The sequence below is a fragment of the Populus alba genome, chromosome 5 (genome assembly GCF_005239225.2).
Source record: "Populus alba chromosome 5, ASM523922v2, whole genome shotgun sequence".
Taxonomy (NCBI): domain Eukaryota; kingdom Viridiplantae; phylum Streptophyta; class Magnoliopsida; order Malpighiales; family Salicaceae; genus Populus; species Populus alba.
The window spans coordinates 10,150,329-10,274,281 of record NC_133288.1 but is presented as its reverse complement, the minus strand read 5'-3'; the positions used below and the strand labels follow the sequence as shown (position 1 = coordinate 10,274,281).

Here is a 123,953-nt window from a genome sequence, read left to right as displayed (position 1 = left end):
AAAATAGCTAACACTAAAAAAATTATCTGAGATTGGAAATCCAACTAAAACATATTCTTGACTTATTGGGTTTTCGTTTTTGCTTTATAATATGTTTTTTTTTAAAATATATTAAATTAATATGTTTTAAATGTTTTTAAATAATTTTGATATATTAATATTAAAAATAAAATATTTTTAAAAAGTACAATATGCCATAATATAAAACAAACATTTAGTAAATTTATTAGTTTTAACTAGTATGTATGTTTATGCTACGTTGCGGGGACCAAAACGTAAAACAAAAATCTAGGAATCGTGAAATTCTTTGGCATGATTATTAATTCCAAAGATACTATCAGTTGAACTTTTTGGTATTTTAAGTTTTATCAACATATCTCTTGTTTATCTTAACAAATATAATAATTCTAATTAAAATAATTATATTTGTTGAAAAAATATATATTATAATTATTAAACTAAGTTAACAAAAAAAATCAAAATAATATTTTTATATTTTATGATTGATAGCTAAAAATCTTATAAATATAATAAAATCATGTTCAAAATAAATTTTAATAATAAAACACTAATTTCAATTTATTTTTCTTGAATAATTTGTTATTAGCATATCAGATATATAATATTTGAAAACAATTATTAAAATTTAAATAAAAATTTATTATAATATTTAAAAATCATGTCAAAATTAAATAGTAAGTGAATGATAATTTTTTTATAGGGTATAAAAAACCTAAAAAAAAATTAAGAAAAAAAGAAAAAAGACTCAAAGGGCCAATGCTTGTCCTGCTTTATTTTTCTGAAAAAAATATGATTGGCATCAAGATGTCCTTCAAAATTGTTTTTTTTTTTTTTTAAATAAACTTGTTATTTAGGCTGCTCCACATGCTTCAATCAATTATGATATGACACAAATTTATTATAAATTTAGCTTTTTTTAGCGTGAACAGTGAAACATTAATGTTATAGGTTAATATAAATAAAATGCAATTAATAAATTCAAAGGAATGAATATAAAAAATAAAAAAGAACATTAATAAAATAATATAATATAATCAAACAATTAGTCAGGATGCTTCTATTGAAGCCGCATTGTCCAAGTTTATAATTACAGGAGGAGAATTACCGCAGATTTGTCGTTCTCAGACACGCACGTGATTTGTCGTTTTATGAAGTGTTCGAGTTCGTTTTGTGAATGTTTTTGGACATGATGTGTGGAGGGGTAGAGAGAACTTCTGAAGTGTCAATGTCGTGGTACTTTCAAAATTTATTAAAAGTCAAAGGACTTTTTTTCTTCGTTTTGATTTATTTTTTGTATTTTGGCCACACGATTTTGACACGTGCTTGATTTCCAACTCCCTTTCTTACTCTTGTAAGAAGAAGACACGTTGCCTTTTTATTTATTTATTTAATTGTTGGGCCTTGAGGATAAAATTTAACCTCGAAAGTAGAAGTCGACCTATCTTCTTCTTCTGTCTCCTTTTTTTTTTTTCTGTTTTTTTTTTTTGGAGGAAAGCTAAAGCTCATCCTTGGTCGCAAGAACAAACCAATGATGATAATTACGAGCACACACGCGAAAGGGTTTCTTGCTTCTTGAAGCAACCATTAGAATTAGATAAGATTCAGCATTCTATTTGAGCTGGAATGTGACAACACTAGGGCCTTTTGTAGATTCAGCATTCTTGTCCTTCATGCTTGATTGGATCTCATAAGCAATCAAACATAATAATAACTTCATGCTTGATTGGATCTCATAAGCAATCAAACATTAATTAAATCAAGTTAATCAATTGATATTTTATTTGGCTTTGATTTTATCACAAGAGAGTATGTGATATAGCGGGATGTCAGGATCAAGAAGTCATTATCTAATTATTTGGTTTGGTAAGAAATTGATTATGGCTAAAGAATGATTAATACTCCTAGTGCAATGTAAGCTACATTGTGTGGTCAAAATGTGGCTCGAATATATTGATGGGTTCCTAACTGATGGTCCACCTATGACTTAGAATAAAAATTTATTCTCATGAATAAATTTGGTATTTTAAATTTATTATAGGCTCATATACCTAAATAAATTCTTATGAGAAGAATTCATGTAAACGCCCTAACAAGGTTCAATAATCCTAGAAGGCAAAATAGTTTTCCATAACTCATATGTTGTGATGAGAAATACTCTCATTTAAAAGTGGTGAATACTCGAAATAATTTTGGGAAATTTCAAGTTAACTTGTGGTATTTAAATGTCAGCCTACTTGTAGGTCCAATATTGATATTAGAATATTGACAATTAATTCTCATGAATTAAAATTTTTAGGGGTTATTGAAATTTTGATCAAGTTCTCATGGATTCAATGAATTAGTTATTAAGTCAAAAAATGCATGAAAATATATTTTTACAATTTTTGTGTATATATAAAAAATGCTAAATTATACCATATGTTTCTATATTTTTTTAAGCAAAATATGATTTTTATCTTTTGAGAGACTTAACTAAATGCACACTAAATGAAATACGTTTTTATATTTTTGAAATGAGAAATTTTTTTTCAAAACTTTTGGTAGAGAATGGGTATTTAAATATCAGATCAACATTTTACAGTGTAAGTCTATAACTTCAATATCAAATATAATTAGGGTAAAAATGTGTAAGGGACACACAAATAATTTTAAATTGACCCTTGATTTTTTTTAGAATTTTTAGGAATTTACTTGGCCTGTTTGACAAAACAAATAATTTTGATTCAAAACAAAACTATCTAAAGGGTTTGCTTTCTAAACAACTCCTTAGGCTAAATTTTTTTCAATAATATTAAAAAAAAAAATCAGCCAAACAAACCTTTAGTACGTAACCCCAAACAAAACCAATCAAGTTGACTAAAAAACATTGGTTCAACCCTGAATCAAACCAAAACATGGTTTGACTTGAAAAACTAAAGCAAAACAAACAATTAAACCAAAAACATATCAAAACTAAAAACAACACAAAAATATAATTTTTTTTTGACAAAAACATATCAAACACCAAGAACATGATGAACATTCAAATTGAAACCCAGCAAACACAAATCACAAACTAGACAATAGAGGTCTGAAAAACCGAGAAAACCAGAAAAAAAATAATGGAAAAAACCGAACCGTGAAAAAAAACTAATTAAACCGATTAGAATTTTTCAAAAACCAACCGGTTCAGTTCGGTTTTGGTTTTATATTCCTAAAATCGAAAAAATCAAACTGAACCCAAATTGAAAAAAAACTGAAAAAAAAACCTAAGTCAAACCAACTGAAAAAACCAAGTCAAACCGGAAAAAAAACCAGTTTTTGTTTTAAAATAACCGAACCAAAACCGGTCGGTTTGCATTGGTTTCGGTTCGGTTTTTTGGGAAAAAACCAGTTAATTACTTTTTTTGATAAAAACCAAACCGAACGAAAAATGATCACCCTACTAGACAAGTTTTCATGTAATTAAGGGTAATGTTTTGTTCATAATCATGCATAGATCAAAAATGAAACATCCATTTTCTTTGATTAACACTTAAAACCATGATTTGATCAAAATGTGTTTGGGCAGTTGAGAGAACTCTAGAATCTAAATGCATGAATAAATGTTACTAATGCATTTTAACCCTAGATTATTTGTTAAAGATAGCAAGTTAACATGTTTGTGCCAAGAATTAACCCAAAACAACTCCAAAATAAAAGGCTAAAACAAAGTTCATACAAATACCATTAACCCAAAATCTAGAAAATTTTCAAAAATTAAAGAACTACTGTCAAAACCCAGATTTAGCCTTCTAGGCCTTTAAATATACTATTTTTGGTCCTCACAAACCACATTACCAATACCAAGTATAGTTGAATCAAAAGAACTAACAAATAACATCAAATTATCAATAACATGTATGAAGTTTCAATTTTTTAAAACTGTCAAATCTTATCTAGCCTACATATGTATGCAATTTGGATTCAAAATTAGTTTCCTAAACATATTTTGGTCATGAACAAGCCTTGAAAACTCAAGATAAACAATATTGCTTCACAATGCATTAATCAAATTAAATAAAACAACCAAGCATTGTTTTATTAAAACTAGCCTAACTAGAAAGCATTTGTCACATTAAAAACATCAAACACACCTTAAAAACAAGCTTCAAACCGTAGAATCAAAATCATAGTAACAAAAAAAAAAAAAACATAGCCCTTACTCTTTAAGCATCACCCTATTTAAAAACATAATATACCTTTGAAACCCTATAATAGGTACTGCCCTCTTTGCTTTTCTTTATAAGGTTTTGCTTTGACAAACTTGGTGCCCTTCCAAAAATGAATAAACCCATGTGCTAGGCTTGTAAACCTTAAATACTAGGGTATTTTCTCAATATTTCTCTCATCCTTTTCTTTCCCCCCCTCCTTCTCAGCTTTGAGTTTCAAGGGTTATTTATAAGGTATCCTAGGGTTTTTTGTTGGATTCAATCAAAAATTGATCAATCTTGGCCCTTTGATTGGAAAGGAAGGGTGTTAGACAAAAAAATAATAGTTGAAAGCTTTTGTACTAGTCTGGTTTTGCAGTGTTGATTTTGGTTTAGGGGATTTTAGTGGTTTTGTCAGACTTGGTGACCAATAAGTTGTTTTTTAGCCTTATGACTGTGAGAGAAATGCGGCAAACCCTAGATAAGAACCTATTGAGAAAGTCTTAAGTGTGAACACACGAAAAAGTTAGTGGTTTAACCAAATAGGTGTAACAGTCATGGCTGATTGGGTTGATCACTTTCGAGACTTTATCGGAGCAACTTCGATGTCAATGTTGCCTAGGACCACCTGAAGTTCGTAGAGGAAATGCACACTTTTCATTTAAAGGTCTGTATCTTTGTATTCATTCGTCCAAATATGCCAACTCGATAGGCCTAGAATTTAAAAATTCAAGGAAAACTAATCGGAGATAAGATGTTAGAGACTTCTATAGAAGAATTGGGGTGTAAACATCCAATTTCATGGGCACGAGGTTGCAAAACGGAGTGTTTCTTAGTTAAATGGTGGTGTCACAACCCCTAAGGTGGTTGGAAATACATCATTCATTCATTTGAAGATGCCTCTCAACCAGACAAATTTCCAAGGAAGGAGATAAATAGCGGATGAATGACATGTCATATAGGTTAAACCCTAAAAATTAAGGTTTTTTAATTTGGGATTTGGTCAATTTCAATTTGATCCTTGCTTTTCCTATTTTTTTTAATTGCACCTGCAGTTATATCCGAACTTTTAATTACATACAATTGCACCCTGCTAAATTCAAATATTAGCCTCAAAGTTCAGCGCCTTTTACAAACGAGTCATTGGTTTTTAATTTGTTCAATTTCATTCTTAATTAACCACTAAAATTTTAATTCCTTTCAATTTATCCCCAAATTTCACCAATTTCTACTTTTTAAATTGCATGCCATTTACAGGTTGGTCCTTAGTCTTGGAGATTTGCATTTAAGTCCTTAAATGGCCTTCAAACTTTGATTTTTTTTCACAATTAATCCCCTGATTTAACTAATTAAGCATTACAAAGTCTAATTTCAATTCCCAAACTTCAATTTCTTCCAATTAACATCCAAATTGACTCAAAAAATTGATTTTCCTTGTGATTAAGTCCTTAATAAAATTAATTAAGCCTTCCAAAATTAGACTCAGAGCACCTAATTTAAAAAAAAAACCATGAAGTTTAATTCATAATCAATCATATATTGAATGATAAAATTAAAAATAATAATTTCAATATCGAAAATGATTTAGAAAAATAGCAATTAAAAGAATGAGGATTAAAATTAAAATACAAAATAGATTTTATATTTAATGGAAGGGTGATTTGAAAACAAAATCAATTTAACAAAAGGAAAAAAAATAAAAAAGAATGAGGATCAAAATTGACATAAAAAAATAAAAACAATGATGCAATTAAAGGGTGAAATTGAAAATAATAATAACTTTTATAAAAGAACAAAAACAATAATTAGAAATTAATAAAACATTGAGGCCAAATTGGAAAACATAATACCATTAATTTGAATTGAAGGATAAAATTAAAAACCACTAAAACTTTTATCAAAAGGCCAATGAAAAAAATAAAAATCAAAATAATGAGGACCATATTGGAGAATATGATATTTGATAAATTAGGATTGAAGAATGAAACTGAAAACAAATAAAACTTTTACAAGAGAGTCAAGATAAAAAATTATAAATCAAAAGAATAGGGATTGAAGTTAAAATACCAACAACCAAGAGGGTTAAAATGTGATTTTAAAAGAAGAGAGAGGCGAAGGAAAAAAAAAAAAAGAAGAATAAAGGGTCACTAGCGCCAAACTGGACTACCACTGGTGACACCCGCTACACCAACTAAAAACAAAACACGACAACGTTTCTAACCACATGGAAAAAAGAGTATTTTTGGATGTTAGAAGGTGTTACATGTATTGTCCGGAAAGGCTCTAGTGCCTCCTACACGTTTTATGTGTGCCACATATGCATGTTCTTTTTTTTTTTTTTTTTACTTTAGCTAAATACAACATTTCCCTTGAGCTGAATTTGTAGTCACAAAAAAAAAAAGTATTACAAAAAGTTGAAAATGCATCTGTCTTAGGTTTTTTTTTTTTTTTTTTTATGGGTATTTTTACATTTCACTATGCATTTAAATTTTTTATTATTTTTATATTTTTTACAAATATCAAATTTTCTCTTAACTTAAATTATAATAACCAAACCATCATTGTGAAAATACCAAAATATCCCTTGAAATCATGTTTAAGTTTTTTGCTTTCAAGGGTCTTTCAGTCATTTCATTGTGTACTAATATGAGAAATGACATATTTGTCCTAGGTCAATTTTTTAAATGACAAATAAACCTTGTGAAAAGACTTCAATGCCTTTAAAAGCTAGGTTTAAAGTTTTAGGTAAGGGCAAAGTGGTTATTAATAAGAATGTTAATGGGTCTAGAACTACAATAATTTTTCAAGGCCAATTAGGTTATATTAATAAGAATTGGGCAAAATATTTTAGCATATTGAATTTAACGTGTCTCAATTTCAGAACAACTTCAAGCCTTAATATCAATATTATTTTTAAATTAACCCAAAAATAAATAACAATTTAAAGATTTAAAAGTTCCTTTACTTTTGATAATAGAATTTAGTTGAATAAACATATTGAGAATTATGGATCGAGTTTTAACTAATCACCCGAAACATTAAAACCTTAATCAAATCGAATAGGTTTCTTTGGCTCAAAGTCTTTGTCAATTCAACTAGTAATCATAATAGGATTATATTTCATGACCTACGTTTGTTAGGCTATACATTCCCCTATTATTCAAGAAGTTACATATCCATCATTTTATCTACCTTGGGGATCAATCTATCATTTCATATTATATTTTATAACTATGTTTATGTGTTATCCGGCTTAAACTCTTGGACAGTTCAACTAGTACTCAGATTAGGATTAGATTTTATGACCTAGGTTTCTTAAGCTAGACATTTCCCGAGAAATTACATATCCATCATTTTATCTACTTAGGGATTAATTTTTTTTTATTTCGTATTGTGTTTTATAACTATGTTTATGCATTATATCGTATCAATGATGTCATTCTTATATTAGAGTTGAATATTAATCAATGAAATTCAACTAATAATTGTAATTAAGAAATATAAGATAATTATAATAGTTTTAAAATATTTTTTATGAGTGTTTATTAAATGAAACAAATTCTTAAAATTAACTTTCAATATAAGTTTCCTTTCATCACAAAAATATCAATGATTTTTTTAAGATTATTTTTTTTCACAAAAACTATCCAAGAGAGAGAATAAAAATTTTTTTTATTATTTTTTATTCTAATCATATTTAGGTCTTTACTAATTCTTATTATTATTATTATTATTATTATCAAAATGATTTGAAATTATAATTTTATTTTCATTTTAAGAATTATTATTACTTATTTTGCTCTTAATTATAAATGAGAATTTATATTAGAGATTGATTTTTTTTTTTCACGAATAATAAATTTCATTTTTCATTTATAAAAATTAAAAAAACCAAGTTTTAAATATTTTATATTAGAAGTGAACATGAGTCAATCATCTATTTGTTCAATTTTGTTACTAACTATTAAGTTTAATGGAAAGATCCCATCATAGACATTTCTTAACGTACAAGAACTTAATCAAACCAAAAACCAATAGAGGATCTATATATAAAAAAAAAAATTGAAACAATACATGGAGGAATCACGGGTAAAACCCAATCCAAAATCATACAGTATGAACTAGCAAGTGTGGCGAGATGCTGCGAGATAATTTTTATTTTTTTATTTAATTTTAAAGAAATTAAAATAAATATTCATAAAAAAGATAACAATTTAAGATCCAAAGAAAAAATGTATTTTTGAAAGTAAAATTTCCTTTTCTAAGTAATGTATTTTTTTTATATAAAAAACATGTTTTTTTTTTATTGGTAGCATTTTTTTTTAATAAAAACTAAAGGCAATTAAATTAAATATTCATAAAACATTTGAATGATTTGAATTGAGACGAAAAAAGAAAAATATTTCTTCAATATTTTTTATTCATTCATTTTTTTTTTATGAAAACATGTTTTTTTATGAAATACATTTTTTTTTAGATAATAACTTAGTAAGTTTCAATTAAAAAACAAAACATCATAACTTATTAATATGATTGTTAGAAAAAATAATAAAAATGACAAGACAATTAATATAAGAAAATTTTTTTTATATAAATAGATATTCTATTCTTAATGAATATGCTTGAGTAAATCTTTTTAATTTTTTTGCATATTAAGTTCATATATAATAATTAAAAAAGTTAATTATTATTATTATTATTATTATTATTATTATTATTATTATTATAAAAAAGCTATAATATTATTGGAAAATCATGGCACAATTGGATAATTTTTTTAAAAAATATTTTCTCATTAACTTTATTTATAGTGAAATTTATTCTCAATTTGTTTTTTTAGAAAAATGAAAGGCCATCTAAAATAAGGTTGTTTTCCGGAGGACAAGCCTCCATGTCTAGCCTAAAAGAAAAAAGTCATGCACTTCTAGCTTTTATATATTTTTTTTAATAGGGATGACACCTCATCAAAAGGGTTTTTAATAAAATAGAGTACATGTCATTCAATTGTACATTTTCCAACCACCTACGATCATCGAAAATTCGAGATCTATGTTTTTGGATTCAAAATCCAATTTTAACTTTTTTTTACATGAAAACAACCCAAAAACATTTTAAAAATCTCAATAAATCCAATTTCAACCCCAAAACATCATCAAATTGATCTAAAATCCAAAACTAAATAAAAAAAAAGTTATTGGATCTCAATTTACTTTTCCTGTTATAGTTAAATGGTAAAACAATCTCTATTGAACTCTCCTATCTAATATGAATCCATTGAGATTAAAATTAATATTTTATGTGATTTGAATATGTTGTTCAAACCTTTCTCTTTTCTTTTTTTATTTTCCAATAACTCTCTCCTCTCTCAGTATTTATGGACTAAAATTTAAGAAAATTTAAGTTTGAGGATGGGAATGTAAAAAACTAAGACTAGAGGGACCAAGTATAGAAAATAAAAAACTTCAGGTACCTAAACATATTTTCACACCTAAAAATTGCAGATGTGGATTGATCAGAGTAATTTAGTTATGTGCTAGTACCTTACAATTTTTAATCAAGTTAGTTGGATATCGGCTTTTTATCTTTTGTAATGGTTAATATATTTATATTTGATAAAAAAATATATAGAAAATCTATAAAATTAGTGTATAAACATAATTTAACAGTATATACAAAAATAAAAATATATAAACATTTTAACTTGAGTCAAAATCCATTCAATTCCATCCAACCCCTGCTCCCCCTCCCCACCGCTATCTTTGAATTTTTTTCTATTTTCCAAAAGTCTTAGGATAATTATATAGTAGTCATGTTTGTGGCTGTGTAATTAATAATTATTATTTATATACCAGTCTTAGGAAATTATACTTTAATTAGGTGTCCAACACCAATGCAATTAATAAAATACATAGTTATTAAAAAAATAAAAGACATAATTATTAATTCCTCTAGGAAGTTTGGAGCACAGCATCAACTATACAAGTACTGCCGCATCCAAGGATGATCCAAATGGCTGCACGCTCCGCTGTATAAGTTCTGTGCCTTTTCTTTTATAATATTTTGATTTGCTTCAACCACCTCAAGATTTTAATCAAGAATATCAATTGCCTTTTTGGAAATTGTAGTGCCCATGCAGAAACACCATGACCCCATATAAAATCTACTGCTTTTTTTTTAAATTATATTAAAAAAATACCCTCTAAAAAGTTATATTAGAGCAGTGAAGAATCTCAATTTGGTGTTTTTATTAGCTAGTTTTTTAGAAAGAGTTTCTCTGCATTATCGCATGAAATGAGATAAAAAAAAAAATAAAAAAAAAACTCTTATATTGGAATGAATTATTTGCCTTATGTTTTGATAATTGAATTATCACTTTTCTTTTTTGATAATATTCATATATTAGCTATAATTAAATACTTTCGAGTGTATGCGAGGCTTTACGATCAAATAGGCTAGCAAAACATTTAGTCATTTACTCTTTGCCATGGTTTAGAATCCTTTTAGTGCTAGGTTATTTGTTTCATTGTATGAGATGGATGATGAATTATCCTGGTTAATGATCTTCTACTTTAGGATTGATGTTAAGTCGGTTTTTTTTTTTTTTTTAGGACACAAATTGGGTCTATGAAATAGTATTTAAGTTATATATTTAATGATCTAACATATAAGCATGCTATCAGTTATTTATTAACTAATAAAATGAGTAATCGTTAATTTTATGACCAGTTATGCTATTTGTTACTCGTTTCTTCCTTTTAATGAGAAGATGCTATAACTGGAAAATGAATCTTGAGTGGAAACAGGTATCAACATTGCAAAACCAACCAAAATGCGTGTATTCCAAGATTTTAAACCTTAAAAAATATATATCTATTTCAAGCAACATCATGGGAGAATAAAAACAAGTAAAGAATTAAAAGAAAAACAATAAATAAATCTTAGAGAAACTATCTAGTTTCTTTGGATCGATAAGCATCAAGATGTTTTTGATACTATTAAAAAGTACTTAGCTTCTTTGTCTGTCTTTGTGCCTTATAAAAAGAGCCACCCATTACAATTATATTTATCTATCGTACATGGTTCAACTAGAGTTTTATTAGAACAAAAAAAAAATGATTTATAGCATGAAAATAAAATTTATTACTTAAGTCGAACCTTATAAACATGGAGACAAAGCATACGATCATAAAACTATCTTTCTTTAAATTTTTCATATGTCAATCTTATTTGGCATTTGTTTTCTATATACATTCTTGTCATTAGCAAGATAGATCTTGCAAAATATATGATCTCACAATCATTTTTATATGGTTGAATAGGTAAATAAAAACTAACATAAAGAGCCTGTTTGGCTCTGCGGCTGTGGCTAGGGCTGCGACTGTATTTTATTTAAAACACAGTGCGCAGCTGTTTGGTTAAGGAAAAAATCAATTTACTGTTCACTGAGCCCCACTTAATTTCTAGGTTAGAAACGTAGGAAAATATTTCTTACTTTTTTCACTGTTCATGTTAATTGCACTGTTCATTGAACAGTGCAATTAACATGAACAGTGTATTGTGTACACTGTTCATGTGAACAGTGTAAGAAAATTGCATTGTTCACTTAAAAATAGTGAACAGTGCAATTCTCTTGCACTGTTCACTTGCCTACGGGAACTCTCTCTCTTTTTTTTTTTTTTTTAAGTGTGTTATTTTTTTTAGTGTGTTATTTTTTTTAACATTTAAAAAAACTAGTTTAAAGTGAATTTTATACCTAATAATATTTTATCCAATTTTATTACATGCTAAAAATATTATGAAAACTGTAGTTTTTGTCGGATGTATTTCGTACGTAATGGAATTATAAATGGTTTCATGGAATAATAAAAAATATTTTATATAAAGTATTATTTATTTCATGATATAATAGCAATAATTAAATCCACAATATTTAAATTAAAAATTATCAGTATTAATATATATTTTTAAAATTATTTTATAACCTCAATTTTAAAAGCACTCTTAACCAAACACATTAAACTACTTTTTTTTTTTCAACTTCAATTTCAATCCACAGTTTTAACCAAACACCTATTTTTTCAAACCAACCTTAACTAAAAGTACTTTTTATAAAACAACTTTTTTAAAACCACAACCACAACAGCTACCGCAATACCAAACACACTCAAAAAAATAATTAAGGGACAAATATTGGTTGAATTTTTATTAGATCAACCTTTGATAAACATTGATCCTTTACTACAACCTGATATAACTACCATGGGTTCAGGTTCTTGGAAATTCTAATCTGATGGTTCAATGACTAAGCAATATGAAAGAGCATGTATTATAATTTATACACCTTCGATGTTTAAAGTTTTACTCTTTGTTTGACTTGATTTTCAGTGCAACGATAATCAAATTGAATATGAAGTGGTTGTTATTGTCCTATTTATACTACTTAATTTTAGTGTAGAGCATGTTAAGGTTACTAGTGACTTGTTACTTATTTTGAAAGAGATAATTGAGAATATAAATGTGAGCATCCTATATTGCTTAAATATTATAAACACGCTCAAACATGTATTAAGAAATTTATTGATTTGAATTTTTTATTTTTAATGAGATGGAATATATTAAATCTAACAAATTCACTCAAAATAGTTCAAGTTATAAAGTAGCATTAAATAAGTAAGGCATTGTACTTTTCAAGGTTTTAATGACCCTATTAATAGGTTTCAATATATTAGACTTATAATACTTCATCCAATATTTAATTTCTTATATGTTTGAGATTATGCCAAGCCTCGTAATCAAACCAAATTTGTTGGATCTAAAAAAGAATTGACGAGATGGGATAAAAGCTTAGCTAAAGAATCCCTTCATCAAGATATCTCACTCATTCAAACTTAAATCATCAAATTATATACTAATTAGCCAATAATTTATATAAAAGATAAAAGACTAAAATTCTACTCAAATGCTTAATAGAAAAAAAAAAACCCTTTATTACTCATGAATGAGGTACATTAAAGAGTATGTTAAGCCCACTAATTCAAAATAAAAATGAGATGAATGATTATGAATCATGAGTTCCACTAGCTAGGCACTGCAAGAGATTATATGGTTTATGTCAAAGATGTTTGTTTTATCAAAGACATGAACCACTTGAACATGTTCAAGCAATTGATTTTCATGCCATAGTAAAAAATTAACCCTTTAAATGATAGAATGTGTGTCTATATATATATATATAGTAAAATTTATCCTTTTTTTTTTAAGAAAGTTTTTTTATATTAGTAGCCACTGATTATTTCATCGAGTGGGTGAAAACTAAGGATTATAAAACAATTTTCCAGGAAATGATAACTATATTTATTAAAGAAAAGACCATTTAGAGGTTTGTTCTTCTAGAACTTATTATCATTAATTAAGATATTGTTTTTACATGTTTGGAAATGAAGAAATGTGTAGAACAATTTACATTTAAAATAGTCCATTTAACTCTTTATTATACATAAATCAAAGGACAAACAAAAGCTAGCAATAATACATTAATCCTGGACATACAAAAGGTCAGTTGTTATGGTGGAATGATGTTGTTTACTATGTGTAGTCATTGAATCATGGTTTGATTGATAAAGTTTTGGTATATGGAGGGTAGTTTTGATTAATTTGATTTATGTAAGATTTACGTTTAATGGTATTAAAAATGATATTGAAAAGGAATGGTGCCTTAAATGATGAAGAGGTACATTAAAACACCCGGTTGCTTATTGAAGTGATAAGCTAAAAACAAGACAGATTTATCATTAGACTTTCAACTGTAATTTGACTATGAAAAATGATAAAATTTGAAATAATTATCTTCATTAATGTTGCAAGTATAGGTGTTAGCTTTCGAATGAAACTAGGTTTGTGTAATTTTGAGCTATAAAACTCTAGATATGGGCTAAAAACTAATGAAAGGTCGAACATGGAACCTACTAGATAGTCCCATACGCTACATTCATGAGAACGTTTCAATATATAAATGGCAAATCTGGGTTCATCACCATTTATAAAAGTTGTAGCCTTATTCTTAGTTTTCTAAAGAAAATAACTAAGTTTAAAATCGAGTTCTATAACTTCGGGTATGATTGAAACGCGAAACAGTGTTTTATAGGGCTTAGACTAAAGTGATGAAAATAATTAATTTCTAACCTTTCATTGAAATCCGACACTATAAAAATTGTGAAAAATAAAACATTATATATATATATATATATATATATATGTGTGTGTGTGTGTGTGTGAAACTTTAAGGATTTTTCCTACTTAATGAGTTAAAATTTGGATTGGATGAAAATTGATGACATTTTCATTGTTCATGGAACTTATCAGTGATGTTTGTCTATACTGGTACATTAGAGGCTACACTAACAAGATAATAACTGGGTGTCGCATCTAGAGGTTATACACCAAGTAAGTCTTTTTGCACCTTAGTCTTTTTAATTTTGTATATTAGTCTTGCAATTTCTTACACTTGATAAACCTTGGTGAATGTGAAAAAAATATATTGGAAAAGGATTTATGGAAAGCCAATGATTATGTTGCTTTCATTATTTAATGAAAGCCAATGTTTATTGCTTCTATTATTAAAGGAAAGCCAATGATTATGTTGCTTTCATATTGAATGAAGCTAATGGGTGTTGTTATCTTGGAAAAAAAAAGCTATTGTTATTATGCTTTCATCGTTGGATGAAAACCAATGATATGTTGCTTGCTTCAATTGATGAACGGGAGTCATTGTTATATTGCTTTCATAACTAGATGAAAGATAATGTCTGTAGTTTCAATCGTTGAGTGGAAGCCACCGTCTATTGCTTTCATGGTGAAATGAAAGTCAATAATATGTAGTTTTCATTGTTAAGAGAAAACAAATAAGATGAATTGTTGTAAATATTGAATATGACTTTTGGGGTGGAAATGAGGTTATGATTGTAAAGCAATGAAAATTTTGGATTGGAATGGAAAATGTGTTATATTAAGGAAAAGATAATTAGTGTGTTGAGAATTATCAAAATTGATTTAAATACTAGTGTGCACTTGCGAATTTCATTATTAAATTTTTTATTATTTTATTGTTGTCATTTGTACGATCATCGCACATTATAGGGAAAAGTTGATATATTATGGTTAGATTTTATTGTATTAGGTATTTTGTTAGAATTTTGTTGTCATTTTTTTGATATATTAAGCTTAGATTTTGTGGTGTCGGTACTTGTTTTTAAAGGAATCATCATGCTGATGATACAATCTAAAACGACTTAATCTTGGTAAATATGTGAAAAATAAAAAGTGTATTATATCTTGGTAAATATGTGAAAAATAAAAAAGTGTAGTATATGCTTGCATGCTAATTATAATCCTATAGAGCTCAGGTAGCCTTTTCAATGTCTTGTAAAAACCTTAAGACATTGATAAAGACACTCACTGATGTTAAAACATGCAGTTGAGTATCTTGATCCATCAAAGGAACTTTCAAGTCCTATATACAACTATTTCCACCAGGAAGTTAAGCCAAGGAAGTTAAACCATGCTTAGTTAACAACTATGATTCAGGAAAGTTGGATTATGAATAGTTTGACACTTCCTTTTGGAAACGAAAAAAAATGTTAGTCAATAATTTTTTATTTATATAGTCAATTGATTGATGGCCTATTTTATTATAGAGATTTGAGTTGTGTAATGACTTTGTGAAATATATATATTAAACAAGTTTAAGTCCAATTTGGATAAATCAAATCATCTTTATGACAAAATTAAATATAAATTTTGATCTGAATACTAAATCTTCAAAGATACGAGGTTCAAAAGGCCTCTCAGAAAATGCTTTTGTTTTTTTTAAATAAAAAATTCTTTATTTTTCCTAAATGTTTTTAAATTCTCAAGGATTATAGATTATTTTTAAAACAGCTCTTGACATCTAGAATCCTCTCAAATCTTTCACGTTTTCTTGCTTCCCAATTTTCCTTTGAATTCTAATTTAAGATCTTCTTATTGGCCAAACAAATTGAAGATTTTCTTTTATTATGATTGAATGTTTTGCAGCTTAATTACACTATGATTCATATCTCTCGAGAAAATAAAATTTTTGTGATTTCATATCAAAACAAATGATTAGTAAAGTAAGGTATACTTGAGACCGCTCAATTTTTAATTGATTGTGAAAGAAAATGCCACACACTATTTCATTACTCTTAGCTGACCTGCCATTAACAAATGAAAACCACCACAACAACACTATTTGCCCTTTTTTATGTGAAGGCCCCATGATGTTGAAAGCCAATAAAGAGAGAGAAACAACCCTTCAAAAAAAAAAATTGAATGCTTATATTGATTTCTTTGTTTTGCATATGGCGATGAGATCCACCAATGGCATAGGATTGAAGAGCAAGAGGAGATTTACCCGATTTACAGGATTCTACTCTCCCAACACTGACGACATGTGTTCTCATGCGCAACTAGGGGCGCGTGGAACACACACACCACCATTGTTCCTATATTTCCTGTGTGTTCCAGTAGCTCCTCTTGACTATCTAGATTTTTTCAAGTCAAATGATTTAATGTGTTTTAAGATTACATGTGATAATTTTAAATGTAATTGTTGTTTGTGTAAATTAGTAAAAGAGATGTGTGTGTGTTTGCATTTTTTTTACAATGTTTATGAATGCTTAAAACCAAAAAGACAAAAAAAAAATTAAATGTTTTAGTTACATATGGCCAAGTCTTTCAAAAATTAATTATATTTGCATATTTTAGTATATTAAAAAATCATACAAATGTTATTTTTTTACATGTATTTTTTGATTTAGTAACCAGTATATTAAAGCTATGAGAACTTGACCTATATTTTAATAATAAAAAATATATTTTTTTATCCTATTATAAAGATGTATTCTCGATATTAAAAGACAAAATACACAAATATATTTTAAATCTAGAATGAATAGGTTTTAACCTGATAAGATGAATACCTTTTTATCGATGAAGAACTTTTTTTAAACCTTAGACAGATTAATAACTTGAAAACAATAATATCCTTAGTTTATATCAAACAAATAAACAATTGTAATGAATAATATATTATCTTTACTACCCCTACCATGCTACCACCATAACCATTACCACCACAATTATAACCATGATCAAAACTATTATCATTACGTCTTTTCTTTGGCAAAAATAAAATCTTACCACTACTATTATTTTTCATAAAAATTTTCATATTTTATATAAAAGAGAAGTGCAATTTTCATATACCTAATAATTTCTCAAAATAAAATACACAACCCAAATCATTTTTCGTACAAAAACAAAGGGATTAACAATAAAGAAAAGAAAAGAAAAGAAAAGAAAAGGCACGAATTTCCGATGCTTGTGATTGTAAACTATACCCCAACAGAGGCAGTTTTATTGCTGTGATGTTTATTATTGCTGTGATTGTAGTATTTGTTATTTTTTAAAAGTATTTTTTAATTAAAAATATATTAGAATAATATTTATATTTATTTTTAAAATTTATTTTTAATATTAATATATTAAAACAATATAAAACTATAAAAAATTATTTGAAAAAAAGTTTCAATTTTTTTAAATACTTTTTGAATAGAAAAAAAAAATAAAAACACTTCTCACTTATATAAGTATGTTTTTACAGTAAAAAATGTTTTTGAAATTAATTTTTTTAATGTGTAAATTTTTAAAAAATAAAAATAATTTATTTTAATATATTTATAATTAAAAAATATATTTGAAACAACTTCTACCGCAACCCGAACACTATTTCACTCTGCCGTATAAATAGAGCAAGAAAACCCAATTACAAGCCCGAGATTTCTTCTTCTTCTTCTTCGATTCTCAATTTCACTTTTGCTGCTAAATCATCAAAAATCGAAAATATACAACACAATGACTGATTACGAAGCTGAGAGATACGAAGGTAACGGCGGTGCTGTTTTCGAAAACAACAGCTACGGTGCCGATTCCTCTCCTCCGCCACGCGGCGGCGATGATCACAGCGATTCCAAGTCTCAGGTATAAACAGATGTAAATCAATTCGATTAGACAGAAAAAATGCTAAAGAACGGAATTTACTTAGGGTTTATGTTTGTTTTTGTTTGAGAATATGAGCTATGTGATGTTATTGCCTTGGATTTTACTATTGATAGAAAGCTTGTAGCTGCTGCATTTACTGATTTAGGGTTTAATTGGAAGAAATAAGGAGCCTTGGAAATAACATGAATTAGTTTCTGTTGGCCTTTTTGGTCATCCCCTACGATTATTTAGTCGAATTAACTGTGAATATTGTTGGTCTATCCCAGTAGTTATGGATTTGGTGTTTGTACTTGCTGAATACACTGGCGGATGCTTCTTTTGTTATGTTCTAATTTTGTTTAAGTCTTCATTTTGACATGTCTAGCTTTGTGCAGTGCTTGAATTTAGAGATTTTAAGTCTCTGTTAGTCTTGTATTTTGATTCTTGATTTAAATAGCCACTCTGTTAAGGGTTTTTGTTTTTGGTTGGTACTGTGTAATGCTTTTCTTTTCTTTTTTTCTTTATTTGAATCTTGCTGTTACAATGCATGAATTTCAGCATGGGTCTCGTGACTACGAGAGGGAGTCTTCAAAAGGCAGGGAGAAAGAGAGAAGCAGGGACAGGGACAGGGACAGGGACAGGAAAAGAGACCAAGACAGGGATAGGGAGAAAAGCAGGGGCAGGGATAGGGAAAGGGACCGAGACAAGGATAGTGATCGTCATCGTGATCGACATAGAGATCGCAGTGAAAGAAGGGATCGGGGCCGAGATAGGGATGGTGATGATTACTATCGAAGCCGAGATTATGACAGGTATAAAATATGACTATATTTTGAGGGCTGAGCTTTAAGTATTGTCTTCTGTAGATTATTCCATTATTTATCATGGTAATTGCTGGATTACTTATTTATTGGTTCTATTAACAGGCGGAGAGATTATGATAGAGACAGTGAAGACAGACATAGACACCTGTCACGATCTCATTCAAAAGGTAGATCTGAGCACAGATCAAGGTCACGCTCACGATCACGCTCGAAGAGGTATGTTAGGGTGCACAAAATGCCTGTCTATACTAGCATATATTCTGCTCTTCGATTTACTAATTTATGCACGCCTGTTTGGCATGCAATATTTATATACTACAGCAAAAGGATCAGCGGTTTTGATATGGCTCCTCCTTCTTCTGCAATGTTGCCTAATGCAGCTGCTGTCGCTGCCGCTGCTGCTGCCGCTGCAGGTACATGTACCCTCGTAGACATCTTGAAGTGCCATATTCTCTTAACTACTGTCTTTGTTTTTGTTTGATATAGTGTGGAAAGTTTGTGTCAAATTACATGATATCATTTTGGTAAGCAGTATTTTGTTCTCTTACTTTGTAAACCTAGCTTCTTAAAGGCATCGTCTCTGAATGGGCTGTACTCTTGCTATTATAACTGTTTGCTTGGTGAAACAATTCTGGAACTGAGAGAGTTTTGGTTTTTCTTGTGTTTGGTGTTTGTTTGTTTGTTTTGTGTCTTATCTTTTGTTCTAAGAAGGCAATGTTGGGCTACTTGTCCTCCTGTGCTGACAATGGGCATGAGCAGACTTCTGTAGCTTTTATGTACAAGAAGGAAACAATGCATCGGTTTGATGGTTCTCTTTCGTCATAAACCAGCAACTATTGCCTGTTTTGTTAGTCTAGCAAATATATCCTCAAGAACTTGAATATGATGTATACTTTCATCTCTTTTGATAAATTTATTCAAATGTTAGGACTTAAGAGGTTCTATTAGAAAATGATGCAGGACTTGATTTTGGTACCCCAACTGCATTAGAGTAAGGATTGCTTTATGATTGCGTGCTCATTACAGTTTAATTACCTTTGCAGGCCAGATTACTGGGACGACTGCTCCCATTCCTGGAATGTTTCCCAACATGTTTTCATTAGGGACTGGTCAGGTATGTATCACTCTATGTGCAACTTGTATTTGTTTCTGTCTTCTCATTTGCATTGAATTCATTTCATTGTTCATTTGCAGCAGTTTGGTGCTCTCCCTGTTATGCCAGTTCAGGCTATGACTCAACAGGTTGGCAGGTTTGCATAGATACAGTTTTTTTCACGCTCTTTTTGTCATTATTTTTGGTTTAATTATATGTTTTATTTTATGATCTCAGGCTACTAGGCATGCTCGGCGGGTCTATGTTGGAGGGCTTCCACCTACAGCCAATGAACAGGTGTTTGTGCGGCTTCTATTTTTTTCTCATATTTATACAACCTTGTTTAAATACTAATCCCTTGTGCTGTACTGCAGTCTGTGGCTACCTTTTTTTAGCCAGGTTATGGCTGCAATTGGAGGGAACACTGCAGGCCCAGGTGTGCATTTTCTTTTCAATTTTGTTTTGCAGACGCACATAATTAGAATACCTGCGTCCTTTTCATTGTCACTAAATATTTCCCTGGTTTGTTTTGGCAAGGGGATGCTGTTGTTAATGTTTATATAAACCATGAAAAGAAGTTTGCTTTTGTGGAGATGAGATCTGTTGAGGAGGCCAGTAATGCAATGGCTTTGGATGGGATTATTTTTGAGGTAATTTTGTTATGCTGTATCCTTTTGTTTGGTTGTGGTATGTTTGATATCTGCATTTACATGTTACTGATCTGTCTGAGCTATTTATTTACAATACTTTATTTTCACAGGGAGCACCTGTTAAGGTGAGGAGACCTAGTGACTATAATCCATCTCTGGCTGCAACACTTGGTCCAAGCCAACCCAATCCCAATCTTAATCTATCTGCAGTGGGCCTTGCTCCGGGTTCGGCTGGTGGACTCGAGGGTCCAGACCGCATTTTTGTGGGTGGACTTCCGTATTACTTCACAGAATCACAGATCAGGGAGTTGTTGGAGTCTTTTGGACCCCTCCGTGGTTTTGATCTTGTAAAAGACAGAGAAACCGGGAATTCAAAAGGCTATGCATTTTGTGTTTATCAAGATCTTTCAGTTACAGACATAGCTTGTGCTGCTCTGAATGGCATTAAAATGGGTGATAAAACTCTCACTGTTAGGCGTGCCAACCAGGGCACCAACCAACCAAAACCTGAGCAAGAGAATGTGCTATTGCATGCCCAGCAGCAGATTGCATTGCAGGTAAATGTTGTTCCGTTTTTATATATTAAAAATTATTCTATCCGGTCTTATGCTAATTATCCTCAACCACATGGCCTTTATTTTGTTATTTGTCTTGTTTGTTCTCCACAGACTGATTATTGTGTGTGGGTTAGTTTTACTGAAACCGCGCTCCCCCCCCCCCCCCCCCCCAATCTTTTTTTCCAGAGGCTTATGTTACAGCCACAGCCTGTGCCCACAAAAGTTGTATGCCTAACTCAAGTAGTTACTGGAGATGAGCTCAAGGATGATGACGAGTATGAAGACATTTTGGAAGACATGAGAATGGAAGCCGGGAAATTTGGTAAAATCTTTCAACTGGCTATTTATTTTATTTCTAGATCTTTCTGCCGTGAATCCTCGTATATAGTAATTGATTTTTCTTTATTTTCTGTGTTATATGTCTGTTTTACAGCCTTTTCTAGTCCCACATTCTGCTATAAAGAATCGAGCCTAACATACACAGACAGAAGACTTCATAACCCCCAATTTATATTTACTTGAGATTGGTTTCAGCTTTTTGATAAAAAGATAATTGTTTTCAAAACTTTGGATTGCATGTTTTCACATTTTATATGCAGGTCAACTGGTTAATGTTGTGATCCCGCGCCCAAGACCAAACGGTGAAAATGCACCAGGAGTTGGGAAGGTCAGTATGTGTTACAGATCTGTTTCATCTGTCCTTCATGCCTTAGAAAGGGGACAATTATTTTGAGGCCATATTTGCTGACTACAATCTTGGATTATTTTCAGGTGTTCTTGGAGTATGCAGACACTGAAGGTTCTTCAAAAGCTCGAGCGGGGATGAACGGGAGGAAATTTGACGGAAATCAAGTCGTGGCTGTCTTTTATCCAGAGAACAGGTTCTCCCAGGGAGAATATGATGACTAATTAGTTCTACAGGCTTCCACCTCTAGAGTTTTGCATTCTGTGATGCCTTGTTATCAGGCCATCATGATTAGAATACTGTTTGTTCTATGCTTTTAATGATATATATATATATATAGCTTAGAAGTCTACTTTATGGCTTTAGCTGTTTAGTTGAATGCCTTGTTGGAATCCATAATCCATAAACAGATGACAGTCAAAAACTGAACTCCTTTTCTGGTTATTGGTCGCTTACCTCGTATCACAGGAAGGCCTGTAATGATTTTGATCACTACATTAGAATGAGATTTGCTGTAAGAATTATGTCAAAGCGAGTTAATGATGGAACTTTGCATTGTAATGTCTATTTCGCAGTCAATCGTGTGCTGCAATTCTGCCTTCGCACAAAATGTAGCATTATTTTTTAAATCCCATGGCAAATAAAATTTACTGCACGCCGAAGCAAGTCTCACACTCTCATGGACAGTCTAATAAAATAAATTATTATAATGTCATCTTTTATCATGGATTTATAGCACAAAAAAATATAATTGAAATTTAAATAATTGAGAATTTTCCAAAACCATTTCACATTCCTTTCATTAACTTTTGCCATTAATCAATATAATTTTACGTGGAAAAAGATTCGAGTCTTCTCCACCTAAATTAACAAAAGAAAAATAAAAAAATAAAAATGACGTGTTTTTAACCAAAATCGTTTAATAATTAGGAAGGAAATGCGAATTCCGTAAAACCATTTCTCACTTCAACCTCCCCTAAACCCTAAAACCCATCCACCCTCCCACTCCACTGACGCACTCCCCCTTCATTTAACTCCCAGAATGGCGTCCAGTCTCCGCCACTTCTCCACCAACATCACCACCACCCAGAAAATCTCCATCTCCATCTCCAAAGCCAAATCAAAACTCCGCACTGAACACGACCCAGACAAAGCACTAGCCATCTACTCCGCTGCTTCTAATAACGACTCCTCCCCTGCGGCTTCTCGCTATGCTCAAGACCTCACCGTCCGCCGTCTCGCCAAATCCCACCGTTTCACCGACATCGAGTCCTTAATAGAATCCCGCAAAACGGACCCCAAAATCAAACAAGAACCCTTCCTTACCTCATTAATTAGATCGTACGGTGTTGCTGGAATGTTTGATCAGGCCATGAAAACTTATCACCAAATGGACCAATTGGGTACCCCTCGATCTTCTATTTCTTTTAATGCTTTATTATCTGCTTGCATTCAATCCAGACTTTATAATAAAGTCCCAGTGCTGTTTGATGAAATTAGTGAGAAATATAGGGTCTTGCCTGATAAGGTCTCGTATGGGATTTTAGTCAAGTCTTATTGTGAGGATGGGAAACCAGATAAGGCGAATGAGGTACTGAGGGAAATGGAAAAGAAAGGAGTGGAAGTTACGACCGTTGTTTATACAACAGTTTTGAATTGTTTGTATTCGATGGGAAAGGATGATGAGGCGGAGAGATTTTGGCATGCAATGGTCAAAAGAGGGTGTGAGTTGGATGCTGCAGTGTATAATGTGAAGATTAGCAATGCCATGAAACAGGGACCGGAGAGAGTGAAGGAGTTGATTGAGGACATGGAGAATTCTGCGTTAAAACCCGATGCGATCAGTTATAATTATTTGATCACTAGTTATTGCATGAATGGGATGATGGAGGATGCGAAGAAGGTTTATGAGAGGCTGGAGGGATATGGGTGTAAAGCAAATGCAGCAACATTTAGAACTTTGGTTTTTCACTTGTGTAAGAATGGAGAATATGAGAAAGGGTACAAGTTATTTAAGGAGAGTGTTAGAGTGCACAGGATTCCGGATTTTAATACATTGAAATATTTGGCGGAGGGATTGGCGGAGAAGAAGAAGATGAAGGAAGCAAAAGGATTGATTCGAACAATGAAGAAAAAGTTCCCTCCTAATTTATTGAATGCATGGAAGAAAGTGGAGGAACATCTTGGTTTGCATTCTCCTGAGGAGGACAAGGAAGTTAAGGAGGCCACAGCTTAGGGATTAATAAGATGTGTATTCCGGGCAGTTCTGGGTTATAAATGCAGCTACAAGCGAATCAACTTTGATTTGTTCACACTGCAACAGTATTTAGCTTTTCTAGCTCTATTCCTTTTTAGTCTTTACGATACAGTTAGCCAGGGGAGCCGGTTTGGGAGTTGCAATGAAATTATGAGCTCCATTTTGTCTCTAAAGAGCTCTGATTTAGCTCATGATTTTGCATTTCCAATTAGGTTAAAGCTTTTGCTTTGTCAATGGCAATGAAGCTTATTGATGTTTGATCCATTATATGTAACAGTGGCTGTTTTCTGCCTATTAGTTTTTCTAGAATCCTTGTAGTGAACCGTAAGTAAATGAAAGATCGAAATCCCACAAATTTCTTTCTTAATTGAGCATGTTGTAATTGCAGATAATCTTGGCTGGGAGGCATTGCATTATCGTATTCTGCAGGAGGTAATGGCAAAGAATGTGTTATTGAGAAGAAATTTTTTTTTTTTTTTTTTTTTTTCTATTTTGAGTCTGAAATATAAGAGATGTGGTTGTGTGGGTTAGAAGTATAGTTCATTTGATAAAAAATAATAGCAATCATGAAAGCATATTCAGAAAACTATAATGGTCCGAACTAAAAAGGAAAAAAACAGATTTTTTAAATTAAAAAACGTAATTTTTTCATTCATGAATTTTTCTTTATTTGTATAAAAAAACATACATTTTTTTAATGAGAAATAGTGTTTTTTAAAACAAAAATTTATTATGATCATGAAAGAAAGTTTCGATTAAAAAATTAAAGTCAAGAATCAATCATTTTTGCTCACCTATATGAAAAAAATAAATTGAAAACAATAAATTTAAGAAAATTATGTACAAATAGATATTTTATTATCATTCAATATTAATAAACAAAATTATTTTAAAAATTTTATATATTAGACTAAATATATAATTATTTATAAAGCAATCCATAATATCATTACAAAAGGCCTTAATATTCTTAAAATAATGGCATAATTGGACAAGCGGTTAAATATTCTCATAAATTAAAAAAATGACAACTAAGAAAAAAGAAATGTGCTTAATTGTTTTTTATTTTTTCTACAAGGCAGATGACACATAGTTAATCCCCAATTCTTAAACAACGTGTCCTCATCTAATTCATTTTTCTGCCACCTCCCATAGCTAGAAATTTAGGTCTTAGGTTTTTAAAAACTCAATTCTCAACTTATTTTCATCCCAAACACTTCAGAACATTCAGAAACCTCAATAAACCTATTTCAAACTTACTATTAAGATCATGATGAATTTTTATTTTAAAAACAATAGTGATAACATGCCTTCATTAAAATAATAAAATGATGCATCAGAAAGTAAATGGAGTTTAGATTGAAAAAACACATTTTCTATCTTCTTCTTTTTTTAATCTTAAATGATTGAAATCTTTAACAAATTCTTATGTTAATTGTGACTTCTTTTTAATAAAAAAAAAAACATGCTGCTAATTAAAAAAAACGATGTCATTATTTTGAAGAAGATTATGGTCTTTTTATTATGAAATTTATTGTTATTTATTTTGGGAGCCCCACATAAACAAAATAATAAAAAAATATTGAAAAAAATAAAAAAAAATATACTAGAATGCTCAGGAAATTGTCGAAGACTGGTTGAGGAAGATTAAAATATACAAGATTGAAAAATTTGATAGTGTATTTTCCACTAATGAAAGCCCTATTAGTAAAGAAAATTAAATTTGAAGAGGAAAATTTAATTTTGGATGTTTAAGAATTAATTAGAATTTTTTAAGGTTTAATTGATTTTATTGAAGATTTAATTGTAAGAAAAATTGATTTTTGAATTCAATTTAAACTTCATTTTGAAAAAATTAAAGTTTGAGTCAAATCATAATTTTTAAAAGTTAATTTAGTCAAATTAGGGATTTAATTACATAAAAATTAAAATTTAATGAGTAATTAAGAAATTGATTGAGAAGATCCAAAACCAAGAATTAAATTGAAAAAAAAAAACATGTAAATATAGGGTTGAAATTGATCAAATCAAAAATCAAATTAAAAAAAGAAGTTTGTTGCTTAATTGAGTTCAAAATGCTGGATGAGATAAACTGCTTAACTGCTTAATGTTGATCTTAAGATTCCATGAGCATTCTGGCTTGATTTTTGGCTTATATTGACCAAACAGAGTTGATCAGTTAATAGTATTTTGGACTTCAACAGGCAATGAATGGTCACCATCTCTGCAACCGTCAGATAACAGTCTCATATGCGTACAAGAAAGACACTAAAGGGGAGCGCCATGGTACTCCAGCAGGTGAGGCTTTTTGTCATCGAAATGTTGCTTTAAATACCCAAATTTACAAATTACAATTTCTTTTGTCGCCCCTTTGTATAAGGGTCCTTTGAAATTAACTAGATGAATACCTGTCTTCTTATTTTAGAATGTAATACAAAGTTTCCATTGATGGTTTCATGTATTGAACTGGTTTAATTGCTCTGCCATCATTGATGCAGAGAGAGTTTTGGCTGCAAGCAATCCAACTAACCAAAAGAGCAGGCCCCGTACTCTGTTTGCTAGTGGACCTCCAACACTTCCCACTCATGCCAATGGTGCTGTGATTGCACCTGTTCCTCCACGGTCCTTTGCAAATGGCGCTGTTGCTCCAGGACCAGTTCCAGCACTGCACCGACCACCCCCACCAATTGCCGCATTCACACCGATGCAGGTGGCTGGACAACCAGCTTGGCAGGGTCAGCCACTGCAGCAAGGTCAACCAATGCCTCCACCTCCAGTTCAATTCAGGCCACCTCCTCAAAACATGCCTCGTCCTCCTCCACAGGCAGCTCCTATGTTCCCAAGGCCTCCCCCACAGCACATGGCAATGGAAGCCCAACCACAAGTTTGGCAACAGCCACCACCACCACAGCATTTTTCTGGGAGGCCCCCTATGCCACAAATGTTGATGCAACCACGTCCTCCACCCAATGCCCTACCACCACCACCACCACCACCACCACCACCACCACCACCATCAAGTTGAGACTAGAGCAGCTGCGGCTATTCATCAGCTATTATTCTGAATGTTTGTGTATCACGTGTGCGCTCATTGTAGGACATTTTCTTAATTAGTACCATAGAGTTGGTAACCTAGACTGTCCTTGACAACGTTACAGCCATCATTTTTGCTTGTTGACCGGAGCCTGCACACTTCCCCCGGAATATTCATTTGAAGTAACAAATCTCGGCTTGTAAAGTTTCTAGTCACGTAAAGTATCCAGCTGGCCACCGTGTCTGTATAATGAGGTCATTGACGATCATCAATACCAATTATTTGCTTAATTATGTTCTTTTGTAGTTTAACTAAAGAGGTGGTCATGATTTATTAACAAGTCAATTCTGGTCCATCAGGCCATTAATTCTGTTTATCGTCGGAAGGCGAGTTGGCGTAAGCACAACATTCATCTTCTCTGAACAAGTCAACTTCTTTTCATTTGAAGATTTCTGCAACAATCTCCATTATTTGGATTAAGTTTGCCATTGGAAATGCAAATTAGAGAGTCTATCATTGTAATGGGAGTAGTTGAAGAGAGTTTTGTTCTGCTGTATGTAATCGTAGGTGCTTAATATAAGCATGTTCTGTGGCATTCTTAACTTGCCTCTTCTCCAAAAATCAGTGTAACCATATGATACATGTTCAGGAATTCTTGCTTCAGTGACACTTGGGAATGTTTGGAACATGTGGACTTCTCTAATGGATGATTGCTACTTGTGTGTTTTCGGACCTCAAATGAATCGAAATTCTTCTGAAACCCTCCCTAAAAATACCAGACGGATATGATCAAGCAGTGACAACAAGCAAGCCTGCTAGGGATCCTGATATGTTGGAGACAAACAAGGACACCGTAAAAAGCAACTATGTCTTGGAGACAAGGGCACAGTATCCCGGTCAGTTTCCGCAGGCAGGCAAAGAATCTATGACACCGTGTGTTTTCTAGGCACACTGAATTATTACCACTTCCAGTTAAAATTCATTTCCCTTTGGCACGACACCATAAAATCCATAGGTTTAAAATCTGATTCGGCATAATAAGTTGATTTGGGATCTGGCCAATACAAGGCTAGAACCGAACTGTATTAAAGAAAAAATTTAATGTGATTCGGCGATCTGGTTAACCTGATAAAACCTAACTATAAAATAAGTTGATTTTTATTTATTTATTTATTTATTATTAAAATAATATTATTTTAACTTTTTTAAAAAAAAATTAATTTAGCCAACTCGTTAACACAATTAAAAATCAAAAACTCAGATTTTGGATCTGGCTGGTCACCATACCGGATGTTAAAACTATGTTAAAAACTCTCGGGTATCCTTCAAATGCTGAGCCATTCACGGTATAACAGAACCCTACTCAATATCTATAATACTTATCAATTATCAGAGGCCAGTAATAGTATTAGGGACATCTGCATTTACTCATTGTACGAGGCCAGTCACTTGCAGCCCCAGCTCACTTCTGCAGTAACACAGAGAAAGAGAGCGCTATATATTGGCACTGTTCACAATGCTTTCTTATATATAAAAATTGTACGCTTGGTTTTTTCAATGTATTTTTATATTTTAAAAGATATAAATTCAAATTAAAATTTTTCATGTACACATGGAATCAAATAAATCAAGAATTATATATTTAAATAAATAAATAAATAAAATTCATTAACGATACCTAAAATTAAAGCTTTAAAATCAAAAAAATATATATAAATTAAGATATTTAATCTAGAAAGACTGGTCAATTTACCTACTATATTTGTTAAAAAATTTTATTAAAGTAATTTTTTTTATTTAACCAAACAATAATAAAAATGAAGACACAAATTAAATTTATCAAATAAAATAAAAGGAAAAAACATCATGCAAGATTGAATATATTATAATTATTATTTGAAAATAAATTTTATTTTTAAAAATAAAATTCATCCATACAAAAAAAAAAAATATATATATATATATATATATATATATGAACAAGAAAATTTTTTCAAATTTAAATACATAACTAAAAAAAATAATCATCATTTAAAAAAGGCTTTTTCAAACAAAATGAAGAGAGAAGGGATATTAATTTAAATATAAATTAAAACAATTTGAAGCAAAAAACCATAAAAAAATCATTAATTAAAAAAGAATAGAAAAAAAAAAAGATAACAAAGGCCATACGGTATTTGGCATGGCCAGCCTGCCTACCTATTTTGTCAGGGTCGGCATGATGAAGCCCTTTTTTTTTTTTGTTTGCAACGGAGGTCGAATGACATGTCATCTGCCCCAAATGTTTTTGAAAAAAAAAAATCAAACGACGTGTTATCTGATTTGTCTACATTTTAGCCACTATGGTGGCTAAAAAATCGGGGCTTAAGTTTTTAACCCGAAAACTTGTTTTTCAACCCATTTTGCCCTCTTTTTTGTGATTTTTTTAGGCCATAGTTAGGTTTATTACAATTAATATAGTGTTTTATAGGTGCTTTGGATTATTTCTTTTATATATAGACCCCATTCACATGGATTTTATATATATATAGCTTTCACATGGATTTTTTTTTTTAATGGAGCTATATATATGAACTACATACATAGGGAACATTTTTTAACTTTTCCGAGTGAAAACTATATATTGCCTACATTCATATGAAATATTTTTTAACTTTTTCATGTAGGATATTAAAATTTCAAATATTTGCTTTAAAAAATTTTCAAAGTTAACTTGGGTCAACTCGTGTGACCCGGGACTCAACCCTTTTGACAGGTTAACTCCAGGTCGGGTTTAATAATTATAAGCTATGTATAGGATGTAGCCATGGTTGAAATTTATGCATGCAAATAGTAATGCCTATTACAAATATAATTTATTTTATAGAGATTTACTCCGTTTGTTTGCAGGAAAGTGGTTTCCTTTTGGAAAAATTAAAGTGAATTCCTGGAAAGTGAATTCTATTTTCCGATGTTGGTAATGAACTGGAAAATACTTTCCAGTGTTTGGTTGTATGGAAAATGAACTGGAAAATAATTTATTAATAAATTGTATAAAATTTCTGATTTTTTTTTAAGAAAATTCTAAATGGTTTTTCTCATTATTTCATATACATAATGTTTGACCAAGTCATATTGTTAATACTTGCTAGTCCATTGGTTCGCGTTTTGCCATAAGTCACCAATTCTTTTTACCAATGTGAAAAAAAATGTTAAAAAAGAAGGTGAATCTTTTTTTTTAAGAAATTCCTCATGTTTGACTTATTGCTATTTGCCTAACTCGAGTTTTTAATTAAACCACGCGGAGTTAGTCTGAATTAAATTAATAAATTTCATGGATCCAAATGCAATCTGAATAACTGATTAAAACACGGCTTAACATTTAAAAAAACTTCAAGATGAAACCTTTTTAAAAAAAAATAATGAGAAAATAAAAGATTGGATTAATCTCAGCCCCCTCGTGACTCGTGTTGTTGTGATATGCAAAGTGTTGAATGGTGAAGCTGTCTTTTGAAATTAAAGGGTGTTTTTGGGTTTAATCATAAAGTTATGATTAGAGAATTTAGGAGTTGCCACCAAGTATTATGATCACGAGAAAACCTAATAGTCTGCGAGAGTTTAAGTAAGAAGATTAGTTGTGCAAAGAAAAGACGCATTACCCCAATACACCCTTCTTATAATGGTTGCATTGCCGATTGATTGTTAATCTAAGGTATGTTTCTATTTGTTTGTATCATCTACGATTCAAGAAAGATCTCCTTTTATGGGGAAAAGACTCTACCTTATCGGGTTAAATCCTAGCTATTCTAAAGTTTTAATTTTTAGCATCACATTATTTTTTATTTTTTATTTTTAATACCTAGAGGTATAATTTACAATGTAATTTTACACTCCCAACTATTAAAGTCTATAGCTAAATTCTAATAATTCAAATATTAAGATTTAAAAATTTCAAAAATACTAAAATACCCTTAAACTTTAATGAAAATTTCAAAAATATCCCTAGCGGCGCATTTAGTTCACGTATAACCTCACTTGAAGTGGGTGAAATTTTATGAGATACCGTATTGTATCCTTAAAAGGCACCATTATAGCAAAAAAGTAATACTCTTATGAGATACCGTATTGTATCCTTCACTTCTATAATAGGTCAGAAGAGAGAAAACAAATGAACAACATGAAATTGATGTTAAAATCTCTATGAAAAAATATTTATGATTTCCTTCTTTCTCTATCTTTTTGTCGTCTTTTTTTTTTTTTTTTTTTTTCCTAGAATGCATTTGGTTATTATTATAAGAGATGGAGACAATAAAAATAGATTAGAGAAGATATAATAAAAAATAAAAATAAAAATAAAATTATATTTGATAGTGATATATAAAACAGAATGATTATTTTTATATTTTATTTGGTTGATAATAGATAAAATATAATAAAATATAACAAAAAAATATTTTACCATTAATAAATATTACAGAAAATCACTCAAAATTATTCTAGAAACATTTGTTTTTTATCACCACTTTAATAAATATTTATTACATTTATAGCTTATTTTTAATTGTAAATATAATTTAATTACAAATACTAAAAATAAGGTCGTTAAACCATTTCAATAGAAGAAACAGCTTACACGACAACAACACAAAAAATTAAGAGAAAAAGAGAAAAAGGAAATGCTCCGTGAAAAACTTAAGACAGAAAGTAATAAAGTAAAAAGGAAGCAGACTCACAGGATCTCTCTTATTATTACAGCAGTAATTTGGTCAGTCATTAATTTACTACTACATTTAAAAAAGCTCTAAGAAGACAAAAACAAGAGATTAAACAGCTGAAACCCTGGAAGAGATGGATCTTCTTCTTCTACAAAACAAAGTATCCCAAATCTCACAAAAAGCCTGAACAATAACCCCATGATGCTCCCTTAAATTCAAAGAAAGGAAACAGTGCAGCAACTGCTCCAAATCTTTCTCTTCAAACATTTCCTTCTCTAATATCATTTCCATCATTGACCTCTTAAAATCCTCAAATGGGTCATCTGATTTCTTCACCACTGCAAAGCTCTCTCTTAACTTCCCCTCCACCGTGCACGGTATCAGCCACTGAAGCCTCGACAGTCTTGCAGGCGACAACGAACCATCGCAGCTATTTCTTGCCTTTCGTCCTCTTCTTGTTGTTCCTTTCTTTAAAACACCTCCTTTCGCCTTCCTACCTCTCTTTTTACGTGTAAATGGAGATTGACGTATTGTTTCCAAGTGGGGATTGAATTCTGAGGGAGAATCAGTGGAGAAGCTCCTTGAAGAAGAAACTAAAGTTTCCGTTTCTTCCACGTTTATGACATTTTCGTCGCCGCTAAAAAATAACCCGCTATCAGCTGAAGAAGTGCTAATGCGGATCCTTGAAGCCCTTTTCTTCTTTTTGACACTTCGTTTTTTCCTCTCTATGTTAGTCGGAGGGAGAAAAACGTCGTGGTTTTTAGAGTCCTTAGAGGCCGAAGAGTTGTAAATTTTGCGGCGGGGAGTTGAGTCGTCGTCAAAGAGTTTGGCCACAAGGTGATACTTTTCTTCCTCTGCCCAGTGGAAATTCTCAGTTGGTTGTGAGGATTTGGTGTGGTCGGTTTCAGAGAGGGAATGCGTGGAGGATTTTGATCTAAATCCACAGCCCATTGATGTGAAAGCTGAGGACACATGGTGCTTGATGGAGGAGTGTTGATGGGGTTTGGAAGAAGGCGGTTGTGATGGTGGGAGGTGGAGGTTGTTGATAATGATGGAGTTGTGGTTGGCCGGAGAGAGTCTAAGAAATGAAGGAACAGGATTTGATGGGAGAGGAGAGGGGTCTTTGGAACGGCAAGATTGAAAGGAGATAACTCGAGAGAATCTGAACTTGGAACGTTTAGCCATTGTAGTCTTTTGTTTTGGTTCAAGTGCTTAATTTGCTATAGTTTCAAAGCATTGAACTGTTTGTTCGAGGAAGATGAAGGGTTTATATAGGGAGTGAGATGAATGGTGAAAATGTACTGTTACCACTTACCACCATCTGCTCTTAAAAATTAAATATAATTTTTTAAATTTTTTTTTAATATTAGAACATCAAAATAATATAAAAAAATTAATTTAAAATTAATAAAATTAAAAATATTTTTAAAACATAAAAATAAATAGTTTATAAAAAAAAAAAAATAATATATATACTTCAGTCTTATACCTGGAAACCAAGAGGGTACCTTTGTTGGTTTTCATGTGTGCTAGGGAAAAAGGCTGGAGTTGATTGAAAAGCAGAAGTATTGAAGTGAAAATATCAAAATGGTGGACGAATTGTTAGATGAGTCTCAACTGATCATAAACATTAATTAATTATGAACTAGTCAATGACTCATTTTTTAGCCCTGCTGATTTGAATTTTCTTTCCTTTGTTTAAGAAAATTATACATTTATTTACTTGAAATATAACAAACAATAATCATTTATATAACAAAGTAGTATTTATCAAATCTAGAAATTATAGATTATCATATGATTCTTATGAGTACAAAAAAGGAGTTCAATTTGTATTAACATTTAATAAAACCTTTTTTTATATCAATATCTATATAAAATTAAAATTATCTATGTAAATAGTATTAAAGTTTTGTAAGAATATAAATAAGATCGTATACATGGCCAACCCCACTTGTTTATTTTTTGCAATGTATTTATCTTTTTCCCGTAAGGTTTTTATTCTTAATTTTCTTTCTTGCTTTTATTTACATTTTTCTTTATCTCTCATGTACTTTTACATTTCTATAATTACTTTTTCCTTAAACTTCTATCCATCTCTAAACAGGCGGTGCATTTTGGAATAGACATCTATTTCTTAGGGTTTGAGATTTACTGTCATAATCCAATTGTTGAATCCTTGTTCTCAAAAATATTTTTTTTTAAAATAAAAATATAAAAATCTTTAAAAAAATTTAAATTTTTAACATGTATTAAATATTATGATAAAATGTTTGTCATTTTTAATAATTTTTAATTGATTATTAATTTATTGTGAATGATTTTCAAATATTTGAAGTGTTGGAGTTCACATTATTGTGTGGCAACCCAAAAAGTATTAAGCCATCATAGATTTATTTTTCAAGGTGGAGCACGACTAGAATTAATACCATGTGATAAGGTTGGAAGGATTGAATTGCAATGGGTTTATCTGATGTATAATGGTTTGGTCTCAATATAAAACTATATGTGTGTGTGTGTTGCTGTTGTTGTTGTTGACTTGTTGTTATATAAAAAGTTTTATTAAAAAAAAACATTAATAAGTTTTTATCAAGCTTGTATCATGATTTAAACTTGGATTTTTAATGATTAGGCCAACATGTTTCCTAATTTTAGGTACTCACATAGACATAACACAACATTTTTAACCTTAAAATAAGTTTCATAATGAGTCAATCATTTTTCATCAAGTTAGCGTCATGTTTTGATCAAAACTTGGTTTTGAAACAGTTATGCCAATATATCTCCTAATTTTTAGGGATTGACATGGGTCTGACGCAATGCTTTTAACTTTAAAACATGTCCAAAAATACATTGACAAGTTTTTGTCAAGTTGATGACATGCTTTGTTTAAACTTGGATTTTAATGGTTAGGTTAATATTTTTATGGATTGACGCAAGGCTAGTGCAATGTTTTAAATAAAAATCAAGGTCGATAATAAGTCAATGAGTCTTCTTCGGGTAGGGACCATGTTTGGTTGAACTTGATATTCTATTCAACTTTTGTTTTTTTTAAAAATAAGATAATAAAAAAAAGTCAAGAAATAAATAAATATAAAAAAAACTAAAAAAAATCATTGAGTTATGAAACTCTTGATTCAAGCCCGATATTAACTCAACGAACATCTACCAACAACAAATAACTTGCCTCTTAGTAGGGACGAATGTTGGTTGAACTTGGTATTCTATTCAACCTTTTTTTTAAAAAAAAGATAATAATAAAAATGTTAAGAGATAAATAAATATTAAAAAAAACTAAAAAAATCATTGAGTTACGAAACTCTTGATTCAGGGCCCAATGTTAACTCGACAAACATCCACTAATAATAAATAACTTGTGAAAAAGCTTAGAAAAATAATTTAGAAGAAACATGTAGATAATATTATCTTTCTTAAAGAATGTGGTGAATCAAATTTATTTTTTTTTAAGTATAACCGATCACTTACTCAAATATTTAAAATCAATGGATAATTAAATTAAAATCTTTTCTAGAAAAAATTTAAAATATGATTTCAGTACTTTGAAGCAAATAAATTTCTTAAAATGTTCAGATTTAAGAAATTGAAGGAAGGAAACAAGCTTACTTTCCCAACCACGGTAGGTAAATCTTAGAGCTATAATTAATCAATATTTTTCTTAATATGTGACAAACTGTGATTAAAAGCCTGTACATAGGCATTATGAAAAATAAATAAATAAATAAAGCGTTAATATAGGAACTCACAGTAAGATAAAATACGGGTTAACAGTATAAATCCAGGTAAGTTGAGCTACATACACAAATGCTATTAATTAGCCGGTTAAATTTCCTATGGAGGGAGTTTTGGGATTGGGTTCTAAAATGTATTTTTTAAAAATTAGAGATTTTTTTTTAAAAGTTAATTTTTTATATATTTTTTTTATTTTTTTCATGTTTTAATATAATTTTTAAAAATTTAAAAATATTATTTTAATATATTTTTAAATAAAAAATTCTTTTTTAAAAAAACAATACCATAATTTTAAACACTCCGTGATATTTAAATGTTTCTGGAGGGAAAGGTAGCTACCTAGCGTCTATCCCAAGAGAGAATTTCTCAAAAATGGAGATTATAATCATCCCGATCCGGTGTATCCAGCCATACACTGACGGATTCTTCAGCACAATGCAAATACTGAAAGGATCGAAGTCTACACGTGGAGCTTTCTTCTTCTTTATCTAAATTCAATTTAATTTATATTTTATACTAGGATGTTGATAGCTTATTTAGTGCGTGTTTGATGTTGTGGTTGGAGCTATGTTTATATAAAAATGTTGTTGTCATATATTTGGTTATGGTCTAATATAATTTTTTATCTATGAGACTCATTACCATTTACATTTAAACCGCAAGATAACAAAAAGCAACTCCATACTTTTTTTTTTGTGTTGAGTTGTAAACTGTGTTATAAACAAAGGTCACAAGAAGAAGAGCAGTGAACAGTGGAGAGTAGCTCCCTCTCACCACAGGCCTCCACTGTTACCACTGCTCTTTCACTTCCCCTTTCCTTTCTCCTTCTACTTCTCCTTTGTCTTTTGCATTATCCACTATTCGCGTTGCATGTGAACAATGAAGAGCAGCTCACCACTAGCCTCTGTCATTTCCACAGCTAGCCACTACTCTTCCTCTTCTCCTTCTCCTTCTCCTTCTCCTTCGCCTGTTGCATTCTTCATTGTTCCCGTTGCATCTAAAAAATAGAGAGCAGCTCACCACTGGCCTCCGTCGTTTCCACCGCCAGCCATTGCTCTTCCTCTTCCCTTTCTCCTTTTATATATATATATATATATATATATATATATATATATATATATATAATGATCCAATCACATGAAATAAGTCAAAATAATATAATGGCTAGAAAAAAAGGATGACATGGCAAAAAGAAAATATAGGAGAAAGAAAAGAAAATAAAAAAGAAAGAATGAATGAATAAGGTATCGGATACATATCGAAGCTTCGATGATGGAACTCCAAATTCCACTAAAAAGATATTACGAATTCATAGACACCATGTAAAGTCAATTTCAAAGCAAGTAGTGAGTCACACATGCAGAGTCTAAAGGTAGCAATATTCTTACTTGTTAGCATTTGAAGTTGGCTTTCTATGATATTTATGAATTTATTTTATCGATATCTTTTCAGAGGTACTTGGAGTTTCATCATTGGAGTTATGGTGTCTCTGATATCTTATTCCTTTTTATTCTTTTTTCTCTTATCTTGTTTTTCATGCCATTATCCTTCTTTTTTTCTAGTCATTAGATTATTTTGATTATTTCAACTCTTGCATGAGTGAATTATTTGAGAGAACAAAAACTTGAAATGAAATTTATTAGTTGGGCAAGTCCCATATGCGCAACACAAGGCACTATGCTAGTTGGCACTATACTAGTTTAAGAATTCCTTTTTCAGCACTGCTAGATAAGGAAAAACACCGAGGGAAGGAAAGAAAGAAGAAAAACGTAAGCACACAGTTAATGATTTTGATTTTTGCTATGAATTAATTGGCAATTAAAGTAGATTTTCTCGAGGCATGCACAGACCTCAATGATATAGCAGAAGCCGTGAAAAATGTTTTCGTCTCCAAGTCTAATAGGCTATTACACGGCCAGATTCAGACCTAACCTCATGAATGGTAATGTCATTGAATTTATTCATATAGCAGAGAAAAAAGAAACAAAAGCTGCTCTACTCCTCTCTAAATTTGTTAGCATTATATCATATCACTTCAAAAACATGTGGAAGAAAAAGGAGCCTTGCTTTTTTTACGTTAAGATAAATAAATAAATCTGAGAGAGAGAGAGAGAGAGCATACCAAGGTAAAAAGTCAATAAAAAAGAAGCTCCTCTTCTCAAAAACATGGTGGGGATACAAGGAAACAAAATGATATTTGCATGCCAGTGCCCCTTTTCCTCTATTCTCTGCCCATTCCGGGGACACATGGTCATTGGAGAAGCTAAAAGCTTGTTTTTACACTCAATATTGTCTCCACTCTCCGACATGGATTGCCTTCTTTGAGTCAAGGAATCTGATTTTGCTTGCCCCTTGAAATGTCAGGCTTTTAGTTTTTCTAACATCTATCAAACCCAAATGCTTGATCGGGATTAGCCTAATTCAACTTCCTTTTAGAACTTTTCTGTATGTCTTGATCATGGTAGTTTATTTGGGTTGTGAAAGGTGGTGTCATAGTTGATTGGTGAAAACATTAATATCTACCATTAGTTATGGTGTCTTGCATTGTTATTGGTTGAAAAGTTAGTGAATATCCATGAAACTTTTGCTGAAAATAGCCATTGATAGAGAAATGAAGCGTTTAATTTGCATAGAACATAGGGTATGCATGGATTGCCACCATTGACTAGAAAATATGTTGCCAACCTTGTATAAAAATTTGCACCTGCATAGAATCTGCTAGTAAAAATACAGAAAATTATGTGTGCATGAACAATGTATAAAGTCGTGTTTTGACTCCCCAGGACTCAAGAAAATGTTTAGTGTGCATTTATTGGATAACCTGTGTGGTGAGAAAATGATGGAGAAAATGGGAAAGGAAAAAATATGATCGAAGGTGGAAGACATAGCCGTTTGGGCCAAGGTATAGCCATTTGGGCCATGATGTAATTGTTTGGGCCAAGTTGATATTGAGTTTGAGAACTTGTCTGTTTACCTAGTAACTTAAGATATTTAAAAATTCCAATTACGTCAACTCACATTGGGATATAAATGGTGGTGTCATAGTTAATTGATGGAAACATTGGTACTCACCATTGATTTAGTATTTGCATTATCATTAGATGAGAGATTCGCAAATGCCCATAAAATGTTGGCTAAAAATGGTCATTGGTTAAGAAAGGAGGTGTTTGGTTTGAATATAACATGGGATTATGTTTGCAACGTAATCATTGGCTATAAAATATGATGCCATATGTTACATGGTGTATGGCATCACGGTAATTACTTTTGGATTGGATTTTCAAATGTAGATAGAAAGAATAATAAATTCTTTTCTTTTATCTATTAAAAAAGATCAGGAGTTGCCACTTAATATTTTAGTCATTAGGAACTCTAACTGGTTTTCAGCATCTGAACAAGAGGATTAATTACATATAAAGAGGACAATAACATCCCTAATACACCTTCTTTTAGATAAGCTGTATTATTTATTTGTTTGATTACTGAGACACTATTATGTTTTCTAACCATAAGTTTTTCTATTGGTCAAAACAGGTTCATCCCAATAGATCAGTGGACTATAACTTTTTGAGTTAAGTTTAGTTATTCTAAAGCTCAGACATACTTATTGTGTTCTTGTTTCTTTTGATATTCAGTAATACGCTTTACATATAAGTTTATTATCATTAGTATTAAAATAAACAAATTTATTTTTTTATGCTTTTTTTTTTACATTTAGGCTAAATTTTCATGGCTTTAATAAACTTGTTATCAGATCATAAGTGCATGCAAAGATATATAAAAACTATTTTTCTTGAATTTTGGTATTTTTTTTCAAGAGTTAAGGTACTGTTCATTCTCACTTGCAATGTTTATTACTGTTTTCGTAGACAAAATCACCGACAAACGGAAAAGTAATCTATGTATAGTTGGTGGGTTTCTGAAAAATTTTATACTAAATTGAAATTTTCAATTAAACTTGATAGATGGAAACATTGATGATAAAAATTAAAATATTAATTTTTAATTTACTGTTGATAACAACATCAATGATACATGGCAGTTTCTGAATACTTTAGATTAAATTGAAAATTTAAGATAGCATTAACAAATGAAAAGTCGACGTACCAATTAAAATGTTAATTTTTAATTTTTCAATAGTAAAGACATCAGTATTACTTGGCATGTTTCTAAAAACTTTTGATTAAAAATTTCAATTATACTTGACAACAAAAACACCAATGAAAAAAAATTTAAAATATTAATATTTAATTGACCGTTGATAAAATAAATCCCTAAATTAAAAACTAAAATCCCTAAAATCAAAACAAATAAACACATCTCTTCTTTTCTCTTTTCTCTACAACTTCTTCTCTCTCTCATTCTCTTCTCCACCCATTATCTTCTCTTATCTTCTTTTCTACTCCATGCGCAAGTATGTCTCCTTCTCTTCTTCTCTATTTATTTAATGATTTATTCAAATTTCTTTTCCTCTTTCTAGGCTCAAGAAAACTCGACATTAAGATAAGATTCTTCTTTTTATGTTTTATGTTTTTGTATTTTTTTTAAATTTTTTTATTTTTCTATTATTAATAATTGTATAAATGTTATTGGGAATTTTTTTTATTTTTTTAATTTTTCTGTTATAAATAATTGTGTAAATGTTGATGGCATTTTTTTTATTTTTCTATTATTAATAATTGTATATATATTATTGAAAATTTTTTGAATTTTTAATTTTTCGCCGAAGCGCCTCTATTCTAGATTAATATTTTGTAATAAATATTTTAATTTTATATTATTTTTTTAATTATTCTCTATTTCTATTTAATATATTTTTAAAAAAATATATATTTTAAAATTTTTTACCAACAAACATTATTCTTTGATATATTCTAAAGAATTAAAAAAAAAATTTACAGCAAACATCACTACTACTATTTACTCATGGATAGAATAACATACTATTTATTTGACAGTTATATATAAAGTTTATTAACGGACAAACAAGGGATGAAAAAAATCACCAATAAAAAAAAAATTAAATTTTTTTTTTTATATTAATTCATATAAAAAACATTAAAGAAAAATAAAAACTTTTGAAAAGCTGAACCGCGCTCACAAAGAACCAGTCACCCCTTTTCCTTTGAAGTACAGGTTTCAGGGACTAGGAGTGGCATTTCATGAAAGAAATTTGTGATTGTCCACTGTCCCTCTGTAAAAATTCACACCGACAACGACTACACATTGAAATCTGCGTGGGTCCATCTCCATATGGCAAATCGTCAATGGCTCAATGCCCACGCCACAATCTAGAAAGCAACTGAACGGTGTCGTCCCTTGTCGGTTGCCTAGGATTGGCTTCGTAAGAAGCCCCTTCCAAAAATGCTGACTCCTCAACAATTCAACGGCCAGCAAACTCCCGCCACGAATCATCACAGGAAGTCAAAGATAAACAATCCATTGTACTATGGTCTACAAATGAGTCCCCTGATTATGTACATGATCTAAAATTAGTTCAAAATCACAAAAACATTATTTTATTTTACCACCAATTACATTCCATTCTTAATTTTCCTAAGACATATTCTAGTATGCCCGTTAATTTTTTATGGGTTTATTTGATTAATTTTAATATAAATTGATTAAGATTTTATTTGGCGGATTACTGTTTTTTTTTTTCCTTTCAAAATCTCTTTTAAAATAATTTAAATTTTTTTTATTTTTTTATTTTATTTAAAATTAATATTTTTTTTGATATTTTTAGATCATTTTAATAAATTGATATTAAAAATAATTTTTAAAAAATAAAAAATATATTATTTTAATATATATCTGAATAAAAAATACTTTAAAAAATAACCTTAACCATATTTTAAATTTATTTTTTTAGTGTCACTTTAAATTACTAAACACAGTTGAAAAAAATCAATTTAGCAATTTTTAAATTAATTTTTATAATCATCCATTCTCTCGATTTAATTTAGATTTACTTGTTGGATGGTGAAATTGCAATAATTCAAAGTTTGAGCACCAATATGAAACCCCTACCATACTTGGGTGACTAACATGTATATATCCCAAACATATAATAGAACCTCCCCTTCGTAAAATCCAAATAGAAAAATCCACTTCCATCATATTTTTTCGATCAATCAAAAACACTCTTCCTTTCTCCTTCACTAACCAAACACGCCCAGAAAAAAGAAAAAAAATAACCTAAAATAACAAATAAATCGAAATGAAGGTTGACGTTTCTCTTCCAACGACAACAGCACCCACCGTGAAAAAAGAAACCTCCGATTCTGGTCTATTCGGCAAGGTCCGTTACAAGTTCTGGGCTTTGGCAGCAATTTTACTATTAGCATTATGGTCAATGTTCACCGGCACCGTCACTCTCCGTTGGTCCGCTGGAAATCTCAATAGCCTCGCCGACGACATCGACACTCCCATTCGCGACGATCGCGACGTCCTAGTCAGTACACAACACTAATGGTGGATTTTATTTATTTTTGCTTATTATTATTATGATTATTTGTTTTGATTGGTGAATTGTCATTAATGGTAGGAAATGGAGGAGCGAGAAAAGGCAGTGAAGCATATGTGGGATATATATACGAATAGCCGTCGGATCAGATTACCAAAATTCTGGCAAGAGGCATTTGAGGCTGCTTATGAAGAGTTAACTAGTGATGCACCTGATGTTAAAGAGGCTGCTATTACTGAGATCGCTAAGATGTCTACTCGGTCTATTGATCTTAATCCGCTTCCGGTGCAATCTACGGTGAGGATTTCACATTTTTATTTTAGGGTTTGTGATTGTGTTTTTTAATTGTTCAGTTGCCGTGAAAGAATTTATTTTGATAATGTTGACATTGATAGATCTTGTGATTATTGATTTGGATGAGAATTGAAAGTATTGTGGGTAGTTGATTCGGGGTTAGGAGGTGGGATGACTTTGTGGTTTTACTTATTGGTTAAGGTTTTAGTGTAGACAAGTTTGAGTGATGTGATCGAAAGAAAACCTTACTGACGTTAGAGTAGGAGTTTGCATTACTATATTTTAGCAATTGTAGGCTTAAGTGAGATTACTGTTCATTTAGGAATATTATTGATAAGCTGGTGCAAATAATATGTAGAATCTTTTGTTTTTTTCATAGAAAATATAATAATAAAGAAATGATTTATTGAAAGAAAGATAAGGAACAAGATGTAACCCAGGCCACAGTATAGTGGTGAAGTAGGGGAATAGGTAATATTGTAAAGAAAGACATGTAAAAGAACTCGTATGAAAAAGCGGAGCAAGGAATGGCAGATCCATGATGGAAGAAATGTAGAGTCTCGTCAAGCTTAGTGGTGGAAAGGATGGCCGACCCAAATATTGAATATTAAACTAAGTAAATTTCATGAGGTGAAATTGAGTTTGGACTAGTATTGCTAAGATCTATTTATCTCAATGGATCCAACCTCCTATCCAATCAATGGTGGCTATTTCTTTTCTTAGGGTCTTGTGAATCCTCATGAATCCAGTTATTAGAGTTCTCTGTTCAAAACAGTAATGGTAATGTTTACCTTAATCTTAGGATGATAGGTTTTGTGGTTTGAAATCACTGGCAAAATCTGACGACTAATGTTCCACTTGACAAGAATCGTTTATAATGCTTTGCATTAACTCCCTGGTTAAAATTTTGGAATATATTATTTTACAGATGTGATAGAAACTTGTACTGAGTTTAGAGCTGGGGTTTGCATTATTGAGATACTTTCAAGATAATTTATAAATCAGGAAGAATTTTGATAAGCTTGTTGAATAAGTTATTCAACTGATATCAGCACAAAAAAAATGTTTCTAAAGTGTTTTAGTTTTAAAATGCTTCGTTCTTTTCAATACAGGTTTGTAATTTAGTTATCTCATGGGCTACTCCCTTTAGACTGTAAAAATGGTCCATTTTTTTCTTGTTTCAATATGTTGTCCATACTAAAAAAGACAATGAATTGTTGTATCTTAATGCCCCTTTTTATCCCTTAACATGCCAAATATTCCATTGCATCAAAAGGATCTTTTGAAGTTAGAGGCAATTTTGAGATTTGTAATACCTTGCATTTTAAGCGATTGGCTAAAAGAATGTGCAAAACTCAAAATGGACCTATATTAAGGACCAGAGGGAGTACTTGTTGTATTACACCATGTTCATTGAATTTTGTTCTATCATAAATGCTCTATGTATCGTCAGTGACGAAAGTTTCATTTTGATGATTCCTTCAATTTTCCCTACCTTTTCTAAATATTATTCCATTCTTTTACCATTGTACATGAGGAAATTTTGAGGCTCTTGTTTTTATACCATCCTTTGATACAGAATCTTGGTAATTTATTTTGTTCTATTAGTTCTGTGAAAGCCTTTATATACCAAACAAATTTTTCCCGGCTGAAAATTTGTTGAGGGTAATCTAATTTATATAATTGTCATCTTAGCTGAGTGTATTTGATGTTTAATCAACAGAAGCTACAATTGCTAGGTCTAGATGTTTAGCAGCTTCTCCCATCTGATAGCTGGAGCTGGTGGAGCCCCATTGAATGTTGTGTGATTCATAAACTTAACCAGAAATCGGTATTTGGTTGGCAAACCTATCGACGACATTGTTAGTTCCTGATGAGATCCTAGGTGCAAGGGTATCCTTGTGTTGGTGAGTGGGAAAATATGAGTTATTATTACAAGAGACCTGGAGTTTGAATAGCTTTAAGAATAAACCTTTAGTTTGGTATTGTAGATGAATTCCATAAACCATCTTCAACATGCCTTCAATCAGGAAAACTGGATTCCAGTGAACTCAGACTTCCTTTTAGATTTTTGTCATTGTTTAGCATAATCATGAGATGGATCTGTGAAACCTAGTATGCAATCAATTGGGAACAAGTTCAGATCACTCTCACAGGGTCAACATCTGCAAATGCTTGATCAGGGAGTTTCTACGTTGCATGATATTTTGATGCAAAAGCAAGTTTTGGGTTAGGGTAGGGGTTGTGGTAAGGACTGAGTGGGACCTTGTTGCTACTTCTCGGGACCTACAATAACCCATTATTCAAAGCTTTTGCCCCAGGGATCGAGTGGGCTTCCTTCTCCCTATTTGTAGTGCTTGAGTAGGTATTTATCTATTAAATTTATTGGTTTTATGTTTTATAAACCAGAGAAGAAAAAAAGTAATAGAAACATTGTAAGATTGCAAACTGCTATCTAATTCTAAACCTATTTTGAACTTATGCAAATTGGATTGGAGTTTGGAGTTGTGGGGTAATTTGTTGTTCTGGCCCTTGTCATGTCTCTCTTCTTTGCTGACTCTTTTTTCTAACATCAGGGTTATATTATTGCTACCCCCAGACTGTAAAAAGTGACTCTGTCATTTGTTAGACCTCTAATGATTTTCTGCTCTCATTTGATACACTGAAGGATTTTTTAATTGGAATATACACTTGATGTTACGTGCTTGTGTTCTCCGCAATACAGTTGCAGCATATCATGTTTCACACTACTCCATCAAGTTGCTGTGATCTCTAGCTCTCTGGATAAGTGCGGTCTTTGAATATTGCAACAGATGTGCCATGGTCATGTACTGAGTTCACTCTGGGATGTTAATTATCAAATCAAATAAGAGGGCTAAAGAACATAAATGGCGAGACTTGAGTAATATGTTCAAACAGAGAGTTGCCCTTAATACAACTACCATCATTTTCTTTATTTTTGTCCTCTCCACGGGCATTTCTGTAAGGTGTTTAGGATTTAAATCTTGTATCTTCTTAACCCCTTTTCTGTAATTCTCATCCTTTAACCTGCATTTTCTTTAATTTTGTCCCATCTAGGAACATAATGTCTGTAAGGCCTACTCTTTCTTGCTAACATGAGTGCTTAAACACTCATTGGTCTCTGCGCTATCTTGTGCATAGTTAACTGTTTCTTTCTTGTGTTTCTTATGTGCGCTTTCAGAGAGCGCGAGAATTAAGCAAGAGCCTGAAGGTAGCAGAAAAGGTTGGAGCTGCAATGACTTCATAAAAAAGGGAGTGGTCACGATGAGGAGCAAGTGTAGGATGGAGGTGTTAAATCTTCCTTCGATTCTGAATGCTCGTGTGCGACCCAGGGTTTTCGAGCTGTGGTGATGGGTGAACCATGCTCTTAGATTATTGTTTTCATAACAGGGATAAACTATGTATTCAATTAGGTTCTTGTTCATTAAACCTTTTGCTTTCACAACCAAGTCCTAATGTAAGTGGGGATTTGAACAACTTTTTGAATAGATCAATTCAACTAAAAATTTTTGGTAAGATCTCTTCTACTCCATAAATTGAAAGAATTCTTTGGAACTCCACATCACAAGCTGATTAGCTAAATCTGCAAGACCAGTTTCTCCGCTATGCTTTTACCTTGTAATTTGAAATTCGAAGAAAGTAGCCTTCAAGGCAGGAATCAACTTCCAAGATGAAGTAGCTCTCTGATCAGGTATTGGTGCAACACTTAACCTAAACAACATATGTGATAGAAAGAAATCTGCAGAGACTTGCTGATTTATTTTGATAAGAAATAAAATGGGGGAGAAACCCAAAAGGAAACGTTAGTTCATAGGTGCGATAAATAAATAAAATGAATTTGCAATCACCGCAGTTTGTTCAAAAAGGAGCTTTTCCTGAAACTCAAACCCCTCCCTCATAACCAACATGATCCCAAATTTCATCTCCCGCCACCAAACAATGAAGTGCCCCTACTGCAACCCAGTTTCCCTCCGTTCTTCTCTCTCTTTCTCCGGTCACCTAGCAGAGCTTGAACAGAAAATTGAATTAAATGCTTCTACACCGGCTTCAAGTTCAAATGTTGTGGTCGATAATCTGAGAGCGTCTATGCAGATTATTGATGTGGCTTCAATTTTGGGATTGGATTGTGACGTATCGGGTCATGCGTTTCATTTATTTAGAGATTGTTGTTCTGCTACTTGTTTGGGAAATCGAACCGTCGAAGCTTGTTGCAGCTCCAGTAATCAGCGGCAGAAGTTCAAGCACGTGGATTAAAGATGGATTCTTGCTGATTGTTACAACTCCATGAATTCAAGCATGAGGAATATAAATGCAGATGGTTAGAGGTAGTTAGTCGGCTAGTTTTGGAGGGAAATTCATTGTATAAAAGCAGTTGTAATCTTAGCGTAAAGGACAAGTAAAGAATAACAGTTTCTGTAATTCTCTTCTTCTTCCCTCTCTCTTATCAATCTTTCTGAATTTCTTAGTTGTCAAGGCCGAGGCCCTAGCAAAGCTCTAGCTGTTGCTGCTCTTGTTCAGGCTAGTAGTTGTAGTTTCCGATGATGTGCTCCGGGGAGTTGTGTGTATGGTCTTGGAATCGTTCAGATTTGATCACTTGTAACTTTTAGTGACTGGATTATATTAACAGGAGATCTCGATTGCTGGAAATGCACCTCAAAAGGAGATCAAGATATTAGGAGAAGCCTTGCAGCTAAGCCAGCCTATTAACAACAATTCAATTTCAGTGCAAATGCCTTGATTCTGCAATTGCCACAGGCCGTTCCTCTGCAACTAGAATTGATCCAGTTGAATTAATATCTTCAGACAGAGATAAACAACTAGAGAGTAAATCAAATAAGCCAAATGAGTTGGCCAGAGGCAAAGAGGATGCTGAAAATACTGGTAATTCGTCCGTCCACCTCCATGGCAGAATCTCAGGTAAAAGAGGCAATATAAGGGGAGACAACAAGTAGCAGGGCGGGAACTGGATCCTCCTTTCTCAGGTATATGCTGTTGTGCACCACCAGAAGGTATACTGCGAGTTTCCCTGCTAATCAAGTCTTGCACTTTTTCTTGAACTGTTCATTTTAAGTGCTAGAGAGTTTTTATCATGCTTCATTGCTATTTTTATATCAGAACAGAAATTAGTCATTCCAAAATCTTATGATATCTTCCATGGATGGACGGATTCTAGGTTGCACAATTTACAGTTTGATTCTCACATACGCATCCCAACGACATCTGTCAGGGCTCGTGCATTCTCAAATCCAACAAGCATCTGCAGACTTGAATTTCTTGCAAGGGCCATCAATGAAGTCAACACTGGCATTTTAGTGGGCTTTCACTTCTTCAGGCACTTGAATGGATGGTGACATTTGGGTAAGAATTTCAAGGGACCTGATTGTCCCTCTAGTTTCTAGGTTTGAGCCAGTACTGGTAGCCCCATCGGAAAGAACAGCTTAGTGGCTTGGCCTTGCAAAGCTCGAGAATTTGGGATGTTTAAAGGAATGATCGTAGGGGTGGCAATTGCCACTTGCTCTATCCATTATGGTAAAACTAATTATTCAAATATTTATATTTCTTATTTGGTAGAGTCAGGTAAGTATCATTAAATTTTGATTAAATTGTTGTTTTTAATAATTAGTTATTTAACCGCTTATTTGAGATTAAATTACTTGTGGAATTTAATTTAATTTCATGTGTGATTTAAATTTAATTAATAATTTATTATAATTTTTAGATTTGAAAGAAAATATTAAACTACATAGTTGAATTTAATTATACTATTTGAAATACTCATGAAAATAAATTAAATTAAATTCTTAACTATTTTACCCTTAAAATCACTTTTTTACACAAATAATTTTAATACAATACTCTTATATTAATTATTTTTTAACTACTATCCTTGTAATATTTTTATCATCTTTATGTTAAATATACAATTTTATTTGGAAATAGATAGTGGAGTTTGTATTATTAAGGGTATTTTTGATATATTATTTTTATTGTCAATTTTAAAGGAATTGTTATAGCATATCAGATAGTCCTTTTTTATTTGTTTTTTTTGTTATTTTTTAGCAATTGAATTTTATTTGGAATTCAAATCAATACCCTTAAAAAATTCAAAACTAAAGAATTGATTTAACCATTTGAATTAAATTTAATTTCAAGAGTTCCAAACAACCTCTAAATGATCTTGAAAAAAGTAAAACAACTTAGAAATATATTAGATCATTAGCTCACCCTGCACTGTGGGTTAAATTAATTTTCTTACATAAAAAAATATTCAAGAGTTACAAATGTGTTTTAAAAAAAATCAATCATGAACTCAAAACATGATGTATATTAGATTATATTTTTTTTTCAAATATTGAGATAATAATATATTAGATTTACATGGGTTAACCTGTGAAATTTGTGATCCAGCTCATGAGACCGTGATAACCCTATAAAAAAAATCAAAATAAATTATAAAGATCGATTCCTAATTAACCATTGTTAAAGAATAAAATTGAGAAAAAAATAAATATGAAGGTTCTTTTCCAACAATTTAATGTCAAATGTTGAAATTGAGGAAAAAAAACTAAATTTATGAGACCGAGATAACTCCACATAATGCAAATTAAAAAATATAGAAAAAAAATTTAATTTCTAAACAACTTAATATAGAAGGATGAAATTGAAAAAAAAACTAAATAAAAAAAGATTGAGTAATTAGAGGGTGAAATTGAAAAAAAAACCATTCAATTAAAAAAATAATAAAAAATAAATCAAGTCAAACTAGGTCAACTTGTCAAATATGCAACTAGAATTATAAGACCGAGACAACTTCATAAAAAAATATATCGAAAAACATCACAAAGCCTAATAAAAAACCATTCAATTAAAAAAAATAAAAAAATAATTAGAGTCAACCTGAATCAATCTACCAAACTCGCAACTCAAACTAGAAATTAGAATAACCCCATAGAAAACAAATAAAAAATAAATATGTTGCTCAATTCCGACCAACTTAATATTAAATAATAAAATTAAAAAAACAAATTAATTAGAAAAAAAAAATTCATAAAAAACAACTCGAGATAATTGGGTTAACCCGTTGAGATCAAAATCAATTTATAAAAAATAAATATAAAAAATAAAACTTGACTTCTAAGTTCTAACAAATTTTATTTTGAGAGTTGAAATCATGAAAAAAAAACTAAATAAATAAAATTAAATACAACCCAATAAAAAAAAATTTCTATAGCACGATTTTAAAAATTCTGAAGTAATTTAGTAATGCTCTTTGTGAAATTGAAAAAAAAAAAAAAAAGACGAAAGATTCGGTTGTTGAATACTGAAATAAATAAATAAATAAATAAATAAATAAAACACTATTAATAGTGTTTTATTGGTATGGATAGTGTTAGTGTGTACGCGCGCGCGCGTGTTTCTTTTTATGTCAAGACGTGAAGCTATTGACGACTTAGAAAGGGAAGGGCAGCCTTTATCCTGCACAGCTAGCTAATCATGAAAACATTTCAGCACTGACACAGTATTTTTGCACTTGTTGGATGATGATATCTTCACCCCACTATCCATGCTTCTTACGTGCCTCGAGGCCTCTACTGCGCTCCATGATGTTTATGGACAAGTGAAAATTGCTTATTTCTGTTTGTTTTGGATTTATAAAATATTTTTAAAAACATTTAAAAATTTTTAAAATTAATATTTTCTAGTATTTTAAGATATTTTGATAAGCTGATATCAAAAATAATTTTTAAAAATAAAAAAAATATTATTTTAATATATTTTCAAATAAAAAATACTTTAAAAAACAACCATAATTATATTCTCAAAAACCTACTTCTACTTTATTTATTAGCATTCCCAAATTTCGTGGGAAATGTAATTTTAAGAGCTCCTCTCCGTAATTTCTCATGGCATATGGTTTGTGTTCAACTTTGTTGTGTCAACCGATTCATCCCTGCAGCTTGCTGTTTACTTTTCAATGGTATTTTTAATTAAAAATGTTTTTTTTTTATTATTCTTGATATGACAAGATCCTGAAAAACATTTAGAAATAAATCGATTTAATGTTTTTTAAATAAAAATATTTTAAAAAACATAAACCATCACTTCACATCTTCACGTGATTGGTTGAAAATTCTCCTAAGATAGTGTGATCCTGCTGTACAGAGTCGAACAATGAGGTAGTGATTGTATTTTCTACGACAACTCTTAAAGTCGTAGATGCCCTTTTCTGTCTCCCATTTGCAAAATAATCACTTTTTTTTCCATTGTTGGCCCGTGGCGAAAAGACTTTTAGGTTTTGCTGTGATTGCGACATTTATTTTTTTAAGTATTTTTTTAAATTATATTAAAATAGTATTATTTTTATTTTTTAAAATTTTATTTTCCATATCATAACATTAAAATGATTTTAAAATATAAAAAATAATTTAAAAAATAAATATTTTTTAACCGCAAAAATAAATAATATTATGTGGTTTATTTAGGAGTGTGATTACAATTGCTTTTCAAAGTGTTTTTTATGCTAAAATATATCAAATGATATTTTTTTTATTTTTTTTAAACTAACACATCAAAATGCTATAAAATATATTAAAAAATAAATTTTAATAAAAAGATTAATTTTTTAAAAAATATGCGTTAGCTATAGTTTTAAATAGACACTAAATAAATAGATTCCGGAATGGAACGATGGATAATATCATAATAATGAGCTACGAGAATCAAGAGCATGGATGGATTGATTTAACGGTACCACATGAACAAGCATAAAAACAAATCTCGCTTTTGCAATTTTTTTCATAGGTATAAATAATTTGTGCATTACTCTAAACGTATTTTTAACATTTTTTACGGTGATTGTTATGGTTAGAAGGTTCTGTGCTTATAATGCGCTCAAATTTACGAAGTGATGAGGTGGAATTTAAGATATATAAAAAGTACTTATCCGTAATTACTCACGGAATATATTTTCTGCGATATGAATGGTATATTTTTCATCTTCCGATGAAGAGGTATGTTTTCTACGGTACAATTAATTAAAATACGGAATGGTAAGATGACACGTATGGCATGATATAAATTGTTTTAAAAGTTCATCATTGTTATGATTTTAAAAATATATTTATGGGCCAAAGCTTGGGGTCTATACTGGAAAAATTAAAATTAAAATACACTAGATAGATCAATGAAGGGGTGTGCTTTTAAGATTGTCAGAGCATCTTCTATGCTAAATATTATATTGAAAAGTCAAATAAAAAAAAAAGTTTTTTAAATAGTGTAAATATAGCTTTTTTTATTATATGCATTCCAATGGTAAAAAGCTATTTACAAAAGCCATTTATATTTTAATATATTTCATGTTAAATTAATTTTAATATAATTATATAACAAATTTAGATATTTTATATATAATATAATTATGATGTTATTAATTATATAATTAATATGAGTAATTTATAAAAGTAGTATAAAATTAATGAAGTAATATGAAAGTTAAAAGATATAATTTAAAATTTATTTATATGAATATTTTTAATTTTAAGTTTTATATGTTATTGTTAAAAATTTAATTTTTTAAAAGTAAATTCAAATTCAAACTTTGAAAAAATAACCGCCAACATTTTAAATTTTAAAATTTCAAATTTTAAAAAAATTACCGCCAACATTCTTCTATAAATATTCTCATATATGTTAACATTTTTTCTCATCATTTTCTTCTCTCCAATCTTTGTTATATTTCATTCAAATTCATAATGAATCATTCTAATTTTAATTTTTATGATGCTTTTGATTTTGATGATGACACTCTTGTGTTTGCTTTTCAAGTTGCTATTGTTGTGGTTGCTGAAGAAGAATCAAATAATCAAGGGCGGAGAACAGGGTATCGTGGCTCTATTCTTGGTCACAATATTGTCAATCGTAATAGAAAGGAAGGTGAGTTAAGGCTATATAATGATTATTTTGTAGAAAATCCTAAATTCACTGAAAGTCAATTTTAAAGAAGATTTAGGATGAGTCGTAGTCTTTTTCTTCGAATCGCAGATGCAATGGAAGCTCATAATCCATATTTCAAACAAAGGATATATGCTCTTGGTGTTCTTGGTTTATCTTGCCTTCAAAAGGTAACTGCAACTCACATAATACTTACATATGGTATTCCTGCAGATCTTACTAATGAATATCTTTGAATTGGAGAAACCACTGCGATAGAAAGTCTTAGAGCTTTCGTCAAAGCAATCGTAGAAATTTTTGGTGATTAGTATCTAAGGGCACCAAACAAGGCATCAATTTGTCGATTATTATCAATTGGAGAGCAGCGTGGATTTTCAGGGATGTTAGGGAGCATTGACTGTATGCATTGGAAATGGAAGAAATGCCCAATTGCATGGTATGGGATGTATACTAGTCATTGTCGTGAACCAACTATAATTCTAGAGGCGGTGGCTTCACAAGATCTTTGGATATGGCATGCCTTTTTTGGAATGCCTGGATCATTAAATGATATTAATGTTCTTGATCGGTCACTGATCTTTGCTGCATTTGCTGAAGGTCGTACTGCTCCTGTCAATTATACAATTAATAGGCATGAATATACAATGAGATACTATTTGGCAGATGGGATTTATCCTAATTGGTCAACCTTTGTTAAGACAATCACAAGACCATTAGGAGCAAAGAGAAAATATTTTGCAAGCAAGCAAGAGTGTGCAAGAAAAGATGTGAAGCAGGTATTTGGGGTGCTACAATCTTGTTTTGCAATTGTACATGGACCTGTTCGATACTGGGATGAAGAAATGCTTGCATATATTATGAAAGCTTGCATAATATGATTATTGAGGATGAAGGAGCAATGAACCTTGGATTTGATCATAAACATGAAGTCAATTCCTTTATATCAGTGTCACATGGTGAAATACTAGAACTACATGATTTTCTTCAAACTCATAATCGAATTAGGGATAGAGCAACTAGCTCTCAACTACAAGAAGATTTGATTGAACATTTGTGGGAACAATATGGAAACGAGTAGAATCTTTATATTTGAACTTCTTATGTTATCATAATTTTCAAGTTTTTTTATTTTTTTTTCATTATGGTTGTTATCTTTTAAGTTAATTAATCCTACTTATTATTGTTAAGTGTTAGAGGAACTTCAAAAAAGTATTATGAATTAATATCAATTTCACAATAATATATTTAAAATAACCAATAATTAAAAATACATTACATTACAACAAATCAATCAAAGTTAATTAAAAATTAAAACCCTTCTTTTGCATAATTTCTAACTTTCTTTTTTGAAAATACGTTACAGAAATTGGATCCAAATTAGAAACATCCATTTTCATAATTTGTTCTTCTTTCTCAATCCTGTCCAATTCTTGTTTGTCTTGACTTTGTTGAATCATCATGGCTTGTTGCTCTAACATGATTTTCTTGTCTTGTTTCTTCTGATCCTCAATTTCAATTAGAGTATCCCTGAATTGTTGTAAGAGATTTGTTACAGTTACCTCCCCAACTTTATCTTTTCTTTGTCTACGTTTAAATCGTTCCTTTGCAGCCTTCTGACCAATTGGTGTATCTTGATAAAACAATGGTTCACTATCTTCTCATAAATTAACATAATCAGGGGTAGATGGAGTTGATGAAGCCGGACTTGCGTTAACATGACCTTTTTGTTTCTTGTTTGACTTTTGATGTTGACTAGCACGCTCAAATTGTTATTTGGGTTCTTTTCTTAAGAAAACCCAACAATGTTCTAGTTGAAATCGTTTGCCAACGCAAGAAGCATACATTTGCCGAGCATCATTAATCTGGTAAAAAAATAAATTAATTAAATAATGTTAAAATATGTGTTAAATAATTTAACATAGAAATGAATATTAAAATTACCTTTGATTCTTCGGTCATTCCACTTTGCTGACGATTTTCAATTTGAGTAACAAATCCAACAAATTTACCAACTTCTTTATTTATTTCTTGCCATCTACTTGAGATGCTTATTTGAGAATGATTATTCAAGTTTCCTCCATTCTCTACAAAGTAAGCATATACACAAGCCCAAAACTGTTTTGTTTGTTGTTCAACTCCTGTAATTGGATCCTTGCTTGTATTTAGCCATGCAAAGACAAGTAAACAATCTTCCTCTGGTGATAAATTTTTACTTCTTTGTGATTTTTTTGCCGAATGGACATTTAAATTCGAGTATGTTAAGTCATCAATTAATTGATTAGAATCACTTGGTTGAGAGAGAATATCTTCTGACTCACTCATAAGAAAGTTGGTAAAAGAGCTTGGAAAATTTGAATCCATCTACATTAAAAAAAAAATAAACTCAAGTTAAAACCTTATAAAAGGGTGTAAAGGAAGCTCATATTCGATGTCTAGCAATTTTATAGTTTCCATAAATGTGAATTAATAATAAGAATTGCCTTCTACTTGTTCTAACATTAATCTAATCATACAATTAATCTAATCACTTGGTTTAGCTGCATTTTTAAGAAGAAAAAATATAATTGACCTCAAATTAAAATAGGTAATTAAAAATAAATTTAAGATATGTCACTCCATGTTTTTATCAATATCAGCTACCATCATTACTTCCTTTCAATTTTGTCAAAGATAACAATATAAATAAAAATTATCTTCCTTAACCCATATCAAAAACATAAAATAACAAAGAAATAAAAATCATTACAAATAGCAAATAAAAATCAAGAGATGAAAAAAAAAAATAGAAAAAGTCTTTAAGCAAACATGCCTTTTGATTTCAAGTAATTAACACAATCGATGTTATTAATTATCTGGAGAACAATTAATTCTTTTTTTTCTAAATAAAAGAAAATGGTGAAATTTGCAGGTAAGTTTTTTTTTTCTTTCTATTTTGTTTAAATGTTGTCTTCTTCTTTCGGTTGGTTCTCCTTTTAAATGAAAAATATTAACGTTGGCCAACAGATACAATCGACAGAGAATAAAAACAGCTGCCAACATCTTTATTTATCTTTTGCTACATTTGCCTTTTGCTATAGAAGAAGATAGGAATGACTTTTACCATACTCAACAGCTATTTTAGCTGTGAGTTTAGCTCCCTGGTTGGAGTTGACATAACCAAATAAAAAAGCTAAAAGTACAATATTTTCATTTTGGCTCTTCTTTTACATTCTCTGTTGGAGATGCTCTCAAGAAATGAAAATTAATATCAGTTATATTTTAATATAATTAGAGTTTTAATATGTACAACTTTCAAGAGAAGGCACTCAAATATAAAGCACAAGTTATTTTAGGATTTAGTTTGTAAAATCCTTATCTTTTCTTACATAGCTTGTATAAAACTATAATTTATAGTTTACGTGAACTCAATCTCTGTAATATTATAAATATATTAAAAAATGATTTGATCTATATATATACAACTTTTTTAAAAGATTTTATATAATTAATCATTTTCTTTTATTTGTTATAATTTACAGCTTTCCTTTATGATTTTCTGTCATCTTTATTTATTTTACTTAGTTGGTAGATTACTTGATATTACACACTTTCATCTTTTAACCTATTAAACCAAGATAATAATTCCACATTCCATTAATTTACTAGGTTATTACTTACCTGTACTCGAGATTATATTCCTAACTTTAGTTTTTTCTAGTTAGAAGGAAAGAACAAATAACGGGTAACATATTAATAAAATATTCTAATAATCAACTAATAGATTTATATGGTTGGTGGGACTCATTTGTTAAAATAATAATATGTTAGTAGTCACGTAAAGTAAAAACCAAATTAATAAAAAAAAAACATATGGTTATAATGATTGATTATTAGTTAGTTCCCGTAAATGATAGAGGCTATTTTCCTAGCCATGAGGAATCCTGAAACAACTTATAAACACATAGGCTAATAAAGTTGTAACAACCTCAATTTTTTAATGCAATTTCTACATGATCTCCTTTTCAATAATGTCAAAAAGGAGGTAATATTTTTTGTAACAGTACAATGTCAATTTAACGATCGTCCAGATTAATTCGGTCTAAAAATTAAATTGACTGATTTTTCTAATAATTCTTAAATTTCTCTTATCAGTTGATCAATCGGTCAACTGATTCCATCAACTAATTGAGACAGTAACAATTTTAGGTGTTCATTCAATTAAGCGGTTGACCAGATCAATTGGTAAACTAAATCGGTTAATCGATTTGAACAGAATCATACATTTTCATTATTTATCTTTTGAAATGTATTCTCTACTGAAATTTTGATAAAGTTTGCCCAAAAGTATAAGATACCAAGTTATCAATATTATGACCTATAATCCCACACTCAAAATTCACAGACATGGTTTAACCATCTTAGATCTTATCCTTTTATTCAACCACATATCATTTTTATTCACATCACCATAATCAATAACATAATATAACAAAAATGAATAATTTAAATTATATTAAACTATCATGCACCAACTAGTAATTACAAAAAACAAAATAAATAAGGAAATACATTTAATAACTAAAAACTTACTAATATTTCTAAACCTCCATCTTAATCAAATAAGGGTGCAATTAAGCTACATCTTAAATTCTTCTATTTATACAAGTATTATCTTAATACAAACAAAATACAATAATATGTTATATTACAAAAATTTCCATAAATATATTAACCCTGATTATACAAAGAGGGCACTAAACATATCTATTGCTCCACTCTGGTATGTGAAGGACCTGACAATTTAAATCATTCATTACATTAAAAAAATTTAATACCAACTCATTATTTAATTTCTCAAAAAAACCAATTTCGACAAATCACATACTTATTCTTGAAAGCACACGTATATTTAATATATGGGTCAATAAGTACTTTGATATCGTTAGTCTCTTTTTAGTCGGCTCGTCTAAACAAATATCTTGATCATCTGAATACAAATACCACTAGCCTCAACTTATCTAAACATACATCTTGACCTCTTGAACAAAGATACCACTAGTCTCAACTAGTTTAAACAATTATCTTGGTTTTCTAAAAATAAACGCCACTAGCCTCAACTAGTTTAAACAAATATCTTGGTCATTTAAACACAAATATCATTAGCCTCCGCTACTCACAACAACTTTTCCCTTTTTCTATAAAATACATTTACAAGAAATAATAGGATTTAATTAAATTATAGTTAAATAACCCATCCCTCTAGCATTTAATAACATTTATCTTATCTAAACACAAACATAATCCATAAATATGTAAAATCATCAAATACTAAAACAAACTCATTCATTTCTCTTTAAGTCAAGATTATTCATTTATTCTTTTTAGGCTTTTTGTTCAATTTTTCCATTCAAAGTTTTTCATCATATACTAACATAAGAATTTCACTCAAATTTTGAATCATCACCAACAATTCCTTACACAATAATTTCATGTAATCATTAAGAAATTCATAAAATCTCATATTTTTCATTTTCTTTCCCTGAATGGCCAACACCACAATCTTTTTTAATATCATGATTTATTTTCAATTTTTAATAAAAAATCTTCCATTACACGAGAAATCAAGCACAATACAACAATTTCCCTTTAAATTCAATAATCTTCCTTAAAATTTTCAATTCATGACAACATAAAAATTCAATCATTTAATATAATGTAACTAAATTCATTTACAATCATCTTTCACACAAAAATTATGCATTAATCTAACAGAATCCACTTGAATAAATACAATTTCATCATATACTAATTTATCCCTTCTTGGTTGACCCTATAAGTTCTATTGAACCATATGATTTTTTTTCATAATTTCTTTCTAGTTTCCCCTTCATCATCACCATAAATTTTACATTTCCTTCAAATTCCTATCATAAACCCTAGGCCAAAATTCACAAATTTAGCATCAATCATTCTCCTTTTCAATTGAGCTTATAGAGTTAAGATTAGAACCCTCAACTTGGTAATAAAATGAATCTCGAGCACTAACCAATCAATTTTTTTCTACTCCTCCTATTTTCTTCCATTTTTTTCATTGCTTCTCTCTCTAGTTTCCTTTCTATCTTTTGATTCGCTTTTATTTTGGCAGTTAATACACTTAAATCTTCACTTCCTTTTTAATTCAAGCATTAAACCTTGAATCATCCTAAGGTTTTTCTTTTGGTGAAAAATCATGAAAAAGGAAGAAAAAATTTTCCCTCTTCTCCTTTGGCTGCTTCGTCGGGTTTGTGAGGAGAAGGGAAGGGAAAGTTTTCTTTTCTTTTCTTTTCTCATTCTACTTTTACTTAGACTCTTCATTTTATTTTCGGGTAATTTTCCTTAACTTTTGGTATAATTTCATATTAAAGCTTCAACTAATTCTCATAATATTTTTTTTTCCATTTGCTATATCTATTTTATCACTCTCCTTTTATTTATTTGTCTCTCTATTACAGATAAATTATGCTTAATAGCTCATTTTTATCTCTGTTATTCTTTAGTACTCTTACACCATTAAGTGCTCATTTTACTTCATTTAATTATCTATTATCCCTCATCTCATTCTTTATTAAATTTCTCTTAAATTAAAAAAACCAAAGGGTTTGCAAGAGTAGTCTTTATTAGACGTATCACATGATGACTCTCCATCATCTAATTTCTTACATTGATAAAGAAAAACACTTGAATATAACCATAATGTTCCTGTGTGATCCATAATAGTGTTGTGTTTTCTAACATTATTGCCTTTACAAACTACTAGTGGGTATGTTAGAGTTCTTATGCTTCCAACACATCCTAATGGTTGTTCTTTTTAGGGCTTGGTGATGATCATATGGCCATAATCAGTTTGGCCAAACTTCAATTAGTCAACGGTGGCTTCTTTTGAAGGCATGTCTTTTTATTAGAACTTAAATCTATTTAATATTGATTTAAGGATTATCGAGCTAAGAATGGAAAATAAAATTAACATAACTTACCATAATAATAAGGTGGTAGATAATAAGATCATAAAGGTTATGATCGGTTAGCTCAATCAAATCCAAAACAAGCTTAGGTAGAATCAATTGGGCACTCCATTTGGCCAATTTCTTAGAAGGCATGCCTTAGTATATATTTTGATAACAAGCACTCCAATATAAATGACTGAGAGTTCCCAGCCATAAATTAGGTATTACATGCCTATATAATAGGGATCATTATAAGGTTAGCTTAATTTAAACATAATCACTCATGAGGTATCACTTATCCTATAATTGTAAAAGCAGTCTCAACCAAATTACATGGCCTAACCATATTATTTATAGCTAGCTCAACTTGTACTATGACAATTTAGTATCTCACATGTTATCTTCTAGTAAGGTACTGTCAATCTTTCTACACCTTCAAAGACCTACTATTACCAACAAGTAAGGGGAAGAATGAAATGGTTAAATTAGCCTAATACTTAAATAAAATGATGTTCGATATTAGATGTGCAAATAGGTTTTTATATAATCATGCATATTCTAAATGGATTAAGACGTTGTATCTAGTTCCTAGAGAAATCAAGATAGTTGACCTCAAAGAATTTTCTAGGTAGAATAACCAATCAATAAATATAGCGATGATGTTACTAATCTATTTATGAAAATAAAGTTATATGGTTCATCACTAACCAAAATCATCTTTCATTTATTTTTAACATTGATACCTAACTTCATTAATAACTGAAAGAAAATAAAGGCTTATTTTCATAAGCATTTTTATAGAACTGAACTAAAGTTGACACTAGCTTACATGACTAAGATAGTTCAAGGCCCAATAAGTTTATAAAAAGTTATGTATTTCATTTCAAAACTGTAAAAACCAAATGTATTGCATCCATAATGGAGAAAGAATGCATTAAAATAATTTTGAATAAGATATAGTGGAATTTTATAAAACATCTTGTAAGGACCGATGATTTAGTATTCTTATAAATGACACTTTTTGATACAAAATAATGTTGGGCAATCGAGAAGAAAAGAAGTCACTTAAAAGAACATACCTAGCTAGTTGCTTAAACAAGGTTATGGTAGCCTATTCAATGGTAGACTAAAACTTTGATAAGAAGTTTGAATAAGGTCAACAACAATTGACATTAATCATGAAATTTAAAAATAAAAAAAATCATTTGAGATCACCCACATTAAAAAAACACAGAGATGCTAATAAGTTCATTGATAAAGAAACAAAAATAATCAAATAGTCTATGCAAATAAAAATCACTCATTACTCATTTGATATTAAAAGAGCTCAATCCCTATCACTAATTAAATAAAAGAGAAGAAATATTGTGAATGGAATGTATTATAAAAATATAATATTGATATATGTTGTACCTTTAAGAATTAGATTTAGAAGGTATTGGAAGCCAATCACATTCATTTCTTATATATATATATAAAGATGAAGACAAATAACAACCTATTTTTTAAGATGAAAACAATAGTAATTGCTCTTTAATCAAAAGAACTTCTTTAAGTCACTAATATTGTTATATTCAAGAGGTATCAAGGCTAAAAAATTAGCATATGAAATTCATGAAAGACTTATTTACAAAATATATATGTGCCCCAATTGCCATACACTTATACTTACGAGAGATGACTTAGGGAGTAAAGCTAAAAAGATTGTGTAACAAAAGTCCAAGACCTTTAAGTCTAAAATACCTATTTAAAATGAATGTCACAAAAATCATCCATTTTCAGTGATATGGATGACAAATTGGTCAAAGCTTGTCATCATCTCTAAAAAGTAGCAACAAAGTTAGTTAACTAAGATCTACTTTAAAAAGATGTAGTGTCTAAACATATAAGGTGATAAGGATAAAGCTACACCATATATCATACTAAGAGAACTTATTTTAGGATTAAAAAAGACCAGTTCTTTAATCATTAATAAATAATAAAAAAAACACATGTTAGATTGCAAACACATGGAAAATGATATGTTTTCCACCTCATAAAAAATATATATTAAGAGCCCAATCATGCAAACATACTCTTGCGACCCGCGTACGACCCTTACTAAATGGGCTAGGCGCAATGGCCTAGCTTGCTAGGCCTAACAACGCCTAACCTTTTATTTTTTTAAAAAAATATTTTTTAATTAATTCCTATTTCTACATGTATTTTTTTTTAAAAAAATTATATTTATATTTAAATTAATGCCCTTTTTTCTTTTATTTTGTTTATCCATCCTCTTTTAAATAATATTTATTTTTTAGTTATTTTGTATGCATTTATTTTAAAGATTGTTCTAATTCATCTATATTTTTTTATTTTTAATATAAATGATATTTATTTTAAAAAATTAAAAATATTTATTTTCAGATAATATTCTTAATATGTGTAACTTTGCATAATATATTTTTTCCTTCCCTTTTATTTAATTAATTTCATGTGTGGATAATTTTATTATCATTTAATTAAATAAAAAATTATTTTTTGTGAACAAAGTTGTTAAACACAACCATGTCAAAGCAAGTTGCGAGACCAAATATCTCTTGGTTTATATTTGATTCTTAATTTTTTAATTTTTATCTTTAGTTATCATTAATGATTTTTTATTTATTTATTAACACACATAGTTCTCAATTTATTTTATTAAATTTATACATAAGTTTTTTGATTTCCACTTTTAATTCTTGTAAGCCCTAGGAAATAAAATAATGATAAAAATAATAATAATGATGGAAATATTTCATGGTAATAATAAAAATGGAGGCATAAATAAATAAAGAAGAGGAATATTAGTTTTAGAAGTTAATAAAGATAAAAAAATAAAATTAAAGTGGGGTTAAATTGTAATATTTAAAATTTTGGTGATTAAGGAAATAAAACAAATGAGAAATAAGAGATTTAATGGGGGCTAAAATAGAAATACTAAAAGTCAATCCTTCCTTTTATTTTGTAAGGGAGGTCGTCAGTAGCTACTGGAAAAAAAGGGAGGGTTTTCTTCCAAAAAAACTTCTTGTTCGTCCTTTATTGCAAGAAATTTAGAGTTAAAAGGGTGGCGAAGTTAGTTTATGGAGGGGAGAAACATTGAAACTTCAAATAAAAGGGATTTAAGGAAAGTGAATGTGGTAAGAGAAAGCAAATGAAAAAGGAGAACAAAAATTTTGACTGGTTGCATTTCAAAGATCAAATTATAGACCGGTAAGATACTTAAAACCTAGATGTATATGTTAATGCAAGATTTTATTGTTCAAGAACAAATTAAAAATAAAATTGGATTAAGGTTCTCGGGAAATATAATTGTATATGGAATTGAGTTGATTGAGGTGTTATACATTGTAATGGAGGGGTATGGTGGTTTGTGATTTAGGTGAGCGGCCACAAGTAAGAAAAAACTTGGGGAGTTTCTTTAAATTGAACGAGTAATGTAAAAAGTACTTTTTATTTGAGTTATGATCGTCTAAGTTGTGGTGTGGTGTTAGCTTGATAAGTTATTCCATGGAAGTATTAAACAGAACTTTAAAAAAAAAATGAATGAGTTATTTTGATTTTTATTAAGTATAATAGATTTTGTCTTGTATTGATAGAGGAACCTTTGACAACTAGACTATAAAGCGGAGTATGTACTAGAACATCACACACAATAGGTCGGTGCCTAATACCTATATTTTTGTAAATTTTACATCTATAAAATTGTGCACGCTTTGTTATATTCTTGTATTATAATGGAAATTTGTTAACCCAACAAAAAGAAAAAAGATATAAAAGAAAACGATATAAATGGATTAACCTAGTTAATTGATCCATGTATAGAGGCTAATGATGTATTGTAAAGGACTTTATTAGCTATTCCATGATTCGAAACGCTAATGATATCAATATAACATATTGATATTGGTATATACTTAGATTTGATTACTCAATCTTGACAAAAAGGAGTAATGATGCTAATAAAATTCACTAGCATTGTCATCATCTTTCAACAAAAGAATAAGAGATGATGAATTTGATTAGCTTTTCGGAAAAATAGGGAAAGCTGATGATATCAAGGTAGACACCTTGTTATTAACATATTCCTTAAAGTTTTGATTAGCTATCAAGAGAAAATCATAACTAATGATACTAGTAAGCTAGTATCGACATTCTCTTGATCAACCATTATATAAGTAATGATTAGTGATATCAATTTGAATATGATATTGGCATATTCCTTAAAGTTTGATTAGCTATCTAGGGAAAATGATAGCTAATGATACTAACGAGTTGGTGTTAACATTTTCTTGATTAACCATTCTACAAAGGATGTTTAATGACATCTATTAGAAATTAATGTCAGCATTAAAGAAAAATATCCAAGCCATTTATATTTAATAGTTTGATGATGATAATATGAGAAGTTATTAAGAATAATAAATGTATAATAAGAAATGCTTTATATGCATTTTAGTGTTTGTTTTCAGCATATTAACTATCATTAGTGATTTGTTTTAGACCATCTCACTTATGCTAGAGGTAATTTTATCATATATTACTCTTGTTATTATAGATTAGATATAATAACTATGTTTTAGGATTGTAATGTAATTAACCTAAATATATAATGTTAATGTTAAAGTTTTGATTAATGATGTATGAATTTAAATATTCCTCTTTATACTTGTAATTCCTATAACTTTTTTTTATATATATATATATATATATATATATATTATGTTGGTTTCTTCTTTCAAAGATATCTAATTACCATTGAGTATTAACACATGAATTGAGGAGGGATAACTAGTATGATTTATGTGATTCGAGATTCAGGATGATTGGATTAGAAATTAAAAATATAAATAAATTGAAAGAAGATATTGATTGATAACTTAAGATCTCCAGGTATAGATAATATTTATGTTGGTTTCTTCTTTCAAAGATATCTAATTACCATTGCGAATTAACACATGGATTGAGGAGGGATAACTAGTATGATTGATATGATTCAAGATCTAGGAATGATTGGATCAGAGATTAAAAAATATAAATAGATTGAAAGAAGATATTGATCGATAACTTAAGATCTCCAGGTACAAAGAAGACTTTACTTTATGATAATATATATATATTGTTTTGGTAAATAGGAATGTTATGATTTTTTAAAAATAAAAAAAACACATTAAAAAATTTTATATGTTTATTTTTTTATGGAAAAAATATCCAACCCTTGGTAAAACACGACTTAAAGAACAAAGATAGGAGAGTGGGGGAGGGTGGATTGCTGAAAACAAGTTTTCATGATTAAAAATATTTTTATGATTTTGATAAATAATGATGCAAAAAATATGGTAATATAGGATGATAAAAATTAAATCTAATTAATTCAACTTACAAGATTTTAAAATAATTAGAAAATTATGAAACAAAATCATTCATTTTAAACTACAAAAAGCGAATAATCAAATAAAACAATAATTATATTTTTGTTGTGATGAGGGTAAGGGTAGTGCTTATGAAATAGCAATGGTGATAAAGATAGAGATGAGATAGCCGTAATAAAAAAAATAACAATGAATAAAATAATGTTGTTAGCTAAGTAATAATAATAATTGTGATAAATGATAATAATGGGACAACATTAATAAAAGAAAGTGATAGTTGAAATAAGTTTATAAAATTATAAGTGAATTATTGTTTATAAAATATTTTATATAATTTTATAGAGTGAAAATAGTTTTTTAATAAATAAATTAAATTAGCCAATTTTCCTATTAATATTTTATATTAAAAAATATTTTACACAAAAAAAAAACCCTATCTAAAAGACAGCAAATTAATCTTGTGTTTTGTTTTTCCATTTCCAACCACACCTTAGTTTCTTTGCTGCTTGATTCTAAACACATTAAAAAAAAGAAGTCTCCATAATTTTATTTTCTTAAAGCGAAACGACTGATCGTGATGTCGTAATGCTTTGGTAATCGAACTTCATGACAATCCCGTAAATGTTTTAATCCTGAATGGCTTTTCTATGACCGCCCCGATATATACATCAAACTGACGTGTCAAACAGCTAGAGACCAAACCAGCCAGAAAACCGTCTTCTCTCTGCTCGAAAACAAACACACCAACCTCCAATCTCCCCCACCCATTCCTCCACGTCACCAATCCTCATCCTCTGCAATCCAACGGCCCACACCCTCCCAATAATTCACACTAACCCTAACCCACCAAGCCGCGTCCTGGCTCAGCCCGATCCCCAAATACTCGAGCCCTAAACATCTCTCCTTCCCTCTCTCTTAGCCAATAAAAAACAACAGCCTGTTTCAAAATACAAAAAAAAAAAAAACAGAGGAAGAGAAAGTTAAGTGTTAGTACTTTATTTTGCCTTCTTTTATTTTACCCTTTTAAAACCAAACAAGGAAAAAAGGAAAACAAATTACACCTCACAGTCACAGCAAGAAAATCCGTACAATCTCTGCAAAAATTAGGGTTTATAGCTACTGATTCCGGTTTTGATCTACAATGAAACTATTGCCCTAAATTTCCATATTAATAGAAGAGTTTTGGTGATTTTATTTATTTATTTTTATTTTTTATAAATTTTGATGGATGAGATCTGGGAAAGAGCAGTGGAGACAGCATTAGAGGGGCAAACAGATAAGTTAGCGGCAAGAACCCTAACCCTAGACGGTGCGGTTAAGTGTATACAAGGAAGATTACCAGCACCAAGTTTATTCGAAAAATTCGTGAATCTTCAACATCTATCTATAGCGAACATTGGTGTTTCAACATTAGAGCAATTTCCTCGCCTTGGAAATCTTGAGAAACTAATTTTATCGGATAATAGAATCTCTGGTGGTTTAGAATTTCTTGTAGGAGCTGGACTCGATTCGCTTCGGGATTTAGATTTGTCCAATAACAGGATTCAGTATATTGAGGATCTAGCTCCGTTGGCCAAGCTAAGGTTGGTTTCGCTTGATTTGTACGAGTGTCCTGTTACGAGACTCAAGGATTATCGGTCTAGGGTTTTTGGTTTGATTAGTTCGTTGAAGTATTTGGATAAAATGGATGCTGAGGAGAATGAGAGACCGGAGTCGGATGACGAGGAGGAAGATGATGATGAAGAGGATGAGGAGGATGACCCAGGGAGTGGTGAGGTTGATGGGGAGGAAAGGCCGTTTTTGATGAATAACGGGCACAGTGAAGTTGGGGAAGGGATTGTTGATGTGGATGAGGAAGAGGAGAGTGAGGCGGATGAGGAGGGGACAGAGACGGGGAGAGAGATTAATGGGGTTAGTCAAAATGGGTTTCGGGTTGAGGTTGTGGACAGGGATGAGGAAGGGGAGGGGGGGGATGATGATGAGGGGGATGAGTCCGGGGAAGAAGAGATTGATGAGGATGACGACGACGACGACGACGAAGATGATGATGTGGTGGAAGTGCATGAGATTGGTGATGATAGTGATGAAAATGATGATGGGGTGGAGTATGAGGAGGAGGATGATGATGACGGCGAGGATGGGGAGGGGGAAGAGGATGAGGAGGAGGTGGATAACGATGAAGGGGATCTTGGGGAGCCAGAGAGTACAGGAAGGTTAACGAGTACAGAAGGAGAGATTGATGGGCATGAGCAAGGGGAGGATGTTGGTGAGGAGGATGACAATGGAGAGACTGGTGAGGAGGAGCAAGGTGTCGAGGTTGATGGAGAGTTTGATGATGAGGAAGATGGTGACGAGGAGGTGAGATGCTCTGGAATCTTATGTTGGCCTTCGTATTTAACTTTTGTTTGCAATTTGTGTTGCTTAGTTGGCTAAATTTTTTGATTGCTATCGTGTTAAATTTTGCAGAAAAGATGAAAAACATAACTTTTATGAAAAGGCTTAAGGCCTTATTTTACTGCATAAATATTAGTTGATACTGCTTGGTCTATAGCGTCTTTACAATCTGTTTTTTTCATCTGCATTAGGTTGAGGAATCTGGGTTTTAATGTATTTGCTCTCATGTTTTGTTTTGATACTTTATTGAATTTTATCAGTAGTCAGGAAATGGATGTAGTGTTTTTGTATCTTGCTCTTATATGTTATTCTTTGTTTTCCTGGACAGCAGATTCATAGTATGGTTGATGGTAATCTGGAAAACAGATTATAACTTGAAATTTAATGTGAAAAGGATTGTTTACATCAAGTTTGTAAAGTGTTTAGTTGGTTCTGGATGTTTGCTCAACTAATCATTGCTGAATTGAGCTACATCGGGAAATTTATGGTTTTGGTTTAATGTCATGTTCACAAAATTTAGGAAACTTGGCAACCTTTTGAGGATACGATATTTTATGCGCTGTTTTTATTTTCGAGGAAAGACATGAGAAATATGTCTAAGGAAGAAAAAAAAGCTGTTAAGTGGTTTGATAACTAGGGGGGAAAGAGTGAAGTCTCTTAATATTAGTTTGTGGTATGGTCCACTTATTCATTTTTATGGCTTTCTTTTCTTCTTGTTAGAAATGCTATTGCCAGTTTTTGGTATTGGTTTTGGAAGACTTTTCTACATGGCATGTGGAATTTCTTTTCCTTCCTCATTCGTTGTAGCACTGAAATCATCTTTTGATTTATCTGAATGTGTTTTTTAGTAGCTTGTGGTTGGCGTGGCACTGATGATTTTTTTTCTTAAGCTCGCATCTCCTGTTTTATTGTGTCCTATTTGTTTAATATAACCATGTATAGATAAATTGTGTGCCTTTTAGCTGATCTGACACCTTTTTGTTTCCATTTAGTAACTGGTTTAATGGTTCTCCATTCACTCTATTGTACTTTATTTCTGTTTAGTGGAAACTGTGCGTGATATTGTATATGGATTGTTCTCTTACATCATCTTCTGGTAATGTGTAGCTATTTACACCTGTATTCTCTATGCATTATGCATATGTTGATTATTTTCTTTTGGAGCTCTTTCCAGTATTCAAACGAGCTGAAACATGTCGAAAAAACATTTCTTTATCATTTTGAAGTACTCATATAATTTGATGTTTTAAGGGATGAGCTTTTTCCAATTTTTATTATGGCAGTGATATTCTTGTTTTCTGACACACTGACTGTACATGATTTCTTATTGCAATGGCAGGATGAAGACTCTGAGGCAGGGTACTTGGTTCAACCAGTGGGGCAGGCTGAAGTTCTTGAAGCTGGAGGTATTGATGTGGAGCCAGGGAATGAAGAAGATGATCCTGAAGGGGAGGAAGAAGTTGATGATGACGATGAGTTGCAGGTGCTACCATCATCCTCACACGTTAAGAGGAAGAGAGATGAAGACGAGGATGATGATGGTGAGGATGATGATGATGATGTTGTTGAGTATACGACGAAGTCATCAAAGAAGCACCTTTAGCTCTTGTTCAATTCCTGGGTAAAAATGTTTTGTTCATGTCTTGAAGCTTGGAAAAATAGAGGAACATGTTAGATAGATTGGTTGTAGTCTGTTAGTGATTTTGGGTATCCCTCGTGGACAATATGTTTAGGGAAAGGAACTTGTATCCTTGTTAGATTCAAAAGGTTGTTAGCATTGTCCCGCTTCTTCCATTTCTTATATAGCCGTTAGTCCTTGTTAATTCAAATGGCAGTTATGAAGGAGGGTTTAACCGCCCAATTTTCTGCTTCCAGGGGGGGTGTTTCTAAAAATAGGAAATAAATGGAGGGACGAAAGAGGGAAATGCTCGGTTCTTTTTCCCCCCCGCCTAGGCCAAAGCTTGTTTATAAAACTGGCTGGTGGAGAGTTCCTTCTTTCCTCTCTGTTTCATTCCATCAGGTGGGCTTTTGAAAGGATTTTTGACCCTTTTACATTTCTTTTACCCTTGCAACTTGTCTCCTTGTAATTGGGCAGTTGCTTTTATTATTTATTAGCAGGTGGTGGGTAGGCAATGTGGCCAATTGAGCTCAACATCAAAGAAATCACAAGTCTCTTTACCCACCGGTTCCAAGATGCACAAAAAAGCTTTGAATCACGTGACCAATGAGACCTGGTATGTTGTTTGACTTGTGATAGCAGCTGCATCATGTGAATCTCTAGCCAGTGGACTGTCTGTTTGCTGCTTCGGGTGCCTTGAACACAGGTGAGCCCAAGCAGCAATTCAGAGGTAAAGTCATCGATGTGATTTATTAACTCTTAGCTATTTCTCATCCAGCAGTGCACATGGGCCCTCGGTGAAACTGGTGCATGAGTTCCACGCCGCTACTTCACTGTGTTGGTTGGAAGTATTTTTGAAATTTTTATATTTTTTTAAAGTTAATGTATTTTTAATGTTTTTAGATTATGTTGATATATTGATTTTAAAAATAAAAAAAATATTATTTTAATATATTTTAAAATAAAAAATATTTTAAAAAACCAACCATATCATGCACCAAAAAAAATAAATTTAAATTTGGCAGCCTCTTCATTATCCGTTCTAAATTGCAGCGTCAAGGAATCCCATCTAAATTAAATTAAATCTTAACTCTTTTTATTTTATTATCATTATTTTAAAAAATCGAAACTGAATTAATTTCAAAACTAGGTGAAAAAAATCAATAAAAGTTGGATATTCCTGTAAGAAATCAGGGGACAGCAAGAAATTTGTCCATAGATATGAAAATTGGGAAATTTGTCCATTAAGAAATCCTTGCTTTATTTACATGTTTACAAATAGTGATTTTGCTTCCTCAATTGCCCCGCCAGAAAAACTTAAAACCCAATTCTTATGATGAAGTCAGCTTAGAGAAAGAGCCGGATATCATAAGCTAGCTTAAACCCCATGTACTCACTATATTTTGGAATTATATTATCTATGTATCATAGTTATTACACCTGATTTGAGAATTAATCTGAGCAAGAAATTGGATTCTGGTTACACGGGTTTAATCTAAATCAACCTGAATAAAAATTAAATTTTATTTTTTTAAATTTTAATATTTTATATAAATTTTTTTTAAAAAAACAATCCATGTGAATATAGATTATATGTGTTATAAATAATAAAGTTTAAAAGATTTGCAAAAGGTTTTTTTATTCCACATTAAAAAAAACTATGCTGGTAGGATATTTTTTTAAATTAAAGTATTTAAATTAAATTATTTTTTTTATTTCACATTAAAAAAACTAAAACTTTATCTTTATAAATATAAAATATACATAATAAATAGCTTTAAATCCTATATTAAAAAATATTTATACTAAATAGCTTCAAATCCTGTATTTTATATTTTGTTGAGACATCAAAAGTATTTTCTATGTTTAACTGTCAGTGTATAGATAATTGCAAACTTCATGTACCGTAGAAGGAAAAAGTTTAAGGTAAATTAAATGGAAAACATTTTCTCGAGCTGAACAAATTTTTACCCGGAGTACGTGGATTTATGCAAGGCATTCCTGTTCGAACAAGTGATTGTTGGAAGACAAACCAAGCAGTAATAATAAATGGACTCATAAGCCCAATTAATTTCTATCAAATAAAAGAATTAATCTACCCAAAATGCCCATACAAGACGATTCCCTGGATTCTTTTTGTCAATGTTTATTTCTTCCACGTGAAATTATTTGAACAAGAAAAAACAAGTCCTTTTAATTTGGAAACAGTTTACATATGGAAAAACTTTATCAAGATTTCCCTAATATTTGATTGAAGTATCGATCTTTTCCCCTTAAATTAGTAGATTTAGAGAAGCATATTAATTACGAACCACCTAAAAATTCAAATAAATTGTTCAGAAAATACCACTAATAAAATTTTCTTTTTTCCTTTTTCTTTACAAATTAATTTATAAAATGACATTGATTTTGATAAAAATAATATTGGTAATTGTTGGCACCATGTTGTTTGGAGAAATTTGTTATAGCTTTATAAAAGTAATTTTCTTTTAGTTATGTTAGGTTATTACATTATTACGTCATTCAGTTGAAATTTATTCAATTTATTGTGATGTCCACCATACTATTTTATCAATTTCAAAGCGAGGGTTTATAGATTTGATCATCACTTATTGAAGTTATAGCAATTTATTGTGGCTTAAACACTTTAAATTAACTCATTGAATACATATTTAAGTTTTTTTTTTTTTATTATTTATAATTGATTTTATAATTGACCCAACTAAAACTTCTAATGGATGGTTTGGTGTAATTTGTATTGCATCATATTGCTTTATCATGCTCTTTTTTATTTATTTTTTGTTGGCAAATACATAAACTGCTGCTCAAGTTTCAAAAGTGGCTTTTCTAATAATTTAGCCATTGTTGATACAGGAAAACCCCATCTCCTCCATGGGAAGGTCTTAAAGAAATCCTTCCAATTGGTTATTGGCACTTGCATTTAGATCCCTTTAAACTTGTTTTGTTTGCTTTACCTTTCCCTTTATTGTTAATATCGTGGCTTTCTACCACAGGTTGGGAGAATGAAGTGCCTCCAACACCTTTAGTTTGGTGGAGCAGATAGTTGCTCTGGTTTTGTTCTCTTTATACGGACAAATAATCTCTCAGGCATATCAAAACAATTTAAAAATTTATAAAAAATATTATTAAAAAAACATTTTTTGACCGTAAAATACATATTTTTAGACATGTAAATAATGTTTTGAATTCTCGATCTTTCTTTCTTATAATAAAGTCAATACAAGTCCACTAGCTTCGTAGGTAAGTTTAAAATAAAGTAAGTAGCAACTTCTTAGCTAAGTTTGAGATAAAGCAACTAAGGAGGAGATTCTCAAATTTAGAGAGAAAGACCATTTATACTATATTCATTCATTTTCTCAATTATTTTGATAATTGATATGCATGTGGTACGAGTATTTGTATCATTTGATTTCTCATTTCTTCCTCACGTACAATACCAGAAGAGCACACCGCACCACCTTTGTTCTCTTCACGTTCTTCGCAACTCCCGGTTTTAATTTTGACAAACTCTCTCTTCCCACCCTCCCTCTCAAATAAAAATCAGTCCAGTAATCAAATTCGCCATTTTTAAGGTTTCGAAAGGTAAAATCTCTCTCTCCCTCTCTTGTTTTTCTACATTCACTTTAACGTGATTCGTTTTTTTCTTCCAAGGTTAACTATTTTCTGGTTTGGTGATTACATCTCTTTTAATGATTTTTTCTGAAATTATTCTCGCCTTTTTTTGTGGTTTTTCGTAGGGCTCTTAAGGCAATTGTGTTGTTTTATTTTAATTTATGCACTGTTTTACACTAAATACCGATTTTTATTAAGTTTCATATCCTCTGTTTTTCATTTTCTCTACTGACTGTGCTCTTTATTGGTGCTTAACTTGAAAATACGATCTTGGTTTTCATTTTTCTTACGTGTGTGTTTGGGTTTTGAAAAACATTCAGTTTTTGATTTATTTTATGAGATTCCGTCTGTGCATGGGTTCTCTCTGTTTCTCTCTTGTTTTCGATGCTCTGTTTCTCTTTCTTTCATTTTCAATTACGCTTTAAAGATTGTTTTTCTTCAATCTTTTTTCTTACAATATGAAGTTTTCTTCTTCTTCTTCTTCTTGTTTTTTTTATTGTTGTATCACGTGAAAGTGTGATATGTATAAATTTTTATGTTTTGGAAGAAATCGATACCGTTCGTGTGCGCTTCAAATGCTTTCTAAGTTCTGTTCTTTAGCGCTTTACTTGCTCTGTTTCTTTCCTTTTTACAATTTTTTTGTTTGGGTTTCTTTTACAGTTTTAAGGATTTGTTGGTGGGTTTTGTTTCTTGATTTTTTTTCTTTTTATACGTTATTATCTGTTTGGATTCAGGGAAATACATGAAAAGCAGATGAATGAAAGCAGGAGAATGGAAAGAAATCATATAAATTGAAATACGTGTGATTCGGTTACGCGATAAGTGAACAGTTAAAAGAATCTTGCGACTCAAGAAAGCAATTGTGATACAGAAATTCGTGTGGGTTTTCATGATATGAATCTGAAACGTTTAATAATATCTCGATAATCAAGACAGCAAAGCATAGATGTGCTAGGTTTTCATTCATGTAAAGTTGCTTTCCACTTTTTTGACTTATTTTCGTACATCAACTATTCGGGATTGAAGGTAATTAATTGGAGTTATGTCGGTGGCCTATCTGTTACCTTTCCAATCTATATTAAGAAAAAAAAATTAAAAAAAAAATCCCTAAGGCCTAAACTGTAATGCTCTTATTCTCTTTTAATTATTTCTCATTTTTAATGGGTCACGTACGGAAATTAGCATATGATGGTAACAGAAAAGAATATTGGATTAGATCTGTCGTGTTGTGTTATTGATGGATAATATTCTTCTTCTTTCAGTTATTATACAAGCATTTTGATGGGTTTTTTATTATTATATTTGTCATATGTTGTTATGTCTTTTGATACTGTTGTAATGAGAGGGAAGATTGGGAATATTTAGGCAAGTTTTGGGATACCTACGCAAGTTATTGATAATGCTCCACTCAAAGTCTGGCTGTCCTGAGAAAAAAACATGAAAACACAACAGTTGCCCTCAGACACTCTTGGGATTGAAGAATGAACAGCTCTTCTATTTTTAGTATCATTTATATTTATTAATGTATGTGTTATTTTGTTCCCCTCGAATTGATTATTTGCTTCATTTGATCGAAGATACATGGCTGAGTTGGTGGACAAGCAAATGGAAGAAACAGAAGATGACCCCATCATGCCAGATGAAGTGGATTCATCTGAGGGAAGCTTGCAACCGAACATCAGTATCTCATCTCTCACGTTAATGGATGGGGGTTCAGCGGGTTCACATGAAATGGTATGCTCCATTGAACTTATTATCAGATATGATGTCAATGTCTTAATGACAATAATGTGATTTGGTGTTTTTTTTTGTTTTGGCTTCTGTTTTCTTAAGGAAGTTAACAATGAGGCCTTTAAATTAGTTTTGAGAAATAGTTGGAAACAGTGTAACTCCCAGTATGCTGGCTCAGTATCTATTTGAAATTAGTGCATTGTCCTTGCCTTGACCCTCGATTTGGAGGATGGTGGTGTTATTCTTTTGTTTTCTGTCAGCTGTAATTGGATACATGATCTGTTTATCTATTTTTTCAATAAATCTCCGAAATGAGGGACGATGTAGTGGAGAAAAGGAGCTATCTTTCATGTGATCTGAGACCTTGCTCCAGTTTCAGTAACTAATTTACAAACGCCTTGTAGTCCCTCCTGGTCCTGTCATGTGTCCCTTCATTTATGTTTAATCGTTATGAAAAAGACTTTTTTTGTGTATTTTTTGTTGTTGTGATGGTTTTATGGAGACTATTAATTATCTTTTCCTTCGTTTGCAAATTCTTTAATAGCCGCTCTTTTCTTCGTTTACAGATTCCAAGTTGTTCATACAAGTCCAGTTCTTACAGTAGTTCGGAAAACTGTGTTAAGTTTCCTGACCACATAAAGCAGAAGGAGGACATGGAAATTCAAGATGTTGTTAGGCAGTATGCTCTGTGTTTCCTTCCAGCCAAGTCCTTATGCAGGTTCAAGACTGTTTCTAAAGAGTGGCTTAGGTGGATAAACAGTCCCTTTTTTGTCCACACGCAGACAAACCACTTCAGGCATATTTCTGGTCTTTTCTGTCAGTTTCCTGGCGAGAGTCCCTCCTTCATGTCACTCAATCCAGTTGCTTATGGCGTTCCTAACCCCACTCTCTGTTTCTTGCCTGAACCTGTTGACGTAAGAACCTCTTGCAATGGTTTACTTGGCTGCCAAAGCCGCCTTGGAGACAATGCCTACTACATCTGCAACCCTGTGACTGAGGGATGGAGGATGGTTCCAAAGCCAAATTTATATCATGGACCTGAAACAGCCATAGCACTTGCCTTTGAACCTGATATCCTCAACTTTGAAGCGCAATACGAGCTTATTTGTGCGGTCACTTTACCTGACTGGGAAGCTCTTCAGTTTGAAATATACTCTTCAAGGACAAACTCTTGGAGAGTCTCCAATGCTGTATGCTTGGAGCTGGATGCTCTGCCTCTGAATGGTGATGGTTTCTACACCAGAGGATTTGTCTATTGGGAAACCGAATCAGGTGCAGTTCTGGTTTTCGATTTAAAGGAAGAAGTGTATGGGATTGTCAGTCTCCCACCAAGAAGAAAACCAACTGGTGCTTTGACAGTTATGCGGGGGGAGTTATGCTACCTCTTGCCTCACAAAGAAGATGATGCATGGTCAATTGAGGTCTACGGGAATATGGACATGAGCCTGCAGTGTATAATTCCTCTTCATTCCGAGTCCTTGGGACACCTTGTAGATGGAGAGTGCCGGGCTTTGGCATTTGTGAATGATGACACACTGATCATTACTCTTGGGACGAAAGTGATTGCTTATCATGCAAGAGAACATAGGATGGAATGGGTAAGTGATGCCAGGACTGATGGTTTTGTGAAGTATTTTCCGTACGTGAACAGCTTTTGCACCTGTCGGCCATTTCATGCATGACGCAGCTTAGTGTCCGTGAGATTTGATCCACAGTTAATCCACAAGTCTCTCCCAACCTGAATTTATTGATTCAAGGATGGATGTATCAGGATTATTGACTATATATATATATATATATATATTTGTTCTTGTGAAGCATCAGACATGACTTCTGCTCAAATTCTGAATTTGGTGGAAGTTAAACATAGAATTTCCTTTTGAAGTTTGAATCCCAGTTCTTCATAGGGTACTTTGACTTGACGCTGGTGCTTTTAAAGCATTATGATTGAATGATGTAAATTTTCGTTTCTCTGATGTGCTATCACTGTTGCGACGGGTTAATAAACTAGCTATGATAGAGATTCATAAACGCCACCATGTTCCATTTGCAATACATGTTCCGCTGTTACCGATGGTCTTTTCGAAGATATTGGATGATGCACTTGTAGAAAATATTCTTTTGTTCTTTATTTGATGAACAAAGCTGAAGAAGAACGCCGCCATCTATATATATTTGTTTAAAGGTAAAGAAAGAAATTTTCCTGACGAAGGGTTTGCAATTATTCTGAAGTCCTTGCCAACTTAAAAGATCGGTAGTGGCTGTCTTTACATTTATCTTTTCTAATAATTTATTGCATTTATACCCTTTTGTAATTACAAAACGTTTGATATAGTTTGCATGGCAATGGCCGAGGTATACTGTATCTGGCATCAATTGTAATTATTTCAATGCTTAGCTTTCTATATATAGATCAAATTAAGGATGACAAGGCACCGGAGCAAATGCTATATTAGGGGAAAATCATGGCTGGAATGATCTCATTAGTCATAATTACGATTTCCAAGGGCTACCCTGAAAAGTAGCTGCAGCTGGCTAGAGGAAATAATGTTTTGCTTGATTTTGCCAGATTGAGTTTTTACCATATGCATGCCTCGTTATTCTTGGACTTCATTTTTATAATTAACCATGCCTCTTGTGGATCAACCGAAAGCTTTGCTAAAATGTTTTGTCTCTGAGGCTGTGCTTCTTACAAGTGTGAAGAAAACCATCAATGGTGGACAGCTTTATATTTGAACCTTAATATTTGCTACTATGTCCTAGGAAAGTTATTGGTTCAACGAGGGGAAAGCAGGAATACAGCAAAGAAATGGTAAAAAAAGTAACCAACTTCTAGGGTTGGAGACACAAGAAGGGGGGAGAGAGAGAGAGAGGTCCTCCTTTGTAGGAGGTTACAGGTATCTCTTTCTAGAATTGGAATTCTGCCAAGCAACCCCTTTTCTTCTCTTACCTCTGAGATCCTACCTATCTTCTTCATTCAGGTATTTTTCTCCGTTTATAATTTTATTCTCCGTCCAGTACTTGATTTACAATAATAATAATAAAAAAAAAACGTAAGATGATATTCCAGGGGGATCAACAGAAGGGAAATGTTAGAAATTACATGTGATATCCCCATAAAATCTCGTAGGAAAGAAGAACTAGTGAAGACATGAAGGTGGTTGAAGGAGAATAGCCATGATCATGCTTTGTTAGGGGCAGCCTTAAAATAAACATGACTACTTTTGTTTTGTTATATTTCTTGAATGCATGTTAGAATATGTGTTGTGATTCACTTGATTTCTTCTGATTCTGTCATTAATATTTTCAGGGATCGTAAAAAATCTTGAGAAGAGCACTTAGGGGATACGTAGAGTTTCCGGCGTGTTTTTAAAGAGTGTTTCGGCACCAGATAACCTTTTGGCCGGAAGTTCTTCTTCATGATATAAAAAAGAAACATGTCTACAACCCCTGATGCTCCCTCACCAGATTCTGGCTCCCCTCCTCCTCCACCAGCCTCATCACCCCCACCTGAGAATTCACCACCCCCACCCCCACCTCAGTCGGATTCTCCACCACCAGATGCATCATCTCCTCCACCACCTCCACCACCTACTAGTGATTCTCCTCCTCCACCCCCTCCTAAACGCAGCAATGCTTCGCCACCTCCTCCACCCAATTCTAGATCATTGTCACCACCTCCTCCACCCAATTCTAGATCATTATCACCACCACCACCTCCTCCGAATTCATCAAATAGTGGAGGTTCTTCGGATCAGATGAAAATTGTTGTTGGGGTGGCGGTTGGTGTTGGGATATTCCTTATTGCCATGATTTTCATATGTGCATATTGTTCGCGCAGGAAGAAGCGAAAAAATATGCATTATTATGGAGAAAATCCTCAAGGAGGTACAGATGCTAAATCATTAAACCTCATGTCTTAGTAAATCATTTCTATCACGATTGATTGCATTACAACACTACCAATCATCATGGTTGGATTGCATCGTCTCAACTGCAAATGTACGAAAAACCATGTTTTCTGATAGTATGCTTTACGTGCTTTCTTAATTTTCAAATAGAAAAAGTTCCAAGACCTGACCTCCCTGTTATATCTTGGAAAGAAGATTTAAAATGGTTCATCCGATTTCAGAATGGTTCGAGCTAATTGTTTCCTTTTACTAACTGTTATGGGAGAAGGGGTTAGTATATTTTAACCTGGAGAGTCTAATTTAAGATTCAGAATGTTACGCATGAAAAGCTTCTTAGTTTGTTGCTCAATTCTAACTGCGATGAAATAAAGAGGCCAAAGACTCCTTTATATATACGTGGAACATTTTTGAAGAGCGGCCAAGTAAAAATCTGGTTGAATACTTAAAGAGATTATTCCTGAATCTTGTTTCTGTATTTTTGCTCCAATTAGAAATCAATCCAATCGTTCGTTGATCATATACTATGTTCATGCACAGGAAGTGAACAATTTTCTTATAACAGCCCACAGCAATCAAACTGGCACAATGGTCTCCCAACAGAACATGGTATGAAGCTATCCCAATCACCAGGTCCAATGGGGTCTGGCTGGCCCGCACCACCTCCACCGATGATGAACAGTAGTGATATGAGCTCCAATTACTCTGGTCCATACCGCCCCCCCTTGCCGCCTCCATCACCTAATATTGCTCTTGGGTTCAACAAAAGTACCTTCACATATGATGAGTTAGCAGCAGCTACAAACGGGTTCGATCAAGCTAATCTATTGGGTCAAGGAGGGTTCGGTTATGTGCACAAAGGTGTGTTGCCTAATGGAAAGGATATTGCAGTTAAGAGCTTAAAGTTAGGTAGTGGACAGGGAGAGCGAGAATTCCAGGCTGAAGTTGATATCATTAGTCGTGTCCATCATCGACATCTTGTGTCACTTGTTGGTTATTGTATTGCTGGAGGTCAAAGAATGTTGGTCTATGAGTTTGTTCCCAACAAGACCTTGGAACATCACCTTCATGGTAAGTTTCTGATTCCGCTTCTGCTTTTATGGTACCTCTCACTTGTTAAGTTTCTTGTTTCTAAGATTAAAGAGAAGCCTGTCCAATCTTAAGGCATCAATAGATCTAGATTTGACAAAAGAATGCATAGGCTCTAGATGTTGGACAATATGTCAAGCCTTCCTGATATGCATCAGCAAAACCTCACACAACGAAATTTTGCAAAAAAAAAAAATGAATTAACAAGATAATCTCAAACTTTCGTTTTGCAGGAAAGGGTCTTCCAGTCATGGATTGGCCAACTAGGCTCCGTATTGCATTAGGCTCTGCCAAAGGTCTTGCTTACCTTCATGAAGACTGTAAGAAATTCTACACTCCCTTTCTCTCCCATGCACATATATAGGTGCCCCCAGATTTTTCTGTTACTTAGTTGAAAAATATGTGCAGGCCATCCTCGGATAATCCACCGTGATATTAAAGCGGCTAACATCCTCATTGACAACAACTTTGAAGCCATGGTACCTTCTCCTGATAGAACTAGATTTATTCTTTATTCTATACGTACGATAGCCCTATAGCAGTAGCTCCATCAAAACATGTTGACTAAACTAGTTGATCATGCTCTTTTGCATATTCAGGTTGCTGATTTCGGACTGGCTAAGCTGTCTTCTGACAATTATACTCATGTATCTACCCGTGTCATGGGTACTTTCGGGTAAGCTGTGATAATGCATTCTTTTGTGAGTTGAGGGTGGAGTAGAATCATTTTCGAAGCTATTTGGCAAAGTCTTGAGCATTTATTTTCCTTTTGGAAAATGATAAAGCTGTTACTGTTAATATGATGATATGAGAGAAAGTTTCGGGAAATAAACCTCCCGTGGACTATTAAACTAGTTTTCGAAACATTCTTATCTGTCAAAGAGAAGAGATACTTAAAATGAATTCACCCCCCTAATAACTTCTCCAATACGAATGCAGGTACTTGGCTCCTGAGTATGCATCAAGCGGCAAGCTGACTGATAAATCTGATGTTTTCTCATACGGAGTCATGCTCTTGGAACTCATAACAGGGAAGAAACCTGTAGATCCTTCAAGTGCAATGGAAGATAGCTTGGTGGACTGGGTTTGTGCTCTCTCTTTTGCTATCTAAGTTCGACTAAAATGCTCTTCAGAATAAACCTTTCGAGTTTCAACAAAGTTCTTGAAATACTTGCCATCTTGTGTTATTCTGTGTCAATAGATATAATATTTGTGTTTGTGTGATGGACAGGCTCGACCACTTATGATTACTTCATTGGACACAGGCAATTACAACGAGTTGGTCGATCCAATGTTGGAGAATAACTACAATCATCAAGAGATGCAAAGAATGATAGCTTGTGCTGCAGCCAGCATTCGTCATTCTGCAAGAAAGCGCCCAAAAATGAGCCAGGTATCATCAAATAACTCCACTGCCACTTGGTAATTTCTTAGTAATTATTACGAGTACACGACTTCACTTTTAGTGATTGTTCTGCAAAATAGGTATCACGTGCATTAGAAGGAGATGTGTTACTGGATGACTTAAACGAGGGTACGAAGCCTGGCCAGAGCTCAGTCTTCTCCGGGTCGAACGGAAGCGCAGACTATGATGCAAGTTCATATAATGCAGATATGAAGAGGTTCAGGCAGGTGGCATTAAATAGCCAAGAGTTTGGAAGCAATGAGCTTGGAACATCAAGCAACGAATCCCCAGTAACAGGGCCCTTCAGGGATCCACAGAAATAGCGAGTCTAATTACTAACCATAAAAATGGACAAGGTTTGAATGCCTAAATGTCAAATTATGAGCCTGTTTGGTGGTCAAGAACAAACAACGACCGCAGACATACTAATATACATGGTCATTGTTTTTCTTTCAAGTGATTCTGTTGATTTGGAACCTGTTTCTTTGTGTTTGTTTGAAGGATAAACTTCAGAGAGGAGAGACGAAATATTTAAGGGGTCCTAATGATTTTTTGCCATGTTTGTGAAAAAACACAGATGGCATTCACCAAGATACCCTAAATCTTGGTCTAATTGAATTTGTTTCTCTCATCATATGTGGGATTGCAAGTGTGAATATACCTGGGATTTCATATACTGAGCAGACACTAGCTTCTATTGTATGTGTGAGTTTTCTGTGTTTTGACATGTATCTTGTTCTACTATAAAAAGTACTATGTTGTTTAATTCTTTCTTCTGCTTCACCTCTTCCTGGTTTGTACAGTTCTTCAAATGGTACGCAGTGGACCTTCATTTGCATCCTCTGTTTTCTCTTTATATGTTGTCCAAATATCATCTTCCCAATCTGTTAGTGAGATTGGCGTTTCAAAAAAAAAAAAAAAAAAAAACTGTTTGTGGGATTGAAGATCAGACCTATGTTACAGTTTGATTCAAGCAACTTCAATAACGAACATGAATTCTTTCAGAAAGTTGTAGGATTGAGTTGGGAACTTTTTTTCCTTTTCTTTTGTGAAAAGCTTTATTAAATGGTTTATAATATTGTGGGTTAAAATTGGATGATGCAGAAGAAAGTTAGGGTTTCACAAATCAAGGTGTTAAAATAGAATAATAAATTCTAGCAGCTCCTGGTTTCTGACATGAATCTCCCAAATTGAATGGCCTCCAAAGAACCTGGTGTTTTTAAGCATGCAAAAACAAAATAAAAACGAGTATTCACCATTCCAAAGCATAAGATTTTTACCATCTACTAGTATTAATTGTGACTCAGAGCCAATCCAAATTAATATGTTAAATCCATAACTTAAATAATAGGATCGGGATAAATTTATAAAAACAAATAAAATAATAACGTCTTGCTTCCAATAAAATCTAATATTAAAAATTAACATAAAAAAATATTAAATTCCATAAAATTGGTATATAACACAATATAAAGAAAATTAGAAAAAAAATACAAAGCATAATTATATAAAAAAACTTAAAAAATTAGGTTATTGAGGAGTGAAATAAATAAATAAATAAGACTTAAAAAAAAATATGAAGAAAAAACACGAAATACTATTACAGTAAATAATATTTTGTAAAATGATGTGTAATAAAAACACCATTTCTTATAATGTTTTGATAATAAAGTGCTAGCTAGCCTAAACTTACGAAATTATGGAGCATTTATAATTTTTTAAAATTTACTCTTATATTTAATTCAAAATATTCGACATAAATATTAGATGGTGGATGAATATGCTCGTCCTATGAAAATGCAATTTTTAGTTAGTTTATATATATATATATATATATATATATATATATATATATATATAAAATAACTTCAGAATATCCCAACCTTTAAAAAAAAAAAAAAAAAAAACTTTGAAGGCATGAAATTTCCTCCAAGACAAAAAAAAAAAAAAAAAAAAATTGCTACAAGCAAACAAAAAGTAACTAGAATAGCACCGTTTATTCCCTGATATTATTATTATAAAAAATTTGCTTCAGCTGGTTTTGCATGGAATCTCACGAGTTTTCAGGCAAAAAGTCGGGCACTTGGGTTTTGCTTGGTTTAGAAATAACAAATTCAATTTAATTAATTTACAATAATTAAAGTTTTAGGGATGAAATTGAATCTTTCCAATTTAGGGACCAATTTTAATGAAAAAAGAAAAAAAAAAAAAAGGAAAATTTTCTTGTACATGGAAAAGGCCACCGTACTTTGATGATGCGTGTAACGGCTTACAACGATTGATTCCACTTTTTTTTTTTGTGTGTTTTGTAATGTCTTACCACGGTCTACCGCCACATGCAGCATTTGTGAGTTGAGGAGCTTTGATTGGGCTCCGAAGAACCATTATTCTTTTCTTTCTTTTCGTCTCTCTCTTTTTTTTTTTCATTGTTTTGATTTTTGTGCTTGCCTCTCCAAAAGATAAAAATGGGCTGCAAAATTATTTTTGGTGTCAAATTTAATCCTTATTATTTTTATTTTATAATTTTTTTAATTATATTTTTTAATATTACTTTTATTGAGAATTGAGGTTCTTACTCTTTTTTTTTTCTTTCCAATTTGCTTTTTATTGGTTAATTTTGGTCCCATGACTCAGTTCATAGGTTTGTTGAATTGACTTAAGTTTACTTAGGTCTTGTTTTTCTTTTTCTTTTTTGATTTTTTCTTTTAACATTAGGTTATTTAAGAATTAAATTTCATAATTTTTTTATATTTTATTTATAAGGTAATCTTGATCTCATGACATGTCTTAAGTTAGAAAGGTTTATCTATGTTGACTCAGATTGTTTTTTGTTTTTTTTTTAGTTTGATTTTTTTATTCTTATCTGTTGAAACAAGATTGATTAAGAATTGAGATTTGTGATTTTTTTCTATTTTATTTATATAGAGTTATTTTGATCTTATAATTTGGGAGGTGAGTTTAATAAGTTAACTTGAATTGTCTCAAGTATTTTTCAATTTTTTAAAATAGATTTTTTTACAGTTTCATCCTCTAATAATGAGTTTGTTAGGAAATTTGGCTTCATAATTCTTCTATAGTTTTCTTTTCTTTTGGAATTAACTCATTCTCATAACACGTTTTGCAAGTTTGAAGAGATAACTTTGATTGACTTAGGTTTTTTTTTTTTTCAAATTGAATGTTTTTTTTTATAATTTAATATTAAGTTAGCTGAGAATTGATTTTTGTAAAAAACAAATTTATAGAATATCTCGTTTTTATTACTTGTGACATAGGTTTGGCCAGTTTATCTAAATTTTAATTTTTTATAAATTGATATTTTTTCAATCTTGTTTTTTAAAATTGGTTGTTCGAGAATTGAGTTTTTATTTATTTATTTTATAAAAAGTTATTATAATTTTATAACTGAAATTATGAATTTTAAAGTTGATCCAAGGTTAGTCTAGATTAATTTAATATATTATATTTATAATATTAAAAAAAATGTTATCCAATATTCATCAAATTTTTATTTTATAATTAAATAATTGTTTTTATATTTTATATATATAAATGAACCGCGCCAACAATCTAGTTTCGCTCTATTTACGAAGTACCGCACACTGCCCCTTTCCTTCTCGCTGGCGCTTCCTTACGAGAAATTCTAATCGGACCTAAAAAAACCAATCCAAAAAATAAGAAATCCCTATCGATGCACGTTATTATTAATTTATTTTCACTATCCAGTTAAAACCTCGATTTCTCTATAAAACCACAAAAACCCTAGCTAGCTAGTACAGCTTCGATCCCTCCACCATGGGAGACAACAACGATGCCTTCATGCGCAACCAAAACGCCGCTGTACGCGGCACCACGAAAGGACAGAACCGCGCCAACGTTCTCCAGCTCAAACTGGTTCGATTCCATACTAGCTTTTGCTTTTTTTTTTTTTTTTTATGATTCTAATGTGAGATTTTAGGTTTTGTTTTTTAGATTTTGTTTTTTTAATTAATCGAAAACGATTACTAGTTTTGGAATTTGTGCAATATTTCTGTGGATTTGTCCATATGTCTAGCTTCATCCTTTTTAGGGTTTTAGAATCGTTAATGTGTCAGTTTTCGTTATTGATTAGGCTCTTATAAACAATAAGAATTGATTATTTTGTGGCATTTTTTAAATATTTATTCGAGGAGTTTAAACTAGTGTAATTTTGATTGTCGAAGAGAGGAAGAAAATAGAAACTTGTTTTCTCTTATTTGAGAAGGACAGGTTTTTGGATTTGTGATGGAATTTTGACAAAGAGTGTCGGAAGCAATTGAGGTTTGAGATTTTTGTTATTAGTGGGAGTGTACTGAATGTTTTGACTTTTGCAGATTGGCCAAAGTCATCCGACGGGATTAACAACAAATCTCTTGAAGCTTTTTGAGCCCCGACTTCCTCTGGAGTTTAAACCCCCGCCAGAGAAGAGAAAATGCCCACCTTATTCAGGTATCTAATCTATTGTATATTATTATTGAGAGTGATTTCTCTTGTTGGATGCTTATTTATTGGCATTTGGAGTCTTGTTTCGGATCACTGTTTTTTTTTTTTTTTTTCCAGGTATGGCTCAGTTTGTGAGTAACTTTGCGGAGCCTGGTGATCTGGAATATGCTCCGCCTATCAAAGAGGCTGAAACTCGTGTAGAATTTTCTACTTACTACATTTGTTCTATTCTTTTTTTGTGGTTTTTAATTACGATCCTCTAGTTTCTGATATTCTTACCATGTTCATTTATTTATGGTTTATGCAAGGTCCATCATTGTTTCTTATGTCCTCTGTCTTGTATCTTTCCTCGCTCTAAGCAGTTTTGTTTTATATTTTATAACTTTGAGGGTGCATTTTCATGGGCTCCAGTCACAAAGAAAGGCTAGAATTCACATGGCACGACTAGAGAAGGGTGCAGAGAAAGCTGCAGAGGAGCTCCAAAAATGTTAGTTTAACTTCCTTTCTAGTATTAATTACATGATATATGGACTTGAATTATGCAGGTTTCAAACATATTCTTGTTCTTTGTTGTCTATGCAGATGATCCTAATAATGATCCAAAATTATCAGGAGATCCCTACAAGACACTATTCGTTGCTAGGCTTGTAAGTGTTTTACTCATTCTTTGTAAATTTTATTGTTTATGATTTACTCTTTGCTCTGGTGTCTTATTTTTTTTGTTGCAGAGTTATGAGACCACCGAGAGTAAAATTAAAAGGGAGCTTGAGTCTTATGGACCAATAAAACAGGTGGGTATTTTTGAGCATACCCGTGAGGGTTTGGTAAGAGGTTATGCAGCAACTTTCTCCTTAACATGTCATGCAAAAAATCTATTTATTCTTTTCAAAATATCCCTTTCAAAAGTTTATGAACTGTGTTTTTATTTATTTCAGTTTTTTCAAATGAACAAAAAAATGGCTGGGAATGAAAATTGTCCCATGTGCACCTTTCTGTACCTGATTTGTTCGTTGAACTATAAATCAACATTAACTTGTTTGTTACTTGGTAAATTATTTTTTGAAACCATTTTCAACCGAGCTTCAACATGGTGATAGATCATAGTTTCATTTGTTTGGGAACTGCAACTAGGATATGGCACTTCTGTTGTTCCACATGTATTACAATAAAGAAAGCTAGAATACCATCCAATTGGTGGAGTGTACAAATTGGAAATAATAGCACAGTTATCACTGTCTATTTGCAACTAATGACATGGGTTTTTTCTGCTGATTCCTAGAAAACTGTACTTTCAATGTAGTTGGGTTTAGAAATCATCATGGTAATCCTTATTATTCCATGTTTTAGGTATTGTTTTAGTATCAAAGTTTTTCATCTAAGAGAGCTCTGGTAAGGTTGTTCCAGTTTGTAGGCATTATTTTAGTATTAAAGCTCTTCATATGAGATCCCTGGTAAGGGAGCTTTTGACATCACCCTACAAATGGAAAATTTTCACTTCCAAGTTTTTATTGTCCAAGTCCAAAGATCTTGCTTCTTCCTGCCAGCAAATCTGGATTTAAGTTGAGCAGAGCAGTGATGCACTGTGCCCTCTGGCCTTTATTTTCAAGCAACAAAAGGAGACTTCTGTTCTTTTTCCTGCACTGGGTAAAGCATGTTGGGAGTATTAGCATCTCGTTCTTTCTATTTGAATATGTTGTAGTGCATTTCATTGCTGCTAATTTATTTAATTTTAATTTTAATTTTTTTTGGCTTTAGAGGCTATCAAAACATATCAGGAGTTGGGAAGATGTCCTGATATTTCGTATTTTATCCATAACTATTTTTTATTTGAAACAATTTATTCCCTGGTAAGGGGATGTTAGTTTGTTCAAGAATTGGTAAAATTGCCTTGATTTATCAGTTTTTCTGCAACTCTAGCACTGGTGGTGATGCATCTCGCGATTCGAAGCCCTATGAGTAAAGGTGAGCACGGCAAATGAGGCATAACACCTGCCTGCCGTGCTATTTAGGATTTACTACTTTTAACTTTCTGTAGAGCTATCACTAAGTTATAGAGAATAAATGGTAAAATATTGTTGAAATTGTTTGAAGATCTGACTATGTTGCTGCATTTTATTTATTCTTCTTCTTTGAGATTTGCAGGTTTGCATGGTAGCTGATAAAGTGTCAAATAAACCTAGGGGCTATGCTTTCATTGAATACATGCATACACGAGACATGAAAGGTTTGGTTTGTTGTTTCGCACCTTTTATTGAATATACATTCCATGTTGTGTTTCTAACTGCTTCTTGTCCAACAGCTGCGTATAAGCAAGCTGATGGGCGGAAGCTTGATGGCAGAAGGGTACTAGTGGATGTTGAACGGGGTAGGACTGTACCAAATTGGCGACCTCGCAGACTAGGTGGTGGACTTGGAACTACCCGAGTTGGGGGTGAAGAAGTTAATCAGAGGCATCCTGGGAGGTAATTTCTCTGATTTCAGCTCATCCCACAGACATCTTGGCTTTATATGTTTATACATCTATCACCAAATATTGAAATTAAATGTCTTTCCTGTTTGTACGTACATGACTAATGGTGGCAATTGTTTAAAATAGAAATTTCAAAGCAAGGAATTACTCAGGTTCCATTTGAGCTAGGGCTATATAGTTATATGTGGTTATCATGTTCTTTGGGGTAATGCACCTTTTACATGCTTTGCTTATTTTGTTTAATATGACTGTTTTTTAGCGTGTACTGTTCACCATGTGGATTTTTATATTATTTCAAATAATGTTAAGCTTCAAAATCTGAATGCTTCTAGTCATCTTGGAGTTGATTGTTAGCATGGACAATCTAACATGCTTTCCTTTCTTTTCTCAGAGAGGTTCAGCAATCAGGAGGATTGTCTCGGTCTGAGGAGCCAAGGACACGAGAAGATCGGCACACTGAACGGTATGATTACCCTTAATTTTTCCTTACTTTCTAATTTAGTTATCACATAATGTTTTATGAAAGAGGATTTGCAAAATAGTACAACTCTTGGTTTGGTATAACATGTTCTTGTAATGGTTGGATGAGGAAGCTCACATGCTGTGTATTTACCTGAAAATCACAATGACAGTATATGGAAGGACATGTGGACCAACACAAGGGTCTTGTGGGTATGTTTTCTTTTTGTAAGTTATATGTTTGATTTATTTGGATGGTGCATCTCAGGGAGAGGGAGGTGTCTCGTGACAGGGGAAGGGACAAGGACAAAGAAAGAGAAAGGGAGAAGTCACATGAGCGCTCCCATGACAGGCCAAGGGATCGTGACCACAGAGAAGATAGGCATAACAGAGATCGTGAAAGAGAGAGAGACCGAGGCCGTGACCGTGATAGAACACGTGATCGAGGTCGGGACCGTGGCCGTGACTATGAGCGTGATCGAGAGAGGGACCATGGTCGTGATCGTGCTCGGGACAGGGAGAGGGACTATGAAGTTGGTGACCATTACCATGGGCGTTCTCATGATCGGGATGAATCGAAACATGAGAGGGATCGACATGGTGAAAGGGACAATGATCATGCCGAGCCAGAGGATGATATGGGCTGGTATGAACAACCTGAGCAGGGTCAAAAGCTGCCAGATGCAGAAGATGACCAGCATTATGATCACTACGAGCATCGCAGAAGCAGGGGACGGTATGATCACATGGATGTTCAAGGTGATCATGGCCGCAGTGATCTATATCATGGCACGAATCGCGATGGCGATCATATGGAGGAGGATGATTACCACTATGATCGTGGAACATCTGAGTCACGGGAAAATCGAAGGTTAGAGAGGTCGCCTTCCCAGGATTAGGACAACTGAGAATGTGGTCTTGCTCAAGGTCTGTTGTGCATTACTGGGGAGGTGCCATCGAGGTCTCTAGAAACCTTCACATCTTTCACACACTGAAGCAGCTTGTGCTCTCCATTATTTGGTTTAAGTTGTATGAATGTGTTTGTTCTTCTGAATAGTTTCTAGCCTCTGCTTTGTAGTATCGCTGATGGATTATAATTTTTACATGCTAGTTTCTGGACAATAAACTTTTTTGTTTGCGTACTTTTGTGCCTATATCTGAAACGAATCAAGAATACTGCTGGTTTTTTTCAATTTTTTTTTTAATGTGTTTCAAATATGCAGATTGGTCACAACATCAATCTTCAATCTCCTCCACTGTATTTCACCCTCCTCTTCTTTAGCCGAGTGTACTTCCATCTCTTAATCATCTTCAAGGTGGCCTTTTGAAGTTGTAAAATTTAAGGTGTGAAAATAATCTCAAGTGCCAGATTTTGGATAAATTTCATCCTTGAATATCATCAGGAGCGACTTTTCAATGTGTTTTTAACTTGCAAGATGGCGTCAGATCCTGTTATGATTCCACAATTGTCTTGGCACAGGACATCCTGTCGAGATCTCAATGTTTTAATCCAAAAAGAAAGCTGAGCTTCCAGACAGAAACACTTGATCCAGTCTCTACTAGGTACATGATACAGGTATAGTATATCAATGTGTTCAATAGGCACGTTGGTAATAAAATAAAAACAACTCTTGTGCTTACCGGTTCATTATAGCTTTCTCTAACTCATCCAACTTTGCAACCAAATAACACCATTTTTCTCCAGTGTTGCCGACTCAAACATCGCTTGAAGATATCTGTCCAACTTCCTTCAACACTCTCCCACATGAGACTACCCAACTGGAGACTGCTGCAACTTAGAAACACAAAATTAACCACCTCAGCTTTACACAGGTGTTACGCCGGATCACCCACTTTGCGCCACAACTTTTTTCCTGCATTTTTTTTTTTTATTTCTTTCACTATTTAAACCGAATTGCACTCCCGTATTTCTCTGATATAAAAAAGGATACGAAAAAAAAAAAACACATATTCCATGATCTTTGATAATCTCTGTGTATGGCACACTGTTGTGTCTGGGTGTATTGAAACAAATGACAATGCCTTTTTCTTCTTTTACATGGGAGGATTCAAAAATTATTCGGCTTACAATCCAACAAAAACATCCTCAAAATGCGTAGTATTAAACATGTGTATTTTTACTTTAATTTTTTATGAGATTAATTTCTCATTGCAAGCTTAGGGGGGTGGAATAATACTTTTTACTTTATATTTGCTTAGTGTATTTTCACTTTCGATCATGTGTATTTTCAGTTTTTTTTTCTTTTTTAAAAAACACAGTGCAATTGCTAAAGTGTCCTTCCAAGCAAAAAAATATATAATTTGCATTAGAGGGTTTTTAGTCTTTTTGTATTTTTTTTGTTTATATGGTGAGGGACATTATGATCTTTTAATAAATTAAAAAATAAAAAGAGAAAAGTTCATGGAGCGTTTAATGCACGATTTAGTGAGTTGGAGGAGCTCACACCCTTCAAGCAACGCATGTGGGCTCCTTCAATGGACAAACACCGTCATTTGTCGTATCCTATTTTCACGGTGGATGGGTGCATGTCGAGAGTAGTGTGGTCTCGATAAACTTTTTTTCTTTTTTTTTCTTTCTTCTACTTGATAAAACATAAAGGTATTTTTCAATTTGTTTTTCATATCCAATTTAGTCCTTATTCTTTTAATTTCTATTTGATTTTTTTTTTATCCTTTTTGATTAATTTGTTTCTTCAATTTAGTCCCTCATCACTTGGTTTAATATTAGTTTTTATTAATTTTGATCCTCATTCTTTGAATTGTTATTTATATGTCTTTTAATTATTATATTCATCATCAATTCTATCTTTATTATTTTGATTACTATTTGATTTTTTTATATTGTTTTGATAGTTTTTTTCTTCAATTAGTCCCTCATCACTTCGGTTTCATTTTATTTATGTATCAAATTTGATTTTTATTCTTTTAATATTTATTTATTTTTTTCTTTTTTATCCTTTTTTAATTGAATTGTGTTTTCAATTTCATTATTTAGTGTTTGATTTTGATTTATTTTTATGTTGGATTTTGTCCTTCTTCTATTAATTGCTATTTTTTTTTTGTTTTAAATCCTAGTTTATTGTTTTTTCTTTCAATTTCATCACTCAATATTTTTTTATTGAGTTTTGGGCTTGGAAAAAGGTTGAGGATTTCAAATATTAACACAGGTTGACTTCACTTTTTTTTTTAAAAAAAAAAAAGTTTTTTTTTTAATTTTTTTCCCTAATCTCATCCTTAAATGCTTGATATATTAGGATTTAGTCTTCGTGTTTTTTTCCTGTCTACAAAGTTATCTCAATCATATGTCCATGGTCAAGGAGTTAACAAGTTAACCCAAATTGACTTAGATTTATTTTTCATTGCTTTTTTTGAATTATTTTTGTTTCAGTTACGTCTTTCGACATTGAATTGTTTAATAATTGAGCATCATTATTTTATTTAGTTTACTTTCAATGGGGCTGTCCTGGTAATCACAACTGGGTTGCAGATTTAACATGTTAACCTAGTTGGGCTCTAATCATCTTTTTAAATCTTTTTTTCATTATCAATTTTTTTGTTAGTTTATTTTATTTTCATTGAATTTTTTATTTCATGTCATCAAAATTATACAATCTTATTAAATTCAATCAAGTTAATGACCTCTGTCTCAGTTTTTTTTTTTGAAACACTTATTTTACCTTAATATTTTTTGTGATGAAAAAATACAGAACAGTGTACGGCGTAGCGTGAGCCATCTATCTAATAACATCATGCTGATACATTACTTTTACTAAACATCAAAACCATAGTTATTAAACCCGGATAAGCTCAGTGGGTCGACCCGATGGCTAGACCGGTCCGAGTAACAAAAAAGACCAGGATAAGCAAAAGCCTAGAAAAAACCCGCAAGGTTGGCCCATAACTCGAGCAACCCAAAAACCCGGTTAAGATCTTTTGTTTATATATATATATATAGTGTGTGTGTGTGTGTGTGTGTATTAACCCTTTTCAAAGTTTACTGTATAAATACTAGAAGAATGTTTTATATTTTAATGTGAGATAAAAAAACCTTTTGAAATAATCTTTTTAAACTTTATTATTTATAACATATATTCACTTAGATTTTTTTTAAAAAAATTTTCATATGAAATATTAAAATTTTAAATATTTTTTTAATTTTTTCAGGTTAATTCGGGTCAACCCGTGTAACTTGGGACCCGGTTCCTTGACCGGGTCAACCCCTAGGTTGGGTATGATAACTATGATCAAAACTCATCACATTATACTATATTTTAAAATGCGTGGAAAAATCATTGTGCTGGTAATGTGTATATAGAATATTTGTATTATGGATCACACTGTAGATGCTTAGAGGACCATAGAGGGCGTTACTTTTTTTTTTTTTTTTATTTCAAAGGTTGCTGGTGTTTGTTGTGTCAAGGTATGACCACCTGACCCAAGGCTATTGGGTCTGGCGGGGTTGGGAGGGATAAAGTCTTTGCACTATAAACATAAATTGTTTGCACTGTGAATCACATTGTAGATGTTCAAATGGATCATAAGAGATATCTTTTTTATTTTTTTATTTTCAAAAAATTATTGGGTCTGAGTAGACCGTTTAACCTAAGTCTCTAGGATTTGACATTAATAGGAGTGTTTAGCTTAGTTGTCTTATCCAAAACACTTAAAAATATTTTTAATATTTTTTAATATTTTTAAAAAAATTATTATTGAATTGTTTCACAACGTGGAAAAATATGCTAGAAACTATTCAAAACAGGTTGAACAATTCCTATTACGCAGGTCATCTTTGTAGATATACCAGGCCTTAAAAGTGAAAGAAAACAAAAAATAACCGCATATGTTTGTTACATTACGATTCATAGGTTTCACATTGCCTTGAACCTTTTGCATTCGTAATATTTTTAAAGGACCAGTGGATTTAAAATCTTTTGCTAATTGGCAAAGTAAGGGAGGCCAAGTACAGCACTGGAAGAAGGAAGCTCCGAGGATAATTAATGCAGTACTAGATGGTTTACATTGAGAGCTACGATACTATTTTATTTTTTATTTTAAAAATATTTTAAATTAATATATTTTATTTATTTATTTTTAGATAATTTTGAATATACTAATATTAAAATAATTTTTTTAAAATAAAAAAATGTGCAAATACTTTAAAACTATATTCCAAGTGAAAAAAATTGCATATCATGTTTTTCTTAGTAGTAAGAAAACTTAATAAAATATCAAAATACACTTTCTTTTTATTGTTTTAAAATATTAAAACCGCCGGTATGGAATTAATCTAAGTTAATTTATTTTAGATCATAAACTCAGCTTAATTTAATTACTTTATTTTTTTTAAAAAATCATTTTTTATTTAATTATATAATAATGTGAAAGAATAAAATTATAAAAATAAAAAAAATATATATAAAAAAATTATTTCAATCCATAATATTGTGCGCAGACAAAGAACGTTTTCCCACGACTTTAGGTTCATTGTAATGATCTCAAGAAAAATATGCTTATGGAGACAAATTGGCTAGCAAGTGCCCTTATATGAATAGTCTAGTTCCTAGCTAAATTTGCATGACATAACCAAATTTGAATCCAATAATGGGAATTTAAAAGACAACCTATTAATGAGCAGGAGAATATCAACATCACAAAGAGAGAGACGTTCGATGATTTTGTTTGGAAGTGTAAGGGATCAAAATTCGTGAAAGAAAAGCCCAAGAAACATTCATGGGATATGAAGCTTCTTAGGCATGGTGTCCTTGCTGACTGCTGCGACTAACTTAAGTTTACACTGGTGCTCAAAAGTTCCGTACCGCTTTGTTGTTTCTGAGAAGTTTCACAGGAATCCCGTTAACTTGTTTTTTCTTTCCTCTTCATATTTAATTCTATGGTGTTGGAGGCAAGAACGAAGAAGATGTGGTTTGCATAAGGTTACAGAGCATCAGTTTTCAAGTCCAGCACAAATTTACCTGTCATGGAAGTGATTTATCACGAGAGATTAGAATTCTTGCACTGATTAAGGGGGCATGAGCACTGTAATAATCCCTTTGAGTTTGGAGCTCAAATATCAACCTGTGTTTTAACCTAAGCTTCCACGAACTTGCAAAGACACAGCAAATTGTCGGTGATGCAAATAAATCAATCCGTGCTTTTGACCTTCTGAGTAATTTTATATTAGTTGAACTTTGTGCTCAGAATAATTGCGCCGAGAGTCACACACCGTTTGATGGATGTAAAATGTTATGACAATTGATTCGACCCGTAGGATTCGATCCACCATGAAGTTTTCTTTCTTGCTTTCACATCATGTTTTATCTGGTACTGGTAATTTGAAAAAGAAATCCTGCTACTGATTGAAGTTAAATCATGAAATAGGCCAAAAATGGTATGATAAATTTCAAGGATAATACAAGCTGGGATTTACGTTTCTCCCTTCTGGGAATTTTAATAAATAGGTTTACTAAAGTAAGGTGAAAGAAGGGAAATGAATAAAATGCTAAAATCATTTTAATAATATAAAACAAAATTGGAAAAAGGCAATCCGGACCACAGATAGAGGAAAACGAAGGCGAATATATAAGTAGGTGCTGAAGTAGGTGCTGTTCTCACACAGAGAAGCATATGAGAAATTAGTAGCCAAATTCACAGCACAAAAATTGTTGAGATTGAGTCTTAAACACTTTCTTTCTTCAGGCTTCCTCATTCTTGGACAATCCTAGATGGCTAAAATTAAGCTGAACCAGAGAGCTCTAGCAACTACAGCAATGCTAACATGTTTGATATTTCTGGTTCAAGTCTTGATGACCAACATGGCCAGTGCAGAGAGACTGTTGAAAGATAAAGAACCAGAAGCCTCGGCTGGGAAAGAAATGAGCCCTGGTTATATAGTAAAAGTTCTTCATTTTTTATTTCAAGGTGGAAAGTCTTCTTATGAGCCTGTTTGGCCTGTGAGTTATCGTTAGATTGTTACTTTTGTTAACCACTATTATCATATTCTATATACCATGCTTTGTTTTGACAGTACATTTTTGTTTGAGCAGGATATGAAGTTTGACTGGAGAATTGTTGTAGGAACAATAGTAGGATTCCTTGGGGCAGCTTTGGGTAGCGTTGGAGGAGTTGGAGGTGGTGGGATATTTGTACCGATGCTCACCTTGATCATTGGTTTCGACCCGAAATCTTCCACTGCCATTTCCAAGTGTAAGTATATAGACAACTGCAATTTCTAACTCTGTCAGTGCTCAATAAATATGTTAATAATTCTGGCTTTCTGAATGCAGGTATGATCATGGGGGCATCAGGAGCAACTGTATATTACAACCTGAGACTTAGGCACCCAACACTGGACATGCCTCTAATAGACTATGACCTGACACTGCTGTTTCAGCCTATGCTCATGCTTGGAATCAGCATTGGAGTTGCCTTCAGTGTCATGTTTGCTGATTGGATGGTCACAGTTCTGCTTATTATTCTCTTCTTAGGTAAAACAAATACGGAAATGTTTCACATCATGCATTTCCATTATAGTTTACATTACAGAAAGAGGAATTAGAACACAGCTTAGAATGCATGACCATTCCATTTGCAATTCAGTGCTGTTAATGCTTGATTACTGAAACTAAATCATCCATTAAAAAGAATTAAATTTCCCTGTTAAAAAGATGATGTATATTTCTTCTGATAAAAGAAACTGATGCGAGCCACCATAAAAATTGTCAATGGCAGGTACTTCTACTAAAGCTTTATTCAAAGGGATAGATACATGGAAGAAAGAGACTATGGTGAAGAAGGTAAGGTTTTCTACTTGCTAACTCCTGAGATTATCGTGGCTTTTCTTCTTCTTTTTCTGGCTTAATTTTGGATTCTCATTAACACTTAGGATGCAGCCAAGCAGTTGGAATCAGAGTCCAAACCAGAAGGTTAGTGCCTGTGTTTTCCCTCCATGAAAAAATCCAAACCAAAAGATTAAGATGCTTAGTTCATCGAATTCATTAAAGAAAGATTACTTGTCAATGGGAAATTTATATGTAAGGTCTAAGCTGATGGAAAGATACTAGCCTTGGAAAAATTAAATGACACATTAGGTGATGTCAATTGTTGAAAGTCAATCAGGGTCATTATACATTGAAAACATAAGCAATCGATCTTATAAAAGTATCAACCTTGTATTCAAGGATCTGAAAAACATTTAAGATTTTTGTGATCCAATATATGTATTATATGCCAATTTATTATTTGACTAACAGCCTATTGTCCAAAAAAGGGCATTTTCAACCGGAAGTAAGCAGCAGAAGTTATCATTAAACTTAAAGAATGTTGTATCCATTCTATAGAAAAGCTCAAAATCCTTCTTCAAGAACAGTACAACAGCAGGCCAGTAAATCAATGAATTCTACTCATGAAAAAAGTTTCTGGAGAGACTGAAAAAGGGTTTCTGTTAAAATTGATCATTTGCAGATGGCGCTGAAGAAGATTACAAACCACTTCCAAGTGGTCCAGTTGTTTTACCAGACGATGAGGTGAGATCGAGAATGCTACTCATTTGTAATGTAAATGCTGTTTCCAAGAGTCTAAATTACAAATGTATTCTTCTTTCGTTGTCGTAATCAGGTCCCTTTACGAGAAAACATTTACTGGAAAGAGGTGGCACTGCTTTTCTATGTCTGGGCGGGATTTCTTGTTGTTCAAATTGTTCAGGTAAGCTCTGGTAACATAAGTCGACTAGTCTTTACCAGGCCTTGGAAAAGTCTCATATATTTATAATTCTGTGGTGCTGGGACACTGTTAGACTTGGAAAAAACCTATTCAGTGAAGATTTCTAAAAAGAAAAGAATCATGCAGATGAGGATCTGACCTTCTAACCTGTTTACAAGTTGAATTTTTGAGCATCATAACGAAATTGCCTCATATTTATTGATTATGTTATCTTTATGTATCTCTATGCAGACATATTTTCCAACCTGCTCAGTCACGTACTGGATCCTGAACTCATTGCAGGTAAAATGAAAATATGGATAATTTCTTTCACAGAATCACCTTCGACATTCGTAAACAAGCACTGACAAAATGATCCAAACATAATTTTTTAGCTAAAATGACCTGAAAACCTAGTAATCCTAGTCTATAAGGCCATAGCAAATCAAAATCTAGATTTAGCTTCTTACTTTGAGCCTATAGGCAATCCAAGGAGAACCAAGAATCCATCTATCTATAATTCATAAAATAAAATGGATTGGAAATATTGCAACCCTGCTGCTAATATGCTATCTTTAATTGATTTCCATATAATGTGGAGATACATATCTGCACACGAATTCTGGAAACAATCCTCTATAGCTATACTTTACTGGCAGCTCATCATCGGGGCGGGCACTTGAACCCAGAAAGCTTGCGGAGCCCCTGTCGAAAACATACTATACTGTTGTGTTTCTGGGAATAGAAACAGTTGAACCAGATAATTTCACATCATACAGGTACCAATTGCTGCCTCAGTTACGCTTTTCGAAGCCATATGCTTGTGCAAAGGGACCAGAGTGATAGCATCCAAAGGGAAGGAAATCACAAACTGGAAGTTACATCAGATTCTACTGTACTGTTCGTGTGGAATAATTGCTGGAATGGTGGGTGGACTGCTTGGTCTAGGAGGCGGCTTCATCTTGGGACCTCTTTTTCTCGAATTAGGAATTCCTCCTCAGGTAAAGTACTTGACTGCTTTCATGCATCTACTATATCACTAAAAATCCAGAATCCAAGAGAGTTTATGGTAAGAAACAGGCACGAGCTTCTTGAAGCACAAAAACATCAGTAGTCAAACCAAGATGTTAAATTTTGTTGCAATCCCCCCTGCTGTGCGCCATTGAAGTGATCATTCACGAGCCTCAAAATCCGTCAGTTTTTTTGTTCCTTTCTGCAGGTAGCAAGTGCAACATCAACCTTTGCAATGGCATTCTCATCTTCAATGTCAGTCGTAGAGTATTACCTCCTCAACCGTTTCCCTGTCCCATATGGTATGTAGAAGCAAGCAATGTACATAGATATCAACTCCAAATCATTCAAGCTAACCCTTCTGTATTTCTTTTTCTGATTCTTTGCTGCAGCTGCTTACTTTGCTTTAGTTGCAACGATTTCTGCCTTTGTTGGCCAGCATGTGGTTAGAAAGATAATTGCTTTTCTTGGAAGAGCATCGTTAATTATTTTCATACTGGCTTTGACAATTTTTGTGAGCGCAGTCAGCTTAGGTGCTCAAGTCTCCCCTCCATCTCATGATCTCGACAAAACCCTATTTCATTTCTTTATCTCCTGAGACTCATTTTCACGGCCACTATTTGCTGCAGGTGGAGTGGGCATAGCAAACATGGTTGAGAAGCTGGAGAACGAAGAGTACATGGGGTTTGAAAATCTTTGTCACCAATCTTAGCTTCATTTTGCATTAGAATATTATAGGAAGTGGGATTTCTCAGCAGGGGACTACAGCTTATGAATCCACACTACGATCAGTTTCACTTTACCTTCAATTTCTCCATTCGTTATTTTCAAGTGAAGATTATGGATTGATATATATATTATTTTCAATTTCTCCATTCGGGATATAGAACTTGATCCCTCCATGCCATCTTATTTCTTGTTATTTTGAGTATATTTATATCTTTACCTTTTATTTTCAATAAAGTGTTGTTATATCCGATTTATTTTTCAACATGTTATCTACTAATTTGATTAAAAAAGAAGAAGTATCAGCACTCAAATAATAAAAAATTATTGAAATTAATTATTAAGTGATTGATTTGTACTATCACTCTATGTCGTGCCATGCATTTTTTAAATTAATTATTACTTAATTAGGTATATCACACCCTTAAGCTAGGAAGTAGATGTGTAGATAAATAATTTTGTTCAGTAATTGATATTATTGAAAGAACTAATATTTTGTTAAAATTAACCAAAAATAAAAAAAAAATAACAATCAAATAACCAAAAATAAAAAAGATAACAACCTTAAGATTAGCAATTTTATTTTTTTTTCTTAAGTTTAGGAATTCTTAAAATAAATCTATGATTATTGATTAAGATTCTTTTCCTCTTCAAGGCAGCTCTAATACCAGTATAAATATGATTGTTTAACTTGCATTTTAGAACAACATATCATACTTTTATTTTTATAAATAAAATTATGAATTATGGTTTTGTAAGACAATCTTATTTGGCTTCAATTTTGTTTTTCTAGACTATTGTCTTCTTGTTTATGTTTTCATTTGTGTTAGTTGGTATTAAAGCCCAATGATTCTAATGGTTATTTGCTTGTTGTGTGCTGGAATAATCATGACTATAAGAGGTAATAGAACATGACGTGCTCATGTAGAAGAGGATGGGAAGGTTCTTCGTTGAGAAAGAGATGTTCAAAAATTGGTGATAGAAAACATACATAAACAAATTAGAGAATTGAGAAGAGATGTTTAAGAATTGGTGATAGGAAACATGCAGAGACATATTACAAAATTAACCCATCAACTGGTGGAGGTGAAGCATCATGAGAAGAGTGATAGCAAATCCATAGATAATTTTAAGAACCCATATTAGAGGCATGAGCAGATGAAACAACTTCTTGATCATGATGAATATGATGTTGACACTAAAAGTTTTGATCATTCTAGTTTCTTTATGGATAAAAATCAACCATCAAAATTCAACGAGGATGATTAAAATGATGTTGAAGGAGAAGATTTAGGTGCAAATTTTTTTGTTTGTGACGTTGATGAAAAGGGAACCAAATTAGATTTTGTTTCAGAGATGATTTTTGATAAAGCACATTGAGAAAGATATATCTCATATGTGTTTAAGGAGAATTTTTGAAGTGATGGGTTAAAGTTAATGTTCTTATACTTTCGGTAAAAGTTGTGAAGTAAATTTTCATATTTTTTTTCTAGCTCTAAGATTGGTTTCATTATAAGGGAGATTGAGCATGTTGTTAACAGATATGTTATTTCTAATGGAAAGGATGAGCATGTAAAATAAAATAATAATAATAAAAAAACTTCAAATTAAACTTGAGTCTCTTTACATTTGGTGCTATTGGCTCTAGATTTATTTTTATTTTTATTTTTTGAAATTAGGATAGGCTAGTGACTTACAAAATCCTGAAAACAAATCCTTTATTTAGTACATGAGAATATGTTTAAGCTAGCAAATTTATAGGAGGAAAGTAATATATAAAAAAGGGAATGATAATGTAGGAGAAAGTATGTTGTGATTATTATGTTTATTGTTTTATCATGTATTGTTACTTGGTGACCTTAATTATTTATACATCACAAGTCACATGAAATTGCCTCATGAAGAATGGATTAATATACCTACCATAAGAGAGTAATCATGAAAAAATAATTATTTTTATTGTACAGGTAACTTGAAAAACAAGTTGTTCATGTAAGCTCCACATTATCCATTTTTGAAATAGGACTTTCAAGTAGGCATTATACTAACAATTTATGCATCGGCAATAATAGCTTGTAAAATGAAGAATTATGTGGACATCGCATAAAACAAAGAATATTGATAGATAGGCAAGCTCAAATATTGTTTAGTAAGACAATGTTTTTTTCTTCCTTTCCCTTTTCTTATCGTTCTCCTTTTCCTTTTGTTGTTAGGTTTGATTAGGCTATCCTTGGGCTAGTTGAGCATTTTTTTTTTCTTTATTGTCCTCTTAAACTCCTTTCCTTGGATGGGCCTTCATTGGTTTCAATTGGGCTAAATTGAAAAAATATTAAAGAATTAGTGACTAAAATAAAAACAAGGAAGGAAAATTGCTTGGCGTGTGGATTACATGTGCCACACATTAACAAGATTATTGTATTTTTTTTGCTTTGTCCCACCCGCCACAATCTACAGGACATGTCAATGGTGAATCTCCAATGATTTATTTTTAAGTTTGTCAAATGCTGTTTTTTTTTTTTTTTGGATTTATCTCTATGAAGCCTACCTTTTAGGCGGGACACGTCAATGATGGATCTCAAATGATCTATTTATTTCTTTCTCTCTCTTTTCTCCTTGTCTTTGATGCCAAGCTTTCATTTTCTTCCTACACCAGCCCTACTTCTTGGGTAGACAAGTGCCAACGATAGATCTCTGGTGGTGCTTTGACGATCTATTTTTCTTTTCTCTCCCTTCTATTTCCTTTCTCTCTATTCTCCTCGGCTTTCATGCCAAGTTTTCCTTTTCTTCCTACACCAGCCCTACTTCTTGGGTAGATATATACATCTTTGGTGGTGCTTTGGCTGTCTATTTCTCTCTCTCTCTTCCTTGGCTTTCGTGCCATGTTTTCCTTCCTTTCCTATGCCAGCCCTCTTTTCTTCCTTTCTTTCATTTCCTTTAGGTGAAGTTTGGTAAAAAATAGTGGGCTCGACTGGGCCAAAATATTGGGTCACCGCCATTCCATTGTTTTCTTTTCTTATCTTTCTCTTTTTTGAGCCCGGCTGGATTAATATTTTCTCCCTCCCTTTTTCTGGTCTTCTCCTTTTTTCGGGCTTAGTTGGGCTTCTCTTTATTCTGAGGCCTCACCACAATTCATTGCCATAACGTTTTGGGACGAAAGGCACAGTTGGAAGATATTCAACCTCGTTGGGCCTTTGTACAGGGAGAGCACGTCACATCTGAAGCCCATTTTGCAGCGAGCAATTGTTTTGTCTTGAGACAGTTAAAACGCCCGCGTGTCGATGCAGGTTCGTTAGAGAGAGGACGCATTCGTTGGAATTCCCAGCTTGCAAGAGAGAAAGGAGAATTACCAAAAGAACAAGCTGAAAAACAGAAAGAAAGAAATGGCAGCGAGAGACAGGGATCTAGAGCGTTTAATACCCATTCAAAATCCAGATATTAATAATAACAATATCATTACCAATGGAGGGTCTAATTCTTCCTCTGAATCTGTCTCTCCTGTCATCTCTTCTCATCACTCCTCCAGCGAAGAGGTTCTCACTTTCTCATATTCACTTCTTCTTCTCTTTTTTGTCTCGTATTTAAATTGATATTGTTCGTCAAGTTTTATCGAATTTCGTTTTTGTGTTTTGAAAGAGACTGGGTCAATTTTCTGAGATTGCTTTAAGGTTATTGTAATATTATGTTACTTCTTATATGATACTGGAAGCTAAGCGTGAGCCTCTCTTATAAAAATTAAGATGGACTCTTGTTGCGTCTAGGCCTAGACATGAAATGACATGACAAGACTAGTTCGAAGAAATAAAGAACTAGTTGTGGTGGTGCAGAGGACCGTGGATACCCCTTGCTTATGCGCGCGCGCGTGTTGACTAATATTGTGGGCGCATGCAAATTGGCTTGCCCACATGTTTGGTAAATCTCGGATGGAAGTCCCATGGATGCGGCCTAAACTTGATATTGCTTACGTAGTCATTTGTTAGTGATTTCTAATTACTTTCTAGATTTTAGTGAACAAGTCTGATGAGTTGATCGATGATTTAATTGTGAGATGTTAGATGTGCTGAAGGAAATTCTAATGAGTACCAGGTAAAAGTAAATGTAATCATAATACATGAGTGCAAGTTAAAGTGAGAGTGGCTTGATTCATGGTAGAATTTCTATGTCAATGTGTCTGAAATCTACCTACCTCAAATCATCTTAATATTTTGTCTTGCAGGCAATGTCTAAAGTCATCAGAAGCTGGGCTTCGAAGAAGTTCATGTCTGGATGGTTAGCCTCTTTCTGCTCAATAGTTTCGATATTGTAATACATATTCATCTTTTTGTATTTACTTATCCATTGACGATCAAACTTTTGCTTGTAGCCTCTTTAAAATTTTGCCTATGGCCTCTTCTCTCCTCATCATGCTGTTTCTTTTAGAATAATGCAAGTCGCTTAAATCATAGTTTCAAAGTAGTTAGGTTATCAAGAAGATTTTCAGATTTTGATGTATATGACAATGTCTTAGAATTTTGGTAAGGTCATAGAATTCTCAGCCTTGTATCTGTATTCAAATTCTTGCAAGCCTGATCAGCTGCATCCAAGTTTTGTTTGCACGCGCACTACTAATCCAACTGGTTAGGATTTAGCAGTTAAGATTCCTGAAATAAACCTTCATTCTCTCATATGATAAAAGACCTTAAAAACCAACAATCTGGCGGGAATATGTTTGTCTTCCATTGCGCTAACTCTGTAACTAAATGGATATATACTATTAATTTCTTGATCTTTCCTTGCGCATTTATCTTGTCTAGTCCCCTGCATTCTGGCTAGAGTGCCAGTCTTTGCAAATTAAGTCCTGAATTGTATTTCAAACCCGATGATTTCAATACTGATAGTCATGAAATATTTGCATGATTCAAGGTTTCCATATACAAAAATACAACATTCATTAGAAGAGAATATGTGCCATATCTATCTGACTATCTTTGTGCATACATGTCTTACTGTAGCCTTTCACAATACTGAAATGTAGATATTGACAGTTCACATTATCACATTGTTCCACATGGCATGACTAATGTCTTCAATTCTGCATCCTCCTGAGATGAAACCATGGAAGGTTCTTGATACATTTTTGTTTGCTTGGTGCATAACAAGAATTTGCTTTGCTTTTGTAGTGTCATTTTGCTTCCTATGGCCATCACATTCTGCATCACTTGGTGGTTTATTAGTTTCGTGGATGGATTCTTCTCTCCAATCTATGCTCATTTTGGAGTCAATATATTTGGTGGGTGTAAACATTCTCCCATTCTATTACATAGATCACTAGATTCTTTCTTTCTCTTCTCACAGATACCTGCATTTTTTTAATATGTATTTGATGTTCAAAGCATCATCTGGACATAGCAATGAAATAGTTGATTCCAAGGTAATGAAGAAGTGATATTTTTAGAGTAGTGGACGCTCTCAATTAAGCCATTTATTTATGGGAAGTTTGTTTCTTATAAAAAAAAATGATGGGAAGTTTGTCGTCATTTATTACTTTAGCTGTGAGGATGCTGTAAGAATTATGAGGGATTTATATGAAGGAGGTAATCAATTTTCTTAAAATAATCAGCTGGAAGCTAAAAGCTACCCCCATTACTGGCATTATGATCATTCTGTTGGCCAGGCAACAGATTGGCCCAACTATCAGTGTCGTTTTAACCATGCAGAACCTTAACCTCTGTTTAATAGGTAGAAAATCTCTCTTTTCTTTGTTACTAGATTCTTCATTTATAAATAGTCGTCATCTACCATTTTCAAGGAACTGATAGCCAAAGGATATTCATTTTGAGCTGTTAGGATCAACAGTGCTTACCGCTCAGCAATAATTCTGTCATGACTACAAAAGCAAATTACATTGACTTAAATGAGATAAATTGTTATGTTTTTGTGATTCTTGTTTAGGATATAAAAAAAAGAGTCAAACCAGCCCAAAGATTTTTATCTTGTGTCCAAGCTGACCAGAAATTCTAGCTGTTATAGTATTAGCCATTTAGCTTGAGCTGTGAATGTGATTAGTACCATCTATGCGTTCTCTGTTCTGAAAAATACTTTTCTCTTACTAATTTGAAATTAGGTCTTGGATTTGTGACCTCCATATCTTTCATCTTCCTGATTGGTGTGTTCATGTCCTCATGGTTGGGAGCTTCTGTTCTTGGCTTGGGAGAATGGTTTATCAAGAAAATGCCTTTTGTTAGCTATATTTACTCTGCTTCTAAACAAATCAGTGCAGCAATTTCCCCAGGTTTGGATAATCAACTCCCTTCCTAATATTAGGTTTTTTTGAACTTGGAGTTTAGAGATAAATTTGGTTTACAGATCAGAGCTCCAACGCCTTCAAGGAAGTGGCCATCATAAGGCATCCACGTCATGGGGAATATGCTTTCGGATTTATCACATCCATTGTTATTCTTCGTGGAAGCATGGGTGCAGAGGAACTGTGCTGTGTTTATGTGCCTACCAACCACCTTTATCTTGGAGATATTTTCCTCATCAGTTCAAAGGATATTTTGAGACCTAATCTCTCAGTTCGAGAAGGAATCGGTGAGAGTTCTGTAGTCCATACCAATATACAATAAGCAAATCCTCTGGTAGTTTGAACGAATAGGATGTTAATCTCGTGCTTCCTTTTTCATGCGAGGCAGAAATTGTCATCTCAGGGGGGATGTCAATACCACAGATATTGAACACAATGGATTCACATGATGTTCATGCAACAGGACTTGGTAAATTCGCAGTGCCACCAGTATAGTTGTTTTCAACAATTTGTCAGGTTTACACTTAAAGAAGAATTGTGCATATAATGCCAGGCAGTATTGCGCCATCCCAGGGTGAAGCAATGGTCCTGGACTGCTAATCAGTAGGAGCATTAGAATTTTTATGTTTTGAAGGGTTAGTTTTTAATTCCGAGAGAAATCTTATAATACTGAATGGGATTTCTGGATGTCTAATTACACTTTTTTTTTTCCTTAGCAGAATTGATTTTGGGTTAATGATTGATATGATTTGAATGTTATAAGATTTCATCAAGTTGGCTCAGTCATCTGAAGTAAATAGGAAATTGCATTGTTAAGCTTTCACGAACGCTGGGTTTCTTTTTTTTTCTTTTTTTTTTTTCTAATCCTTGTTAAAATGCTTTTCACAAGTTTTTGCTCTCATTTGACTTATCTAGGAAGGAAAATTAAAGAAGGTTTTTTTATTTGTTTAATGTCTGCTCTCTTGACTCTAAGAACACTATTATGATACCTCTATGGACCGAAGTTTCTTTAGGACAAAAGGGAAAGGGGGAGAGGATGTGCAGCCTGAAGAAGCATGAAAAAAAGTAGCATTGCCAATATTTCAGAAGGAGACCACAAGAAAATACAAACAGGAAAAACCAATGAGAAGAACGACAGAGACATGGCAATACCATAGAAGACAAGACTGGCGCAGAGAGTTTCCATAGAAGCTCACATCAAAACATATCAGATATAGAGGCAGCCTTCCCCGTAGCATCTCAGGCGTAGCTAGAGTTGATATCGGAACTTATTACTATTTCTGGATGATGAACAGCATGATGTTAGTTACCGGCGATGGCCATATCATTTAATCTCTAAACAGACGGTGTTTGCTTGTTAAAGGTGTAAAGCCTGGTTTCTCGGGGTGGAATGAAATGGAGCAAAGTTCTTGTTATATAATAATAAATCAGATAAACAAACCAGTGCTCCGTTGTCGTCCAGCGGTTAGGATATCTGGCTTTCACCCAGGAGACCCGGGTTCGATTCCCGGCAACGGAATGTTTTTTATTAAAACGATATGCGCTTCTATCTCGAGGTTTGTTTCTTTTTGTAATTTTTTATTTCAAATTTTCAACTCTTTAACTAAAGAAGCTGAAACTTTTTGTGACTCCATTCTCCCATTACATCCTAAATATAATCATTCATTTAGATCAAGATGATGACAGAGTTAAAGAGTACAGACAGATCACTTGTTTTGAGCTTCAAACTTGAATGGAGCCCTTTTTTTACCAAGAAACCCGTGATATCATCTAGAGTCCTATATATATATATACACACACACACTATCATATTTTGTTTTTTTATTTTACCTTTTCATGTTGTTTTGATTGGGATTTAAAATTAATAATTTATTTTGATTTATTTTTTATATGATTATCTCAATTTAAAAAAAAAATTCATGCTCAATTTTGCAAAAGAAAATCTGATTTTATTGTTTAAAAAATTAAAAATAAATAAACCAAAATTGAAGCAAGGAAAAAATGGGACTATTTTATAGAAAAATGGTGTTAGCACCTTTTTTTGCTTAATTTTTCCCTAAGTTATTTTCAAGTTTCCTTTTAGGTACCTTAAGTTTTGCAATTAAACAATTTAGTCCTCAAGTTCATTTTGTTCAATTTTTGGTCATTGAGTTTTAGAGAGGATAAAGTAGTAAAAAATAGCGAATGAGAGATAAAGATATTGATTTATTGGATTTTGATGATAAAAGTAGTTAAATTTCATGTTAAAATTTTTTTCTTGACGAGAAGAGTGTTATTTAGATGATTTTGAACTTTCAAATTGATATATATATATATATATCATAGTTCAAAGAGATATTGTTTTTTTTTTTTTATTTTGTATTTTTAAATGGATTTTGAGAATTTTTTATTTAAGAAATTATTTTTTTAAAAGTTATAACAGTGTTTTTTATGCATTTTTAGATGAAAATAGTTTAATAAATATTAGGGTTTTAGATAAAAATATATATATATATATATATATATATATATATATATATATATATATATATATGTATCTTGATTTCCTGACCACCTCTTTGGTGGTCTAAAACTAAGTCTATAAACGATGCAATGTGTGTTCTTTAAAAAAAAAAAAAAAAACTTATTTGTCAATTTAATTAATAATAACATATCAGGCTCACATGTTAGGCCTGGATTTCAGTGGGCTAAGCGTGTCGGGTCGTCCAGACCTATGCGTATAGCCTGTATTTTTGCCTTTATTTTTATTTCTTTCTCATTTAAAGTTTATTTAATTTTAACTTAAATAACTAAATATATATTACATATATTGCTCTATTAATTTCTAAAATTAACACATAGGAAAATTACTCTTCTGTCTCATCAATTGACTAAAAATCTTATCGTTAAAAATCAATTTCTCTCTTTTCCTGAACCCAATTCGAAAAAAAAAAAAAAAAACAATGATTGTAATTGATTTCTCACACGATTTAGTGGTTTAGGAACCTGTCTGTAATTATTTTTTTTCATTGCAACTTATGACTGCATCCTAATTGGTTCCTTGTTAGCTGTCCCGCACATAATAAAATAACTGTATTGCCCATATTAAAAGGGTGTTTGGTAACCCAGTGCAAATTATTTTTGTAAAAAATTTAATTTTTTTATTTAAAATAAATAAATTTAATTTTTTTAAATCGTTTTGATGTCCTAATATTAAAAATAATTTTTAAAAAATAAAAAAATTATTTTAATACATTTATAAATAAAAAAATTTAAAACCGTCTTCGCTAGTAGAATCCCAAATGAATCTTTTATCATGTTATAGAGTAAGTGAAATTGCTACTAGAGTTTTTGTTACATGTCCCATACTTAGTTTGGGGTTAAATATTTTCATCTTTTATAAAAACAATTATAAACATAGGTTTTTTAATGTATTTTTGTAGTTTAAAAAATTTAAGTTCAAAAAATATTTTTTATACATAAATATAATTAAATAAATCGAGAACTATATATATAAATAAATAAATAAAAATTTATTAATGATATCTAAAAATAAAACTTGAAAATCAACATATTTAATTTAGAAAGACGGGATATTTACTTTGATGTGTTTGATAAATTTATTTATTTAAATAAACTATAATAGAAATAGAGACACAAATTAAATTGATCGAATAAAATCAAAGAAGTAAAAAACATAATGTAAAACTGCACATATTAGAAATATTATCTGAAAATAATTTTTTTTTATTTTGAAAAATAAATTTCATTCATACAAAAGAAAAAAAAAAGTTATAGATGAATCATAAAAACTCTTCAAATTTAAATGCATAACTAAAAAAAAATAATTATCATTTAAAAGAGTCTCTCCAAACAAAATAAAAGAGAGAATGAGTACTAATTTAAATATAAATTAAAAAAAAGATAGAGAAAAAACCACAAAAAGAATTGTTTATTTCAAAACAGAATTAGAAAAAAGAAATTTTAAATAAAGTAAAGGGTTGGCATTGATGGGCCTAGCCCATTTTGTTAGAGCTCATGCAACTAGGCCTTTAATGTTTTATTATTTGAAACTAGAGCGGACGATATGTAGTACGCCCTAATTTTTTTATAAAAAAATCACACAATGCATCAATTGATTTGCCTATATTTTGGCTACTATGATGGTTGGAAAATCAAGGCTGAAATATTTTTACCTAAAAACCCATTTTCAATTTATTTTTTGACCCAAAACACCTATAAAATACTGTAAGAACTGTGATAAACTTATATGTGGCATATAGAAACCTAAAAACCAGCTTCAAAAACTGAAATAAACCTAAGTTTATATCTATTTTTTCATAAATTTTAAAGGTATAAAAACACATAATACAAACTTCTATCATCAAATGAAACCATTTAACACAAATATAGTCTATTATAGTGGCCTAAATCATTGTTAATGATACTTTTCTTTCTCTCTATTGCCAAAATATGGTGACATCTCTCTCCTCTCTCAACCAAGGACTAAAAACAACAAAAAATGAACTTTTGTTCTAAAATTAAATTGAAAAAAATATTGAGGTACTAAAAATATTTAATTTGCTTTTTTCATTTCGATCCATTTTATTTCAATCCTATATTTAAAAAAAAAATAAAAATCAATTATATTTCAATTAGAACAAAAAAAGCATAACAAGGTGAAGCATGATATGTCGCCAAAATATTTTCAAACAGTGTTATTCTACCAAATTCATTTTGTTTTTTTTGCTAATTTTTTTTCAAAAAAGGAAACTGCTGGATTTTTGTTTGGATGGATAGAGGTTCCAAAAATCATGGATTAGTTTGCTTCTATAAACCACACACACACCCTCAAATTGTTTCTATGCTTGGAATTATTTGTAGGACATGTATCTCATTAAACCTTCCTCTTTGACGCTTGCATCCAAGATTCATGTGCAATAAATCCGAAACCCAGGAAAAAGGTGATGTAAGTCTTCGTGGGAAACATCTTGATCTTATATAATGCCTGGGTCTTCATCTTTATCAAGTCACCTGTCAGTTTTGAAGATGTTGATAGGAGATCTATCCATAGAACAGCATGCAATACACTATTCTAACAGTCACCTTTTTAATCCAAAAGATAAAACAATTCTTGGGTTTAATTAGTTGTCGCAGGATATTCCCACTTTGCCTGCTAAAAGGCCTATATTCTCGGCCAATCAATCAATACTCCTCCACTAAGTTCTAATAATTCTGAAATTTAAATATTGTTTAAGGGTCGCATTGGTCCCAATGCCATCATGAAGCCTTCATTTCGTGCACCAAATATTGTTTTGTATTTTGTATTTTTTTATTTATATGAAGTATCTCGTCAGCTTGAACGCATCTTGATTAATCTTCATAAGTTTTAAAGTTAACGGACCAGATAAATCTTTAGTGACCATTAATATTAACAACCATAGAATTCAAACTTGAAATCATAAAAAAAAAAAAAAAAAAAAAATTAATTCCAAACTCTTACCTTCTATTAGATGGTTGTGCGCCAAATATTATTGATTACTTATAGTATCAATAGACGCAAGGTCATATACTGGGGAAAACTTCGGCTGCGTGTTGTCGTGGATTGTAGCCATCTTCATGCATCACACATAAGATTTGCTTGCATGGTTCTGTCTTGGCAGAATCCTGGATGCAAATATCACCTTCAAATTAAAACTTCAAATTGTCAGTGGATGATTGTTGGCCGGTGCGACGCGGCCGAAAGCCAAAAACGAAAGGTTTTTCAGTCAAATATAAATGGCTAGATTTGTTCCATTCTTTTATGTTCAAAGTTGGACTTCAGATGTTTCTCTTTCGCTGTTCAGGGAAGGCCACATTATAATATTTTATTGCCCTCGAGTAGGGGTGCCCTTTTTTTGACTTCTCTACCGCATATTTTAGGGTTCCTTGTTACAGTGAGTCGCAAAAGAAGCTGCCATTTTGGGCCAGTAGAAGGTAAGGTTGCAAGCAGCCGTACGTTATGTGCATGTCTTGACCGTTCCATCTAAACTATATACATATGGTTTATCCATGCCAATAAGCTTGTGTCTACTTTTCTTTTCTTTTCTTTTCCCGTTCCGGGGAAGGGCCCGACTGCTATCACTTGCCTCGGAAAATCATTGAGCATCGTGCGGCCGCGCGTGGGCAATGATTGAGGTCTCTCTCTGGTTGATATGGAGAGATGGAACCCTTAACCAAACATTCCCGAAGCCGCAAAGAAAATAAACATTTAATTATAATCTGATTCCTTTATTAATTAAACACAATTATTTTATTGGTATTATTGTTAGCTGTTGTATCTACTAATTTGAAAATAGAATATACTTATTTATTATTATTTTTCTGTCTTCATAATTTTAAATCTTATTCTTTTTCTTCTTCTCATTTTATGTATGCATGTAGATCTACGTGCTTATGTATTTTCTATTTACTATCCTCATTTGTCATGATTTTTTACATTTTTAATGAAGGTATGTAGATTGATAGTGGTTTAAAGTTTTAAATCTTCTATTAACAAATTTTAATGGTACAACTCGTTCTTGTTCATTTATAATATCTCATACAAGCTTTACTTCCCACCATAATGCTGGTCAGGCTCACAATAAACTTGTTGATATTGTTATTAAATCTAGTATAGCGGATTTAATTTAAATATTAAAAACCTAGATTTTTAATTAAATTTAATTGTGTGAGAATTGCACATACATGATATCGTCAATTTGACAAGTTCAAGAGACCATAAAATCAAATGAACAAAAAATAACACAAGCCAGGTTAACTTGAGTTAGGTTATTAAATCAATGAACTTGTTTATGGATTTTACTGGATTTAATTAAATTTTATTTTACTTCATCATATGATTAAAAAAATCCAAATTAAAAGATAAAATTAAAAAATTAAAAATTAAAATTAAAAACATACATTGAAATATGGAATTAGAAAACAAATTAAAAAACACATAAAAAAACTAAATAGCCAAAAAACCAAAGAGATCATAGGGCTTAGCTAGGTACATGCATCGGGGCCTAACGTTTTTTTTTTTTTAATCTTTTGTAGTGGGTGAACGACATATTGAAGTAATAAAAAATAAAATTTTACTAAAACAACTATATTCTAATAAAAACAATGATTCTAGTTTGAAATCTATATATTACTATCACATTTTCATGAACAATTTGTCATCATTGGTATTATTATTTTCATATTAGATACATAATAATTGAAAAACAAAATTATAAAAATTTAAATAAAAATATAATATTATTTAACAACCTTGTAAAAACTAAAAATGAGTGAGTCATCATAGTAATTGTTTTATATATATATATATATATATATATATATATTATATATATATATATATATAATATATATATAAACAAGAAAAAGAAAAAGACTTGAAAGGCTTAGGCCTAGCACCTGACCCTCTAGTAGCAGGCTAGGTATGCGTAAGCCTGGACCCCAGCCCCACGCTCCTAGCCTTGCTTTTTCTTCTCTTTTTTTTCTTTTAATTAAAGGGGTGGGCAACATGACGTTCACCTCTTATTTTTATTTTGAAAAAACAATTAACACGTATGATGCGTCATCCATTGAGACAAATAAAACATCGTCTTTTAAGGCAATTGGCGTTTCATTCATGTGCCTAGTTTTTGTCAACCGAATCATTCAAGCAAGATCTCTCTTTTAGGTTTTGGGTCGAAATAACCTATTTTTCAACTAATTTTTTGCGTGCAAACACATGAAAAACAACACACTCAATTCAATACAACCATTTGTGCTCTTTAAGTTTCCTAGAATTGTTCACAAAATGAAAAATCAACCACACCATCCAACTCCTCTAGCCAGTCAAATGGAACATTTGGGCACCAAGCTTGATCAGTTTTTGTGGCTGAAATCTCAACACACAATCACTTTTTATTTCTAGTGTTATTTTTTGGCAATTCTCTCTCTCATACAGGGACCAAAAAATAAATGAAATGAACTTGTGAATCAAAATAAACATTAGCAAAAATTTAGGATCAAACCTATTGTTCTTTGTGTATTACAATTTAGCCATCTTTCTTTTCATTTAGTGCTTCTACCATAATTTTAATATCAGTTCCATCTAATTTGATCATTAAAGGATGTAATTGAGGTAAAAGAAAATTAACAAAATTATGGATTTTTACTGTTCATATGATCTAAAGCCCATAATCAACCTCGAATTTTTAAGGGTTTTAAGTAATCCATATGTGTACGTAAAATGCAAACATTATTTTCTTAAGTAATTCATATTTTAAATAGTTTTTTTATTGTTCAAATTATTCAATGGGTCAATTATTTTCTAAAAGATTATCTTACACCATTGTTGTTTTCAATTTCTTTAAGAAACAACAAGTTATACTTTTTTAAATGTAATGTGAAAATAGCAATTTGTTTATAATTTATTTCATATTATCAGAATTGCTTTTTTATCTTCTTAAAAAAAAATTGTCTTGATTTTATTTTTTATTTATAGAACAAATTATTAATTCATGATTAAAAATGATTAAAAATAATTTTTATTCAAATTATATTAGACTTATTTATAAAATTACTTGTAAAATCAATGTTACATGTAATCATTATTGTCATTAAATTGGATATGCATTTCAAGCATAGTTATGAAATCCAACTCTGCTCGACCTAGCGGGTTGATCCAAGGTCTAAGCAACCTGGGGCCTTGGCTAGGTCTCAAATCATAAAAACTCAGGCTTGCAATTGGCTAGGTAAAACTTGAGCGACCCAATAGATCAATCTTAAACCTGAGTGACTCCACGCAACCCGAGTGAGACCTGATTTTTTTTATTTATAAATCAAAAAAATATAAAATTAATTTATGAATACTTAGCCTCACATATATCTTTTTTTATAACCTATATCCATATGGGTTGTTTTGTTATCTTCTTGATATGGGATAACTATATATAGCTTACTTCTATAAGAATTGTTTCTTAACTTTTCAATATGGGATACCTAACTTTTCAATGTGGGATAATTATACTACATTTAATTTTTTTTATAGCCTACATCCACATGCATTGCTTTTTAATTTTTCGACGTGAGATAACTATATATGGCTATATTCACATGGATTGTTTCTTAATTTTTTAATGTGGGATAAATATACTACACTTCATATATTTTTTTATAGCCTACATTCACATAGATAAATTCATTTTTTTTTTATATAGCCTACATCCATATGAATTTTTTTTTTAATTTCTTGATGTGGAATAATTATATACATCTTACATCCTCATGGATTGTTTCTAAAATTTTTGATGTAGGATAAGTATACTACACTTCGCTTTTTTTATAACCTACATCAACATGAATTATTTCTTAAATTTTCAATTTGGTATAACTATCCTAAATACTACTAGAAATATTGACGGAATTTTTTCATCGGTATATTGCGATGACCTTTACACATAGAATTTTCCATCAATGTATCCATCGGTAAGCACAGAAAAAAAAAAAAAAAAAAAAAAAAAAAAAAAACTCCCTCAGTATATACTGAGGGAATTGCAGTGGAAAAATAAGGAATGAAAAAAAAAGTCAAATAGTACAATGACGTGTAACTTTTACGGACAATATTAGCGATGGAATTAACCCGACGGTAAAGTATGTTCGTAAATATGCCAATGAAAAAATTCTCTCGGTATATACCGAGAAAATTATAAAGAGTATTACAATAGAATTAAAAAAAAAAAAAAAACAAATTGTATGGTGACGTGATATTTTTACCGATGAAGTTATTGACAGAATAATTTCATCGGTAATATTTAATTTTTGACCTGACGATCAACCTTCCTCTCCTCTTCTCTCATTTCACGTTCTTTCTTATGCATTATTTTCTACAACAAACAGCCACCACCCCCTTCCAATCTCAACACAATTAAACTTTCCACAACAAATTTGACCACTACAAAACTTAGTTTTTCAGCATCCGTGTTTTAATTCAAATCTTCTCGGGGATTCTCTACTTTAAATAAGTAAATTTATCCTTTTTTTTTATTTGAAACTCAATTTTAAAAATGTTAATTTTTTTGCATAATTTTATAGTGTATAAATTTTATTTGGGCATGTTTAGTTGTTTTATAATTTTTTTCTCATACAAATTTGTCTGTATAGATTTATGATTTGTATGTGTTAGGTTTGTTTTAGAATTTGTTTAATTTTGTGTATGTTTCACACTTAATTTATATATTATGTTGATCTAGATTTTTTTTTTTTATGTGTAATAACATTCTCATAAGAAAAAACATAATAAACAAGAAAAAAAACCCAAATAAAAATAAATAACTTTGATATAACATTGTAAAATAATAATAATAATAATAATAATAACTTGGCAATTCTCTTATTCGTCTTGTCACCCACATTGTAATGTTGCCACGTGTAAGATATCAAATAGCGGGCTTATGGGAGCAATGATTGGCAGTGCTGGCCACCCGCACGAGTGAGCTTTTGTTCTGTATGGTTTTGATGATTAATAGTGTTGTTGGACTACAAATCTATGGATGATAAATACAGCAATGCTATTGGGCCACATCCCCTTCTTTAGAACCCTTTCTATTATACATTCTCAAAAGAAACTTCTAGTTAATGAAAAATAATAACGTCAGTGCTCTCTGATCCCACAGATATAAACTGTATCAAATTATATGTTTTTTTTAAGAAAAAAAAATCAATAATTGATAATTATCTCAATTTTACACTTTGGTTGTTATTATTAAAGTAAAATAAAATAAAAATAATTTTTTCAATCACGTTTAATTTGAAAGCGCATTGTAAAAATATGATATAACGTACAAATTTTAATATTCAAAAATTAATAATCTCATTTTGTCATTTTGGCTATTATTATTAAATTGAAATAATTAAATTTAATTTGATACCACATTGCAAAAAAAAATATAATATAGTGTGCTAAAAAAGATAACATTATTAAATAATCATCTCAACCTATAACTTAAGTTATTAAATAAGATCTTAAAATATTATTTATATTATTCTCTAACAAACTTTCTCAAGTGAAAACTCTTTGAACTTAAAATTTGGACATGTACATATTATCTTATGCATGATTTTTTATCAAATAAATGAGGATAGTGAGATTTAAACTCGTGACCGCTTAATCAACAATGCTCTAAATACCACGTTAAATAATCAGTTCAACCCCATAACTTAAGCTTTCAAGTAAAGGTCTCAGGATATTATTTATATTATTTTTTAACAACTAAAATGTATAAATTTTAAATAATATTTTTATAATTTAAATATTTTTTATTATATTGAAAAACAAATCGATACAAGTCACAGCAGCATACCGCGGGCCGTAAACTAGTATCAATTAAACGGGAATGTTTTGTGGGAAGCCGATTGGAAATTTTAAACACACTGTGTGGCTCGAGCAAGTCTTGCCTGACCATCGGAAAAAGAAAAGATAAGTTGGAAACGGGTATCCTCGTGAAAGGGCAACAATGAATGCACGTGGATTCATCATGATCATGGGCTCGTATACCAGGACCAGAAATAAAATAAATGAAAAAAAGGAAAGATATTAAGAGGTTGTTTTACAAAGATAATGAATAAAAATATATTAGTGTTATGGATATCTTATTGTATCTTTTATTTATTGAGATTTTGATCCTTTTTAATAAAAAATTGGTGATTGTTTTTAATTCATTAAATGATTTTGATATTGATTGATAAATACTATCAATGGGACTTGATATTATAACATATTCTCAATTGATTCGCAATCCAAGTTTTAGAGAATTCATTTGTTATTTAAATTAATGAAAATACTAGTTGTTATTTAAAGATTTAGTTTTTCAATTTTCATCATTGATGCTGTCAAGATTTTTTGTAAATTGTATGGGACTTTTGTTATTCTTTTATTTATTTTTTTGGTAATGATAAAATAATGTTTTTCATTCTAAAAAAAAAACAGAGAAATCATGATGATATTTCATTTGGTTCCACAATTTTCTTACTCCATTCTGCAAAAATATTGAATGAGGATGGGTGGCCTACAATGTGATTTATGGTGTATATATTATGTTGACTTTATTTTCAGGTAAACATATTTAATTTTAATAAAAAATTTATTTATCTTTAATATTTATAAAATATTTAATTAATAAATCTAACAATTGATTAATGAATCTAGAGTAATAGATAAAGTTTTTACAAAATTATAAAGTTATTATAATTATACGATTCTTATTTATCAAAGTATTGTTACTAAATATTTCTTGTCAATGCTCTCTATTAAGACTAGATATTAGTTAGAGTTGTTGATAATAGTACATATCATGTTCTTTTTTTTTATGAAATGAGGTAATTGTTCTTATTAGTTAAGGTATAAGGGATACCTAGAACTAATATGGAAGTATTAGTCAAATAATATGTACACTGAATTAAATCGAATAAGAATTTCATATGGAGAAATCATTCATATCCATAGAAAGGCTTACGTAATACTTTTGTAAGTGATTATTTAAACTTGAGATCAATAAGTTATCTTATATAGAGAATGTTATGCTTTAATCCTGCAACATGTTGTCCTAATTAAAGGTAAAAATAATAATAAAAAAACAGATATTGGATATAACATGAACTATATAAAGGCATTTAAGTAATTAAGAGAGGATTCACCACCCTAAGTGGATTAAAAAAATATTTTATACATTCCTAGATAATAGTGATTGTAAATCCTTGCATAAAGTGAAATGAGATTATTATTTCAAAAGCCTAAGGTTGAAATTATTGCACGTGCAACTCAACAAGAGTACTACAAAATAGGGCACAAAACTTAAATTTGAGGGGTTTTTTTCCTTTTTTTTCAAGAATGAAAGCAATTTGAGGTCTATTTTAGGAGAAGGAAAAGGTATTTATTGTATTAGAAAGTTACTAAATGACTAGTTGTGGAAACCTTTTTTTATATAAAATTATTCAACTAAGCTCGGTTTATCAACATTGAAACTTTTCAACCAGACTTTTTGCCTAATATGAGCTTCATATCAAACAATCTAGGAGTTGCTCCCCACGTGACTTTGTCGATCTGACAGGTTTAAAAGTAATCAAAATGACTGGTATAAACAAGGTTTGGATTTGAAAAGAATCCAAAATGATATTTAAAAAAACATTGACACGACGACACATTGAATCGATCCGAGTTTTGTGACTCACCTCATCAAAACCGTGACACAAGTCATGGATGCTATTATGTTTAATAACTTTTTTTTTGTAAACTATTTTTTACTTAATTATATCATAACAAAAATAGACACTTCAAAATTGATCATCAACCTAATATCAGAATGTTTGTTTCAGACAATGATAAATCTACAAAAATAAATTATGAAGCCCAATTCAAAATCAACCAAATATTGACCGATGCATTTGAAAAAAAAAATCAACAAAAAAAAAATATTGAATGATGAAAATAAAACAAAAAATCAATAAGAAAAATTAAAAGTCCAAAAAATGGTAAGGTGTTTATTGGCCAAACCTACGCCTTTGGCCTTAATACAAAAGCCTAGGAGCGCCTGAGCCTGGAAGTTAAGGCCCACTCCTGTTTTCTTTTTTTAAAAAAAAAAAATTCTTAGAACCAAATGACTTATATATTCTTGGATTTTTTTATACAAAAAATATGTACGATATTTTTTTTATAGTGGAAAGTGACCTGACACTTACTAGGCGGCAGCAATCAAAAGTCAAGGGAGCTTTTTTTGGCCTAAAATTTTATTTTTCAATCTATTTCCACCTAAAAAATCATAAAATCTCAATAAATCACCTATAAACCCTCAACACCCAGAATTTTAAAGAAAAAAAAAATCAACCGCATTAAAAATATCTAAACTGAGTTTGATTTACTTTTTCAAATAAGATAAAGGTTCAAAATTACCACCATCAAACTTCTATCATCAAATGAAACTCGTTGACAAAAAAACAACAAGCTTCACTACTGAAAAGTGACCCAATCAAAAGCTTTCAATATCCTCACTATTTTCTAACGAGTTTCTCTCTCATTTATCTAACTTAAGAACTAAAAAAGAAACATAATGAATTTTAGCACCAAAATGAATATTGTTGTGAATTTCAAATTGATTATGCATTTTATGCATGTTTTACATTTTATTCCTTTGAATTTTAATTTGGTACATTTACAATAATTTCAAACCTAATTTTATTTAATTAGGCTATATAAAGATTCAATTGAAAAAATGAAAAAAAAAAAAAAGGTTAGGTTCTTCATTGTTTATATAAGGATGAATGAAGCACAAAAAAAATTGTATTATGTATGGTATAAAATTTCTCAATTAAAAAACAAGTAAATGAACATAATCTTAAAACTGACATAAACAAAGGGATGTCACTCTCTCTTGAGCAACACTAACTGATAGGGCGAAAAATGCTAAAACAAGGCATGGGTGCAAGAAGTTCAACTATTATAGACTCTTTATTTTAAAAACTAAAATTAACATCTTTTTTTCTTTGAGAGAGCATCCACAAGTCGGTTGAAAAGGTAGTGTAACAAACCTTGAGGGGTGTAGCTCAACTGATCATATTATAGGTTTGCTCCCTAGAGGTCACCAGTTCGAGTCTCACAAGTCTCAAGGCCACTGGAAACTTACATGGTTGTTAACTTCAAGACCTGTGGGATTAGTTGAGGTACACGCAAGCTGACACGGACACCCACGATAATAATAATAAAAAAGTAGTGTGACAAAAACAAAATAATTCAAAACAGATGATGTTGATATTGGAAATCTAGAGATTACATTTCTTAAAAAGAAAACGTACAAGTATTACCTATCAGAGAAACGAAAGGACAGTTCTTTTAGATTATACTAATTTACTCCACGTTGTGTCGTGGGTTTCTCTAAAATTAAATTAAATTTTTTTAAAAAAATCAAATTGTATAATATTTTTTAATATTATTATTAAACCCAATTCATTGAGTCAAATTTAAAAATTCTTCACTTGACTCCTTATAAAGTTTGGATTTTCAAATAAATTATGTGAAAATTGTTTTTGATATGATCCACTTAATATATTCAAAAATAAAATAATAAATAAAAACAAAAATAATACAAGCAAGTTCAAAGACAATCTATATGACCAGTAAAAAACAGGTTGAATTCTAAAACAAAATTGAAGTTGACATATTTTTTTTAACATTTAGACAATGACGTATTGGATTGATTTTTTTTAACTGTGATAACTCATCAAACTCGTGACCTGGATTGTAAATTCCAATAGGTTCAACAATATTTTTTTTATTTTAATTATATGATAATAAAACTAAATATTAATTTAAAATTAAAAAAATATTAAAAATTAAAATTAAAAAAAAACTTAATAATAAAAAAAAACTCAAACTCAATGTTGAAGGTTGTTTTTTAAAAAACAAAAATGGTTGACCAAGCACACAGGCAGCGTGCAAGGCTTTAAAAAAATATCAAGTATGTGGACTTCAATAATGCCCATGTTCCTACTTCATATTTAAATAGAAAAAAAAAAACAAATGACATGTGTTAATTGAGACGAACACCCCGCCGGTTGCTATGCCCAACTCAGAATCTAACCACTTTTTCATTTTCAAATTATTTATAGAGATTAAAAAAAATACTAAAGTACTAATGTCCATCTAAGTTGAGAATTAAGCAAACAAAATATCACAAATTTGTATTGACTACAACTGTAATTTAGGTTTTGCAATTTGAACAACTCAAATTCAGAAAATTACGCTATTAAGATTTGATTGTGTTCATAATTATATATAAAAACACTTAAATTTTTTTTATTATTAAAAAAATCTCTAACTTTCTAAAAAACTTTTAATTGAATATTGTACCATCAATATAAATTTACTGTTATAAATTATCCCAATATATATCATACCCAACCCCTGATTGAAAAAATCCAGCATTGATGAGATTATTTTAAAAATTAGTAATTTTATGTTAATGTTGATATTATCATATTAGCAGTTAGTTGTGTTTGGATGAAGATAAAACTTTTGTCCAAATCATTATGCATCCTTTTAAGCAAAATAATCCACCAATAGTAATTGTAGCATGAGAAGGCATAACAAATTTATTAATATTAAAACATAGATATTTTGTTTATCATCTAATGATTTATTAATTGATTTTCTCTCAAGATTTTTCTAGAATTTTCCACTTTATTATCATGTTTATATTTTTTATTATTATTATTATTATTGTTATATATATCTATTTTCATCATTACTCAAACTGACTTTATTTTAAAATTGAAAACAACAAATATTTTTACATTTACACGATAAATATCAAGCATACATATATGAAAGAATTTGAATATATATATATATAATAAACAATCCATTAAAAAGTAACATTAAATAGATAATTGAGTAATGAATGCCAAAATTAATATATCTAATATAGTAAAATGAGGTGAGTCCTGATTGTGAAACAATTGAGGGGAAAGAGTCGGCCATTAGAAATAGTTTTAAAAATTTCAGCAAGAATGGAGAGAAAGTTGAGGAAAGAAGAGTATGTAGATAAAAAAAAAAAAAAAAAAAAAAAAAAAAAAGAGAGAAAGACCTTAATATTTATGCAAAATAAAATGACCTTACTCATGCTTATCATTCCAATGGAGGTATATTTTAATTCTGATGAGTTGAATCCTTGTGTTGCTAATGTTGCTAAAGTTATTTTGCAGAAATTTAATGAGATCTTTCCTGAAAATGTCCCTAATGGGTTGCCCCAATTTTAGAAATTAAGCATCAAATTGATTTTGTGCCAAGAGCATTAATCCCAAATTGACCAACCTATAAAAGTAATCTCGATAAGACTAAGGAGCTTCAAATGCAAATAAAAGAGTTGATGTCGAAAGGGTATATTCGAGAAAATATGGGTCCTTGTGTAATTCGAGTGCTAATTGTGCCTAAAAAAACAATACTTGACATATGTGTGTTGATTGTAGGACTATTAACAACATTATGATAAAGTATAGACATTTTATACCTGAATTAAATGATATACTTGATAAGTTGCATGGCTCTTCTGTGTTTTCTAATATTAATTTTAAAAATAGTTATCATCAAATTATAATAAAAGAATAAGATGAATGGAAGACAACATTCAAAACTAAATATGGATTGTATGAATAGTTAGTAATACCGTTTGGTTTGACTAATGTCCCTGGTAGATTCATGAGTTTAATGAATCATGTGTTAAGATCTTCTATTGGAAAATTTGTTATTGTCTATTTTGATGATGTCTTAATTTATAGCAAAGGATTAGATGAACATATTAATCACTTAAGACAAGTTCTCGAAATACTTAAAAAATAAAGATTATATGCTAATCTAAAAAACTGTGATTTTTGCATTTAAAGAATTATGTTCTTAGGTTATGTTGTTAGTGTAAAAAGAAATTGAGATGGATAAGGCAAAGCTCAAGGCTATCCAAAAATGACCTACACCAAAGACACTAAGTGAGGTAAAAAGTTTTCATGGTTTAGCAAGTTTTTATAAAAGATTTATCTAATATGTTAGTACTCTAGTTGCACCTTTGACTAAAATTATAAATAAAACGATCAGATTTAAATGGGATGATGATCACAAAAATGTTTTTAACTTGTTAAAAAAAAAGGTTGATTTTGGCCCTATTGCTTGTTTTACCTGACATTACAAACACTTTTGAGATTAAGTGTGATGTTTTAGATAGGTATTGGAGTAGTTTTAATGCATAAAAAAGAGCTCATAACCTATTTCAGTGAGAAGTTTAATGGAGCAAATTTTAGTTATCTAATGTGTGATAAAGAATTCTATACATTAGTGAGAACCTTGGAGACTTGACAACATTATCTTTCACCTAAAGAGTTTATGATACACACAGATCATCAATCTTTAAAACACTTAAAGAGACAAGGTATGATGAAGAGGCAACATGCCAAGTGGATTAAGTTCATTAAGATGTTTCTATATATCATCAAGTACAAGCAAGGTAAGGAAAACATTATTGCCAACGTATTGTCTTGAAAAAAAGCACAGGTTGTCAAAGATTTTCATACCAGGTACAACAACATATTGAAAAAATGAATGAACAATATGCATTTAAAGCCAATAAAAAAAAAAAAGGAAAAGGATGGTATATGAACTGGAAATTAGGTTTGGTTGAATATAAGAAAAAATATATATATAAGAAAATATATATATATATATATATATATATATATATATATATATATTCTACTCAAGGGAGATCTAAGTTGATGCCGAGAGGAAACATACCATTTCAAATTCTTGAGAAGATCAATGATAACACTTTACAAAATAAAATTACCATGTTAGTATGATATTAATGCTACATTTAATGTATATGATCTTTCTTTGTTTGATGTGGGGTGATAATTTGATGGTGAATCCTTTTAAAGAGAGAGAGAATGATGTGATCCTAACTTCTAATTTATCAAGACAAGGGATAACCATTCATTTGAAGTTGGACTTCAATTATGTCAGCAAATTATAAAATTAGACTTTGAGCTTTTTTAAATAGTAAAGTTATTATTTATTTATTTATTAGTTTATTATAGGACATGCGGCATTTAAGGGTTTATTATTTTAGTTATTTTGAGCTTTTAATATATTATGGTCAATTTATCAAGTTTTGGTCAATTAAGTCAAATTAAAGTTAGCTTTCTATTATATAGACAAATTGTTAACATTATTTTGAAGTTGATGAATTTTTATTTACAAGTTGTTGTATATTGTGTGTTTATTTTTTTTTTTTGAGTGGTTAAGTGATTCACATATTAAGTTGTTGATTGAACTTGCAAACTATTCAAAGAATTAATCAACTTCGATGTGATTTACACTTCTCGTTTGCGTCTTGTTATAGATGTAGGGTGAGAATGATTAATTGTATATAACTTTGGTTCTTCAAAGCAAGGTTCGTGTTAGGTCAAGTTACAAACTTTTCTGCATACCTCACATTAATAATCTAAGGGACAATTCTGTGTCAATTTGTTTACTATTAGAAAAGTTTATTAATGGAAAATAATTTTCTAGTCAATGAAAATTTTGGTTTGGTTTCCAGAAATTTTTTTTTATTATTTTGGATAGAAAATATTTTTCAGAAGATGTGAA

At 31.2% G+C, this 123,953-nt stretch overlaps 10 protein-coding genes, 1 non-coding gene and 1 pseudogene across 16 annotated transcripts; 11 read left to right on the top strand and 1 right to left on the bottom strand.

Annotated features, from left to right (window-relative positions):
• Positions 1-17,990: 17,990 nt before the first annotated feature.
• Positions 17,991-22,618, top strand: LOC118029972 (splicing factor U2af large subunit A-like; annotated as a pseudogene).
• Positions 22,619-22,924: 306 nt separating this feature from the next.
• Positions 22,925-24,681, top strand: LOC118029985 (small ribosomal subunit protein mL103 (rPPR7)). The gene has a single exon (XM_035033993.2). The coding sequence runs from the start codon at positions 23,100-23,102 to the stop codon at positions 24,291-24,293; it is 1,194 nt and encodes a 397-aa protein (XP_034889884.1). The 5' UTR covers positions 22,925-23,099; the 3' UTR covers positions 24,294-24,681.
• A 1,840-nt stretch (positions 24,682-26,521) lies between these two features.
• Positions 26,522-27,339, top strand: LOC118029992 (uncharacterized). Its single transcript, XM_035034001.2, has 2 exons — positions 26,522-26,612; positions 26,813-27,339. The coding sequence occupies exons 1-2, from the start codon at positions 26,522-26,524 to the stop codon at positions 27,337-27,339; spliced, it is 618 nt and encodes a 205-aa protein (XP_034889892.1).
• A 4,692-nt stretch (positions 27,340-32,031) lies between these two features.
• On the bottom strand, positions 32,032-33,259 carry LOC118030014 (transcription repressor OFP7). Its single transcript, XM_035034033.2, has one exon. The coding sequence runs from the start codon at positions 33,225-33,227 to the stop codon at positions 32,151-32,153; it is 1,077 nt and encodes a 358-aa protein (XP_034889924.1). The 5' UTR covers positions 33,228-33,259; the 3' UTR covers positions 32,032-32,150.
• Positions 33,260-41,898: 8,639 nt separating this feature from the next.
• Positions 41,899-46,089, top strand: LOC118030013 (uncharacterized). The gene is made up of 3 exons (XM_035034032.2): positions 41,899-42,246; positions 42,340-42,555; positions 45,755-46,089. Exons 1-3 carry the CDS (start codon positions 42,013-42,015, stop codon positions 45,818-45,820), a joined length of 516 nt encoding a protein of 171 aa, XP_034889923.1. The 5' UTR covers positions 41,899-42,012; the 3' UTR covers positions 45,821-46,089.
• A 19,701-nt stretch (positions 46,090-65,790) lies between these two features.
• Positions 65,791-69,099, top strand: LOC118029810 (acidic leucine-rich nuclear phosphoprotein 32-related protein). The gene is made up of 2 exons (XM_035033747.2): positions 65,791-67,234; positions 68,610-69,099. Exons 1-2 carry the CDS (start codon positions 66,101-66,103, stop codon positions 68,871-68,873), a joined length of 1,398 nt encoding a protein of 465 aa, XP_034889638.1. The 5' UTR covers positions 65,791-66,100; the 3' UTR covers positions 68,874-69,099.
• A 3,079-nt stretch (positions 69,100-72,178) lies between these two features.
• Positions 72,179-76,228, top strand: LOC118030021 (F-box protein At5g49610). Of its 2 annotated transcripts, XM_073409256.1 has the most exons (4): positions 72,179-72,491; positions 73,256-73,488; positions 74,099-74,255; positions 74,819-76,228. In XM_073409256.1, exons 3-4 carry the CDS (start codon positions 74,103-74,105, stop codon positions 75,932-75,934), a joined length of 1,269 nt encoding a protein of 422 aa, XP_073265357.1. In that variant the 5' UTR covers positions 72,179-72,491; positions 73,256-73,488; positions 74,099-74,102; the 3' UTR covers positions 75,935-76,228. The 2 variants fall into 2 exon arrangements, with proteins under 2 accessions (XP_073265357.1, XP_034889937.1); XM_035034046.2 differs by lacking the exon at positions 73,256-73,488 and having other exon boundaries at positions 72,180-72,491.
• Positions 76,229-77,568: 1,340 nt separating this feature from the next.
• LOC118029801 (proline-rich receptor-like protein kinase PERK5) lies at positions 77,569-81,314 on the top strand. Its single transcript, XM_035033734.1, has 9 exons — positions 77,569-78,140; positions 78,701-79,231; positions 79,483-79,569; positions 79,658-79,728; positions 79,849-79,925; positions 80,189-80,333; positions 80,481-80,642; positions 80,735-80,944; positions 81,156-81,314. Exons 1-9 carry the CDS (start codon positions 77,690-77,692, stop codon positions 81,219-81,221), a joined length of 1,800 nt encoding a protein of 599 aa, XP_034889625.1. The 5' UTR covers positions 77,569-77,689; the 3' UTR covers positions 81,222-81,314.
• A 2,913-nt stretch (positions 81,315-84,227) lies between these two features.
• Positions 84,228-89,183, top strand: LOC118029799 (U1 small nuclear ribonucleoprotein 70 kDa). Its single transcript, XM_035033733.2, has 10 exons — positions 84,228-84,545; positions 85,004-85,118; positions 85,230-85,309; positions 85,524-85,599; positions 85,695-85,759; positions 85,841-85,903; positions 87,255-87,336; positions 87,412-87,574; positions 87,974-88,045; positions 88,310-89,183. The coding sequence occupies exons 1-10, from the start codon at positions 84,447-84,449 to the stop codon at positions 88,938-88,940; spliced, it is 1,446 nt and encodes a 481-aa protein (XP_034889624.1). The 5' UTR covers positions 84,228-84,446; the 3' UTR covers positions 88,941-89,183.
• Positions 89,184-94,641: 5,458 nt separating this feature from the next.
• On the top strand, positions 94,642-98,647 carry LOC118029813 (sulfite exporter TauE/SafE family protein 3). Its single transcript, XM_035033752.2, has 12 exons — positions 94,642-95,012; positions 95,106-95,265; positions 95,346-95,546; positions 95,791-95,855; positions 95,945-95,984; positions 96,523-96,584; positions 96,676-96,762; positions 97,012-97,062; positions 97,539-97,760; positions 97,979-98,072; positions 98,163-98,303; positions 98,400-98,647. The coding sequence occupies exons 1-12, from the start codon at positions 94,785-94,787 to the stop codon at positions 98,480-98,482; spliced, it is 1,434 nt and encodes a 477-aa protein (XP_034889643.1). The 5' UTR covers positions 94,642-94,784; the 3' UTR covers positions 98,483-98,647.
• A 2,449-nt stretch (positions 98,648-101,096) lies between these two features.
• Positions 101,097-106,138, top strand: LOC118029993 (protein LIKE COV 3). 5 transcript variants are annotated; one of them, XM_073409068.1, is made up of 8 exons: positions 101,890-102,026; positions 102,255-102,405; positions 102,710-102,762; positions 103,653-103,762; positions 104,597-104,764; positions 104,839-105,063; positions 105,165-105,245; positions 105,781-106,138. In XM_073409068.1, the coding sequence occupies exons 2-8, from the start codon at positions 102,379-102,381 to the stop codon at positions 105,843-105,845; spliced, it is 729 nt and encodes a 242-aa protein (XP_073265169.1). In that variant the 5' UTR covers positions 101,890-102,026; positions 102,255-102,378; the 3' UTR covers positions 105,846-106,138. The 5 variants fall into 5 exon arrangements, with proteins under 5 accessions (XP_034889893.1, XP_073265167.1, XP_034889894.1 ...); XM_073409067.1 differs by having other exon boundaries at positions 102,710-102,795; XM_035034002.2 differs by lacking the exon at positions 102,255-102,405 and having other exon boundaries at positions 101,097-102,026; positions 102,710-102,795.
• Positions 106,139-106,223: 85 nt separating this feature from the next.
• On the top strand, positions 106,224-106,295 carry TRNAE-UUC (transfer RNA glutamic acid (anticodon UUC)). The gene has a single exon. It is a non-coding gene; the product is annotated as a tRNA-Glu (tRNA).
• The last annotated feature ends 17,658 nt before the right edge of the window (positions 106,296-123,953 follow it).

Bases quoted from the DNA above. Each gene is read 5' to 3' on its own strand.
- LOC118029992 (XM_035034001.2), top strand. From the start codon at position 26,522: ATGAATGGTCACCATCTCTGCAACCGTCAGATAACAGTCTCATATGCG. The intron at 26,613-26,812 runs GTGAGGCTTTTT...TCATTGATGCAG, and splicing joins GCGCCATGGTACTCCAGCAG to AGAGAGTTTTGGCTGCAAGC.
- LOC118030021 (XM_073409256.1), top strand. From the start codon at position 74,103: ATGGCTGAGTTGGTGGACAAGCAAATGGAAGAAACAGAAGATGACCCC. The intron at 74,256-74,818 runs GTATGCTCCATT...CTTCGTTTACAG, and splicing joins CAGCGGGTTCACATGAAATG to ATTCCAAGTTGTTCATACAA.
- LOC118029801 (XM_035033734.1), top strand. From the start codon at position 77,690: ATGTCTACAACCCCTGATGCTCCCTCACCAGATTCTGGCTCCCCTCCT. The intron at 79,570-79,657 runs GTAAGAAATTCT...AAATATGTGCAG, and splicing joins TGCTTACCTTCATGAAGACT to GCCATCCTCGGATAATCCAC. The intron at 80,643-80,734 runs GTATCATCAAAT...TCTGCAAAATAG, and splicing joins AGCGCCCAAAAATGAGCCAG to GTATCACGTGCATTAGAAGG.
- LOC118029993 (XM_035034002.2), top strand. From the start codon at position 101,877: ATGGCAGCGAGAGACAGGGATCTAGAGCGTTTAATACCCATTCAAAAT. The intron at 102,796-103,652 runs GTAATACATATT...TTGCTTTTGTAG, and splicing joins TGCTCAATAGTTTCGATATT to TGTCATTTTGCTTCCTATGG. The intron at 103,763-104,596 runs GTGGGTGTAAAC...ATTTGAAATTAG, and splicing joins TTTTGGAGTCAATATATTTG to GTCTTGGATTTGTGACCTCC.
- LOC118029799 (XM_035033733.2), top strand. From the start codon at position 84,447: ATGGGAGACAACAACGATGCCTTCATGCGCAACCAAAACGCCGCTGTA. The intron at 84,546-85,003 runs GTTCGATTCCAT...TGACTTTTGCAG, and splicing joins ACGTTCTCCAGCTCAAACTG to ATTGGCCAAAGTCATCCGAC. The intron at 85,760-85,840 runs GTAAGTGTTTTA...TTTTTGTTGCAG, and splicing joins CACTATTCGTTGCTAGGCTT to AGTTATGAGACCACCGAGAG.
- LOC118029810 (XM_035033747.2), top strand. From the start codon at position 66,101: ATGGATGAGATCTGGGAAAGAGCAGTGGAGACAGCATTAGAGGGGCAA. The intron at 67,235-68,609 runs GTGAGATGCTCT...TTGCAATGGCAG, and splicing joins AGGAAGATGGTGACGAGGAG to GATGAAGACTCTGAGGCAGG.
- LOC118030013 (XM_035034032.2), top strand. From the start codon at position 42,013: ATGAAGGTTGACGTTTCTCTTCCAACGACAACAGCACCCACCGTGAAA. The intron at 42,247-42,339 runs GTCAGTACACAA...CATTAATGGTAG, and splicing joins GCGACGATCGCGACGTCCTA to GAAATGGAGGAGCGAGAAAA. The intron at 42,556-45,754 runs GTGAGGATTTCA...GTGCGCTTTCAG, and splicing joins CGCTTCCGGTGCAATCTACG to AGAGCGCGAGAATTAAGCAA.
- LOC118030014 (XM_035034033.2), bottom strand. From the start codon at position 33,227: ATGGCTAAACGTTCCAAGTTCAGATTCTCTCGAGTTATCTCCTTTCAA.
- LOC118029985 (XM_035033993.2), top strand. From the start codon at position 23,100: ATGGCGTCCAGTCTCCGCCACTTCTCCACCAACATCACCACCACCCAG.
- LOC118029813 (XM_035033752.2), top strand. From the start codon at position 94,785: ATGGCTAAAATTAAGCTGAACCAGAGAGCTCTAGCAACTACAGCAATG. The intron at 97,063-97,538 runs GTAAAATGAAAA...CACATCATACAG, and splicing joins GGATCCTGAACTCATTGCAG to GTACCAATTGCTGCCTCAGT. The intron at 98,073-98,162 runs GTATGTAGAAGC...TCTTTGCTGCAG, and splicing joins CCGTTTCCCTGTCCCATATG to CTGCTTACTTTGCTTTAGTT.